This window comes from Pelecanus crispus, chromosome 11 (genome assembly GCF_030463565.1).
Source record: "Pelecanus crispus isolate bPelCri1 chromosome 11, bPelCri1.pri, whole genome shotgun sequence".
In the NCBI taxonomy this organism is placed as follows: domain Eukaryota; kingdom Metazoa; phylum Chordata; class Aves; order Pelecaniformes; family Pelecanidae; genus Pelecanus; species Pelecanus crispus.
The window spans coordinates 4,851,529-4,979,574 of NC_134653.1; the positions used below are offsets into that span (position 1 = coordinate 4,851,529).

At 48.4% G+C, this 128,046-nt stretch overlaps 3 protein-coding genes across 3 annotated transcripts; 1 reads left to right on the forward strand and 2 right to left on the reverse strand.

The window, feature by feature from the left end:
* Nucleotides 1–12,445: 12,445 nt before the first annotated feature.
* RADIL (Rap associating with DIL domain) lies at nucleotides 12,446–29,349 on the forward strand. Its single transcript, XM_075719011.1, has 14 exons — nucleotides 12,446–12,992; nucleotides 18,375–18,670; nucleotides 20,247–20,912; nucleotides 21,082–21,119; nucleotides 22,205–22,365; nucleotides 23,116–23,228; nucleotides 24,144–24,381; nucleotides 24,960–25,132; nucleotides 25,351–25,501; nucleotides 25,862–26,052; nucleotides 26,825–27,218; nucleotides 27,508–27,647; nucleotides 28,431–28,570; nucleotides 29,244–29,349. The coding sequence occupies exons 1-14, from the start codon at nucleotides 12,461–12,463 to the stop codon at nucleotides 29,347–29,349; spliced, it is 3,339 nt and encodes a 1,112-aa protein (XP_075575126.1). The 5' UTR covers nucleotides 12,446–12,460.
* Nucleotides 29,350–32,329: 2,980 nt separating this feature from the next.
* AP5Z1 (adaptor related protein complex 5 subunit zeta 1) lies at nucleotides 32,330–44,084 on the reverse strand. The gene is made up of 17 exons (XM_075718868.1): nucleotides 44,044–44,084; nucleotides 43,651–43,788; nucleotides 42,428–42,614; nucleotides 40,125–40,269; nucleotides 38,932–39,044; nucleotides 38,279–38,447; nucleotides 37,701–37,841; nucleotides 37,285–37,322; nucleotides 37,043–37,205; nucleotides 36,608–36,786; nucleotides 35,959–36,101; nucleotides 34,969–35,118; nucleotides 34,213–34,324; nucleotides 33,717–33,814; nucleotides 33,315–33,447; nucleotides 32,932–33,146; nucleotides 32,330–32,603 (listed from the first exon to the last, which is right to left on the reverse strand). Exons 1-17 carry the CDS (start codon nucleotides 44,082–44,084, stop codon nucleotides 32,333–32,335), a joined length of 2,436 nt encoding a protein of 811 aa, XP_075574983.1. The 3' UTR covers nucleotides 32,330–32,332.
* Nucleotides 44,085–55,226: 11,142 nt separating this feature from the next.
* On the reverse strand, nucleotides 55,227–103,717 carry FOXK1 (forkhead box K1). Its single transcript, XM_075718762.1, has 9 exons — nucleotides 103,332–103,717; nucleotides 76,623–76,820; nucleotides 66,003–66,159; nucleotides 64,578–64,724; nucleotides 62,616–62,809; nucleotides 61,276–61,442; nucleotides 60,291–60,572; nucleotides 57,784–58,008; nucleotides 55,227–55,474 (listed from the first exon to the last, which is right to left on the reverse strand). The coding sequence occupies exons 1-9, from the start codon at nucleotides 103,715–103,717 to the stop codon at nucleotides 55,254–55,256; spliced, it is 1,977 nt and encodes a 658-aa protein (XP_075574877.1). The 3' UTR covers nucleotides 55,227–55,253.
* Nucleotides 103,718–128,046: the final 24,329 nt, after the last annotated feature.

A 128,046-nucleotide genomic window follows, 5' to 3' on the forward strand; every position in this document is an offset into this window, starting at 1 on the left:
GCTGGGGGGGGCCTTGCCCACCTGCCTGGTCCTGAGCATCCCACGGGAGCGGGGACCTTGGCCCTGCATGCCCCTGGCTAGTGATGCCCTGGGTTTGGCTACTGAAGCTCTTAGCATGGGCCGCCCAGGGGACTGGAGGAGTTGGGATGGGGGGAGAGACCCTGCTCCTTTCCCCCGGGACATCTGGGCGTGCGGCTGCCCCAGCTGGGGAGGGGGGCATGTCGGCACCCCCACACCACCTGGGCTTGGCTCCTAAACGGTCCAAAGTCATGTCAGCATTAACTGCCCCCTCCCAAGTTATTGACGGGAAGGTCCAGAGTCAACAAAGCCTTACATGGGACTGAAACTTGAATCTCTTCCAGGGCTCCCCAGAGTCTGGAAAACCCTTTCTCTAAGCCAGTATTAAGTGCACACCTCATGTCCCCTTGACGTGCCCTTGGAGCCCGCACGGATATTTTCTCCCTGGGCGCTTTGTTTTCCTCTCTGGTCCCAGTGCCGGCGGCTGCCCCGAATCACGGCCCCACTCCCAGGCTCTGCCACGCACATGCCTTCGGCGGGGAGCAGAGCGGGGATCCAGCTCCTGGCATCTGCTGGGCGGGGGTCAGCCCATCCACATCAGGGGATTTTCTTTCTCCTTGAGGAAGGGAAGCGAACCTCCTTGGATTGGGATCACGGGGCTGCCTGCCTTCTCTGCTCCCGTCTTGATGATGAGCCTCTTGCTCAGTATCAGATTTAAATCCACTTTTGGGAGGAATTCTGACATTCCTGGGAATGCCACAGGGAAGGGATGCATCTGCATGATGCTTGGAGGTGAGCTGTGACGGGGAGGTCCTAGTGATGCTCGGTTTTTCAAACCCCTAACCACGGCTACACAGTGGTCTCCAAGGCAGGATAACGAGACATGGAGGACCCGTCCAGCCATCAGGAGCAGCCCTGATGCTGATGGAGTGGGAAAAACCACACGTGGTCCTGCTCCCCAAACACGCCGGCAGAGCTGCTGGAGCCAGGAGGGTCTGGTGCGTGCCGGGCTCTGGTGCGTGCCGGGCTCTGTGCCGGGAGCTGGCCAGCAGAGCAGTCCTGCTCTCAGCCTTGCCTGCACCTTCCCCAGGAGCCCCCAAAGGCATCGATTTCCCATCATCTCTCTTTGGCCTCTTGATTAATCGCAACTGCAGCAGTCTCAGCGCGACATGGCAAGCGAAAGAGATTTATGGCCACCATCCCGCATCGCCTGTTTCTCCGGCAGCGTGCGGAGGAGCCAAGCTCCTGGCTCTGTCCCAGCTCTCGCAGAGCTTAGGGTTGCCACAGCCTGCAGCGCCCCAGGACCAGCTCTCCAGGGCCATGACATTTTGCAGCAAATTACCAAAGAGAAAACATTCAGATACTCTTCCCCTCCTGATGTGGTGGCTGTAGTCACCAGGTTGGCAAAAAAATCCAGTGGGTTTCCACTTCCATAGGCAGAAGGTTCCTATAAGGAGCCCCGGGTGCCGTGCCTGGCACCCCACCGGGCATGGGGCTGCTGAGGGGTCTCTGCCCGGCAGACCCCAAAGCAGCCTTTGGGCTGGGACACTTCTTGGAGTGACAGGTGGTCTTAGGGACAGGGGGTGAATGTCCTGGTGTGATCCCAGTCTCTGATGCTGCCTGTCCCAGCCCCCCAGAATGCAGCCCTTGCTCCATCACCTACCGCAGATGGAGGGGTGGAGAAGGACGAGCTGTGAGTAACCAGCAGTTGGTGGAGCATGTCTGGGGTTCAAATAGTGGGATATGGGGTCCCAGAGTGGGAGCTGCCATTTTTTCTGTCTGGCAAGTCATTACCCTTCTCTGTGCCTCAGTTTCCCCATCTGTAAAATGGGGGTGAAGACACCGACCTACCTCACAAGGCTCATGTGAGGACCCTGTGAAGCACTTGGAGGACAACCAGTGCTTTAACAAACATGCGCTTCAATTTTCATCGAGTGGGGGGACTGGATTCCCAGAGCCACCGCAGGGCTCGGTGACAACTGTGGCTCAGCGTGCCTGGATCTCCTCCCCCTCCGTCACTGAATCCCATGGGGGTACCACCCTGGGGACAGACCATGCACACAGCAGTCCCAGCCACCGGGCAAATGTCCCCTGGCAGGGTCTGAGGATGCCCAGGGACCACCATCGCGTTTTGTCTGCAGGCTTCGTCCCAAGGGGTTTATCTCAGAAGCCGTTTCACCATTGGGGGCTTTCAGCCCTAAATCTGTCCCGGGGGCTCCTGAGGCACAGGGACGTGCCGGAAGGACCTTTCCGAGGCCACTTCATCTCAGCCTCCCGCTGAAAACCTAGGGCCATGCAGACACCTGGGCAGGAATGGGTGTCTGGGCTCTGTCGGGGACATCACCACCCTGCCTTGAGCCCAGATTTGCCGAGTGGGCTTCTCTGTAATTGAGAAGTCCCCCCCCTCTTCTCTTGCCTCCTAAGTCCTTCCCTTGCAAAGCAGGGTGGGAGACATAGAGCAGGTTATCAGATTGTCCTGCTATTTTATACTAATTTTAAACAACTTGTAACATTCAGGATGTCTGTGGAGGAGGGTTCGAGGGATCTTTTTAGCCTCTTGTGTTTTTCACCGTCCATTCTTGTTCAATCAGTATTTTATATTTAACACAGTATTGGGTCAAATTAAAAACAAATGTAAGGAAGATAATGCTAGCGAATATTGTTTCCTGTGGAGTAGGATTAAAATAAAAACTCAAGATACCTCACTAATGCCTGCTCGTTAAATCAAAATGAGTTTCCCTGGAGTATCTGGAAATAAACTTATTTTCTATCTGACTTTGCCCCACATGGCATCGCGCTCTGGTGAGGAGAGGAGCCACTCAACCAGCTGCAGTGAGGCCCCGCTCACGGCAACGGAGCGCTGAGCACCAACTCACCTCGGCGCACGGATGGCATTGCCATCTGCTTGGCTTAGCTTGCCGGGGGGACCAGCGTTGCTTCGCCCTTCGCACCAGCTGCACGGGGAAATTTGGGAGGTCAGGGACGGGTTGAGCTCCAAGCGGCGCCAGCTGAAGGGCTTGCCAGCATCTCACCAAGGTGGTTTGAGCATAACCACCCTGCACGCCCGCCCCGGCCCTGTCATTTCCCCTCCTGCGGTGGCGAGTCTGCGGTTGACGTGTCGAGCCCCGGGGCTGCCACTGCAGGGGAAGAAGGATGCCAGATCTGGGAAGGAGGAAAATCTGTGGCAGACTGGGTAGAAGGTAAGCACTGCTCGCTGCAGACCGCAGAGGGGAACCCCCCCACCATCGCCCACCGGCTCCCACCGGCCTCTCCTGCAGGCAGTAGCTCCTCTTGGGGAGGAAGAATTTGCCCCCATGCAGGGAGCCTGCCGGCCGGCGCTGCCCGCCCCAGGCTCTGCACATCCACGGGCTGCCCTCTTGCACCTCTCCATCGTAATTAGGCCATGGCTGGATCCCCCCCAGGCTGCGACGCTCAGCAGCTTTCCCAGAGAGCCAGGGAGGGTTCCCTGCCAAAACCTGACCCACAACTTCCACCTTGCCCATAGTTTCTTTGCTGCTGGCGATCAGGCTGGACTGGGAGGCCTCCTGGCCTTGCTTTGCTTTTGCGCCGTCATTCCCAGAGGGTGTCGGGGTGGCAGAACCCACCTTCCCACCCAAAGCGTAGCGCTTGCGCCACCGGGCAGAGAACCACATTTAACCAAAAGGAGAATTTTTAACGGAGGGAGGCAGAGCATGAGCGACCACCTCGTCTCGACCAGCTCGGCGCGGTCATGACCCCACCGTTCCCGATTTGAACCGCCAGCCTGTGTGCGGCCACAGCAGCCTCCAGGTCGCCTTCGGGGCTCTCTGGTAAACCCTGGTCAGCCAAAGCCAGCAGCTGCCCGCGCAGCCCTGCCCGCCTCGCCCCCCGGCATTTGAGCGGGGCACCGTGCCCGGGCCCCGGCGGGGGAGACCCGGGCAAGCGTCACGCCGCGGCGCCGCCGTTTAAGAGCGCAGGGCCGGAAAGGTGCGGCCCTTTCCACCCGCGGCGCGGCCCGGGGGGTGCGGGGGGGTGCGGGGGGGTGCTCGGCGCTGCGCGGCGCGGCGCAGTGGCGGCGGGCGGCCGCGGGGGGGCGCTGCAGTGCCGCTCCCGCCGCGCTCCGCCCCGGCGGCCGCAACCGCGCAGCCCCGGCGGCTCCGGGCGCTGCAGCCGGCGGGGGCCGCGCCGAGCCCGCCCCGCCGAGCCCCGCACGGTGAGTACCGGGGGCGGGGGGGGGGGGTGGGGGGCCGAGGCAGACCCTACCCGAGCTGCCCCCCTTGGGGTTTGGGGGTTTTTTTTGGGGGTGGGGGGCAGATCCCCCCTGTAGCATCCCCGGGACACCGCCGCCACCCGCTCCGCGCTGAGCCCCCGCACCCGCGAGCCTCTCCCCGGGATGGGGCCGGCAGGTGTGTGTGTGTCCCCCGCGCCCGCTCGGACGGGAACGTTTGTTTCTCGTTCCCTTGGAAAGTGGAGGCAGGAGGAAAGCGGCGGCGAGGGCTGAGGGTTGTCCCGTTGCCGTTGGAGACCCCAGCAGCCCTGGGGCAGCGGGCAGGCAGGGCGGGCTGCGCTGGGAAGATGCAGAACCTTGGGATCCTTGTCCCATTGCCAGACACCTGGGGATCCTTGTCCCTTTGCATGCCCCTTGGGATCCTTGTCTCCCCCTTGGGATCCTTGTCCCATTGCCAGACACCTGGGGATCCTTGTCCCTTTGCATGCCCCTTGGGATCCTTGTCTCCCCCTTGGGATCCTTGTCCCATTGCCAGACACCTGGGGATCATTGTCCCCTTGCATGCCCCTTGGGTTCCTTGTCCTCTTGCATGCCCCTTGGGATCCTTGTCCCATTGCCAGACACCTGGGGATCCTTGTCCCTTTGCATGCCCCTTGGGTTCCTTGTCTTCTTGCATGCCCGTTGGGATCCTTGTCTCCCCCTTGGGATCCTTGTCCTGTTGCCAGACACCTGGGGATCCTTGTCCCTTTGCATGCCCCTTGGGTTCCTTGTCCTCTTGCATGCCCCTTGGGATCCTTGTCTCCCCCTTGGGATCCTGGTCCCATTGCCAGACACCTGGGGATCCTTGTCCCTTTGCATGCCCCTTGGGTTCCTTGTCTTCTTGCATGCCCGTTGGGATCCTTGTCTCCCCCTTGGGATCCTTGTCCCGTTGCCAGACACCTGGGGATCCTTGTCCCTTTGCATGCCCCTTGGGTTCCTTGTCCTCTTGCATGCCCCTTGGGATCCTTGTCTCCCCCTTGGGATCCTTGTCCCATTGCCAGACACTTGGAGATCCTTGTCCCTTTGCATGCCCCTTGGGTTCCTTGTCTTCTTGCATGCCCCTTGGGATCCTTGTCTCCCCCTTGGGATCCTTGTCCCATTGCCAGACACCTGGGGATCCTTGTCCCATTGCCAGAGACCTAGGGATCCTTGTCCCTTTGCACACCCCTTGGGTTCCTTGTCCCCTTGCAAACCCTTTGGGGTCCTTGACCCATTGCACCGCCCTTGGGATCCTTCTCCTGATTGCATACCCTTGGGATCCTTCTCCCCATTGCACACCCCTTGGGATCCCACTGCTATTCCCCACACGCTGTTTCACCTGCATTCAGCTGCTTGTGACTGTCGTGGCATCCCAGGCCTTGACGGGGAGGTGCCGGAATGGTCCGTGTCCCTGCGAGGCTGGAGCCGTTTCATGCTGAGTTGTAACTTCAGCAGAGAAAACTCAGGGGAGTTTGCTACTTGCTTGGGAAGTGCTTATTTTCAGCGATCTCCAGGATCAGTTCATTATCGCTGGAAAAAAATTATTGCTAAGATCTTATAATTAGGCAGCCTACCGAGACTCTGCTGCTCGGAAGGCAGCAGAAAGCAAATGCTTTTTGTGCAATGTTTCTTGTGTGTGCGTGTGAATAGAGCTGCCCAGGCAGAGGGCTGGAATTTGTACTTGCGCGTTACTGGAGAACTGGTGCACGTTGGCGGCTCAAAAGACTCTGCAAAATAATGACAGGAAAAAAAAAGAATGCAAGAAAAGAAAACCTGCTAAAAGGACTCCTGTTGTCCTTGCAGAATCGGGTCCCAAATCATTATAATGTGTTTGTGGAGCTATAGCTGCCTTTAGGACAAACTGTTAGTTGATCTTTGCAGGACTGGGACTGCCTTTATATTCTTTGAACAGTCCCTGGGCTGTGGGGTCCAGGGTGCTACCGCAGAGTGCCTGCTGCTAATAATAACGCGGTAAGGAGTTTACCTGCTCTGAGCCGGCTAAAGACAGCACCGAGGCTGGCATCGACATTACCAGCCTCCGATCTGTCCCTAGATTAGATGGATAAAACTCACACAAGAAAAGGCCGGGCTCTGAAGCGGAGACTTGAACCGGAATGGAGGGGAGCGGGGGCTCTGAGCCAGAACGGAGGGGTTTGGGCTCTGCCCTGGCAGGACCCGGCAGCCTTGGCTGGAGGGACAGGATCTGCAGAGGGGCAGGATTTGGAACCGAGGAGTGCACGTCAAAGCCGCCGCGTCCAGGGTGTTCTCATTTCCTTTGCTCTCCGAGTTATAATTTGTTCCACATTGCAGTGCCGGGGCGACCTCTCCCTCTGCTCACAGCATCCAGGCTGCGGTCATTGCCATTAGAACAAGGCTGTGATTCGAGTGGTTTCCGTCCAAACAAAAAATAAAGAAAGAACAAAAAAAAAAAAAAGGGAAATTTTTCAAATAGAGATCTGGGGAAATAGCTTTCTGGTTGCCATTCTGGGATGGTTATAGCTGAAATCTCACTGCCCATCCGCACAGAGCTCCATCTGTGCTGGGACGAGCCCCGGGGAAATTCCAGAAGATTAAAAGGTGTTTTAATAGTGTTGCTGCTCTTCCCAAAAGGGAGTAAGATGACCTGGTAGCTACAGGTTGATTGGCTTGACAGCATCCCCCTGGGGAGAAGAGGGAGAAACCTGGCTCAGGCTTTAATTGATTAAAGACTTCAGCACCAGGAACAAATTCCTGCCATCCAACGTGGCTATATGGAAAATAACTCCTGGCAAGTAGGAACAATTTCAGTCTCCGAAGCGAGAGGTGACTCTCTGGCTGTAATACACTTTTGCGAAGCATTTGAGTTATGCAAGGTGATATTCTTATAAAAATCTGCACTCTCCAGTATTAAAAAAGTCCATCCAGTCCAGTATTTAGAGCTGGCACTATACCGTGTCAAGAAAGCCGGTATTAAATAAACCTGATCCATTTCAAAGGCAGTTATCAGAGGAGATTATCGCTGCTGGGCACTGCTGGCTGGTAGCATGCCCTTGGCGTTTCAGTGCTTTTATCGCTAATCTGGAAGGAGATAGAAATGATTTCTGGAAAAACCTGGGGCTGACCCAGAGCAGCACAGTGTTAATAGTTTGTACAAATCCAGGTGGTAAACTGGGCAAGCGAAAGGCATCTTAGCTGGAGCAGAATGGAAAATGGAAATCTACTTGCACCCAAAAATAATAACCGGAGTTGTACATGTTTTCCTGCTCCTAATCTGGATGATAAGTCAACTGCGTGCTGCTTTCAGCTGGAGATGCTTGCAGATGCTGGGAGAGCCAGCGCGGGGGCTCATGGGCACCCTCCTCCAGCGGGAGCTGCCTGGGGGGTGGCTGTGTGTCCGTCCCAATTTCTATGCTGGAGAATTGAAAATTTTCAGAATAATGGGAAATTTTGCTCCGGAAAAAATAGCAGTTATTTGCATTTTCGGTCAGGGCACTATCAGAACCAAATCTGGGCTTGTGATAGTCAAACTCATCTCCGTGTTGGCAGAAGAGATGTGGGAACCGAGGGGAAGGGACCAAGGGGCTGCAGAAAACATCTCACAGCGAGAGACAAGACTGCCGTCAGGTTAGTCTACTCATAAATCAAATCAAAGGGGAATGGGGAAGATGCTTGATTAAAGCATCTAAATACTCTTGCAGAGGAGAAAATACATGGTAGCCAAAAGCTCGTTAATTGACCAGACAAAAGCAAGACAGGAATCAATGTCTGGCAGCTGAAGCCAGACACATTGGAAATAAGGCATAAATATTTAACCGGCGGGAGCGATTAATCATCAGAAGAAACGGTGAGCAGCAGGGGTGGGTTCAGCACCTCTTTGCCTTTTGCATCACGACCTGTCGCCTTGCAGAAAGTTTCTCCCATCGCCCCCCTGCCATCACCCCAGCGCTGGACCAGCAAGAGGGCCTGGATCAAACCCTCACCGAGGCCCTGATAGGTGATTTAATTAGATGAAGCTTTTGTCTTTAATCATGGCGGAGCCACAGAAAGGAGTATTTCTTGTGCACCGCTGGCTCTTTCTGAGAAACATCCCTGAAATCGCCGCAGGCAGTTTGCAGGTGCTTCTTTTCTCTTTCTTTTTTGGTTACCGCTGGTCATGTTCCCACAGATCTGTGCTGGGTAGGCAAGGGGACAGTGCTTGGTGGCTGTCCTCAATGTCCAGCAGAATAGACTGAAATTCAGGAGAAACAAATCTCAGTGAGCATCCCAGCGTGCTGTGGCTGCTGAGGGAAGGAACTGGTCCAGGACTCTCTATCCACCTGTGCGTGAGAGGGTCCCCAGGCTGGTGTCCCCAGGGACATGTGTGCTTGGGAGAAGCAGATACAGGTCATGAGGTTGTTGCTGGTCCCATCTCCTCCCCTTTGCCTTTCCTTTCTGACAGTGTTTCTTTTCCTATAGCTGTTTTCTCCCTGTCTCTGTGCGATGGGGTAGATGCTGTTGGTGGGCATCGCCATAGCTGGGTTTGCTGTGTCTCCCTGCCAAGGCTGCCACGTTCCTGCTGCGATGGAGCCTGAGGTTGGGGCTGGGCTGGTCTTCCCCATCGATGGGCTGTGGCTGGATGAACGTGTGCAAACATGCCCGTCACCGGCCACGCATCCCCTGTGCGTCCCCAGGGTCAGCAGCCCTCGAGTGCAGTGAGCGACTGAGCTGTCTAGTTCGAGGCAAGGGGGAAGATAGTGAGGTGCAGAGCTGGAGGGCTTATATGCAGCTCAGTGGCCTGCATGCAAACACGATGCACGTTGACAGCGGAGTCACAACATCTCTGAGCCCTCCAAAGCCACTTCACCGTGCGCAGCCAATGTCTGTGAGCAGCCCAGGACCGCTCCTCCTCTTCCTCTTGCAGAGGTGCAACGGATGCCTGCCTGGGATGATGCATGACAGGGGTAAGGCCCATTTTGAGGAAGAGGATGAATGGAAGGAGAAAAGGCACGTGAGAAGGATGGCAAGGTAAGGGGAAGCTTTGCCTGGGTGCTGGGTGGGGACAGTGAGAAGGAGCTGCTCACCCATGGTGGGAGCAGGAACCTCGGAGCCTGCAGGAAAGTCCCTGGCAGTTGCAGAGTTGTTTGTGGTGATGGAAGGACATGTGGTGGCCATGTGAACACCAAAAGCATTTGTCATAGTTCTGCAGAATAAATACAGATGGTGCTGGCCAGGGAAAATAGCAGGTTTTAGTGTGGCCAGGCACAGCACGCGAGGAGGTGGAGGATACCCGATAGAGATCCTGCCAGGAGGCAATCACAGGCTTTTGGCTAATTCCTGTGTAGTTGTTAGCATAGAAGATGTCACTGAATGCTGAAGAAAGGGACTCTGGAAAGTCTGGCTCATGCCTCCATAGCTGCAGCCGTGAGTCCTCCAATGGCACAGGTGGGGAACCGGGCTGCCCGCAGCGAGGATGGGGCTTGCCCGGGCTGGGGTGGTCCAGGAGCACGTGTCCCACCGATCTGCGGGAAGATGTGCCCGAACAGTTAATGCCCTTGCCGGCTTGTCCCCAGGTAGCTGGGCCCAGCTGGAGCATCCCCGCTCTTGCAGCAGGACCTGACAGCATTGCACGTACCGCGGTTTTCTCTTAAGCCTCCTCAGAAATGCCTGTGACCAGCGTGCCTGAGCATACGGATGCAGGAAGAGCCCATCTCGTTATCATCTTATCGTGTCCATTCGAGTCCTTGATGGGACTAAGAGCGTGCATTCCGCTGTCTTCGGGATAAGGCTGCGATTTCTCAGGTGGCCTGCGCTGGTGCCTGGTAAAATCGCACCCGTGTTACTCCAGACGTTGAATAATGGGGTTGCCAAGCTAGAAGCTTCTCTCAATCCAGGCTTCATATTTTTTTGCCTGTGAAATGCCTTAGCCCCTGCACTCTGTAGAAGCTGCATTTGATGGAAAGAGCAGGAAAATAGCTGAGCTATAAATAACACATTCTAAACCAGGCAGGGACCTGCGAGAAGTGAGGATGGTGTCTCTGTGATGTGGGCTTGGAGGAATGATTTTACCAGCGGCAGATGTTAAAAGGTTTCCCTTTGTGCTGGGGGCAGTTCAGGGTGGAGGAAATTAAATCTGTGAACTGAAAGCAGTGATTTGATGACAAAGTTTTGTCTTTTGCATTCTTGATGGCAAGGTCTCATAGGGACGCTGGGGTAGTTTTTCTTCTGCCCGATGTTAATGAGGGCTGGCTAACAGCCTGGGGAAGACGTTCTTGAACCTGACTGTCTGCCAGCACCCTGACCTGCTCCCCAGGTCGGGTCTGCCCCAGCGCTCCCGGGAGGTGTCACGCAGCAGGCACGAAGGGATGTTCCCAGCATGAGCTGCGGCTCCAGGCTCAGCTGGAGGAGGAGCAGCGGCATGAGGGAGCTGTAGCTTTAACCCCATCCCTGCCTCAGTTTCCCCAGTTGCAAGGTGGGAGCAGGAACAGCGTTGTCCAAACCCAGCGAGTTGCGGTGAAGCAGTTGGGGCCAGTGCTCGGCTGGCGAGGTACAAAACACAAGATGCTAAGCTCTGCTTTCCAGGCTGATGGCTGAGCCCAGTTTCAGTGAGCCAGGCAGCAGCAACATGCCAGGGCGGCTGCCGGCTCCTCTCCCTGCCCCACAGGACCCCGACGGCCGCCGCGTCCTCGCTTTCCGAGCCAGTGGGTTGGGAAGAAGGACAAATCCCAACATTTTCACAGTCCTGGTGGGACCGGGAAGAAAAGGGGTGACCTGGGGTACGGCAGGATCGCGCAGCTCCCGGGCACGTCCCGCAGCCTTAGCGCTTGCTGGTGCCTCAGTTTTCCCATCGGCAGCGTTCAGTGGGCCTCTGGTCCTGGGGTGGGGAGATGCACCCCCTGCAGAAATCCTCCATGCCCAGCAGGGAGGTTGTTTCTGGGTTAGAAGGTGACCTCTTCCATTAGCAGCAGGGATGCTTTTTCTTCCCGAATTAGATGGTGGTTTGGAGGCTTTCCAGGGCCGATATCATTCTGCCTGATAGCGCTGGGTTTGCTCCGGCGGCAAGATCCTGCCCGAGCAAGATGGGGCTGCAGATGTGGAAAGCTGCTGGCACCCCGCATCTCCCTGGGCCATGCACGGCTGGATCGTGCCGACGGCCGCATGATCAAAGCGCTCCAATAGCTGCAGATGGGATGTTTTCGGGGTCCCCTCTGTATGCACCAAGTCCCTGCCCATGCCTGTTCCCTGCACGCAGGCTGCACGTTATAAATCTGGAGGTGAGGGCAATCTCTGTCCTGTCTGAATCAGAAATGCTCAAATTTTCTTTCCGGACCTTCCCCGCCAGCAGTTCATGGTGCAGCCGGTGGCGTTATCAGCACCGTGCAAGCGCCCGGTGTTTGTGCATCCAGGATGCAATTTCAAAGCTGGCCCCAGATGTCGGCAGTGACATCGGGCAGGACCGCTGCCTGCCTAAAGCCAGAAGAGCATCGTGGCTTCCAGGCCATTCCTGGGGACCGAGGTGCACCGGGAGCTGTCGCATGGCTCTGGCCACCTCTCCTCCAGTTGCTGCCCATCCGCGGCTGCCCCGAGCAGCCCTGCCGTGGCTAATGTGACAAGGGCAGTGTTGTCAGCGATGCCACCGTGTGCTTTGAAGTCCTCTGCAAACTAGCAACAGCCAAGAGATTTGCCAGAGTCAGGACGTTTTTAGAAAGGCTAATTAAAGCCCATTTTCACCCTGTGCCTCTCAGTAAGCAGAAGCATTTAGCAGTGACCTCAGAGCGATTGAATTTTCACTTGAGCTTTCTATTTCACCTCTAAAAAATGGGATTGCTCTGTAAACTTGTTAGTGAAAGTAACTCGTGATGCCTTGGCTCCGGACCAGGATGAGCCCCACCAAGTCCCGCTGGGCTCTGCTCTCCTCCCCTCCTGCTGCATTTTGCTTGGGCAAGAGGGACCTCTTAATACACACGATGGAGAAATTTGGGATCACTCCACACTATGTTTTCAGGGACAAATCCATCCTGGGGTAACTGTGCTGATGCCAAGGAGCCCAGCTGAGCTTGGCCGCTGGTGTTTTGGGTTGCACAAGGGAAATGGCCCTTCCTTGCTGCTGTCCCTTCCCACCTTGGAGGTCGCAGTGGTTCCTCCGTGGCCACCAGCCGGTTCCTGCTGTTCTTCCCTGCTGCACATCTGGCCTCCAAACCACTGATCTTTCCCTTTTTCCTCTTCCCTGCTCAGCTGCGCCTCATGACAACCTCACGCGCGATGTTTTATGGGCCCTCCTCTACCATGGCTCCACCATCCAAGAACCGGCTGAAGCGCCAGAGCCGGATTTTCTCCCAAGTCTTGTACCGGACGCTGAGCTACAAGGACCGGAGCTCAGCCTCTGCTTCCCCAGCAGCTGGTGAAGATGACCCAGCCGAGCTCTCCACCCAGCTCTCGGCCCCCGGCGTCCTGAAGATCTTTGGAGGCAACATTTGTGCGGGCACCAACTACAAGAGCGTGCTGGCGACGGGCAGCTCGGGTGCGCGGGAGCTGGTGAAGGAAGCCCTGGAGCGCTACGGGCTGAGCCAGCTCAGCGCCGGGCAGTACGCCCTGTGCGATGTCATCGGGAGGTTCGAGGGCCCCGAGAAGCGGTGGCAGACGGAGGGGCTGAGGGTCCTGGGTGACCATGAGAAGCCGCTGCTCATCCAGGACCTCTGGAAGCCCAGGGAGGGCTTCTCGCGGCGGCTGGAGCTGCGCAAGAGGGCGGAGGTGGAGGAGCTGGCGGCCAGGGACGTGGACACCACCACCGCAGGTCAGAGCCGGGCGCGGGGTGGGAGAGGGCCCGGGGACCTGTGACCCCCCCCCACAAGCTGCCTGTGGGAGATAGAGAGACCAGTGGCTTTTGGCTGTGTTTTGGGCACAGGGGGGGTGGTGCAAGTGCTGGGTGGGAGGAGAGCTGTGTTTTAGCTGCAAAGCTCTTGGGTCAAGTCGGTACTCAGCCCTCTCCTGCATAAATTCGGTACCTGCGACCTCAAATATTTACCCCAGCCCGTCTAGGGGTCCATACCAAATCCCCACGTGCAGCTGGGCAGCAGCTGGCAAGACCATTGGCGTTGCCCGCTCTTCCTATCGCCATGAACCAGAATCACGGCATCCCACACCTCGGCACGGCTTTGTGCCTGGCAGAGCACTGTCCCGCTCCCCCGCAGCCCCTGCCCCATCTCCCCACGGGCATCCCCCAGGCCAGACACCCCGGGCAAATCTGCAGGAGCAATTAAGCAAAATGAAAAGCTAATGAAGAAAGAGCAGTGTGCCCCCCCGGAGGTGCCTGATCGAGTCCAGGGCTGGCAGGAGGAGATAAGCGCATCATTAGGAACCGGCAGGTTAATAAGTGACCCCAGCGCAGAGTAATGAGGTTTCCCTCCTACCCTCAGCTAAAAGCCCTGCGAGGACAAGGGCAGAAGGTTTTAAAATCAGGTTTTTAATTGCATGATGCCCTTGATGGGTCTGACCTGCTGATGGACGGGTCTGGATCAGGCTCGGGAGGTGTCAGCCAGGGAATTTTGCTGGGATGGGCACCGAGTGGTTCCTCACGCCTGTAGGAAAGAGTTGTGAGTGTCAAAAATAAGCTAACGATGACGCAGGATTACTGCAGGCGCTCAGCAAATGAGACCCAAGGTTCCCTCACCAGCAGTGGAACAAATGGCCCAACCTGTCCCACGCCAGCAGGGACAGGGCTCCTTTCCCATCCGCTTTAATGAGGGCTGGAAGGAGCCCAGGCACGTGGCGTGAAGGAAACCAGCCGTGGGCATTTCAGGCGAGAGCAGATGCTGCTGGGGTCCCACCAGCTGCAATTTGCAATTGTGATTTTGCCTGCGTGCCCCAAAATCCGAGCGTGGAGTTTGCAGTTTTGGGGGGGGTTGCTTTTTGTTGTGGGCAGGTCCCCATCAGCACAGGGAGCCGAGGATGGGCTCACCTCCTGCCTGGAAATGGGAAGGATGGAGGAGCAGTGGAAAACAGCCCCCAGCCCTCTTTATTAAGGCTGTGCAGGGTGGTCCATTGGCACCCACCGGTGAGACAGGGCTCCCTCCATCCCTCGTGGCGTCCAGTCCTTGCACCTGCTCAGGGAGGGACGTGCCAGGATCGGTCCCAGCTCGCTGCACGTGTGATGCAAATGGCGAGAAAGGGGCTCAGGCCAGGGAGGGATTTGCGAAGGTGGATGATCTGCTCTTCTCTTTGGCTCTTTCTCCAGCTGGGATCAGAGAGCCGTTAAGCACTTTGGGAGAACGGTGACTAAAACCAGCTTCTTTTGAACAGAGGGAAGGGCAAAAGCCAAGTGCAGTGGTTATAGCACACAGCAAGGAGGGCCACGTGGCAGCTCCCTGCCTGAGCGCAAGGTCACATCAACTCTTGGCCTCAAATTCTCCCCTTCAGATGCAGAAAGCAGCATTCCCACCGGTGACCTGGATCCTGGGTGGGCTGGCAGCTGCAGGGAGGGTAAGGCTCCCACACAGGCCAGGGGAGAGGCGGGCTTCAGGCTGCCCGGCACGGGAGCAGTTCCTGACCAGATCGTGTGCCCTGGATCTGGAAATAAGCCCGTTATGCTTTCGATGTAGATATCACTTCATTTGTTTCAGCACTCCTGGGTGGGGTGGTGGAAATTCTCCATTTTTTAAACCTTCAGGCATTTTCCATAGCTGACCAAGCTCTTCTGAGACAGAAAAACCTACACCCACATTTGTTTAGGCTGTCTGCTCTGCAGACTACACAGCCCTTATTTGTCTTACCCATTAAAATCTCACTCCTGCAGCCCTTTCTTCTGGTGGCACCAGGGACTCTGCCACCAGTCCCACCCCGTGCTGGTGGCACTGCCCAAAGGGATGCTGCGGGGCTGGGACCACACTTTCCCACCCTATCCGCAAGCTGCCAGGGATGGATGGGAGTGACGCAGCGTGTCTGGGGGATGCATCTGCTTCCCCCTCATTCAGCACCCCAAAAAGACATGAAACTCCTGGTGTGATGGGGACTGACTGTGAGTGCCCTTCACCAGGGTCACCCTCGTCACCAGCCTCGAGCTGGCAGAGGTCCCCTCACTGAGCATCAGCTGCCCGCCCAGGGTGGTGGGGCACTGGTGTGGAAAGTGCAGCATCTGTGCAAAAATAAAGGGAGTTTGGGCTTGTGGCGGAAGAAAAAAAAAAGAAAAAAGAAAAAAAAAAAGCACAGGGATGCTGCAAAGCAGGATCCCCAGGGCAATACCTGCAGGGCCCTTCCGCATGCAGGGCGTCGCTGGAGCGGCAGGGCTGGGACCGCTGGTGTCACACAAGCTGGTGCATAGCTGCCCACCCTGCTGAGCTGGGGGAAAGGCTCCACACCCATCCATAACCTGTTAGCAAATAGCTTAAGAGTTTTATCTGCTCAGTTACCCATTATCCTAATTAGTTTATTAGCTGCTTCCCACTGGAGAGGAAGGCACTCACTCTTCACGCCACTAATTAGCAGCACAGGTAGAGCGTCTCTGCAGTAAACGAGGCTGACGCCCTCTCTTGCTGCTACCCCCAGCCCTGCTCCTTTTGGGGAGCGACGAGGCAGCGGTTAGGGAGCATCCAGGGAAAACCAGAGGGTGCTGGGAGGGAAATGCAACACTTGGCATCTTCGTGGCATTCATCTTGCAAACCAGCCCCGTTTTGCACCGTGTCCAAAGCTTGCCGGGGCTTTCTTGGGAGGCTGGAGGCTGAATCGCGTGCGCACCTCGAGAAACTTAGGGGTTAAGGCTATTATATTAAAAGATGCTCTGCCAGGTACCTCTGAGGATCTGGCTTTGCTATACCTCAGCACGACTGCATCCAGGGAGGACTCCCTGCAGGGTCCGCGTAGCAGTTACGTTAGGAAGGACTAGCCCGGCGTTAGCCCCTCCTGGGTAAATTCAAAGCATTTCTTCTTTCCTGGGGCCTGTGGAGTTATTTATTGCTTGATTTATTTCTCAGCCAGGAAAAGGGAACCTCTTTCCGAGGCTGAAAGAGGCAGATGCCAGCCAAGATCCCAGGCACCACGACTGACAGGTTTCCCCCTGGGATGCAGAATGGGTTTAGAGGCAGCAGCTCGGCGGGGGCTGGCCAGGGGGTGCGCGGTGCTGCTGCCCAGGGTGCCCAGCTCTCCCTAAGGCAGAGGGTGCGATCCTGCCCCGTTCCCATCCGCATCGCCATGTGGCTTCAGCAGGTGCCAGCTCTGCCCCGGCCGCGCTGTGTCGGGGATGCTCACGCAGTGTTTCGGGTGGGATAACCCACACACGGGAGGAGAAAACAGTACCAGAGGACTGAAAAAGAAAAACCGACCCGTTTTATGGAGCGACTTTGTTATGCTCAGGAAAAGAGCTGTGTTTATCTTTCCAGCGCAGCTCCGGGGTTAGCGGGGAACCTGTGACAGGGGCTCTATCGGCAGTAAAAAAGCAGCTTTTTCCTACACAAAATAAATACAGAAGCTTCCTTTCCCCTAGATAAGGGACCAGTGATGGCGTGTCTCTCCGGGTGGTGGGACCCCAGTCCCTCCCAGTGCAATGAGCCCCAGCCATAGCTGCTCCCCAGGATCTGGCCCCTCTCCTCCTCCCCCCCACGTGCTGGGCTGGGACTCGCATGGCCCCAGCCGTCCTTCACCCTGTTGGCCCATTTCCATGCTGTGGGCTGGGGACAGGGCTCCTGGGGGGAGCCGAGGCCTCCTGCAGACACATTTGGGGTGGCCTTTGGCATCCCCAGCGGCATGGCTTGGGCTGTGCTCCTGCCCGGGCAGGCTTGTTGTACCCCGCTGGATTTCACAACTGCGGGGCGCAGGTGTCCTGTGCCGTGCCGCTGGCTGCGATGGGAACGTGAGCGGGGACGATTGCCTTTTTAAGAAGGACGTGGGGCACTGGACTGCTCGGGGCGGCCTGGCCATGCCTTGCCCTAATCCCAAGGCATGTAAACAGCAGGGGCTATTTTCTCCCTCTCCCACCCCCCCTTCCCCATCCCCATCTCTTTCATTTTCCCAGCAAAGGAGAGCTCTATTTAAAACAAACAAACATTCCTCACCAAATAAGGCAGATGACATTTTTTTTTGGGTCTGAGCTTGTGAGTGTCCCTTTAAGCAGCCCTGGGCACCAGGCTCTCTACTCCGCCATCCCCAAATCCCGCTGGCTGTCCCCAAATCCCGCTGCCCAAAGCCTGCTCGCTGGTCGGCTGAGCCGTGAGTGGGGTTCTGGCTCCGTGCTGCACCGATGCCGCTGCAGTGCTGCTCCTGCAAGCAAATCCTTTAGGTTTTTTTTTCCCCCTCTCTTCGTCCTCCACGAATGCCAGTGACCTGCTCCCAGGAGGCTGCCCACCCGAGGTACGAGCATCGCCCATCGGCCCCGCAACTTCTCATTTCTCCTGCAGAGCTTGAGCCACGCTTGCAGCATGGAGGGGCCCGCGGGGACCCCCCCGGGGCTGGGGACGCCACACAAGGGGCTGCTTTTGCAGCTCAGCCGGGCCTATTCATTCACTCCAGCATTCGTCTTGCAGACAGCTCTGCCCGAATCGATGCTTGGGAGAAGTTAATTACGGCTTGCTCCTGCGGCAGGCGGGCAGGCGGGCTCCACTGCAGCTCGCAGCTCCCATACCTGCCTGGTGCATGGGGAGACTGGAGGGGCTCCCCGCAGCTCCGGCTTGCTGCTGGCCACCGAGTGCTGAAGGCCCGAAAGCGGCATCCGGGCTCTTTTTTTTTTCTTTCTTTCTTTTTTTTTTTTTTTCAAAAATTGAGCTAAATTTCTTTTTAGCACAGATTTCCCCCCTCTCCCCAGTCCTGGCAGCGTGGCCGGGGTGCGTGGGGGATGCTGCGGATGCTGAGCCCGGCTCGGCTGCCTCGGCTGCTGTCAGTGGGGTTGGGGGGCTGGGGAGGACTGGGGCACCCTCTTTTTGACGATGGCGTTGGGGCACAAAGCTCCCCGCGTCGGTGACCTGGCGTCACCCTTCGGGGAGGGCAGGGGACCAGGAGCCATCAGCCCAGGGAGGGTGCGTGGTCCCGGGGGGGGGGGACACGGGACGGGACTTTCAGCCGCTCCATCCCCGCTCCCGCGCTGCAGCATCCCTCCAGACCGGGGGTGCTGCGACTGCGGGGGTCCCGGGGAGGTGGCGGGGGCTGAACGCTGCTCTCCCCCCCCCTCCCCCCCCCTCCCCAATTCCCGCAGGCATCAACGCCCAAGCGCGGAAGCTGCAGCGGCACCGGGCGCGGGGGGCCCGGCGGCCGCCGGCGGGGGCTGAGCGGCGCGGCCCCCCCCCGGCCCTGCGGCGCAGCCTCAGCGAGACCAGCCTGGGCACCCCGGCTCGGCGGGCCGGGGCCGGGGCCGGGGCCGGGGAGCGGCTCCAGCGGCACTGCTCCACCCTGCCCGGCAGCCCGGCGGCGGCGCGGAGCGGCGGCAGCATGCGGTACTCCCTCTACCAGTCCCCGCACCTCCTGCTCCTGCAGGGCTACAGCCAGCAGCATGTAAGCACCGCGCCGCCAAGCCGCTCACCCCCCCCCGCACCCCCCGCACCCCTCGCTTTCCTCCCCGCCCCCCGCCAAGCCCCGGGGAAGAGGGGCTGCTTGCATGGCCGGAGCTGCTGGGGTAAGGGGGGGTGGCGTGGAAGAGCATCCTTTAGGGAAGGAGCGGGGCCAGCTTGGGACTTTGCAGCCTTGGCAGCCTTCCCAAGGCTTGTCCCCAAGCCTGTCCCCAAGCACGGGGGGAGGGGTGGTGGTGGTGGGGTGGAAGAGCATCCTTCAGGAAACGAGCGGTACCAGCTTGGGACTTTGCAGCCTTATTCCCAAGCACGGGGGGTGGGGTGGGGTGGTGGTGTTGTGGAACAGCATCCTTTAGGAAAGGAGCAGTGCCAACTTGGGACTTAGCAGCCTTATTCCCAAGCCTTGTCCCCAAGCACAGGGGGTGGGGTGGGGGTGGGGGGTGGTCTTGTGGAAGAGCATCCTTTAGGAAATGAGCGGTACCAGCTTGGGACTTTGCAGCCTTATTCCCAAGCACGGGGGTTGGTGGTGTTGTGGAACAGCATCCTTTAGGAAAGGAGCAGTGCCAGCCTGGGACTTAGCAGCCTTATTCCCAAGCCTTGTCCCGAAGCATGGGGGGTGGGGTGGGGGTGGGGGGGTGGTCTTATGGAAGAGCATCCTTTAGGAAACGAGCGGGGCCAGCTTGGGACTTTGCAGCCTTATTCCCAAGCCTCGTCCCCAAGCCTGTCCCCAAGCATTGGGGGGGGCACGGAGCTGGGACCTGTGACCCCTGGTCAAAGCCGCAGAGGGGCACGGGGAAAGACCCCGGAGCAGCGTGCCTGCCCTGGCACAAGGGAGACCCGGTTCTGCAGGTGATGGCTGAGCTGCCCTGTCCCCTGTCTGGCTGCTTCGTTAGTGGCAAATGTAATGAGGCAAGGAGACAGCGCGTCTGGGAGCCCCCGCTCCAGTGCTGGAGGCACTTGGAGAACTGGAAAGGACTGGGACAGCTCTTGTAGTTAATGGCTACTTTGTCCACGTTGAGGATCTGGCTGTTGCAAGTGTTCTGGCAGGGTGACACTGGCACTGCAGCCCTCACCCATCTGCAGCCACCCCGTTAGTGCAGGTGGGGAAACTGAGGCACGGGGTGGTTATGTGAGCTCAGGGCATGTGGGCAGGCTGGAGGAGAAGGCAGGGCAGGGAGTGGCTGCTCTGACCGGGGTCCCACCATCACACCCCGGGCAGGGGGACGCAGGCATTGGTGCAGTCTGGGGGGAGAAGGTGGGAAGGAAAAGCAGCGGCGGGGGGGGAGGGTGAGAGGTGGAGGGAGGGCTCCTTCTGCCCAAAGCAGCCCCATTTACTGCATGCCCAAAGTTATTGTGCCCTTTTATTAGCGTGCCCAAAGCAGGGATTGCTGCTGTCCTGCTCGGCAGTGAGGAAAATGGAAATGTGGCTCTGCCGTGCAAAGGTGCAGCAGGCGGATGGGCGGCTGGGGACGGCGGGAGGCTGCAGCACCCACCACACTGCAGGGAGGAGGGTCCCTTCTCCCCCCCCTTCCCGGTTCACGCCGCATCTCTCTGCTTGGCAGGACAGCTTGGTTTACCTGCTGAACCGCGAGCAGCACACGGTGGGCCAGAGGACGCAGGCGAGCAAGCCCAGCATCAGCCTGTCGGCCCCCGACATCTTGCCCCTGCACTGCACCATCAGGAAGCTCCGAGCTTCCCGGCATCACTGGGAGGAGAAGCTGGTGCTGGAGCCCATCGCCGGCGCCGGCATCTCCGTCAACTTCGCTGAGGTGGCTCGGACAGTCGTGCTGCGGCACGGGGACCTCCTCTCCCTCGGTCTCTACTACCTGCTCCTCTACAAGGACCCCATGAAGGCGCAGCCGCTGCCGGCGCAGACCCTGCTGAGGCTGCGAGCCCTGCACCCCGCCGTCCCCGAGGGTCCCCCCGTCTGCGGGGCGTGCGGCAGCCTGCTGAAGGAGAGGGACCCTGCCACCAAAAAGCGGGGCCCATTGCCCGTCGGTGGCCCCAGGCCGCCCCGCAGAAAGCTGCTGCTGGAGTTCGAGCCGGCGGCCGAGGACGTGCTCCTGCGGCGCATCATGACCCTGATCGAGCCGGGGGGGGACGACCACAAGCTGACACCCGCCTTCCTGCTCTGCCTCTGCATCCAGCACTCGGCCACCAGCTTCCAGCCGGGTGACTTTGGGCAGCTGCTGCTCAAAGCGGCCAAAATGATCCAGAGGACGGTGTGGGTCAGTTGGTGGTGGGATGGGGGTGGTGGTGGGGTGGGGGTGTTGCTGGACCCCACCCCCAGGGGCTTCCCCCAGTCCAGCACCTGCCAGCGAGTGCTGGTTGGGGTGACGCTCGTGCCGCCCCATCCCGCTGGTTTTCATTTTGCTTTCCTCTTCTCTCCCTGCCCAGGAGCGGACACGGGAGCTGGCTGAGAAGCAGTCCCAGCAGTAAGTGCAACCCACCACCCCTCCTCATTTTGCCCTGAAATGGGGAGAATTCAAACCAATTCTTCCACAAGCAAGGGGAGCCCGTGGCTGGTTATAACCACCCTCCCAGTGCCGGTGCACGCTGCCTTTCCCTGCTCAATGCCACTCATTTGCCTCCCCGGTCCCTTCAGCATAGTGCCTGCAAGGACCCTGCTTGGGAATGTGTGGGGCTGGAAAAGCAGGCGAGCTCGGGGGGGGAATAGGACCTGCAGCAGCTCTGGGGTCTTCTCTTATCCAAGACCAGGCCCAGGCTTTGCACATGTGGCTTCAGCATCCCCCAGGGACGTGGCAGGGATGGCCGTGGCGTGAGGTCTCACTGTGTTCGTGCTGAAGAGCCCCTGCAGAGCGAGGACGGGGCTGGCGTTGCGTGTGTGCATGCAGGGCTGGCGGCACATGGTGTCCTGGGGTGGGGAGCAGCACCCTGGGGCCGTCACAGTGGTGCGGGGGGGGCTGGCTCCCAGCAGGGCACGAGGCTGGCTTCCCAGCCATTTCCAAAATCCAGGCTCCAAAGCAGCATCTGGAGAAACTGTTGGTGCTTGCTGTGAGCTCTCCTTTAGGACAAGTTCCGAGGATGCTTCCCAGGCCTTTCCTATAGCAGGAAAAAGCGGTTCAGCAGTTGAGAAACTTCCCAGATGCTTTTTATTTATTTTGTTTTATTTTTGAACAGCTCAGCGCAGGCAGGCTGGGTTTAACCGTCCAGAGTTGGCAGGAACAGCACATACTTCTCGGGGAGAGCTGCTCTTCAGCCCTGAGTATTTGCTGCAGTTCAGCTGTATTAGGGGGAGTCCCCACCCAAAAAGTGGCACCCCACAAAGGCCAGGTGGCCTTTGGCCAGCCCAGTCCCCACTGGGTCCCCTTCACTGTCCTGCAGAGCAAGAACCACCAGATTTTTGCTTGCAAAGGGTCTTCCTAAGGGGGTGCTGGGCTTGGGGGTGGGTGGGTGCAAATGCTCTCCTGGCATCGCCCCAGGCTGGCTGTTTTCTCCCCAAAAGCTTGAGTGGGGATGCTGAGGAGCAGCAGCCGTAACACCCGCTGTTTCCCCCCAGCCAGGACCCTGCCACCCTGTCCCGCTTCAGCATCACGGACCTTCTCCCAGACCTGCAGCACATCCTCTTCTGGATGGCCAACGCCATCGAGGTCCTCTACTTCATCCAGCAGAAATCACCCACCTACATCCAGAGCATGGAGGAGGAGCTGGACGTCAGAGGTAGGGCTGGATGCAGCGCCCTGCTTGCTTCTGCGGCCGCAGCGACTTTGCTCTGCTAATCCCCAGATGCACGGGTGGTCAGTGCCCCCAGGAAGCTCCTTTAGCCCCCCCGTAATCCTCATCAGCAGGGATGTCTCCGTGCTGCAGGCTGGGGTAATCTGCGCGGGAGGAGCAGCCTTGCATCGTGCCGTGGTGCTGCTTGGCTTCGGGGCCAGGTTGTGTTGCGTTCGCAGCCGAGCTGAGCCTTTCCGCCACGGCAGCACGCAGTTAATGCCTCGGGGGTGGCTTTCTGCCCCCCGGCTGCTGCCAGGGCACCTGGATTTGCAGGTAGCCCTGCAGAATTGCTCACCGGTGAACCCGTGTTAATGCCAGCAAAAAAAAAAAAAGAAAGGAAAAAAAGGAAAAAGGGATTACATCAGCCTCAGAAACCTTCTGGTCTATGCAGCAAGTTAACATGTTCGTGGGCCAGACGGGCTGTTGGATGGAGGGGTGCAGCCCTGGGCTGCCCGCGGGCAGAGGCCACCGTGCTGCAGCGCCGGGCTGTGCTGCCAGCAGCGTTGAGCCATGGGCGACGGCAGGCGGGCGCTCTCTGGGGCAAGAGGAGCCTCTTTGCCCCTGTTGAGGGATGCCGTGGTGGTGATGCCAGCCCGGGAGTATTAATAACCCCCACCCCGGGAATTTGGGGAGCGGTGAATTCCCCTCACCTTGCTGCTGCGGGTTTGCCTCCCCATCCTCCTCTCTGCCTTGTAGGCTCCAAGGAGTCTCTGTTCTCCTCGACCATCACAGCCAGCGAGGAGGCGATGACGGTGCTGGAGGAGGTGATCATGTACACCTTCCAGCAGTGTGTCTACTACATCTCCAAGGTACATGCTCCCTGGGGAGGGCGGCCGCGTCCCACGGGGCCAGCACGAGCATCCCCAGCAGCTCTCAGGCTGCGCAGGAGGGTTTTTTAAAGCTTTTACTCTTTGGCAGTTGCATCACGCCGAGGTGTTTTCCTTTGGGCTGAAGTGCCCCGATTTTTGGTCGCGGACCAGGAGAAGTATTGAATTACTGTGGCATGTTTCCCTGCCTGCAGTGCAGTGGCTTGGGAGAGGCGTTTGGGGAGAGCTGCCTGGCTCCGGCCGGCGCAGCATAATGGTGCGATTCAGGGCGCGATGGAAAGGGGCCCCTGGACCGTTGCCGTTGGACCGCGAGAGCCGGGCGGCATCGGGAGCGGGGAACAGAGCGGGCAGTGTGAGGCAGGAGAAAGGCTGCTGTGTGCGGGACAGCCCTGCCTGTCCGCTGGCGTCGGCGCATGGGGACCAGGGGTTGCTCCTGTGCCGCTCTGCCGGAGCAGCACCCTCCTCCCAGCACCTTCACCTCTCCCTTAGCCTCAGCAGAGGTGGGTGCTAGGTGCTGCTCTCCTATTTAAGCAATAGGGAGAAGTCATCCCCATTGGTCCTGGTTTTTCTTTCACCCTCGTGTCCAGCTGATCAGCCACTGCCCTGGTTCAGATCAGTTTTCAGATCCCTTTAGCTGAGCTATCCCATGCTGTCACCTCCAACTGCTGAAAGCACGACACACGTTCATTTTTATTTTTTTTTTTTAAACACTTGCGCAACAACCGGAGTGCATCGAGGCGGGGGGGTAAGTGAGGCCAGCCCCTTGCCGGAGCAGTGCCAGCGGGGCTTGCTCAGCTTGCGGAGGTGAGGGGGTCAGAATGGTTTGGCTCATGCAAAAAAAAAAAAAAACCAAAAAAACCAAATCAGTCCGCTGTGAACTTGCTGCTCTCCCTGCAGTGTCTGTATGTGTCGCTGCCTGCCCTGCTGGAGTGCAACCCCTTCCAGGATGAGAGCCGGGAGAGCTGGCGGGCGTCCCCGCCACTGCCCGAGGAGCTCCGCAGGGTCGTGCTCATCTACCAGGGGGCCCTGGACCTGCTCCGCCAGTACGAAGTGCACCCGGAGATCACCTCCCAGATGTTCGCCTACCTCTTCTTCTTCTCCAACACCCTGCTCTTCAACCAGCTCCTGGATAAGGGTCAGTCCTCCTCGAACACCCAGCGTGGCCTGGATAACCTGTAGGGGACCGGCCCTTCAGGAGACCCTCCAGTCCATCCCAGTGCCACCTCGGGGGGTACAGGAGGGAGGGGGCTTCAGGCAGCTTGAGGGGGATGCAGATGGGCAGGTCTCAGCACAGCTGCAGGGAGGCCAAGCACAGCCCCAGCTGCTGTCTCCAGGGTCCCTATTCCCAGGAAGGGTTTAACCCCATGAGTGCCCCATCCTCACCCCCTGAGGAGCATGGCCCTTTTGAGCCTGAGCAGAGGCTGAGAGCAGTTTGGAGGGGCAGCTCATTAATAAACTACTGCAGCCTGCTTTGTAACTGAGGTGCTCGTTAGTCCTCATTAACGCAGCAGCCCCATTGCCTGCTGTTAGTGCCAGGCGAGGTCCAGCCACCGCCTGCAGTTACAGCTATAGGATGCTGGGGACGTTAACCTGGATTTATTTTGCTGCCCTGGGCAGCCCTACCCCTGGGGCAGGGGCTGGGCTCTGGCCGAAGGAGGGGAGCACTGGGGGGCCGTTCCCTGACACGCAGTGATGGATGCTCTGCCTCCGCAGGCTCCTCTCTTGGCTGCTTCCACTGGTCGCAGGGCGTGAAGCTGCGGGCCAGCGTGCGGCTGCTCCTGGAGTGGCTGCATGGCGTTGGCTTCGAGCAGCTCGCCCAGCAGTTCTTCGCCAAACTCACCAGCGTGGCCAACCTGCTGGCCATGCCTGGCTCCCAGCTGGTCCAGGTGAGAGACCCTGCTTGGCATTTGGGGGGTCCCTGCAGTGATATGTCCCTTCTTCTGCAACCTGCCACCACCTCCCCCTTCCTGCGGTGGTGGGTCCATGGGTGGGCTCACTCCATCTTGCCCAACCTCTCCCTCCCACCCCCTCGTGAGCCCCTGCTCCTCGGAGAAAGCAGCTCCTCACCTCTGCAATTCGCCCCGCGCTCTGTCTCCTTGCTCAGATGACCTGGCCGTCCCTGCGAGCCGAGTTCCCGGCGCTGAGCCCCGCGCAGCTCCACCGGGTGCTGAGCCAGTGCCAGGTGGTGATGGATGTGGGCTGCATCGCAGCGTGGCAGCCCAGCGAGGAGGAGAGCCCGGCCGCCTTCCAGCCCGGTGAGCCCCTGGCTTCACGCTCAGCGCTGCTCCGGTCACTGTGCTCTGGTCACCCGCAAGCTCCCTCCAAAGTTTTTATGTATAAACCAAACAGGCAATTCCCTTCCCCTCCCTGGGACGCCTGTAGTAACTGCAGCGATCAGGAATAACCATGGTGCTGTGATTTGGATATTGCAAAGGATGCAAAGCGCACTCAGAAGGGCTTGGGGCTCTTTCTGCATTCCCAAGTGAGGGATGCTGCTGCCTTGCAGCTCGCCGTGTCCCCAGTCCCCTCGGGCAGACCGCATGTGGCCGAGAGCTGGGAGGCAGGAGCGGGGTGCAGCCCGGGCTGGTGCCAGCCTCCCTCCCTCTGCCTTTCAGCTGAGGTGCTGGAGTCCTTCGACAATCACCCGCCCATCATCCTGCCCAGCGGGGGCTTCAAAGTGGACCTGGAGGTGGAGACGTTGGACGACAACATCTACCGGCACCTCCTTTACATCCGCCACTTCCTCTGGAGCCTGCAGAGCAAGAGCCCCCGCACCAGTGAGGGGCCAGGCTCAGCACCCCCAAAGGTAGCCTGTACCCCACGGAGGGGCTGTTCCGCTCCTGGGGGGGGGCAGGAGGGTCTTGGGTCCCTCTGGATTCCCCTCCAAGACCAGCGCCAAGTGCTTGCTGCCCTGCCCTCATGTAGAGCTGCTAATCCCCCAGCCTGGCGGGTGCGGGAAGGTGAGCTGGAAGGACAGGCTCGTCCCAGCAATCTCGTTAATGGGGAGGAGGGAGGAAGGGGGGGATGTCTGCAGGCAGCGCTCCACTTCTCCCTGCGTGTTCCCCCTGTCCTCCCTGCCCTGCCTGTCCCCGCGTAGCCGGGCAGGCTTGCACAAAAGCACTAATTAGCTAATGCCTATAAAGCACAGGGGGGTGAGACGTCCTGCGGGCCCTAAGCTCAACTGCCATTCATCTGCAGCTCCCTCGGGAGGACGTCCCTTCAGCAGGTCCCCTTCTCTCCCGCCCTGTCCCCATCGCCTGCAGCACCCACAGGCACCGCTACCTCCTCCTGTCACCCTGGGCTCCCCCAGTGTCCCCCTCCAGTGAGATCCCCCAGCAGGGACATGACCAGGAGTCCCCTCCTGGCTGGCTGTGAGCATCCCCAGCACGGCCCTGGCCACAAAACTGGGGTGTGGGAGCTGTGCTGGGAAGCCAGGACAAGCCCTGGTGATTGTCCGAATTGCCCAGGCTTTGGCTGGAGCCTGCAGCCACCCTGCCTGCAAAGCAAACAGGGTGGTGGGGTGCAGGTAGGGTGTGAAAAGCACACACAGGGGGTCCCACAGAGCATTTTTCTCTAAGAAAGAGGCATGCACGACACCAGATGTCCTGGAGGTGAGCGAGAACCTGGCTGCTGCCCTGGGGAGCACCATCACCCAGGAGGATTACTGCTCCCGGGGGGGCTGCACTGAGCTGGACGGGAGCCCTCCGCTCTGCCTGGCCACCAATGGCTGCCCCTGCGAGCACCCCGCCGGCGAGCCCCAGCTCCAGGAGAAGCTCAAGCAGCTGCAGCTGGGCAGGGGTCTGGCCCCCAAAGCCGGCACGGCGCCCACAGACCCCTCCTGCCTGCTGACGCCACCCACCACCCCCCTGAACTTCGACTCCGGGAGTCCAGAGTCCCCGCAGGGCACCAGCAAGGGGCTGCAGGAGCCCCGGAGGAACGGGATGAATGGCACCAAAGGCAGCACCCCTGAAGGTACCGAAAGCTGGTGCTGCCCTGCTTTTGGGATGCGGGATTGGGGCACGAGGGTGTTTGCTGCTGTTCTCCTGCGCAGCCCTCCCTGTACACATGGTTCCTGCGGGGACTTTAGTGCTCGGACAAGGCGGGTGAGAGCAGATGAAGCATCTCACCCAGCTCCTGCCCTGGCAGAAAAGCAGTACCCGAGGTCGGCTTTGGTGGGGTTTTGGGGGGCAGCTTTCTGTGGGAGGTTGTGAGGCTGGGTTTGGGCGATGCCAGAGCGGTAAGCCAGTCTCCCCGCTGCTAGGATGCTCGCCGACCCCCTACGACTACCCCACGCCAGAGTCTTCCAGCCGCAGCTCTGCCACCGATGACTTCTGCTACGTCTTCGTGGTGGAGCTGGAGAGAGGACCCATCGGGCTGGGGATGGGGCTGATTGACGGCTTGGTGAGTTCTGACCGATTGCGGGACAGGGCTGATGCCCCTCCAAATAGCTGCAGTGGGACATGTGGGACATGTTTTATACCCCAAGAAAAGCCAGCAAAGATGCTAATGGCTTCCCACAGGAGCTAGGCTGCTTCTCCTGGGGAAAATGAGGCACAGAGTGATCTCTTGGGAGGAGCAGATCTCTGCTCCTGGGTCTCTGAGCCGTGCACGCAAAGTCCATCACAACTGTCCTGCAGCTGGAGAGAGCAAACACGCTCAGCACTCTTGTGGAAAGAAAATGACTCAGCTGAGGTCTTTCCTCCACCCTTCAGCGGGTGGCAAGGGAAGCGGAGAGGAGCAGGGAGGCTCACAGGGTGTCGGAGCAGCTCTGCCAGCGCCGGCGTAAGGCAGCGTTGCAATCTGGCTCAGTGGATCATCTTACTAAGTGGCCTTCCATTAGTCAGTAGGAAACAGGGCATCACCGAGCTCCTGGGACGGCTGTGAGTAAAGAGCTCTCATCCCAAGATGGCTGCAGGTTAACGATGCTTTACTCTTAATTAAACTGAACAAGAAAAGATTGCCCCCACCTCTCCTTTCTGTGTATAAATTGATCTAGAACTGAAGGCTTGCGTTTCCTTCCTGTTAGTGTCACCGTCCCCATCGCCGCCAGGGTCCCGCCTGGCATCAGACACCCGCTTGGCTGTGAGCTGTCACCCTGCCTGGGGAGCTCAGCCCCTTAGGACCACAAATCTTCTGTGTCCCCTCCACCCTGGCTGGTCACTCACCACCTTTCCCTGCCAACAGCACACTCCTCTCTGCTCCCCGGGGATCTACATCCGCACCCTGATTGAGGACAGCCCCGCGGCTGCCGACGGCAGGCTCTCCATTGGGGACCGCATCCTGGCTGTCAATGGCACCAGTCTCATCGGGGCAGACTACCAAAGGTGAGTCGCACCTCGCCGGAGGGCCCCGTCTGCTCTCGGCACTGTGGGAGTTAATGCTCAAGTCCAGGTTTTCAGCTGTTTTGCAGCAAAGAGCTGCACAGGATCTCCGACTGCCTGGTGCTATGGTCCCGGCCAACAGCGCAGAGGATGCTGTGGTACGGGCAAGCGGCAGAGAGAAGAGCGACTTGTGCAGGACACTGGAAAGGGGGGAAGGCAGCTGTGTGGAGGGGTTTGGAAGAGGGATCAGGGAGCAAAAGCTGCAGAGCACATTTAGGAAATAAGTGAGAGCCCCAGAGGTGGGTCTCAGCAATGCAGAGCTGCTCCAGCCCATCCCACGCCAGGCTTCCTCTCAAAGTGGGATGGAGCAGCTCGCACCCTGCCTGGCTGTCCGAGGCAGAGCTCAGGTGCCCACGGGGCAGAGCAGCCCAGGGCTCGTTTGCCCTCGTCCTGGCAGCACTTGTAAGGAGGCCAGGCTTCCCGTAAAGCCACCAGCAGAAGAGAAACAGCCCCTGCTTGTAACACCGAGCAGGCACAAAGCAGAGAGTGGGGGGCATTCTGCAAATGGGGGGGGGGGGGGTGTTTTGCAAATGCCGATGACCTGGCAGGCTCCTGGGGGGCTGCCAGCCTGCGGGGAGCCAGAATTCACCTCTCTCCCTGTTGCCACTCTCTGCAGTGCGGTGGACCTCATCCGCTCCGGAGGGAAGAAGCTGCGGTTTCTGGTTGCCAAGTCAGACATGGAAATAGCCAAAAAAATCAGTGCCAGCTCCTCTTCCTCCTAGTTCTTGTGGTACAAGGGTCCTTGTGCAACAGCCTGCAAGCACGGCTCTGGTTAAGGCTGCCCTCGGGGAGCCTGGAGTGCAAGAGGGAGGACCAGGACTCCACAACCGCCCTCGATTTGCTTTTCGACACCTTGCCCCTGCGCTGCAGCAGATGAAAGGACATGCAAGGGCGATGCACGCTTCTCCCACCGCGCTGGCTGGGAGCATCATTCCTGATCAATTGCCTGGCCTCATCTTATATCCTGTGTCATCCTTCTCAGGAGCTTTCCTGTTCCTTCGTCCCCTCTGGCAGGGGACAGGAAGGGGATGCTCCCCCCATGGGGGCTGTAGGCAGGCTTCTCCATTCCTCTAGGCTGACAGCTCGGCATGATCTCTCATGCTGGCAGGCAGAAGGCTTGAAACACCTTTGGGACTTAAAGATTAGCATGTGGGGCAGGCCCGGGCTTCACTGTAGCAGTGGCCACCTGAGGTGCTGGCACATCAGGCTGGAAAAGGGTGCCCAGCTCTGGGGGTGGTAAAGGCAGCACAAGCACCCAGGAGCAGGATTCCAAGCAGGATGCATTGCTAGGAGTCAAGTTCCCCGATGCCATACGCCTATGTCAGGTGCCTTTCTGCTGCTGGGCTACAATCACGCTGCCCCCAGCCCTGCTTCGGGATGGGAAGCAGCCACAGCAAAGGGCTGACACCACCAGCAGTTCCCTGCGAGTCCTGGGGGGACCCCCTTGAAGAAGACGACCCTCTCACCCTTGCTCATGCAGCAGATTTATTGCCTGGCTCTGGCACCATGATCCTGGCAGAAGGCCCCCAGGACTGACCCACCAGCGCAGGGCATTCACAGCAGAGAGTTTCCCCACGCAGGAGCTGTTGCCCTCGCCAAGGGGCTATGGCCAGCTTAGTGCTTCTGAGCCTGCCCCTGGTCCCGGCGAGCTGGGAACGGTGACTTTGTGCCACCAGGAACCTGAGCGAGCCCGGCAGCGTGTGGTGCCAGAGCCCAGGTGTGGCTGACACCAGCCCAGGCAGACAAACCACATCTTGGCACCGTGTCCTAGTCCTCTCCCTCCAGTTTTGCCAGGCCATCGTAAGGCCACCCTGTTTCCTGCCCAGCTTGGAGCATCTCAGAAGTGCGTGCTGCTGACATACCGACGGGTGACGATGGGCAGCGAAGGCTCGCTTTGGAAGGTCAGTCTTGAATGTCCCAGAAACAGCTCTGCTACCTGCTGCCAACAGCAGTGGTCTCAGCAGAGCCGAGATGGCAGCTCCACCGCGCGGCTGGCTGGCCCCCTGCACACCCGGCCTCCTGCCTGCTATGTCCTCTCTGTGCTTTCAGCAACGTTCACGGGATAAACCCGACCTGTTTTCCACATATAGACAGATACCGAGACCTAGTTTAGCCAAACCCTATTAAAACAGCCTGCTGCAAAGCCCTACATCACACCCTGCACTTAAACCAGCATGGTCTAGGCTCTGGCAGCAAATCAGATATTCACATGGCATCTCACAACAAGAGTTCTCCAAGGATTGGGATGCTAAAAAAGGGATGCTTAACAGGGTTGGCCTTAATTAAACCTCAGATACTTCACTGCTGTAGTTTTGGTTCCTGTGCTTAATCTTGCACTTTGCAGAAGGAGAGAGATGTCAGAATAATCCATGCAGGGGAAACACTCCACTACCGGATTTTAATGCAGCCTGGCCTGCCTTTTGTAGGGTGAGACGGACCTTCACGGAGACACTAGTGCCTTGCTTCTCTGCTAGACCATGCTCACGCCAACTGGCCTGGGGTGCGGCCCAGCAGGGACTGGGAGCAAAGCATCCCTCCGGCCCCTGACTCAGCTGTACCGGGCAGGCGAGCAAAGGCTCAGGGCCCCACAGGGCTCCTGGTGATTCACTCGACTTCGACTCAAGTAGTACGTTGGCCTGTCAACCTCCGCAGAGCTTAGCAGGTTTGTAGGGTGGGAAATGGGCTGCCTCAAGCCCCTGGGCAAACTCCGTGCACCCTACTCCCCTCTGCCCGAGAGCCAGGGCTCAGGGGAGGCTTGGCTTGCACTAGGCAGTACTGGGGCTGCACCCTGGCAAGTTCCAGCGGTACCAACCTAACCCTCTGCTCCCCACTGAGCCTGACCCTCCAGGCACTCCTGGTGGCAAACAGCCCCAGAGCTCTATGTTGATCACAGGGCAGTCAGGTGTTGAAACAGACTGTAAATAAACCCGGCTATTTACTAGCATGCATGAGGGCTTGCTTCTCCTGGGAGGAGCAGTGGGACATATTTACTTCCCCCATTTGTAAATACTGTACAGCTCGAATGTGTATAAACTTCTCATGCAGATACAGAACACAGCATGGCACCTGTTTGACGCAGGGCTGATGTATGTTAAGAAATGCTCTTGGTGTCAACAATAAACTGGATCAATAAATCCCTCTAAGCTCCCGTCTGGTAGCTGTCTCTTGGATCTTGACATGTTCACTCTGATGGTAAGGCAGAAGAGCAATGAGGACTTGCAGCAGACTTAATGGAGTCACTTCTGCTTTCTCCACCTCGCACAGGCCTTTGCTTGGCTGATCTGCTGCAAGCAGAGGCAATAAAAGCAGCACGTGCATAGCCAGGGTGTAGCGAGGGCAAAGGGGAGGGAGAAACAAGTCAGAGGAGGGGAGGGAAGAAGAGGTACGTCTCCAAAGGGGCACGGTGTGCTGGCAGGGTATTAATGCATGCACTCACCCTCCTGCCACATTCACACAAATCCACTGGGAATTTCCACTCATACAGGCCAGGGAAAAATAAGACAAGCATAGGAGACAGAAAAGCAACAGGTGCTAGGAGACAGAAATACAAACAGCCTCAGACCAGAAGACCCGCTTCAGTTCTACTTATTCCTGTTTTCTGTTTCATTCACAATCACGTGTTCCTCATTTCCAGTTCAGAGCAGGGCGTCAGCAGTGTCCGATGGGTTACAACAGAGGCTGGAGCCTCTCAGAAACCTCATGCCCTCACCCTGGTATGAAGCCAGGAGCTGGCTCTAGGAGACGGGTGACTATCCTCAGGGCGAAAGGGAGGGAGTCATTCACCTCTCTCTGAAACCGTGTACTGGCCACACCTACAGGCGGCGTGAACACAAACTGAGCCACGCTTGGCATTTTCAGTAGGTTCATGAGCTCAGTGGCCCGGATAAGGATCTCCTCAAGGTCCTCCTCGCAGTAAACAGAGGTGACAGCAGGGCTCTGCACAAATGTCCTCATCTTGGACAGGAACATGGACACTCTGCAGGGGAGAGAAGGACATGGACATCAGCTGGCAGGACCTCTGCACCCAGCAAGGTCACTACTTAAGCCTGTGTACTCCAAAAGACTGTTGTAGGTGAACACCAGATGCTACCCATCCCCTCCTCCTGATGCACAGAGCGTTAGTCAGCAGATGAATCCCACTTCCCCAAACTGTGCTCCTCCACAGCCTGCTTCCTCTGTCCTGTTTCAGCTTCAGGTTCTATCAGTTGCCAAGCTTGATTATTTAACATGAACCAACAACTGTCTTTGGACACATCAGGTCTGCATGTTTCAGCCCTTTGCCCTTCCCCACCATCCCTCCTCACCTGGGGATCAAGTCCTGGCTGCGAGCTGCCAGCTTGGTCAGGGTGGCCATAAGGACACTGATGGCGCGGGGTGCGTAGCTGGGGGTGCTAGCCAGTGGTCGGAGCTGGGTGATTTCAAACAGCATGGCCTCCAGAGTCTCAAAGAACCTGTTGATCTGCTCCACAGTGCAGCGCTTGTCATAGGACACAGACATGTACTCTCCAATAGCCCAGACCTGAAACGAAGACAGATGTGGTCAGGGCAAGCAGAAGGAAAGGGGATCGAATAATTTTTAGGGAATGGCAAATCAGATTAGGACAGAGGAGAGGAGGAAAGGGAAGCTGACCAACAGATTGCACTGCGGTTGGAGCACCTGTGGCAGAAGCAGGCAGGCCCTGCTTACCATGTGGGTGAAGATGGCCTCCTTGTTCTGGATGTTGCTGACTGTTCCTGAGAACTCCAGAATCTCCTTGGACAGTTCCACGATGAGTGCAGGGTGCAGCTTGCAGAGCATCACCAGCTGTGAGCTCAACACCCTGGAGGAGAGAGACGGACAGAGCTCAGATCATGGGCAAGGCGGTCATCACCAAACCAAGGAGCTGCTGGCAGCACCCAGCCCCAGGCACAGTGGCTGTACACTCAGGATGCTTCCAGCAGGGCTGAAGGTGCAGCTCCCATTTTGCATCCTCCAAAGACGTGTTGCAGTAGGGACCACAGCTGAAAAGGCTCCTGGGCTGCCCTGGGATGCCAGGCTGCAGCCAGTGGAAGGGCCGGGAGCTTGGCTGGGCCTCCTGTCCCATCTCACCTGTACACGTCATCTTTAAATGCTGGGATCTCATAGAGCTGGTCACTCCTCTGCAGCAGCAGCACCACCAGCTGGTTTATTAGCGGCCCATCTGCAAACTGAAAAACAGCCCTTGTTTCAGCAATACCAGTGATTTCCAGCAGCCAAAACCCAAACTAACCAGCCAGGTAAGACAGCTGGCACAGCCTGATCTCGCAGGAGGGGAGCAGTGCACAAAGCAGGTATCAGGCACTCATTCTGCCCTCACCCACCTCCTTTACAGCTGGCTAAGAGAACAGTGTGAAGGCTGATGCTGCACCGTGGAGTTTCTGCTTCTCCAGATGAAGTAGCCAGCTCAGTGCTGGTTCATGCCAATATTAGACCATCCCACCCTCCCCTCATGCACCCCTCTGTTGAAGCTGCAGTGTCTTAATAATTTTGCTTCTGTGACTGCTCTTCACATAACAAGAGATCCCTACAGCATGACTGGGAACCAAACTCCCCCAAAAGGGCCTACCTCTGCCACCACCCTGAAAAAGAGCTCCAGTAAGACAGGGACAGTCTCCGCACATTGCATGACCCTTGGGTTGCTGGCCACAGATCCCAGCAGCTGTCGAAGTGGAATCAGCCTGTGGGCAACAGAAGAGTTACTGTTAACAGCTTGTTCCCAGCTCTCTCCTGGCTGCCCTTCCCTATCCCCTGACAAAGCCTTTGAGTGCTTAGCAAAGCTAACACAGGGAAGACCAAACCCTGGACAGGCTGAGGGAGTTGGGGTTGTTCAGCCTGGAGAAGAGAAGGCTGTGGGGAGACCTTATTGTGGCCTTTCAGTACTTAAAGGGGGCCTATAGGAAGGATGGGGACAAGCTCTTTAGCAAGGCCTGTTGTGAGAGGACAAGGAGTAATGGTCTTAAACTAAAGAAGAGTAGATATAGACTGGATATAAGGGAGAAATTTTTTTACAATGAGGGTGGTGAAGCACTGGAACAGGTTGCCCAGAGAGGCAGTGGAGGCCCCATCCCCAGAAACATTCCAGGCCAGGTTGGACGGGCCTGTGAGCACCCTGGTCTGGTTAAAGCTGTCCCTGCTCACTGCAGGGGGTTGGGCTGGATGATCTCTAAAGGTCCCTTCCAACCCAAAGCATTCTATGATTCTATGAAACCCACCTCACCCCAGCTGCGAGTGGCTATGCCTTTCCCAGCACTCCCAGTGCTGTCTCCCAGAGCTGGATGGCTGAACCAAACTCTCGTGGCAGCCTCCTACAGCAGCCTCCTACCTCTCTGGGGCATCCTCAGGAGCAGACTTGGTGCGGAGAAGATACTGGAACATGGTCTTGCAGAGGGGATGGCGAAAGGCTTCCAGACAGGTGGCCGGCTTCACGGCTGGGTCACTGGCAGCCTTCTCGGAGGTAGGAAGAGCAGTTGACCTAGCAGGAGGCACACACAGAATGTGCTGCATTATGAGAATGGGCCAGGGCATAGCTGGAATCCTGAACAATGGAGTAACACCCTTTTCACTGAAACAGGGACAGCAAGTTGGTCTAATCCAGGGCCTCTGGAAGCCAGAGAACCAGGATGACAGAAAATTATGAGCTCAGACCCCCCGCACTCAGGCGACAGTTCCAGAATTGCTTCTGTATCACTCCTGGGAAAGAGGAAAATGGTGCTCTGTATCCCTCAGTCATCAAAGCCCACCAACATCTTGCCTCTAGGGTGACTCCCTTTTCTAAGTGCTTCAGAAAGAGCTGTTAATGTCAAAGAAGACAAGGAAGAGCAGAGGTACAGCAGTGAAAGCCAGTCCCAGTCCTATCCCATCTTCCTGGAGACTCATAGTTCCTAATGACCTCAGGAAGAAACCTCTGCATGCCTCCAGGAGAACAAAGCCAGAAAAGAGGGGTAAGCAGGGAGGGAAGAACAGGTAGTCCGTACCTCTGTGTTGAGGTGGTGGCTCATGGCAGACACTCCAGCATGTGGCAACTGTTTGGAGCTGGATACAGAGAGGGGAATGACAACAGCTCCCTGAGCCCCAAAGACAGTCCAGTACTGAAGTGTAAGAGCTGGTCACCTTCTCTTCCCATGCACAGCAAATTACGAGGAAAACCTGGCTGACATCGGTGCAGCTTTGTGCCAACCTGACTGTCGCAGATGCCTCTTGTTCTGTGACAGCAGCAGCCAGAGGGCAGCTGAGGCTCAGAGAAGCGTGTGCTAGGCTATGGTCAATGTCAAGACCCTGATGAGCAAGCAAGAGGAAGGGAAGGTAGCATTACCTCAGCTGGATGTCCAGAGCTGCTGTCAAACAGGGCAGGTCAAGCAGCAAATGGAAGATCTCAATGGCTGTGCCTGCATCCAGCAGAAATGGGAGAAGGTCCACAAACTCAGAGATAAGGGGTGGGCTGTTCCACGCCAGGAACTGCAAGGAACAAGCACAAACTGCTGCACTATCCCTGCTACTCCACCAGACACCCAGACGATTCTTACACTGTGACCAAAAGGGACAGGGAAGGGAAAGTCACTTCTGAAAAGCAAAACCAGAGAAGTCTGAGGGTTTGGTCAAAACCTGGGAGGCTGCTGGAAGCTCAACACAGGCATCTGGCTGCTGGTTCAGTGGCTGGCAAGCTGCAGCTTATTAAAGGTTTCCAGAAACAAAGTGCTGTGTCCTAACTGTGCTCACTGCGCTTCCCAACCCACTGGCAGTAATACGAAGGCAGACTTTCCTCTACTAGCAGTACTAATCACACCCAGAACCCTCTTCTCTCTTCAAACACACACTTTTTTTATAACAGTCCTTCTTGCCCGTGCTTTCCCTAGCACTGCTATGGAGGCACATGGAGGGCTCTGGGGTGCAAACAGAAAGTTCTGGGGCACAGAAAGGAACGTGCAGCAGGCTCTCTCCTGTGCTGCTCCAGCAAGTTGTACCTTGAAGAGATTTGGGAAGCTCTGCCTGAATATGCTGGAGGTCTCAGTGAAGAGCTGGCTGTTGTCTTTGCAGAACTGGACAAATTCAAAGGCCAGTGATGGGTTGTGGAAGAGCTGAGCCGGGATATCAGTGAATAAGTGTTTGTAGATTGCATCGGAGTCCACAGATGCCATCTTGCCTGGGAGGACACAGCACCTTGCTGAGCACAGCCCACCCAGCAGCCCTGCCAACAAGGGCTCCAGGGGCTAAGCTAAATCTGGGTTACATTCTTCTAAAAAGCACAGGACACCCCAGCTCCTGGGTCTCCTGGAGTGGGATCATCCATCCCAGAGTACAGCCAAGGCTGAACTGTCTGCAAACTGCCAGGACAAAAGGCTGTGCTGAGAGTATGCAAGACTAGATCGTGGAGGAGGGGGTGAGAGCTGATGACTTACTGTGGTTCAGGAAGAACTGGGCAATGGGCACTAGTGCCCTGGCGTAAGTGGCATCCCCACAGATTCTGCCGTGCAGGATTTTCAGGAAGGAGACTGCGCGGTACACATAGGAGGAGTCCTGTTTGCAGATGATGTCCATGATTGTCACTGCCTCAATGAGACACTGCAAGAGAGCAGAGACTTAGATCAGAGTGGGGGAAGCCACAACTCCCACAGCTTCAGCCCCACCTCTGTGTACTTACAGCTTTCTGCAGGTCTCCATCATCTTTCTTCAGGGGTCCTGCCAGAGAAAGGAGTCCAAGTTAAACTTTGAGTCCAAACAGGATGGTTATGCTGTCGGTTTGAGCACTAACCCAGATTTCAGGACAGGTGGGAACACATACTGATCCTGATTCCAGGCTAATGAGAACCAAGTTCCACAGCCCCCCCTGCAGATCAAGGGTACGAGGCAGAACAAGGCCATTGCCTCCAAATCCCTCCCAACACCCCAGCTCAGGTCTGGTCAATGACTCACACCAGCAGCTGCAACAGGTCCCATGCCTAGAGCCTGACAGCAGACTCTAGGGAGGGAGATCCCAGCCCAAAGAGGCAGTGAACCAGAAACGTTTTCAAGAACGCTACCAAGAGAACCCCAAGGAGGGTTCATAGTAAGACTCACGCCGGTTGCTCTGCTCAATAAGCCGCTGGCAGTACTCGAAGGCTTTCTCCCGCAGGCGGTCCTTCGGGGGAAGCAGGCGACTAGATGTGGACGTAGTTGAGACCATGGACATAACAGACCTGTCCATTCCTGATTTGTCATCTACAGAATAAAGGTTACCATTATCAGCTCACGTCATGGGCAATGTAACCCACACAGCTGCCCAGCAACAGCAAGGGAGCTGTCTGTCCCCAGGTGCACTGCGAAGAAAAGAAGGCTGAGGAAGAAGGGAGTGTTACAAGAACACTAAGGAGATGCTGTCTCCCACCACCCAGGCCTTTTGTCTCAGGGACCCATTTGCCTGAAACCAGGGGACTCACTGAACGAAGAAATCCTTGTGGAAGGGTCATTAAGGATCAGTCAGGAGGTTTTGTGATATTCATTCCCAAAATTTCCCTGCTCCTAGTCCAAGAGCTCTGAACTCTTGCCCGTATTCCCGCCACTTGCTGGGTTGCTGGTGCAGCCACCTAATCATCTCAGAGCACACCCCCCTTTGTGGGGGTGCAGCCCACACTGGCCTGCAGCCCTTCAGTTCATACCTGAATTAGGGGTCTTCAGCCCCTTGCCCCCATAACACAGCAGCCAATTTCGCAGCATGGAGAAGGCTTGCACATTGAGCCACTGGTCCTGTGTGTAGTACTGACCCACTGAGAGCACTGTGAAGAAGTCTGTGGCAATGGCACCATCCACCTCTGTGACAGGACCAGGCTGCAAGAAAAGATGCAGCAGGTCAGAACCCCAGGGACAGGGTAAGTGAGAAGGCAGGGAGAACTCTGCTGAGCCCACGGAGACAAGTAGCCCTTGCTTACATGTACTACGGGGCTGCACGGGGGCAGTTATCCCGAGAGAGAAAAGCCAACTGTGTTGCAAACTTTCCCCCTCTCTCTGACACAGGCCTCACTTGCAATCAGCTTTTACTCCAAGGTACATGGTCACTAAAAGACTCTCCCCTCAAAACTACTTCAAGGATCAAAGCTCTGGCTCTACAGCAGAACTCCTAAATCTTGGAGCTATAAATCCCCCTACTTTGCTCTCCTATGTGTCTTGACCGCTTACCCCACAAAAAGTGACAAAGAACAGCAGCACTTCTAGGTTACTATTTCCCAAAAGAAGCTAATTCTGGGAACCTGAAACAGCAGGTAAGTGACTAACAAATGCTCCTGTGAGATGACCATGGCAACTCAGCACTTACCTGTCTGGTTCTGGGACTGGAGAAGAAGCCTCCAGATGGTTGAGCGACTCCTTGCTGAATACTTGCATACCTCAGCCAGTCGGCCATCTTTTTACTGACTACGTTGGTCTGCTCTGTACAAGGAAAATCACAGGGTCATTGCTAGATCAGGCAGAGAAGAAGCCCCTGCAACATACCCCTGCTACCCCTCAATTGCTGTGCTTTTCCTCCAGCCTAGATCGCTGTCTCTCTGATCCAGCAATCAGTAAAGAAATTGGAACCCCAAGGTGGATGCCCTATATTCCTCCTACTCACTCACACTCATTTCAGAGCTCCGTGTCCTTTTCCCACTCCTAGCCACTGGGTCAGTCTCATTATTGTTTTGCCTGTTTCCTAAGACAAAAAGTCAGGGAGTGAGCGCTGGAACCAAGGACTTCTGGTATCAGATCAGTCAAGAGGTACTTCTTCCTTTGTCTCCATCCACGGCTGATATTAGGAGGAAGGTGCAAAAATACTGTCAAATCTATTCAGGCAGTGGCTGGCTTCAGCTCGGCAGACAAAGGCATAAATCCCTCACAGAGAACACGCAGAAGCTAAGGCAGGTAATCCTGCCTGCTCAGCCAGCCCATACACACTGGCCCAGCGTCCTCCCCAAAGCTTCTCCTGCATACTGCATGACACATGCGAAACTCACAGGAAACTCCCAGAAACAGACTCTTGCTCACAACATAACTCCTCACCATTTTAAGCCCGGAATGCTCTCCTTTGGTTTACTCACCAGGGCATATCGCTCACAACTACCCATGCAGTCCTGCCTCTCTTATGAGGAGTACCCCTAGTTGTTTTTGCTGCTCTCTTGAACAGATACACAGGCATGGCTCTGTTTCTGTCTCTCACTTTGCTTGGTGCTCTTCAGGATAGCTACAGTTTCACACTCCTACTGCATCTGAAGACTTCAGCTAAGGTACATGAGATATAAATCCATACAGAACGCAGACTCTGGCCCCCAGAAGGGGCCACAGCAGCTGAAGGCTCAGTCCCACTTTTGAGAGGTGGAATGTATCTAGCCCAGTAAGTTCACTTTCCCTGTGGCAGAGATGTCACTTTTAACAGCAGTTTCCAAGTCTTACTTCTAGCCAAAGCCTTCAGATAGCCTTCTGATCGCTATACAGATCACGGCCAGATGATAATCTCAGGCCTTCCTATATATTTACCTTCAGTTAGAGATTCTGGTGAAAGACTGATGACATTTGACAGGACAGGAAGAAGGTACCGAGCACTCTGACCCTCAGGCAGTCTTCTTTCGAGGACTTTTACAATACGCTGCCCCACAGCAGACACTTCAGCCTTCTTATTTTCCTTAAAAATAAAGCAGAGGTAAAGCTAGGCAGATAATCTACTAGTGCTAGAGACCAATACCATATAAACTCTTTCAACAGGCATCAACACCAATGTCAAACATAAAAATAACTCACAGCACAGGCTATTTTACCACATTTTACAGAGATCTTCTGCAATGCGAATTCACAGATCCCAGGAGGGGAGAGTACTTTGATGGAGCAACAGGTTTGTGGACAATCATCACTTGATGTGGAAATTAACAACGGCAATGGATATCTTCAAATTGATCACTATGATCCATCAATTCTAGAGCAGCGAGTACTAGCACTAACTACTTCCCATGTGGGCAGTTTGCTAGCTCAATTGTTAAATTAGAAATTTATGAACAGAAAATGGACTGCTGTAACACGTTCTAGGATTCTCTGGTTAGTCTATATCCTCACAATGTGGAAAATAAAGCAGCTTCATCTTTTGAAGGCTGTTATAGCTGTGGCTCTGAGATGCTGTCAAACCCTTCTGTCCAAGACAACTTTGTTAAAGGTGACAGGTGGACGCAGACTTCTGACAGGTTTTCTTTCTCCATGAACGTCATCACGCCAACAGAAAGTAAACCTTCTCGGCTGCTCAGGGTCTTGGACAGCTGGCTGCTGAAGGCAATGAACAAACACCAATCTCTGATGCTCCCCATCCAATAGTCAGATTTGTACCAGATCACTAGAAGGAATTAGGAAACTGCAGGTGAACTTCCAGTGAGGAATTTCCTGAGGGAACCTCACCCCTGACTGGGGCTAATTCTTGTGCTTCTCTTGTGAACAGATATGAATAAATTGACCAAAGCAACATACAGACAAGGAAGTCTAAGGTTTGCGGAAGAGACAACCCTGCTCCTCCTGCAGATACATTGCTGCAGCCCACTGCAAATGATGGGGCTACTTATGTGTGTTGCTGACACACCTCTTGCTGCTCAGATGAAAACCTGACTGAACTGAAATCAGCGGCAGGTTTCCAGCTCCTAATGCAACACCAGAGGCTGTGTTTTCTGGAAAGCCAAAAGCTTTACAAAAAACCCATCAGCTCTGCAGAGCCAAGGGGGGCAGGGGGACAAAGAGAAGAAGGGTGATTTCCACTCAAAGCAGTGACAAATGAAAACATGCAGAAGATGTTCTTAAAGGATCTGCTGACGTGTGGCTGCTTTCATGAGTGAGGCTGCTGCTCATGGCACCCCATGTTAGAAGGGTGACATTGAAATGGATAGATTAAAGTAAGGTTTAGTAACATCAAAAATTGATGAAAACCTCTTTGTGGTTTTAGTTGTAATCTAAGAAAAATTAACACACAGGGTATGTTTTTACGTTGTAAAACTGCAAGACAGTCTCAAGGCTGGATATGGGAGAGAGGTGCTTCGTAAGGTAGCACATAAGTAATACGCCACTGTTTTCTGTTTCTATGTTTTCATTTCCTCTAGCTAAGTAAGACTCAGAGGAGTAATCAGAAATGTCGGAGGCATTTCTAAGCACACAGCGAAACTCAGAATGAGAAGTTTCAGAAAAATATTTTATCTTTAATAGGCACAATAATAGTAAAAGAAATAGTAGAAGGAAAAAAAAAAAGTTTCCAGCTTACTCCCCAGAGGGCAGTCAATGCAGGCAGCACTCAAAACAGGAAGGTCCTCATGTTTTCTTCTCCGTGGAGAACCTAGATCTTTGAAGCACCATCCAACACTTACAGCCCTACATATTTTATAGGTTCTATGTATATATTTTTTACATTTGAACATGAAAGCCAGTACGATAAAAAGAAAAAGTAGTAGTAATAAATTCACTCTCAAATCTTTTGCTCTACAGGTTCAAGCAGCCCTGACTTGAAGTCTATTATAGCAGCTAGCACTAAAATATTCCTTTCTGCTCCAGGTAGTTACAAGGCTACTTGAGACCGTCAGTCTGTACACAGCACAATTTTAAGCAGTCTTTGTTACCAAATACTAAACCACAAAAGTTACCATTTTTTCCTACACAAAGTAGAATAATTAGGTTCCTTAAATGAACACAGAAATGCTTCTGTTTTTCCCTAATACTTTCAATTGATTTTCACTCTCCTTGAGCTCAGCAAACAGGGAACAATCAGAAAGCAAATCCATATTGACAAGGGAAGATTTCTGACTTGACAGGTCATTTACCTGAGCCAAAAGGACAGAAGATACCAGGCTCAAGAGCTTTGTATCTTGAATCTCATCACAGGAGAGGATCAGATCATTGCAAGGCGACATCTCTCTCAGGATGGCAGCACATAACACCTGAATCTGCTCAGGGCACTTGGGCGAACACAGCACTGTCTGCAACAGTTCCACAAACTTGCCATCTAGCCTGCAAGAGTCACAGTGAAGCATCACGGCGAGGCAAGAAAAGATTCAGAGATTTATTTCCTGCATATTCTTAGTCATGGGACCCTTGACAGTAACCCTGACTAATGCCGTCTTACCATCGCCGCTTCTTTATTTTGTTCCTTAGAATCATAGATCGTTTAGGTTGGAAAAGACCTTTAAGATCATCCATTCCAACCATTAACCTACACTACCAAGTCCACACTAAACCAATCAAGGATAGACTAGACTAAACCATGTCCCAAAGTGCCACCTCTGCCCGTTTTTTGAACACTTCCAGAGATGGGGACTCCACCACCTCTCTGGGCAGCCTGTTCCAATGCTTGACTACCCTTTCCGTAAAGAAATTTTTCCGATTTCCAACCTAAACCTCCCCTGGCGCAGCTTAAGCCCATTCCCTCTTGTCCTATCGCTAACTACGTGGGAGAAGAGACCAACACCCACCTCACTACACCCTCCTTTCAGGTAGCTGTAGAGAGCGATGAGGTCTCCCCTCAGCCTCCTCTTCTCCAGGCTGAACAACCCCAGCTCCCTCAGCCGCTCCCCATCAGCCCTGTGCTCCAGACTCTTCCCCAGCCTTGTTGCCCTTCTCTGGACACGCTCCAGCACCTCAATGTCTTTCTTGTATTGAGGGGCCCAAAACTGGACACAGTATTCCAGGTGTAGCCTCACCAGTGCCGAGTACAGGGGGACAATCACCTCCCTGCTCCTGCTGGCCACAGTATTCCTGATACAGGCCAGGATGCTGTTGGCCTTCTTGGCCACCTTAGCACAGCTTGAAAGAGTACTCAGTGACACAAATGCTTGTTACCCTCACTGCAAAAGGAGATGGGCCCCTTCTGCTTAGCAATGGGGGAAAAAAGGCAAAGACAGGCTTTATGCTTATATTGAGCTCAGTGTTTTCAAAACAGGGCATTTTTTTTTACAGTACTAACACCCCCCCCCCCTTTTTTTTTTTCTTTTGCAAGAAAGTAACGCTTTGCTTCTTGCGAACATCAGAGACACACACGGCCACTCACTTGCGGGGGTACTTGGTGGCGGCGACGGTGAGGTGCAGCCTCTGGAGGCAGTCGGCGGCCTCGGGGCCCAGCTCCGGGGCCTGCAGGAGGGCGGCGACGCGGGAGGCGAATCTCCGCAGCTCCTCCTCCTGGATCTCCCTGGCAGGGGGGCGGCGGGCGTCGGGACCCCGGCCGCGGCCCCTCCGCTCGGGGCCAATTCCTGGCCCTCCTCGGAAGCCCCGGGGCTTGAGGGGTGCACCCCCCCCGCCCCCGGTAAGGCAGCGCCCCGGCCCGATCCCCGCCAGCCCCGGTCCCGACACCCCCGCCAGGACCCCGGCCCGCCCCGAGGGAGCCCTGCCGCCCACCCCCGGTACCTCAGCACCCACCCGCGGATGTCAGCACCCCTCCCGGTACCTCGCCTGCTTGAGGAAGCTCTCGGCCGCCGCCGTGAACATGCCGGATGCTCCACCGCTCCCCCCCGCCCCGGTGCGCGGCCAAAGGGGCCCCCCAGACGCGGGCGGTCCGGTTCCGCGGGGACGCGGCTGCTGCCGCACGAAGGTTCCGCCCGGCGGGGAGGTTCCGGGGGGGCTGGGGCATGGCTGGGTCGGAGCCCTGGGGAAAGCGGGCCGGAGCCTGCCCGCAGGGAGGAGGGGAGAAGGGGTAACGGCCAAATCCTTTCTATTGACTGTTCATTGATCATTTTGAAATGATATTGCTGTTGTTCTCCACCTCAGGACCAGGCTCAGGAGTCCGAGGTGAAGCTTGGCTCCAAGGCTGTCCCATGGGGCACCAAGGAGAGCCAAAGGGACAGGAACCATCACCACACGGCAGCGACAGGGCAGCTGGGGTTGTTAAGAGCATGGCAGTAGAAGATGCCATTAGCCCTTCCTGGGGCCCTTTCAAAACCCATGCTTTCCAAAAAGGGCAAGAGGTGTTAAAAACGCCTGCTCAGCAGGCAGTCTTCAGAGCTTCCGAAAGGTTAAAAAGGCATTCACATTTCCTCATTAGAAACGTCTCTCCTCCTTACTGCTAATAAGCCCAAAGCTCTCACTGCCGTGCTGTGCGTCACCCTATGGGGATGAGAGGCGGCCTCGGAAGGAAGCTTGGCGCTTCGCCCTTTGGTACTTCTCTGCCCTACACCCCTTGGCGTTAAAGTTCATTACCAGTGTGCCTTGGCAATTAGCCAGCAGAGCATCAGCTCCCTTTTTCCCCCCCCGGAGAGGCAGCAGCATCCAGCATCCCCGCCATGACCAGTCAGAGGCAGCGCAGGCAGCAGGCTGAGGTGCGGAGCGGAGGCAGGCACGGGCATTCAGATTCTTCCCCACACATCATCTCCTCTGGCTGCGGCAGAAAACGCGACAGAGACAGTATGACAATTTTAAAAGATGTGCCCCCAAATGGCTCTCACTGTGTATCTTTGCTACACTGTGTACAATTTTTTTTAAAAACCATTAGTTAGTCAAATACAGCTACTTTATGTCAACTGGGGTCTTAAGAAGATATTCCTATTCAGTTTTGGAGCTCAGAATGACTTTGTTCTGTCACAATAAACCCCGGACTTAAATTGTAGCTCTGTCAGGAGGACAGGGGAGGAAAAACCTAACTATAAGGTAGGTGGATAAAGAACTATTTTCTGACCTCATATGCTTACATGAAACAATTATTATAAATTAACAGGTAAGTACACTGAAATATTTATCTTTCAAAATAACAGTGTTTCACTTCATGACAAAATGAAAGCTAGAGCTGGAGGAACAGTTTATAATCCCCAGAAGAAGCATTACAGATCTCAAACACACACACGTACATATGTTCACTCGACTGCGAGTTAACAGCTTCCCAAATAACTGACAAGGGATCAAAAGTTGGGTATCTGTGAACTCTAAAACAGTGCAAGGTGTCCAGACATATACTTCTCTCCTGCAGCATTTAATGAAAATAATAAAAGGAAAAAAAAAACCACTAAAACACTCCATCCCCTCACACTGTGAGAAGGGGTAGACTGTACAACACAAACTGCTGCAGGAATCTTAACCCCCTTACGATACTACATTGGAAGGATGCAAGTCTGTCACTCAAAAGCAGCAAGCAATTTCAGGGCATTTTCTCTTTCATATATAATTTTATTTCTGGTTATAGAAACAAATGCTAAGAGGAGAAGCAACATTCCCCAACCACATACATCAAATTAAGGTAACAGAACAGAACAGTTAAAATAAATGAAAAAAATAGTAGAAATTTAAAACTTTGTTATAGCTTTAAAATATTAACGTTCTTGATACATTAGAAATCACATTCAGATCTCAAATTACTTAAAAAAAAAAGTATGGCTCCGTATTAAAAAACAAAACCACTGTATCCCATTTGATGTGGAAATGCAGGTCCTGCTCCTCAGATGCTCATATTTGCCATCTCCTCTGGTGAGCAGCAGCCTCCTCAGCATGACCAGGACACTCTCCCACCCCTCGTGGGAGCCACGGTCTGCCTGTGCAGTTAAGCATCTCACAGGAGCAGTGCTGCAAGGTGGCCAGATAAAGATGATGAACTTCACATCCACTACCCCAGATGGAGCTTTCCCCCTTGGGATACACACTTGCTTTTTAAAAAGCACTGCTAATGAAAACAAGTCACAAAAAATACTTTTGATATCAGCTGCAGAAAAAAAAAAAACCCAAACCCCAAAAACATCTGGCTGGAGGTGTCTTGTACAGGCAACACCAAGAACTGAAATGCAAGCATGGCTTTAGTTCCCCCATCCTTCCCCATCTTTAAATTAAGTGCCAAATCTAGGTGGAAAGGGGCAAGGCTCCCCCAGATCTCTGTAGCAAAACACTTTGGTCAAGCCACTGAGGTATTTCAGGTCCTCATCTCACTGCAGCCTTCCCCTAAGGACTCAGTGAGAATGCATACCTGCAGAACAGGGGGAGATTCAGATTTTTCTGATTTTTTTTTTTTTTTTAAAGTAAATATTCAGAGTTGGATCTGAGTTTCCAGCTTTACCATCCATCTTTTGATTTATCCCCAAACAGCTTTTAATAGTCCTTTGGATAACAGTCCTTTGGATAGCTACAGACTCTTAAATGCTCTTTTTGGCTACGCAGAGGTTGGCTAACAGGCTGGACAAGGCCAGTCTCATCACAGTAGAAACTGCATGTCCAGAACGCAAGACAATATACCATCCTGTAAGATTTTTCCATACTGGTATATTTGAATGAGGTGGGTGGGGTTTTTTGGTGTGTGTTTGTTTTAAAAACATTCTGTTTTCTTTTCCATTAAAGCAAAAGGATCTTACAAACAATATTCTGGTTCCCTCTACTTCAAGCCCATTCGGGGGAGAGAAAAAAAAAAAAAGAGAAATAAAGCAAGTTTAGGTCTACAGTAATGCATTTGCTAAAAAGCCAACTTGTCTCCTTAGCAGCCTGTCCCCCTCCGAAGAGCGGCATATAAATCAGCAGAACATTAGGATGTTCTGCACCACTTTTAGCAGCAAGGCAGTGAAACATAAGGAAACTCATGTCTCCTCCATTTAAATCTCATTTTTCTTCAGCTAACAGACATTTCACCTCAACGCTGCCCTTCACTTTAAGGAAGGCTCTGTTTTGGACTGCTTTAAGTGAAACCGAGGTGGGGCAGAAGCAGGACTGAAAGGTCTTGATCGTGGCAAAGGTGCCAGGGTCTGGATACGGGGTGCATTGCTTAACTCAGCAGCAGACAAAGCAGTAACCAAATACTAGGGGAAATCTGGTTTTCACAAGGGCTGTTTTCTGCTGAGGAGGAAAGCTGTTTCCTTTCACTGCTCCTATTCTGGTTACTCTTCTTACCACCAATCCTGTCATCCCTTAAGTATCAAAGCCCAACCACCGGAGAGTAAGCAGAAACCACGGTGAAGCATTCACTCAGGTTCTTAGAGAGAAAGGAATTTCTACTTCTGGAATAGCAATTAGGATTAGGAAGCCAAGTATCACCTGCTTTCAAGATTAATTCTCAAAAGGCCCAAGCGGGTCAAAACACACACTTCTGTGAATTTAGTGATCCTTGTGGAGTTAAACCACAACTGAAATTTGGCAAGTAATATTTACTCCCTGTGAATGGGAACATTAGAAAAACACTTACACATTTGTTTTTAAGGGGATATACACACCTCATGCCCCATGAAGAGACAGAAGCATCATAAAAGGAGAATAATCTCACCACAGAGGAAAAGAAACTATTTCACAGTGCCCTGGTGTTAGCTTAGCCACCTGACAGACAGACAGGAATTCTTTAACCTTACAGCATCCTCACGGACCCTCGATTAATTTCCTCTGTTAGAAATAAGGTCCCATTACTTACAGAGCAGAATCTGTAAAGAACTCCCTGATACCGCATCTAGAGATAATTTGAGGCGAGAAAAGATTCCAGCTTTCATTAGTGCCATTTGGGGGATTTTCTTGCCAGAAAAGCAGCACGGACTGGGGTTGCTGAAAGCATGACAAAGCCAGAAGCAGGGCTCCTACACAAGGAAGATGCAAGTACCAAGTCATCTCCTCCGCTCTGCAAGAGGAATGAAAGCAATCATTGAAGTAAAGCTGCTTCTACCGGCTGCCCACATTTGTTACAAATATAGGCACATTGTTCTTTTGGAATCAGTGCCTGGTGCGGGAATTTACCAACATACTGTATAAAAGTCTGTGTAAAGTACCATTTAAGAGAAAGAAATAGTCGTGGACCATTTATATATCTATATTTACACACACACACACACACTCTCACACACACGTTAATAAATATAAATTTTATGTTTACACAGATCTAATTTAATATTTTTTGAAAAAAGTATTTAGAGGGTTTCTTCCTTAGCTGCCACCCATGAATTATCAATGGCTTCTTCTACCTTGAGAGCAAAGGGGTAGACGTGGCACAACTACCCTCAGGCTCTGAAACTTAAAGTGACATGTAAGGAGAGGATCAGCCATACATTCTGAAGGGTTCTAATTCAGTGTTGGTAAATTGAAAAGTTATCAAAAGAGTTTTCTGAACACATAAATACAAGTTAAAAGGTGATTCAAAATTTGGAATTTAAATATAGTGCTCCAAGAAAACCAAGTATTTTTCAAAGTGTCTTGCTCAGGCCAAAGTAAAATGCTCGCTGCTGTATTACTGCCCATGAAAGACAACCTAACAGAGAAAGCCCACCATCACAGCTCGCTATTTTCCACTGATTATTATATATGCATATATCCACAGCTGTGTGCACAAAACACATGTGCCATCCTGCAGATAACCCACCTAGCAGACAGAGATGCCGATCTAACTCATCACAGCCAAAAAGCCACCAGGCAGCTGCAGAGAGGCATGCTCCAGCATGAAGTCACAGCTACGTTTTGATGAGGTCCAGATCAAAACGCAAGAAGGCATCACTTCCCACTCCCATCGGTTCCAGCAAACCAGATGACCTTGTAGTGTAACTGTTTTCTGCAGCACAGCTGGCTCCATTGTAAGCAACACTTTACAACAGTAGTGTACGCTATAAGTAGTAGCAGCTTTTGCATAATTTTTCACCCAGAAGGAAACAAAAAGTTACATGACTGAACAATCTGTTGTATAACTGCAAACTGATATACAGATTCTCACCAGATGCAGACCTTCAAGCAATGGCATTAAATTAGGAGTCAGATTAAAGAACTCTGGAGTTGGCAGAAAGAGCTACAAATACAGGGGAAAAACTGTGATGGGGAGCAGAAACAGGAGCTGCCCAAGAGACTGGCTGGCAAGGGAAGACAGATCATTTACTGCAGGATGGCATTTGCAAACTCAAAAGCTCAGTGTGCAGCAAGGGCAAGATTATGAAGCTGGTCACGTTCCTTCAGATGTTCATTCTTAATGCCCTGGTCCAACTTATTAGCAACAGGACTAAAAATTCTGAAAGATTTTGCATCAGGTTAGAAACTCAAGGCAAGTTCCACATTGGACTGAAACTATTGTTTGATAAGGTAAAGCACAGGTATTTTTAAAAGTGATCCGGATCCTTCAGCACTGCCTCTGGTTCAAAAAGCTCCAAGACTCAAGCTGGCACTCTTCCTCAGAAGAGAGGGACGAGATGGTTGCATATGTACAAATGCAAACCAGAGTATTTCCAGTTCACTTTGCGATTCTTGTTTCTTACGCTTACACTTGTCTTGCAGCAAGAGAACAAACAGGTACTGGACTGTACTTGCAGAAGTGTAGCTAGCAGGCCAAGGAAAGTGATTCTTCTTCTACCCCATCCAGCATTTGTCAGACTGTATTTGGAGTACGTTGTGTCCGTTTCGGGCTCCCCAGCAAAATACAGACAGGGACCTTCTGCAGCAATTCCACCTGATGCCCTGGGGGCTTGAGCACGTTGTGTACAAGACACCAAGACAACCAGGATGGTTCAGCCTTAAGAAAAGGAAGCAAGTGGGGAAAATCTTACTGGTGTCTTCAACTACCTATTTGGAACATGCAGAGAAGGCAGAGCTAGGCTTTTCTTAGAGGTGTGATGTGATAGGACAAGAGGCAAACACATGCAGCTGCATGGGAAATCTTAGATAGCTGAGAAAAAGTTTTCACCTCATGGGTGGTCAGAGTGGAACAGGGACCAGAGTCATGGAACCTCTACCTCTGGAGACATTCAAACCTCAGCTGGACAAGGTGTCACAGCAACGTGATCTAGTTGGACCTGCTCTCAGCAGGAGGGTATAGCAGAGACCTCCAAAGGTTTCTTCCAACCCAAGTTATTCTATATTTCTACACAGCTGCAACTGGCCAATGGCAGAGACAACAAATAGAGATTTGATCCTCCCTATTACTGAAGTTTTATGCGATCCATGTTTATCACAGTGATAAACTATAATTTATAAGTCACAGTTTAAGCCTCAGGAACAAAGATGGAACAACCAGCCAGCTGGAATTTAATCCTTCGCTGCAATAAGCTTGAAGAAACAGCTTTTGATCCTCTATGGAAAGGTACAGAACTATTGCTAGATTAAATCCTTGTCATCCAAGATCCCCAAACCTAGGTACGGCAGGGAGAAGTTTCTCCTTTCACCCTACATTTTGACGTCCATTTATATGCTAGCACACATCAGAGTGATACCAAGTATCTCACTGGGAAACCTCCTTGCTAACACAGATGAAAAGCTCTAACATCAATTTAACATTCCCAGTGGTCAGTGAAAAGTGTTCCACACCACACTGTATGAAAGCTCAGGTCACATGCTCTCACTTGCTTAGATATAGGTCCCTATAGCCTTCTGTGCTTCAAGTTTTATTTTACTGCTAGCATTTCCCTACTGAAAAAGGGGAAAAAATGTGGAAGTTAACTCTGAATGATAGTTCTAAGTCAGTACCCAAGACAGATGTCTAAGACATGCAAAACCAAGTTTACTCCCCCCAAAACCTGAAGCCAGACCATGACATTGATTGCAGAAGCACTGTAAAGGCTTCAGCTGTTATTTAACTATTTTTTTCCTCTTACTAAGCTTTAACATGTCTCTGAAAACACACTCCTGAACAAGCTGTGCCCAACAGTAACATGTCTAAAACACAGCATGAAAGTTAAATACAGGGTGACCAAATTGACCTTCCTCAACCGGCTCTGGAGCCCCATGTATCCCACAGGTATTTTCATCCTTGAGTCTTTGGACAGAGCTCAATGCAAGGTGCTGCTCCCATCAGTGCATAGAAGTGACTGGATATGCTACAGGGGACAGCGTTAATAGTATGGGGGAGGGAAAAATATGGGAAGAAAAAGGAGTTGAAAAGAATGTACGAGCTAATCATGAACTTCAATTCTGTGCTCAGCACTGTGTTGTGTTATCACTAAATCAGATTAAATTGATCTCACTGTAAAAAGCTTCCTGTACCACAAGAGCCAAGGTCAAGACAAAACAATAACTAAGGAATTCCAGTGGAATAAAATCAACAACTGCATTCAGCTTTTGCAAACTGAGGCAACAGAAGTTGCTATGAACTGACTGCAAAGTCAAATTAGTCTGTCATTGCCTAAGATTAGGAAAAAAAAAAATCTCAATAGGGAACAGTGGAAAGTGAATTCACACATTAAGAACTCAGTTTTAAAGTTTTCCCAGGTCTGTTATAGCAGGTTAAATATTCAACATGCCTTGACCTTTGTTATACAGACAGCAGAAAATGCAGTGAAGCCTCCTACTCCTCTCCTTCAGACCTCCCTCAGTTAATATAAATTGAGTACATGAGGTGCAACTTTTTAGACAATGAAAATAAGTTAGGCTATCAATTTAAAAATAATCTGAGTACTGCATATAACCATTAAGGTAGTATTTTCTTTCTAGTTGAATGCTTAATTCTACCATCACATTAATTTCATTCCTCTGCAGTGCTTAGAAATGAAAGCCTGGAGAATCAGGACTGATATGTAAAAAAAAAAAAAAAAAAAAAAAAAAAAAGAGTAGTGCTGCCTTCCCGACTGAGCAGTGTGTTAAAAGAATTAATCTGCAGGCCTGAAACAAGATGTCCCCCCATCTCATGTGTTCCAGATAAGGGCCACATTTTTCCACAGCTCTCAACAGGATTCAGTAAGAATTTTACTTCACCTAGTATCAGGCAACGATACAGGCAAACCTCCAAAAAGAGAATTTTCAAGTGGCATGGCTGCTTCCTACAGTAGCAGGGGGATGCAGCAGACTGGTAAAGGAAAAAGCCCCCGATAGCATGAACTGACAAGTTCCAGGCACCTCAAGCAGCATGGGTGAACAGATCAAAGATATATGCTTATCCTCAACTCACATTTTAACGAGCAAGCATTGTGAGCCACAAAAGGAAGAGTGACAAAGTGTGATTCCGTTCTAAATACTGAGGAGGCAGATCTATACAAGCAACCTGAGGACAGACTTTCAAGAGGTATCTATAAAGCAGCAACTGGTGTATGAAAACACCGTGATTCAGCTGATGCATTTCTATGGTGCTGGACTAGTTTACAGAAGTTTAGGGCCTAATTATTTAGACTTGCCATGAGAAAAGCAGCAGTACAGAAAAATCCACAAAAAATTTGGCAGCTTCACATCCCGAACAGTATTCTGTTGGTTGCTCATCTTGCGCTGACTCACCCAACGTACTGGAAACCCAAAAGACTTCTCTGCTTCAGGAAAGCTCCCTGGCCTCAGGGCTGTTTCAGAGGTGTGCCTGTATCTAAACCAACAATCACCAGCAGTAACAATTAATCACAGATAAACTATGCTGCACTCTCACTTGTGTGTTCTTCCTTGAAGTCCATTTTATTGAATTCTGGCTTTGAAAGGGCTGCAGAAAACAAAGCTAATCCGTGTGCTTTTTCCCTATGCCACACCTAGCCTTCCTAGCAGGAAAAGTAATAGCTGGAGGCTGGCCTGCTTCAATTACTTTGTGGTCTGTAACAATCCTCCTTCACAAAATCATTTCAAAAGGACTAAAATCCAATCAAGTAACTTGTCACTAAAGGCACACACCTAAATTATGAAAGCCTAGCTGTAGATAAATGAACCGTCCTGAATATTTTGTGTGCCTCTAAGTGCAGAAAGTAACCGCAAATCACGAGACCAGGAAATTCTTTCCTTCTTTCAGAAATATTTCTCACAAAACAATTGGCTTGAGAATAAAACATGGCTGGGTTTTATTCAAGCAGTGGGACTTGGCTATTTAATAAGATTTGGCAAAGAGAAAGGAAACCTAGAAGGGAACAAGTGATGCCAGCTGTTACCTTGCAGATTTCCTCCCCCTCCCCAAATTCCAGCTGACATTGAATGGTTGTGCCTTACCCCCTAATCCCCATGGACATACTGCCAGTATCATTTACTGCACACTGGGGAAATCTTTTTGCAACATGTTTATGCAGTGGGCTTGCTTCTCTGCTCTGCGATAGCATTATCAGACTGTACAAGACAGCAACCTGACAATAAATCAGTACAGATAGGGGTATAACCTACCAAAGGCATATCCCATCCCTCTTAAGTCTCTTTTGCCATTACCAAAGCCATAACATTTTCTAAATTAAAAGATCTCTGCTGTGCTGCCAGAAGACACGTTAGCCAAGGGGATCACAAACAGGTGTAAAACCAAAGGGCTTAAGCCGGAGGCTATGCAGAGGTTGACTTCTTTGCCAGTCACACAGTGTTGCACTCACCCACTGTTCCACGTGGCTGAAGTGACTCAAATCTTCTATACTCATAAGACATACTTGTCCTACGTGAAGAACCTGGAATACAGTTTGAGTAAAAGCCGCCTCCTACTGGCCAACCCAAAGAGTCCTCAAGGGAGGAGAGATGGGAGAGGGAGAGCCAGGCAACGAAAAGAAACCTCCAAATTCCTTTTGGAAAACCTGTTTAAGACCTCCAGTGACTTTTGCCACATGGAAAAGAAAAGGCCTCTTTCGCCTTGGTCTCTACACACTTACAGAATTTGTATTAAACACTGTATGCGCTCTGCTGCCTCTCAGCCCAGCTCTCAACTTCCCTCAGAAGAATAACACAGGGGCTTTGCTGTCAGCCATGGCAGAGGGTCAGTGACAGACTCCTACCCAGCCCTGGCCTCCTGACCATCATCCATCTAGTTGAGGACCACACTACCACCAGGAGGTGAAGGCGGACTGCTTTAGTGCAGAAGACCAACCAGTATTTTTCTCAGGTTCACAGAGCCAGTGGCAATGTCTTCACCTACAGTGCAATTCTGAACAAAACCTGGTGCTCCAGCACAGGATGCGATCAATCAAATGCACACAGAACCTTTTGGAGACACCCTTCCCCATGTGATCCTCAGTCATCAAGGTACTTTGGCTGTCGTCCAGAGCAAGTGATGAATAACTGTAAGAAATCATTGAATGTACAAAACCCTTTGTTTTTAATATCTTTACAGGAACCAAATTAATACAGTTCCTCTGTCATCTTATTCTCCCTCAGAGGGAACGGAGAGAAATTGCATCTGGAAATCCAGCTGGTTGAGCCCTGTAACTCTTCCTCCTGAATCTCCACATAAATAAACATTCGTTCATATTCAGAATTTTTCTGTTTTAAAAACCAAAATCATTTGCCTTTTTCATTAAACTTGGTACCACATTTCTTTAATGCTGCTGTTGTGAGATACTGCACCCATCTTTCAGCATTTGATTGCCTTAGGTGGCCTTTTTAAAATGGTCCTATGGTTCAAAGCTCTGAGAAGCACAGTATTAAGGCATAGAAAATGAGGAGTTTTCTTTCCAGGGAGCAGATTGTATTTGTGTTACATTCCTTTAGATGCTGAACTGCAAATCCCATCCCCTTGGAGCCAAAAGGGGAAAAGACAGTTAAAAATATCCCAGCAGTCATACAATCAGTTGTCTGTATTTTTTTTTGAATCTTTTTTTTTTTAAAAAAAAGGAAAAAAATCCCATAGGTAAAGACAGAAGAGAGTTCCAGGTACGGGTTCTTGGGAGGGGTTTTCCATTCTTTTTGGCACCTTGTGATTCTAACAGCTGTTGACCTCCCATTTAAAAATCTGACTTTAAAAAGAACTCTTTATCCACTACGTTTTGAGCTGTTACAGTTGTGGTTTGTTTTCTTTGAAAGTTTGCTGCTTTAGGGGCTGCTGCCATCCCATGCCCACCCCACATCACTCCAGCTCCTCCCACCGGTTCTTCATTCACTGGTTGCCTGTCCTTGTGGCACTGTAGGTGTGATGACTCCAGTTTGGGCTGGGACTGCTCCACTGGACTCTTCTATCCGGGGTCTTTTGACTTCAGGTTCACTGGAAGAGGCTGCTGCTGTCTCTTCGGTCCCTGTCTCGCACACCCGGCTGACTACAACAGGAGTGGACGAGCTGGCCTGGGCTGCAAGAAGCTGCAATGGATTTGTAAGAGCTGGGAAGCAGGACAAGAGAGAGAAAGAGAATTAATGTGATGAAGTAGCACAAGTGTTTGCTATTCCAGAAAGCAATAAAACAAAACATCACAGTCAAATGCGATAGCTGGCACATATTTAAGTGTTGTTTTCAAGCCCATTTTGAAAGGCTCGCTAGCCTTGTCTCTCCCTCTCCCCCAACAATCTCAGCTTTGTGCAAGCTTACCAAACTGGTAATAACCCCTTTCATAGGAAAACTTCCTTCTTCCTATCTGTTGTCAAACAATGCATTGGTGTCCAGAAATAAATCATAAACAAACAAATCAATCCCCTGTTAAAATTACAGCACACCTCCTCTTTGAGAGGAGTTCTCTGGTCACCTACAATCAGAACTTCTTGCAAGCCACATCCATGTGCTGTGCCTTCAATTTATAGGGCTCTTCTTTAGCCCTGCTTACACAGTAAGAACAGCCAATCTGTTGGGAAACTAGATTAGAAACCAAATATTTGATGTACTGACATCTCACTTGTAAAAGGGGCAGGAAAGAGCTTACCCCAGACACTCAAATGTGTTCCCATCAGAACTGGGATCAGAACATAGGAATTTCTGGCTCCCAATCTTGTATTCCAGTAGTGACCAAAGATCTCACCCTCCCATTAATAAAAGTGCTGAGAAAAAAAGATGATTTAAGTAGCAACCCTCTGTAAAAATGTCTACAATTCCTAGTTCCAGACAGAGAATGTGCTTACACACTGGCTTTGGCACACAACACTGCTTGGAAAACAAAACACATGCAGTTTTTGGACTCTGCATCAATCGGAGAGGCAGCCAAAGGGGACTCAGGAGACAGCACACCCTCTGCCCTCCAGACTGATTTGCAAAGGATGGAATGACAGAACATTAGTAGTGTGTTCACTGCTAAGTGCATCAAAAAAGGAGCCCTAGGATAAATAAACAAAGCAAAGAGAACAAAGGCCCTCAAAGGCCAGCAACTTCTACCAAGGCATGGGAAGGAGGCTGTAGAGTATCAAGACGATGAAGGAAAAAATAGGATAAGGATGAAGGCAGTCACCAATTACAGTTCAGTGACTTAGAGAACCTAAACCATGCGGCTGAAGAGAAGTTAAAACTGCGTACAGACGAGAATCAAGAGACTCAGGCTCTGTTTTGTCAACCAGAAAATTCACTATCGCTTACAAAAAAAACCCCACTCAGATGCAACTGCAATACTTTCCAATTTGATGAGAGTGCTAGAAAAATTTTAGTGAGATTACAATATCTTAACATAAAAGTGTTAAATAAAAAACCTGTCTGATTCTACATTAGATAAACACTAGTGCTGTGTAGTAGCAACTCCTCCTATCTGATCTATTTAATATTTTAGTTGCACAAAAACCTTACTGCTATTATTTTTTCATTGCTCCAATAAGGTTCCTGCAATTCAAGTGCAAGTCAGGTGATACTGTGAATAGATATGGAAGAAAATTCTGTAAAAACACTCCACTTCGTGAAAGCCATCAAAATCCCACCAGTGCCCTTCATTTCAAACTCCCTGTAAGCACCAGCCTGGGACAGCAGAGGTGCTCAGCATCTCATTGAAAAGGGGAGGAAAAAACCTGGATATTACCACCGCCAGTCATCATTCTTAACTGGAAAAAACCCGAGGTGCTGAGCAAGCAATAAGAGGCAGCTGCCAAGACATAGCTAGTATGGGATTTAAAAAAAAAAAAAAAAAAAAATCAGGCTTGACAAATGACTAGAACACATCCTGTATATAAAAAATTCCTACATTCATTAACCTGATGAAATAGATCTTATTTCTCTCAGGCTCTAAGACCTTAAGATGGGAAAGTATGTTATTTTCTTAATACTCTATGGAGTCATATTTCACAAGATCTAAAGAGCACCATGGAAATTTTATTATTTGGCATGCTGAAAAGCAAAGGCTGTTTGTCAGAGGAAAACAAATGAAAACAGGCTCTACACAAGAATCACTAACGCTTTCAACAAGTAACCCTCAAAAGGTAGGGAGCATAAGTAGTAATAAATGCATAGCCAAAGACACAGGAAAGACACTGGACTTTTCAGAAGCAGTGGTAGATAGCAAAAAAACCTTTTCCACTAGGGAAAGGGAGTAAGCAGAGGTGGACAGAAGGATATCTACCACTGACATTTACAGCCACAGAAGCTGAAGAATTGATAAACTTTGGAATTGGACACATAGAATAACTTGCATAGCTAAGTGGAGAAAACCCTTACAGCTTTACAACCAAACTGCTAAGCTCAGAGAGCCATCAGAAACCAGAAAGCAATGGAAACAGAGCCTACCATAAGCACTGCCGGTGATGCTGTTGGTGGGGACAGCATGTTTCCCGTTCTGAGTGACTGCCCGCACGGGGAGCTGATGCTGTCCAATAGCCACTGGAGCTGCCTGCTGAAGGATTGTGACTGTCTGTCCTGGAACACCCTGTGCCATTTGACTGGCGACTGTCTGAATAACACGGCTGGCTGTAGGTATTGTGGCAAATGCAATCGTTGGCTTTTCATCCATGCCTGCTTAAGAGTAGAACAGACAACAGTCATTGACCACCCTGGCTTAGGAGCAGGCTTTATTCTCATTAACATTTTAGCAGTGATACATACCCCACGCTTACAAATGTGAAAATACCTCAGCACCACAAAGCCGCTTGCCTTTGATGTGTCCTACAAGATTTACAGAGTGGGAACAGAAAGCATTGCTTCTCAGGCTGAGGCAGCTTAGTCACAAAAGCAACATTTGGTCTCCAAGGAGCTGAGAGTACTCCTAGAGGCCTAATACTGTGAGAAGTACCCACAACTCTTTAGGCAGGCTCCGGCTCTATGTACACACACTTTCTGCAGGCTGATTCATACAGTGTAGTCAGCTCTGAGAAGGTAAGGGTTTGCTCACCCTGCTCATTCGGGGAAGAACGCTGCAGTCAGGGACATAATAGGAAAGATTAGTCCCTCTGAGATGCTTATTCTGAAGCATGTCAGAAGGTCAAGGACGAATATTTGAAAACAATAAAATATTCTCCATTGCACATATACTCTATCAATATTAAGAACATTTTTCTTAAGCCACCCAGCCAAAAAAAAAACCCAACCCCCCCCCCCCCCCCCCGAGATTATAAACTTGACCTTTTGTCCTAAAAAGGCATCACCTCCCTTACTGGCACATTACAACTGTGATGTGGACAGCAGTCACTGCAAATCTCATCGCTTACTTTGTAATTACAGGCAAATTGGCCTGACTCAATACCACACAGCAGGAGAATGCATTAAGATCTTAAACAATGCCTGGAGCCAAAAGTCTGCAACAGCTTGCTGTCAGGCCTGCACATAGGTTGATTTACAAGGAGGTCTTCCCACAATTGCAAGCTTTTGCCAGCTATGGAAGTATGGGAAGAAACCAGGAGGAAGTAAAAAAAAAATTAAAAAAAAGGAGAAAGGAAGGCTGAGCTCTTGGACAGAGATAACTGAGTGCACTCAACCACTTATATCACTTCCCAGGACAAGCAAGGGGTCAATTCAGTGGGTATGTAACAGATACAGGACAGATTCCTGCTGGGCATGCAGGAGAGGAGAGCCACTCTTCCAGGGCCTCTGTGGGTCTCAAAGCAGAGAAGGCAGGCAGGAAGCACAAACTCATTAGTCCGGTAGGAGGAGAAGACATGTCCCATTTTAACATTAGAAGACAGCAAGAGTGGAGTTAGATGGGACACAAGCATTGAGCTGAGACCTGCAGGCAGGCTGATGGAAAGCAGGGAGAGAAAAGGCAAGGAAAGCTGGGAGATTAGGAAGGAAAATGGAGCAACCAGGAAAAACAAAGTGAAGGTAGAGACTGGAAAAGGTTATCAGTAGGAATAAGAGAGGGACAAGTAGGGAAAGAACGAGTGACAGCAAGAACCAGTGAATGAAAGAAGGCAGCAGGTGACAGATAGGCAGCTGCAACTGCTAGCACTTCAGGAACATGTATGGGATCCAGACAGGAATTTCTAGAGAATGTGAGTGAAACTCAAGCAGGGTAACCAGCGCTGAACTAAAAATGCCAGTGGTCCTGCTATTGCTGTAAGGGAAGGTCTTGGTCATTTTTTTCTTTCCCTTAGAGAAGAACCATTGCCCCACTGCCCACATAAAAGCAATCAAAGTAACTAGTCTTGCTGCTGGTACAACACACATCTATCTTGTAGCACTAAGCCCTCCTGAAATGGTGAGCAGACAAGGTGTTGTCTAGATCACAGCAAGAGAATGTTTAACTCACTAAATCCCCCAAGGCTGGAATTTCCAGCTTAGGAAAAAAGAGGCCTTTGTTGTAACTGGTTTTTGAAGATTGCTTTAATGGGGCACTGCCTGCACTTCCAGAAGCGCATGCTTTCCTCTAGGAATCCAGGCCTGCAGAAGAGAAGGGCTCAATCATTTATTTACAAGGTCATCCTGAAGCAAAGAGTTTCAGCCTTTCCCAGACCATCTCTTTTGTCTAAAAAAAGCACATTTCCATAGTACATCCAACTGACCAATACACAGGCATAATATTGATGTTGAGGATAATGTAAATAATTAAAGCACTGCATGTCGCTTCAGCCTCCAAAGTCTGCTATGTTTGCTCCCCACAGAAGACAAGGGAGCACAGTTGTCCTGCTCACTGGTGGAGACATCAAATGGATGAGCTCTTACTTGGTTTAAGTTTTACCTGGAGAAACATCTTTTATTAAGGTCTAAGCACCCAGTGAGTGAAACAGCATTTGACACCCCCCCCCCCCCCCCAAGCCTGCTCAAGACTTATTAGCAGAGTAGCAAGGGAGGTGAAAAGCTACCTCGGTGGTCACCAGCTAAGTCCAACACTGCTCCTGCAGCTTCATGAGCTCCTCCTGCTGTGCCCTGATTTGTGAGGATGTATCCGTTTGCCGAGTTTGCAGAGGAGGTCACAACTCTGACCATTGTAACAGTGGGAGCTTGTTGAACTACGTGAATTGCATGACACGAAGGCTGTTGAGAAGTCACTATTGATGCTGGCATGTACGCGACTGGTTTTGCCACCAGAGTAGATGGTCGGGGAGGAACAGCCATAATCACTGGCTGGGCACTGACTGGAGATCCTAAACAGAAGAGAGAAGCATATATTAATAGGAGAGGCAAAAAGGCCTCCACTCATTTCACCTATGTGCTTCTTATCTGCAATACGCAGTCCTTCAGCATTAGCAGGAGTGGGGGTAGGGAACAAAAAATAAGGCTTCAGAAATACCACCTTCAATCTTCTCTTTCCTAACTTACAAAAACCTTACTTGCCACCTGAGCACATTTCTGTGAACAAAAACCCAATAAGCACAAAAAAAAAGTGCTTTACTTAATGAGCTTTGCCTTTCAACTTCACCAGGAACACTCTATACATCAGGCCAGTTACAGCACAGCTGACAAGCAGACACTTACCAGGGCTTAACAAATTACCAAAGCCCTGGCCACAGCACCAGAGCTCTGCGTAGCCAAGCTGATCTTACCCAGAAGGCTGGTAAATTAGTGTGAGCGAGCTATGCACTACTATGCCTACTCTGCTGTCAGTTCTTTAGAGCCACCTAGTTCAAGGTTAGCTCATGTGTTTCTACACATTCCTTTATCTCCTGCCCCCTCATCCAAAGACTAGTAAGAAAAAGTGGCCTGAAGTTGTATATGCATCTAACAATGAAGTGGAAAGAGAGACCCAGATCCTCCTGTAACACACTGGCAGAAGCATTCCTGCTGTGTCCTCAGCATGGCACTTGATGCAACTGAACAGTCACCCTCTGGGAAAGAAGAGCTACTCACCAGGTGCACTCTGTGAATACCGATATTCTGGAACTGAGGCTAACTTTGACCCAAAGTCGTGATCATGTGGAATGGGTGAGCCCTCCCGTGACAGGCACTCTGGAGTCTGTAGGCCACTAGAGTGAGGGGACAGCAGGCCAGGGTGAGTAGGGGAGGCAGGAGCACTCCTGAAACACCAGAACGTAGTGTTGGCAAGTGTACATGCATTTTGACCACAAGACAGCAGCAGAGACCAAGAGTTATCTGCAGTACAGGATTCTCTAGTAGGACAGCCTTTCTTCCACACTACCTACTCTAGTCTTGCTGGGAGGAGTTGAAAGGCAGACAGTACCCTCGCAAATGCTTTAGCACCAAATACTGTCATACTATTCCTTGCTGAAGGAAACTGGACCCTTCAGAGCATGCTTAACATTTCATTTTAAAACCCATTGCTGACAGAGAAGCTGGAAGTGCCTCATGTTCAGAGCAGTTTTATGATTTCAGGCCATTCTCAAAGGATCTTTGTCAGTGTTTGACCACGACGGGGAGAAGAAAAGAAAGAAAGAGGCAATGTAGATGCAAGTGTCTGGCTCCGCATGTGCTTAACAGAGCAGTTGCTCCCTCTTTGCTCCGTTGCCTCCCTCCCCAGCCACTTGGTTCCCACCTCTGGTCCCATGTGGCCAAACACGTGAGGAATTAAACACTTCTTTAATGACAAACAAGATAGAGAAGCTGATCAGCTGAAAACCTCTTCTCCTGCTTCCCCCCATATTAACAGACAGAAAAGAAATGAGGCGTGGGAGGAATGTTACATGAAACTGCTCCAGTTCGCGCTGAATTGCAAGTCTTATCCTCACACCTACAGGGCTCAGAAAAAGCTGTCACTGCACGCAGCTCCTCTTTTGCACTGACACCACTGACTGGAGCAGCTGCACAGAACACCCCCCATCGCTTCACTGCTGACAACCATGATCAACCTGATCTTCCCTATAGGAGAGTGTTTTAAATACCACAAAAGTTATTCCCACTATGATCTAATCCACATCTTAACACAGCTTTCCTGAAATGAGATTGGCATCTGAAAACACTTACTCCAGTGATAAACTGCTTTGAATTTCTTTGAAATGATGCCAAACCAGATATGTTATTTGATGCATTTTTGTAGTTTGGTTCTAGATTGGTTTTTTTCATAAACACTTAAGAAGTCGAACAATTTTCAGATTATGCCTCAGGACTATCTAACTATATTACCTCTCAAATTACAAACAGCAATAAAGTTTGCTCACTGTACTTCAGGAGAAGTTTTTGTTTGTTTTCTTTGTAATGAGTCTGGCACAGAGATTAGAGGAAGTTGAAGTTACCTGGAGGAGAGAGGCCCAAAAGGTGTTCGGAAGCAGGACACTCCTCTTTGCCTTCGTTTTCTAAATGCTTGCTCTACTAGTTTGGCTTCAGAGGCAGGGTCAATTCGCCAAAAGGAGCCCTTTCCAGGTTCCTCCTGGGAGCGTGGGACTTTAATAAAGTAACGGTTCAAGGAGAGGTTGTGCCGAATGGAATTCTGCAGGAAGCAGAGGAACGAGATGATTATTTTGCCATGAGGAAGCATATAACAAAGATGAGTGGGTTTCACCACACAGCTTGGAAAAATAAAATCCATGCCACCAGAATCAGTGTTGAAGACAGAAACACGTTACTCAACTCACAGTGCTCCAAAGTCACAGGAGAACTGCAAGAGAAAACCTGGGGAAATGTGTCAGAGTTTCTACTAACCATGCTGAAAGATGGGTTTGCTTGGTACTACACCATCACTTAAATACATCTGGAGCCAGGCAGTGCAGTGGCTTTTCTGTGGAAAGTAATGAAAGCAGAGCTTTTGCTGAGGCAGGGGGAAATCACTGTAAACCACATCAGAACTCTTGCAAAAGACAGGCTTTATTCTAGGCAAGCGGAAAAAATTGCCTGAGCCTGTGCTAACTGCTTACCTGCCAAACGATCACTGGGGTGCCCAAACATGCCCTAAAGGACACTGCAGCTCACAGTAATCATAATGCAAGCCAGCCAACATGCCCTTAGACAGTTGTCTCAGAAGAATCCATTATCTATATGGCCCTAGTCTAGTACTGCACAGCTCTCCAGATGTTGACAAGACTATTTATCCTTTTCACTGCAAAAGCCCACCTCTCACTGAGTGTAGCACTGTCTTTTGGGCTAGGGGAAAGGCTCAGCAAGCCCAGCTGCACACAAGCTCACTCCCCTTCCGCTTTCAAAACAAAAAAAGAGCTTTTGCAGCATCTTTAGATGAGCTTTTCACAAGTGAAGCCTTACAATGCCACTAGTGAGGAAGGGGAAAAGGCAACTTCACCCTCCACTGAAATGCAGCTCTCTTTGAAGCAGGATGCAGCAACTTGTTCACAAAGCACAACTCTGCCGAGCAGGTTAAGGCAGGAAGTGAATTCCACAATTAATTAGAACTGCAGGGAAAAGCCAGGGAGGCAGAAACGTATTTATTCCAACTGTACTCAAAGTGCACCAAGCAGTACCGCTCCTGCCAGTTGAACACAGTGAAATCAGCAGCTGCAAGAGTCTTTCCAGCTGCATTAGTGTATTATATTCAAATGACAACACCCATTTCAGAGGTGCGATGCCAAGAAAAAGTCTGAAAGCAGGTGTAGCTGAGGTTTTTGGAACTTTGAAAGCAGCCCTCAAGTGAACATTTAAGCTTGATTTAGCATGTGTTAACTACATCCAAACTCTTCTATGAAGCTGGTCAGATTTCCTTTCATACCACAAGGAAAGCACAGACTCCAAGTTCCCCAAGTTCCCATTCTGAGATTCAAAAGTTGCAAACTGTGACTTCAGCAAGGCACTTGATACACTGGGAAAACCAAACATCTGCGATGATTTAAGGTATTATGATTAAAACCTGGGACCTCAGTTTTAGGTTGCACATCTTCTGCTTTGACACAACATGCCGAACAAAGACAAGGTGAAGGATTAAGCAAGATTCAGGCAAGTATCTGGGCAGAGGAGTGACGGACAGCAAGGATGTGGAAGAATAAAAACAAAAGTGAGACACACAAGACTACAGCATTAAAAATGTTTCAGAAACCAGAAAGCCCAATAGTAACACACTACATTGCCCTAGAAAGTATTTAAAAAAACTAATCACCCACAAACAAACCAGTGAGCTTATGTTAAACAAATTCACTCTGGGAATAGTCAAAGCAGCGCTATTCCCAGTGCCCCAGATCTTTAATAAATATGCATTTCAAAGCAGATAAGCCCTGTCAAAGTAGTTTAAAAGCCTGTCAGTGTCAAGAACTCACCTGCCAGCCTTTGTCAGCAGTCCTGTAATATGGATAATGCTTGGTAATGTGGGCATAGATCCCACTTAGTGTTAATTGCCTGTCCTGTGCTGAAGATATAGCCTGCACAATTAGCTGAGCATAAGAATAGGGTGGCTTGGACTCATCCTAAGGAAAAAACCAAACAGAAATTTAGTCACTAACAAAGAATTCCCACACTAGAGTGTACCAACAACCCAAACTAAAAAAGCACATTGGGGTGTAGTTTTCACAGATGCTACGAGAGCATCAGGGGCGACTAAGAGCAGCATTACCCTCTTCCCTTTCACTCCTGTTTTATACTGCCACCTCCCAATTTAGCACAAGCATTTGTGTGCAAACAGGACTATAGGACTGAGACAGATTGAAGTATCTCCTTCCCTCTCCCCACAAACACATGCAAAAAAGCTAACTTTAATCTGACTCCATTCCCCACTGAATTTACCACACATGCTTACGCCAGCACAAGGAACAGGATCAGCACAAGCAAGTGGAAGCAAAGAGTTAGAGGGTGTAGGGTACGTTCACTGCTTTCAGTGTTCATGAAACTAAAGCCTTCAATTCTGCCCAGCTACAACTACACTTTGTTAGAAAGGTTTCATGCAAGTATGCTATCAGCTCTCCTCCCAGCAACAAGCCCAATATGAAACTTGATCCTGTCCCTTCCCCTCTCCAGCAGGATTTGTTTCATTCTAGGAACTTTCATTTGTTTGCCAGATCTCATATTCCCAGCTCTTCATATTACTCCATCAAGAACAGCCCTTCTTGTCTCAAGGGAGAATTCAATCTACAAAAAAAGCCATCTAGTACTGTGTTCCTCCACCCAATCCCAAATCAGGTGGTTTTGGATCTAGACCTTTAACTTTGATCTGAAGATCAGCTCACCAAAATTAAGTTTCATCATTATAACTAAGTTATTTTTTAATCTAAATTCCACTTGCTACTCTCCTCATTTAACACTTGCTTGACAGGCCTTCATGTTTGTTTTAAAGTCAGACTACAGATTTCTCATGGCAAGGATCTGGTTTCGTCCCCTGCCTCCCCTTTCTCCAACTGTGTTTTGCAAAATACCATTAATTAAAAGGAGAAAACAAGACTCTGAATTTTAATGCACCTCTTTATGGTTCTTGATTTATCAAACAAGCAAAAAAATTCTTCTTATTTAACCATTTTAGTGAATGACTTGAATACATTTTGGGCAGCTAAGCAAGCAGATTCATCATCTACCGCTAATAAGACGCTAGTTTGAAGGCATGGTCTCAAAACCCTGGAGGGTACTGTATACAGCGCCCTTATGGCCAGGGTATTCTTAGACCCCTTTTAACTATATCCAGTACTGGCAATAAACTGCCAGGTCTTAATAACCCTCCCATTGAGCACTGCTGGGTAAGTAATGTTTCTCTGAACCTTTGGGCTGTCCCCGCCAGATGCGTCTGCCTGCTGTTCCGATGCTGCTTTTGCAGCATACTCTGCTGCCAGCTGCAGATCCGAGGTAATGTTGTGAACAAAACGATATCCTGAGGATCCAGCACCACGTGGACTGGCTGGGCAAGAGTTGGGAACACTGGAGAGGCAAAAAGGAAATACAGTTATTTGTTACTTCATTTATTAACAAGACACATAGTTCTTACTCTCTAAGGTACAGTAAAGCTCCCAGGTCACTGAGAAGCAGATACGCACTGGACTTATTTTTGCCCCTGTGGCTTACCCAAAGCCCAGACAGACTGAGAAAAAACCGTCAGAGATAAAATTGGAATTTCTACAAAATCCTGACAGCTCCCCCCCGCCTTTCTGCAATCACAAGACAGCAGAGTCTCAAAGTATTAAACAACTCCTCTGTGTTTAGAGAAGCACTTAAAACAGCGTGGGACTTAAAACAACATACACTGTATCAGGGATGAATACTTAACTAAATAAATAGCTTGCTATTGTAACTTGTGAATGAACAACACACCACTCTGCTTATAACACAGATAATATTTAATCAATCCTTCTAACAGATACGGGCTATGTTCTTTTACAGTATCGTAGTTGAAGCACCCAGTGCAGGCATCTGCCATGAAGGTTTCCTGCCTAACACAATACACAAGCTTCAGAAGATCATACCCTGATGAGTGCCACACAGCTAGAGACAGGGATTTCCTTGATCCACCAGCACACAAATGCAGCTAAGAAAGGGCACTACAATCACCGGTACACAGCACAGAAGGTAGCCCGCTCGTCAGCTTTGGCTAGTGTGGGGAAAGCCACGTCTGGAGGCCCAGGGCCACCACAAGATGGCATTACAGGAGCAGCAGCTGAGCAGCAAAGCCCTGCTCAAACTGATAAAAAGCTACAAACAAATAAGAGGCCGCTACAACTCGTAGAGCCACTCAGGCATGTAGAAGTGAGCGCTACAAGATGAGAACTAATCAGAAAGGCTTGTCTAGGGATCACACATCCTTGATTTGCAGAGTTGGAAGGAGAGGAGGAGAGGGATGAGTCTGGGAATGTGAAGTTCTCTTTTTCTGTCTCTCTGCCGCTCTGTGCTGTCTGGCATCAAGGGGTGCAGCGCCAGAGCAGCATGACGCATAGCCAAATCCCAGGATTACACGTGTCTTCTATGTAAGAGCAGAGAAACAGTGAACAAGAAGGCAAAACAATACACAGAAGATTTACATAGCAAAACAAGCAGTTCACATGGTATGAAAAGATGCAGATTGAAGCCCACAGCTGGGCACCAAAATTCAGTGAAACTGGCATAAACAATCCCCTTGCTCAAACACCCAACAGCAGTGCTAACCCCGACACAAATAAATGCAGTAACTGACACCCATCACAGCGCTGTGCTAAATGCTGCCCCAAAACCCCCACAGAACACTGTCCCTTCCTCAAAAAGGTGACTGTCAGAATAGCTCCCCCCAATGTACACATGCAGATGGAGATGAAGCAGGGAGACAACCCTTGTTTGCTCAATGGGCAATACCTTCGGGGCATAAGCAATCTGACAGCGTAAGGCATGGCCGTTTCCTACCACAGTCCAGCCTGTAAACTGAGAAGTGCTGCTTCTCCTTGTGGCATCTTTGCAAACGGCTGCAGTGCTGAGCTCAGCACAACCGAGACTGGTTTGTTTTAAAAGTGAGTTACGGGATGGGAGGCTGGGGGAGAGGGAAAAGGCAACAAATACTCAGCCACAACAAACTCTTGCAATAGGAAACCCAAGCTCACCTATCTCCCGTATACTAGCCATGCAAAGTGTTGCACCGCACCTGGTAACCCTTTCGGTGCCCACCGACAGTCCTTGGCATGAATGGGTGATGCTGTTCAGAAGCGCAGCAGGAGGTGAAGCTTTCAGGAGGTGCAAGGTATATAATGTTGGTAAGTCCATACGTATAAATCTCCCTTTGCCAGAGATAAAGGCATTTCTTACCTAGTCTTTCAAAAAAGCAGAGACCTGTTTGTGCAAGAAAATGAATCAAAGTTTGCTATTCCACACTTTGAGCCCATTTCGGAAGTGGATAATGCTAAACCATGGAAGACGCTGTTGATGTCTTAGTATTCACATGGGGAGCTGGTGTGAATTTAATTATTCCGCTGTCATTTTTCAATAGCTTCTCCACATATGCACTTCTTATAATGTGTAGATAATTACAAATGAAAGTCATTTTCATACATGAAACAATGACAAACTAAAAACACAGCAATTCTTTTTATCTTTGTGTTTGGCACCCGAGCAATTATTGTAACACACAGACTAGGAATGGAATAGGATGAAACAAAGTTTTCCAATTTTGTTCTTTGTCTGCAGAAATGAACAGCAAACCACAGAGACAGCAGCCAAAACTCAGGTCAAGGATATGGAAAAGAGAAAAAGTTCAAGTAAATCTGTGCTCTGCACAGAGCTGTATTTCTTTGCTTTTTTTTAATAAAGAAAACTAGTATGGCTTCAAAGATTGTCCCATGCAGTTCAGACAGGAATTAATTTGATTCTTCAAGATCAGTAGAGTGAGTAGCCCAGATTTTGCTGTTCAAATTTTAGCTTCTGAGACTGATGAGTTTTAAGTATGATCTCTTGCCTTTTTTTTTAAAAAAAAAAAAGGGGGGGGGGAGAAACCCTTACCCTCCAGGGCTGTGATTCCCTTGAGTGCTGACAAAGCCTCTCCAACCTAAAGTGTTGTTAACTTTTAGAAAAGCCAGTTTCTCCCAGTAGGCAGTCACTGAAGAACCTGCTAGTCCCCTAAAGAACCAGCTATCCTGTGGGAGAGCCACTGCAGGAGCCAAAAATTTGGAAGAGATATTATTCTTTTACCAGAATAGAGCACTTCTGCCCAGGTAGACCTGCCTCCTTTCAGCCTGGATCAATGATCAAATTAAGAGAGGGGTAGAGAACAGACATGAATTTTTAGGTGCTCCATGCAAAGAGACAGGGTAACACATGCTGCTAAGTGTTCAAGCTCTCAGAGAGCTCTTCAGATGGAAAGGAGGAAGAGCTGACTACTGCAAAAAACAAGGAGGCACAATCTGCTTGCCCACCCCCACCTCCCCCCCCCATGGGACAGAAGGAGTGAAGAAACAGTTTTACTAAAAATACCCCTCTGAGGGTTAAGTTAAAATTAAACATTAGTGCAGTCAAAAGAAAACAAGCAAACACAATGCAGTGACATCAGTTTCCTGGAGTTCCTGGAATTCTCCTCGCCACCCAGAGCCAGGGCTGGCCAGGGACGCTTGCATGCACTCACACCCCCTTTAAAAATATTATGGAACAAAAAGACCTTTCCCTACAAACACCTGTTTGTGCTATAAAACAAAAATCAAGTGTGGGGACAGTGATTACAATTTGTTGGATATTAATATTACATCAATACTTGGAGATAACTTGATCCATTTTGATACTATAACCTTTTACAGAGAAAAGCTACAGCAAGGTTTGCTATTTTACCCAGCTCTCAGACATCCTAACTTACTGCTGTGATCCATGCTTACTGTCCGTGCAGGCAATCTTACCTTACAAGCAATCCAAGCTCATTTGGGTTAAGCTTGTCTCTTATGGAAGAGGGCATTTTGGAGAGGAAGCAAGTGTTTTATAACATTTAGAGACACACGTAAGCAAACCAGCTGCAGTTACCCAGAGTCTTAATCCTGTAGCACCATGGTTAATGCCCCAAGTCCCAGAGATCTTTGATATCCACTGAGGATTCAGCATCTCAACTTGAAACACTGACTGCGGGCAGCCATTGAGCTGCAGTTCCCCAAATACCATGCTGAGACTCAGCTTTAGAATCAGACTACAACCACGTGCTGAATCACATCAGCCCTTTACAGCACGTTTTCCATTTAAGACCTAACCCTCCTTCAGCTGCAAGGCCATAAAGATGAGGGCTGAACACAGTGCCTGTAATACATTCACCCATGTAACTTAATTTCTGGCTATTGAGAACATAACGGGTCTTTGTAGCATCACGATTCACTTTCAACTCCTGCCAACAAAAATTTAGCTTCTTAAGTTCACAGCACTTTCTAGCAACAATTAAGTCTTGAAATGCCAGCTATTGGAGATATGTACAACTACTGCATTTCTGCTGGAATGTCCAAAACCAGTTTGCTTTATCTAAAGAATCAGAGTGCAAAAATAGGATGTACCGCTGTGTGCGTGGTGTGTTCATACCCAGGACACTGTGTGTTGCTTGTCTCTTCTCATTTCAAAAAAAGGATACAGTAGATCCAGAGAAGGTACTGATGGGGATAACTAGGATGATCAGAGATATGGAACAGATTCCATACACGAAAACAAACAGTTTAAGACAGAAGCTGAGGTGGCAAGGTGACAGAGCCTATAAAACCAATGCCAAGAAGAGGTGTTCAGCTCCTGGCCTTTTCCAACAGAAGAGATGGTGAACACAAAATGAAAATAGCAGCATGTCCAAAGCAACTGCTTCTCTGTTTGTTGTTACACTGTGGAATGACATGGCTGATGCTAAAAGTCTATGTGAATGCAGAAGACCATTATACAAGTTCTTGGCAAAAGGAAGAAGACAGGGAATCCATTGGAGGCTTTATTACACAGATGGTCAGGAAGTCCCTGCTCCATGAAAATGGAGTCCCTCCACCAAGGAGGCAGACTGCACATAAGTTAGCATTACTGTATATTTTCTGTGTTCTTATATTACCCCAAAGACACTTGTCTGAGGCAGAATACTGGGCTATAGGGATCTGTTGCTTGAGCACAGAGATTCTTATGTAAAAATCTCCAGACTCTCTCAATACTAGCCACATTTTACAGTCGGGACGGGGGGAATGAAAGTGAAGCAACAAGTGGTTAAATGATATACCTATGGTCTTATTACAAGTCTATGAACAAGTTGGGATGCATTAAAGGTGCATTAAACAAGAAACACTCCCAAACTCCAGTGCCAATTCCCCCAGAAGGAAAGGCAGTATGTGAATGCAGAAAAAAAAAATATTTCTTAATTTCATTCTTTTCTGCAAGAAAGATATCTGTAGGGATCAAGCCATAGAGCTTAATTTAAGCCAGGTATGTGGATAAAGCACCTATCTTCTCTATTACAAAGAGGAAAGATTACCTGGGATCCCACATGAAATTGTTCACCTGACTTGGAATCTGCATTGCTAAAGAAGAAAAAAACCCCATCTCTTCAACTTTGTGGTTTAGGATATGGTATGCACATGGGCAGTGCCTTTGAAAAATGCTTAAGTGCGCATTTGTGAAGTGGGTACAAGAGACATACCAGTGATAAGAGTTACAACCTTGGCAACACTGCCAATATACAGATTCCTGTCTGAATAGGCAATTTTTTTTTAAGCCGCTATTGAGTACAAAGGGAGAATCCCCGTTTCTTAAAATCCTCCCCAGTCTCCTCCTCAAATGCAAACTGGAGGTGTGTTGCCCTGCACACAAGGACTATGGTTAGAGAAATGCCACAAACTTCAGACTACCCCTATATTCCATTTCATGAGCCTGCAAAAAAAGGGGCACCAAAAGATACAGGGACACTTTTTACAAGCAATAAGCAAGAATCAGGTCAAAGTACAGCACTTCAGCTTGCGAAACAAGCATTTCCACGATACGCCAATCAGCAATAATGGCTGAGAATCCTCTGCTGCTCTCTCCTTCCCCAGCCTAGCCCCAAAACCGTAACTCAAAGGCAAGTCCTTGCATGTTGCACGTTTCAGACAGGTTTCAGAATCAATCAAAAGTGGTGAGACTGCCAAACCAAGCTGGATTTTGATGTGAAAGGAGAAATCTGAGAGCTACCTTGCCTGCTTAACGCTGAAGAAAAACAAAAGCTGTTGGACAAGCCACAGTGAGAGAAAGTTACCTATCCACAAAAGTTGAAATTCTTATTACTTGTCTGTGCTCCAGTGGTTCCCCTCTTCAAAAGGAAGTGAGCTTGCTCCGACTGTGGATTCAGCGAACATTTTATACTGATCAGGGGAAGAGGAAGTGCTTGTGTAGCTGGTGACATCTGCAACCTTTCCTCTAGCATATGGCTTGGCACATCTCCTCTAGCATATGGTCCATTATCTGAAATAAACATGCGCAGGAACTCCCAGCCCCGTACAGACTGCTGCTTTTCTTATGTGATGTATATGCACCACACTAGTTGGCTTGTGGTTTGGAGACAAGGGTGATTAAAAATAATCACCGGTCTATCCAATTGTGGGAATTACCTGAGCTGTATATTCTGTCTGAATGCAGGAAGTAATGGATAACTGAGACAATGCAAAAGAGCCTGCAAAAAAAAAAAAAAAAGCCTTGGAGCTCTTCATCAGCTTTTCAGTTAAACAGCTAATACTGCTATAGGAAGAAGGAAAGCCTGAATGAAATGGAGCAGGCAACATTTATGCATCCTGTTCCAGTGAGTGAATGCATCCACTGAACTCAGGGTTCATTCAGCTTCCCACTACATACCTTTACAGGAAACGTGCAAGTTCAGATTAAGTCCCAAGTGTTCTGAAGCAGTGTTGTATGGCTGTCCTAGAGCCTATTAAAAAGCACTCCCTTTTTTCAAGCCAAGTTTGAATCAAAGCATAGCCAGCATTTGCATGTCTGCTGTAACATGGCTTACACACACACACTCTTCTATCATGCTTTACGGAATAAAAGCTCAATACATAATTTATCTACTACACACTCTTGGAAAGTAGTAATTACACTATACATCCATAAAAATCAGACAATGAATTTAAATGACCCTTTAAAGGCCACAAAACAAACTGGTGGCCAAGCCAAGATAACTGCAGTTCCTGGAGTGCAGGCCTCTGAGTAATCCACTATCAGAGCATGCAACATGTTACTGAACTAATTTTGCCTAGTGAAAATAAGGAAAAAAAGGAAACAAGGTTTAAAGAATATAGCTTATGAAACCATGGCAATTCAGCTTACATCTTCTGGTTTACTAATCATGCTTATAAAACAAAAGATGCAGAAGGATACCGGCTGATCTTTCATTATTCATACCATTAATTTCATAGTAAACTAGGTATCAACACTTCTAGCATCAGCCAAACGTGGGCAGGCACATTAAGTACTAACAATTAAAATACAAATTTGAGTCCATACACAAATATGTACCAGTTTAGCTATTAGCACAGAACCTCACCAGACACCTTTCAAGCACTAGCTCTCACAGGGCTCTAAGGGCTCTACCTCCTACATATCAAAGAGTTTTTTTATTTTTACTGACAAAGACTGTGTATGTGAGCTAACTATCTACGCCCTTTCAGTGAAAAAACAAACAAGTACAAGACAAAGTGTTCAAGCCCACAGTCATTCTGGTGCAGAGATAAGCCAGAAGTAGCAGCTGTAAAATACAAATAACGATACTGACCTGCATAGCACAGCATTTAGTATTTCTTTATTGTAGCTTTATATATGTATCTCATTGAGAACATAATTGCTGTTTAGAATAGGGAAGCACATACAGAGAAATAATTTCATTTTCATAAATACTAGAAAACCCAACCCTGAGGGGCAGTGCTGGAGAGATGCTGTTTGGAAAATGGAGCTAAGTTACTACTACAGGGTCATTAACACCAACTGGCAGATAATAAAAGGAAAACTAAACACTGTAAATCTAAACTCCAACTCAGCATGACTTTGAGACCAGGAATAGGCTCCTACATCACACCTTGTCTCTGTGGATCTGTTTATAATCCAAGCACAAGCCACTCTGGGGACTAGATTGCAAGACATATATGGAGAGTCACATTCATGTAGATATCATGGATTACAGCAAAACCAGGCAAAGATAAGTGTTTGTAGCACAGGCGAGGAACTTCATGTCACCAGTGTCACCCAGGGAGGATCCTCCAAATGCAAGCTGCAGAACCTTAAAACCACGTACTGAAAGACTGTCCCCTAACTCCAAAAACTGGGAATCAGAACTATCTCCCAACAGGCAGAGCTGAGTTTAACCAAACTACACATGGTTTTCACACAGCTTTTCAATGCCTTCAATCTACTGGGAAGATTTGGTACTACTCTGCCTTTTCTTACGCTGTGTAATATGGCAGGCTTCTTCTACCAATTTCTTACAACCACAGTGGCCTTTTCCTTTTTGGAACATGTAAGTCTGACTTTTTAAAAAGACAATTTTGAACTCAAAGCAGGAAGAAATAAGCCATGCCTGCGTGTAAGCCTCACAGCATGCTGCCAACCAACATTTTCCCTTAAAGCTGTACAACAGCATTCAGAACGCATCTGCAAGTGGCCCCTCCTGGAGCTAAAACACCTAGCTAAGAAAACAGTGGACACATTTCTCCCTAGGAGTAAGCAGGAATCTTGCTTTGCAAAGCTGCTGAGGGTGGCAGGTTTGGTTTTAACTAAAGCTCGTTCCCTCTCTAGGCGGTGCACTTTGCAGAGGGAAAATAAATAGGCTGGAAAAAACCCAGAAGCTTGCAGGGGGGAACCTGCAGGGAAGCAAGCTGCAACATAAACAGGGAGGCAGAGCAGGGCCAGGGGTCAGGAGGGCAGGGCTGGATCTGGCGGTGGGAGCACAGGTACAGTCCCTGCCCCTCATCGGGGTGGAGGCAGGAAAAGGGGGCCAGGAGCCACTTTCCAAACAGGAAATTTCACCCTGACCAGGATTTCCAAACTGCAATAATTTTCCATGGGCCAATCAGGGAGGAGCGAGGCAAACGCACCAAATTAGGAAAGTAAATACTAGAAGGGGGAGAGGGAGGAGGAGGAGGAGAGCCCAGCTCATGCAACCACCTCCCAGAGCCAGCGATGGGAAAGGGGTGTGGGTCCCACGCTGAGCCCCTGCCAGCCCTCCCAGACCTGCCTTTGGGAACGGGGAGAGGACGCTGTGCCAGCCTCACCCGCCACTGTGAAGCCACCAAGAGAGCAGAGAGCTGCCCCGAAAGTCAGATGACCAGAAACCATAGCTACATGCTCCCCAAAGAGCATTCCCGTTCTCGGGCAGAAACACCCAAATCGCTTCCCAAAGCCTGGCCCACAGCGTACGAGAGCTGCAAGACCCTGCCGTGGGAGAGGGGAAGGTTGAAGGGGCTGAGCACGGATGTTTACAAACGTGTCAGCCCCTCCTCTGCAAGAGGAACTCGGAAACGAAAGGGGTTTGGCAAGTGAAACCTCAGATATCTTTTGAGGTTTTCTGAAGACTTGGCTGGATTAGCTTCTGCTCAAGACAAACGGATGCAATCATTAATCATCCTTATTAAACACTCTGTTAGGGGCTGAGCACAATTCAACACTACTATTTCCACTTTCTCCTTATGCAAAAGAAACATTCTCAGGGAGTCAAATATCAGTTGCAGGCATATGCTGGAGTCAAAAGATACAGCCTCTGTTAGTAACACAAACCACACTGTGCTGCTTTGCACAAGATGACTGAATGGAAACTACCTACCATATGTTGGCAAAGAAACCATCCCCCTCCCCTCCCAGCAACAAGCTTCATCTAAAAAGAGAAGGTTAAATATAAACTAAAAGCAGTGCCTGAACAGAGGACTAAAACCACAGCTACCTCCAGCCCCCTCTTTCTAGAGTATCTGCACTGCACATCTGTGCAGCTCTGCAAGGCCGGGGGAAAAACCCAAACAAGCACCTCCAGATCTATGCAAAACCAAACTGGCTTCATTGTGACACTGAAGTCGTTTTCAGCCACGTAAATTTGAATACTATTCACTGAATTAGTGCTAACTGTCACAAGATGTTTGTGTATTATAGCATTTTACAAACATACAGACAAGAAAACAAACTGAAGGCTATTACTATTACCAGGTACGCTCTTGCTGTTCTGAGGCCTGCACTTTTTAAAACTCTAAAATACATCATCCTATACCATGAGTCTACTTTACTTTATAAAATTTATTATACTTCAAGTAACAGCTTTAATGTTAAAAGAGATTACTGCAACTCCGTAACATCAACTCTGCTGAGAAAGAAGGAAAGAAAATATTCCAGACAGTAACTCAATGTTCAGGTTATTTCTATTGCACATTCATGAATCAGGTAATTTACAAAACAGGATACTCGCACAGATGTACATTCAGATTGCTACAGCCCCTCAGTACATGGTCAGCATCCTACCCCCATTTCCTTCTATTCCTAGGAAACCACGTGCCAATGGCCACCCTTGTCCCTAACTTCAGATAACACCGGCACCACCCAGCAACGACAGAATATTATTAAGATAAAAATAAAACAGGCAGTCCTAACATAGAGAATATTTGCCTACTTTCTTTTCTCCATGCATATAGGTAGCTCTTGATAGATGTTTCTAATTCCACTGCCAAAGATAGACTAGTAACTCTATAGTGTGAAACAGACACTCACGTTTTTCCCCCTAACCCTTTGAGCTCTTGCACCCTACTTCTAGCCACCATAACACAGTTTTTAACAGTCTTCCATAATTTTGAAGACCAGGTATTCAACAGGTTTGATTTTTTTTTTTTAAATGGGGTATTTCATGCACCAAGTATACCAGACAAACAATAGAGGGCTGACAGACTAGTGTCTGAGAATACCTTTTCCAGAGAGCACACTTTGGATAGTTGACATCTTACCTGATAGTGCCTGTGGGGGACGGGAGGGGACTGACCACGCTCCGGAGATCCGGCTCCGGGATGTGGATCTTCAGAGGCGATATTTGAGGATAAAGTGGCCGAAGGGGAGGTGATGAGGCTTCCTCTTTTGCTTCCTCTTTATGGTATAAAGACGTGAACTGGATCTTTATAACCGTGCTAGGGAATCGGAAAGTACATCTGTAAAGAAAAGAAATGGAAAGGTCAGTTTCACACATGATAATAAAACTTATTGCAGTGGTTTTGTATGCAATTGGTGAATCATTAACTCATTCATACCATAAAAGTCCACCATTCTCTATAGCATCCTTCTGCCCAGAGTCCTGGGCAGAATTACTGATCATTCACAAATCTCTGTATATGTATCATAGTGTATCATGTATCATCTAGTGATGAGATGCAAGCTGAAGGTTTGGGTAAGCTAAGTGATCTCCCCAAGGCCTTGTATTCAATCAATGACTAAGCAACATGCAGAACTACAATGACATCCTCTTGAGTTCCTGCTTTATCAAGGACTAGGATTTATCTTTTTTTAGCTCCTTGCACATAACTTGGGAAGATACGAGTTACAAGAAAATATCAAACCGCAAGCAACATAGAGCAGAAGAGCCATAAAGTCCAGACAGAGCAACAAACAGCCTTCAGGTAAGACCAGTAAGCACTATTTAAAGACTGGCCTCTACGTACTGTATAACTAATACCCATTTATATCTCTACACATGATGCTAAAGGATCATCTAGCAGGTTTCAGATTAAAATACATTCATTTAAAAAGTGCCTCCCTTTAGACAGCATGGGTTATAGCTAACAGGGTCAGAACAGGGCCCCTGCAAGCCTGTAGGGCCTCATTTCTTCTCCAAGTAACGTTTCTTTCCAATTGTTATTTTACATCTACAAATGGACTCTTCAGGAGATGCTGGGAAATTCAAAAGGAAATAAGCACTGACATTTTCCATATTTGAACAGAAAGCTTTCTAATTTAGTGTCTACAATAGGCACAGGGCTGTAAGAGCGAGTGTTCTGCAATTCTTCTTATTGCACTTTAATTAGACAATAATGTGCAATCAATACCAGCTTTCCAGGGATCATTTCACTGATAGTAAGGTTAAAGCAGCAGGAAATAAAAGCCAGGTTTCACCGTGGGAAAGGCCAGCAGAGCACAGTAATTGTGCTGGCTTCCAGTGTCTTGCCTATAGAAGGAAATGAAGGGACTCTGGTAGTGTTGTTCCAGCACTGTAAGTGCTGGTGTAGGCTGTGCATAATTCTTTTAACCAATGCATTATTGAATCCTGCTAGGTAACAGAACAAGGTGGCAGGCAAGTAAATCCGTATTTGTGACCACCTTATCTTAATGTTGCTGTCAATAGAAATGCAGAGGAACATCCTATCACAGTTCTAAAAACATACTCTTCTTGCTCTTGGTTCTTCCACACAAGCTAGTAGTGCTGTAAAGGTAACATTCAGAAACCTGCTGTGAAGAATGCAAAATTATCATTCATGCACAGGAAGCTCATTCCCGTCTCCCACCTCATCTCTCAAATGAGCTGGCTCAGCATTCAGCAGCTTGTACTCACAATGGCTCTGCTACATACAGCAAGAGTTTACATTGCATTTAATTCACTTCAGAGGTCCTGCCACCTGCACTCATTAATGCATTAAATAAGACCATCATTGCTGGCAATGCAGCCTAATTGTGTTTATCTAACCCTTCTAAACATGGTTCCCTGCAGACTCAAGACAAACACACAATTCAAACCAGCAGTGTCTGTGTCCTGCAGCGTCTACCAGTAGCAGGCATGCAGCTTACTGAGATGAACCCGAAACAAGAGTGTTGAAGCACTACTCTGGATTTTAAGCTTTTGTACTGCTACATGGATTTGCTTATGGAAAAAAAGCAGAGAATACATAAGTTTGCAAGGAGCATCACATGGAGTAAGGCTCAATACCAGTATGAGCAAAGCTTCATCATTTCTCAAGCCCTTACCAGGGAGAAGCTGGGCTTTCTTTCACAGAGCAATGGAATTCTCTGCTGTAATGCCAGGTGCTCAGCATTCTTCAACATCTGAGTCAAGGACAAATCAGTCCTTGTTTAACAGTGTTCAGTGCAATCCCAACCTGCTGCTGATCTCAACAAGTCTGACTGCACAGAGCCCTAAGGCAGTTTTGCAGCACTGTTGAGGCCAGAAGATCCCCACTGCAGCTGCATAGCAGTAAGGAGCTCTACTCCACCACCACTTAAGTCTTCCTTTTCAGAAGGACCCAGTAATGCAGATCTACATCTCCTACACGTTACTGCTTTCAAGTGATGGTGCAACTATCTCCTCAACTTACTGATGCTATAACAATCATAGAATCATAAATAAGAAGTTGATACCTGCACCCAAAACACTGTGAGGCAGTCCCAGTCTGTGAGAATGAGCAATCTTAACAAAAGCTGTTACTTTTCCAAAATCATGAGTCAACCTGAAACATGAAGTCTAAACTAAACCAGTAAATGTGCTGAAAAGGCTTGTCTAGCATTGCTTTTCCTTGAGAGCCTCCCCAAAGCTATCTGATCCAGCCACGTGACACCCACTATCTCAGACTGGAAAGAGGGAAGAGAATCCAGGGAGGCTGGGCTGACTACGCAAACAAACAATATGTTGGGTGCTGTGATTTCATTTTTAGAAAGACAGGCTTCCCAGTCCACTGAAGCAGAACCCAGGACGTACAACTAGCTTTCACACATTATGCTAACTAGTACATATATGGCCATTTTGTAAGGAACCAGTCCCAGAAAAATCAGGGAGTGGATATATGCAAGGATGCTCACAGCTTTAGAAGGCTTCTGCAGCTTGGTCTGTGCTGGCTTCCAGTATTGACACTGCCTGCAAAACCAAGGTGGGGGTAATTTATCTGAAAACTCTATATGCTTTTAACTGCTGTAAACCTGGCACCCAAGAAATGGAAATGCAATGCAAAATACAGTGTAAATTCCTGACCAACTCCTCCCCTCCCTCAGGGGTGAGAAGGTGCCTGGGATTAAAGTTACTGTTTCAGTCTCTATCACAACCACCACAGTAACGCAAACAGCAACAACAGCACAGCCCAAGACACTGCTTCAAATCAGCATACACACACTAATACTGGGGAACTGTGTCAATGAGAAATCAGAAAAGCATGATTTCTGAATCATCTTGTCACAGGAAGCTCAATTTTCATTACACCAAACCTGAATGCAGTTTTGATGAGCTTTTCTAATTGTTCCCTTAATTAACCTCTTTCTGACCAAAAGAGGATAAACTCAAATTATATCAGGTAGTCCTACTTAGGAGCAAGACACATTAGTGCACGATTTAAGCCTACAAGAATGATACTTCTACAGAAGATAAGCACGACAAGACAGACAGCCTAAGCTGAATTGAGCATTCATTCCTTAAGATTGCTGTATATAGTTCAAGTTATTTAAACCGAGTTACACTATTTGATTCATATTGCATGATTCCTATCAAAGATGCATAGCAATTACTACTACTGCTTAACATTTCCATCATGAGAAAAAGATCAATCTGAAAGCACAGATTAGACTCAACATAAAAAGTATAATGAAGTTAACTGGTATTTCCAAGGGTGCCCAAGAGGCAACTCTTAAGCACCACTGAAATTTCCAGCTGCTTACAGAGTGGTAAATTAATGGTCTGCAAAGTCTCTTGGTCTTGGTACAGGCAGGAAGCAAACTGCTTCAATTCCAGAACTGTTGAGTTTTACTCGATAACCTGCTACAGACAGGTACGTCCTCCAATCCCTGGCCACATAAACCATATATATTGTACTCGTAACACAGTTATAGTGGGTTGCATACATCTCAATTCCTTGTGGGAAAGGATTCCTATTTCTCTAGGATGCCTTGCAAGGCAGTGAGAGTAGAAAGCTTTTTTTAGTTTGTGTTGAAACTGAAAACACACACACATGCCCCAACCTCCATAAACTGCATAGAAACAATTCTTGTCTTATGAGCTTACAGGCAGGAGAAAGTCAAAGAAAATGGATTGCTGGCTCCCTGCTGTACGCTTGAGTTCACAGGCTCCATAGCACTTGCTGAATGCATGCTATATATACACGGGAGACCAAGGGGAGGAGAAGGAGTGCACATGCCACACATGGTTACAGTGATATAAGAGATGTTGCTAGAATTTTGTTTGTTTGTTTTAAATAAGACAGATTTTCTGAAAGTTTCCTGGACAAGCTCCTCACACTGACAAGATAGCACCCATGCTATTAGGCATCCTTCATGTGGTGAAGTGACAGTGAACACAAGCATTTCACCTACATTAATGTCTGAAAATAAAGTGCTAGGAAACACTTTACATAAAGTCACCCCCAAAGCAGACTTCAGGAAAAATGGGTAGGTAAAAAACCCAGCAAAATGACTCCATACTCTGCGTGACTATAAAAAGCAGACATGTTCTCCCCCTCCTCAAAGCACCTTTTACTCACAGATACAAAGGAAACGGAGATTCATTTGCCATAACATAGTACCAGGTTCAACAGAAGCTATTACAGTCACCAATTTCTTTGTTAGGGCACCCTGAGTGCTGTTCAACACCAAATGACTTCTGCTAAGGTCTGCTGATAAGAGCAAGAAAAGGCTTTTTAAAGATATTTTAAAAGGAGACAGGAAATTGTGCTGGATTTATGTTTTTGCATTTACACCATGGAAAGCCACAGTGACAAAATGGAGAAGACAAATCATGAAAAAGCCAAGGTGAAACATATATATAAAAATATTATATACAAAAATGTATATATACAAAACCTGGAATTATATTTATGTTATGTTTATATATAGTATGTAATATATAATATCATATGTTATGTCATATATAAACATCATTCCAGTTTATTATGCAAAAGGAATAACGAGAAAAGTAAGTTGGAAGACTGTTACACATGAGTTGTCATCAACAAGTTGGTACCATCTTTGTCTACTTTATCTTGCCATAATTTATGAAATCCTGTTATTCCTGAATGTTGCAGGTATAACGCACCAGTAGCATCTGTTTTACAAACAGTGTCGAGATGCAGGTTGAGCGTGGAACAGTTTATGAAATGCTTTGTTAAAAATAACACTTTTCACAATTTGAATCAGAAGAGTAACACAGTCCTGGGGTTTCATTCAGAAAAACTTAGTTAAGCATGATTGTCTCCCTGCGCTGCAACTGCCACTTTTTTTTTTTTTTTTTTTTTTTTTTTTTAAGACTTGCAGGTACTGTTACCACACCACTGACTCTTAGTATCTAAATCTTTCCCTCTGCCACATGAAGCAAGGGGACAGTAGCCCAACTCTTAAGGATGGGGCAGCTATCTCTACAATCAGTAAATTCCTTGGATTCAGCAAACATGGACAGCCAGAGCTCTAATTACAGCAGCACATGTTGTGATAGAACAGAACTATGTCATTACTAGCTGAAGTTTGACCAAGGATGCCCACAAAAACCCTCATAGAGAAAAAAAAAAAATCCCAAACAAGCTCCACACAACAGCTGTTACCCTGTCCCCTGTAACTTCTCCGAAACCAATTTCTTTTTTGTGTCAATTACATATAATTCGCCCAGAAGAATATGGTAGTCTTCCCATGCACAAAGTTCCAAAAACATGCTGGGTTTCTAAGCTCAAATGAGAATTTGCTATCAGTCATCTTTGTCAAGCTACTACCATTACCAATTATTTTGAGGTACTCGACATGATTTTACTGGAGGGCAAGGCAGATACTTCTCACCCTTTCAGTCAATGCATAGGGTATATACAAAAATTTCAGGCCATGATCAAGGTGCAGGTACTGTATGTAGCAGCTGTTAGAGAGGAGTGTCCCAATTACCTCCTGTAACTAATTTTCTTCATCTTCTGTAATCAGCGAAGGAAAAAACCACGTGCCTGCATCTATGAAAATCAAGTTTCCATGAAGTCATAAATCCGCTCCCTATTCCCATAATACTTTGATGCAGTCTGAAAGGAGGTGCTTTGGACAACATAAAAGACTCGCTGGGAAAGTTTAGGCACCAGCGTACCCAATATCAAACTAAATTTGGTTAGAAAAAGATAAGAGTTTGCTTCACTTAACTAAACATGTATCTAAGCCCTGAAGGTCTGCCCATGGAGAGATAAGAAAACTGAGACAAGAACAACTACCTCAGATTCACATTTCTTCAAGAGCAAGGCTCTGATAATTGCTGTGACCAGTGCAAAACAGCTGAGCTGGGAACATTTATTGACCAAGATTTGTTCTTTGTGATGCTGCACTCTGCCCCGGGAGAGCACCACTCTTCAAAACTTCAGCTTTTCTACAGCAAGCCTCACTGCATTACCCAGCACAAAACAAAACACTTCAACTGCAAAATATTTAGAAGGGTTTCCCCCCATTTCAGTAACTAAAATAACCAAATCAATTTTCTCCATCTTCACAAAAATAAGCTAGATCCTTGCTCCCTGATGGGAATAATCATCAGAAGTATTGTGCTCAAAATTATTTTTTTGCTGGAACTACAGCTGTCTGAAGCAGCAAGGTGGGCAAAAACATGAGTAACAAAATCACCTTTCAATCACAAGTGAATTAAAATGAATATTAGTTTGAATGAATGTCATAAAACCATACAACAATCTCTGAAAGCTGTCTGAGCTGTCACAGGAGATTAGGTACTATTCACCCTTCCTTTCTAGTAAAATAATAATAAAATCATCCAACATTTCCTGTTCTACTCCCTACCCTAGAATTTTTTTTCCCCCCAAAAGTAACACTTTGTAAGCAATACCAATAAGAAACCAGTTATATCATCCACTTGGCTAGTGCTATCTGCATTCCAAATGAAAAAGTTAATTGCACTGAGACTACAGAGAGAGTTCTGGAGGAACAAAGACAAATACATTTTATTCTCTTAAGTCTAAATACGCATTACAAAGCACACATACCTATCACCATGGCAATTTAAGAGTCATTATAATTCTTTTCTTTACATATCTCTCTAGGCTAGGGGACACCAGCAGCATAACTGCCAGGTTTTTAAGAGTGCTTGGTTCATTTTGGAGGTTACCACAGTCTTAAAGTAGTGAGTTTGCAGCATTTGCTATTTCCCTTTCAATTGCTCTACTGATCTGACCAGATCTAACACAGAAATCCTATTGAAAGCCTACCCATAAAGTCCTTTTATCAAACACACATCAAAGAAATATCTGTAACGTGATGATTGGTAAAATCATTTGTTGCATACAAGAAGAGGTAAGCAAAGGGTCTGCAAGTAAGTGGTGAAGCCCAGAATCCACATTTATTCTTCCTGGAATGAATCAACTCAATCTAAAGACAAGCAAGACAAGCACGTTGCCAGACAGCAGCAGGACAAGGAAATAAACTGCAGTGCTCCCTGCAAAAATGCCTCTGGTATTATCCACTATTGTTTAATTAGTGGAAAAGCTATAAAAGTCACCATTAGTGTTTTTAACATAACTGAAGAAAAACTAAATTTAGAAAGCACTGAGATTACCTGCAAATAAAGGAGCATAGCGATCTCCATCGCTACTGAAAAGACAGAGCAACCCATTGAAATGTTTGGTCATAATTATTCTCTAAGTCACAACAAGAGTTGAGATCAGGAGGACTCATTTCTAACCTCACAGTTACCCTGAGCTCACAAATCACTTGCCTTGCATGCTTTGTAACACAATTTAATATATACTGCCATGCTTAACATTAAAGATATACGGAGAATTACATATATCAGCAGGGACTGAACTAAAATTGTGTGCATATGTAAGTGAGCACAGGTTTGAAATAATGAGTTGAATTCAGGAGAGAGTGGTCTTACTTCTACTTCATGAATTTCAGTTTTCTTCTGTTGGGAACTTTTTTCAGAAAATGTACCAGCAATTATTTCCACTGCTTTGTTATGCCAAACACACAAGTAGCTCAACTTCAGTGTACTAGGGTCCCTGGCATTAACAACTACTTAGGTATCGTTCCTGTACTAAAGCTAAGGTAAACCTGGTTTTAGTAAAGGCACACTCACACTGGAATTCCCCATACCCAATCCAGAGGCATTAGTATTGACCAGCCTATAATTCCAAATTACTGGAAGGATTTCTGTCCTTCCCCTGAAACGCATCCCAGTTAGCTGGAAATCCTCTTCTTTCCATAGTCACCCTCGACTTGCTGGGAAGAGTAACTGGACAACTGGGTAAAGTTCTGCAGCTCATGTGGATGGCCCACTGATTTCTTCTGCCTTAAAAAATAATCTTCTCCCCAAAGAGATATCAATTATGCCCCTCAATCTCATGCAGATTTAACACAATCTAAATCTGTTTCTCTGCTGTAAGAGGCATTTCCTTTACCCCCACCACCATTCCTTCCCCTCAGCCATTTCCTCTCAATGTCACCCTCATGCCAATAGTACCATCCAAACAACTGCACAGCAAGTCAAACCAGGTAGCTAAAATAATAATTAATTTCTTTTTTTGTTGGAGTAAGTTGTCAGGTAGATCAGTTCCCTGATCTTGCCTTCCAAGGCAACACAAGCACCAGCACAGAGGAGGTGGAGGGGACAAGTATCAAGGGGAAGAAGGAAAGGAGGAGGTACCAGCAGAAAGGTTGCAGATTTATGACAGATTATAAAAAACAGAGAGTATGTAACCACACTCAGATTTTAGCATCACATGATCCAAACACTGCCTTTTCCTTTCAGGAAATGAAATGCAATTCATTCATTTTGAGAAAAGCTCTGGCCTTTTATCAGGTAAATCACATCAGCCACCATGCTGATGCTCTAAGGCTGGAAATTTTCAAAAGTTCCTGAACCAGAAAAGTCACAAGTTTTTTGATTTCGCTTAATTATTTCAAACCCAAAGTCACTCAGCTGTATGCAAGAGGACCAAACAAAGACCGAAAATGTTTTCTGCATTCCACAAGTGCTTCCCCAGGCCCCGTACCCATGGCAATTCTCACATAGCAACCGGCAGGTCAAGTCTGCAGGAGTGAGTTTGTGGTCATCTCAGATGGGATACACAGGCTCTGCATGCTGCAAAATAAGCGCTTTTTAGTACCTTCATGCTTCCAGAGTTTATTCACTGATTGTTCCTGAGAAAAGCAAGTGCAGTACAATGGCTGAACAAGGACAATGCTTCAGAAAAAAATTAAAATTACCATTTCTCTGTCACAGACAAGACCTTTTTCCTTATGCCCCTTGCTACTGTTTAGCTGGAACCGTACACACGGTAAAGGATTTTTTCCCTTAATGAGAAGGCACCACAGGTTACACTGGGATTTGCCTAACACTACATATTATCATGTTTAAAACGAGGTTTCCAACACAGCCAGACAAGATTTCAGATGGGCAAAGAGCGTGCGCAGGCAAGCGTATCTATTTAAACCAAACACTACCAGCAGCATCAGGCAAACCCACAACTTATGAATAGCTATGTCTCTTAAAAGCACCAAGTAAATTAGCTGTAATGAATGTTTCTATTGAGCTCAGTTGCACAGGGCTTCCCTTTATGCCATTTCATCAAGGTTCAAACACACTGAGAAACACTTCCACACACAGGCAAATTTTCAAATAGGTATTTTAGCAAACTCCTTTGAAGACAGCAAAGTTCACAGGAAAGTTTGGGCAAACTCTGGGACTCCTCCCCCTGCCAGCACCATGAACACACATGTACACAAAAGTTATTTTTGTTTCTTCAGTCCCTCCAGTCTCTGCATACATCCCACCTCACCACGCTGATGAACGGCAAGGTCTCAGCCACTGCCCATCCCAGGAAAAGGCAGCAAGTGAAACTGAGCCAAGCAGGTGGTGGAGGGGGAAGAGTGTAAACACCCCTAGGCTGATCAGGAAGGCTAAAAAGGAAAAGAGATACCAGAAGGCCAACCCCAAGAACATCGAAATACTGGTTTGGTTCATATATATATATATCTCTCTTCTTTTAAAGTACACAGGAGTAGACGAGCATTTTTTTTTTCCCCCGAGCCTCCAACAACTAGATGTTGAAAGCAAAACCTTCAGGAGAGTTTGCACTATGATACCATGCTGTAAAACTTCACTGATAATTTTATTCTACACATCTTCCCTACAATTTCTTATCCAGCAAGCCTTTTAATTGCTGTCACAGAGCAAACTGATAAATCGAGCACCACCACCGACACAAAGAATGGCAGTTAATTTTTCTTTCAAGTGAGAACATTTGAGGCTGTTTCACACTGGAGACTTACTAGTGAAGAATCAAGAGCTGTATTTTTATTTTTTACATCCCTAACATATCTTTAATAATGTTCCGATTTTCCTCTTTGAAAATTATTTGAGACATCAAGCACAGCTTCACTTCCAGATTCTCCCCTTTGAGGAATAAAGCACAGTGCAGGAAAGGAAAAACCAACACATAAGATATTGCAGTTGCCGTTTTTTCAGTAATGAAATACCACTACAAGGTCAGGGAATAAAGTCACAGAGTATCAAAATAGCATCTCATAGAAGAGCAGGAAAGAATATCACCGAAACCGCTGAGAAAGCTGTTTCAATCAGCTAATGGAGAGCCAGCTGGAATGGTAGGAGGTTTCCTCTGGAGTCACCACCCTGCCTGGGAAGTTCACATTATGGATGGGTCTTTTCCAGATTCTGCTATCCCCAGCTTTGCAGGATGGATCTTATAGTAATCCTGCTCAGTCCAATGCCAAAAAACTACCAGAAGCTGCTCTAATCTCCTACAGAAAGCTATCAGAGCGCAAAGAGCCAGGAATGTGCGGTTTCAAACATGACCTTTCTGAAACTTCTCCAGCAGAAACCACTGAAAGCCAGCTAGTAGTGTCTCTTCATTCACTTTAATGCCTGCAAAAAAGGCTGAAGGATATTCTTGAAATACCACCATTATCACTACTTATCTACAAAGTCAGTGGAACACCAGTCAATCCACACCAGACTACGGATGAATTCACTTATCTATTTAAAACACAGAAAACCCCAACTATGAACACTTACATTAAAATTAATCCAGAAAAATCCTGACAACTATTTCCAGATGGATTATAAATATGTAAGATGATCTCAGAAACCAAGCCTTGGTATAATCAAAAGAGTATCATTAACCAGCTTTTATAACAAATACTGTTAAGGCAGATTTTTGGTACTTGGGTCAGGGACTCTGTTAAAGCCCACCACAAAGACCACCTTGTTAAATATGTACGCTAAGACAACATGGTAGTTACTTGGTGCCTATCCACCAGGCACAGAGAAACAAAGAGGTGGTGCTGTAATTGTACCTCACTTAGTTTCACATTTCAAAACATTGGAGTCAGCTTCAAAATATGCCATTCACTCCAAACCAGGAGTGCCAGGCACAGGGCTTGCTATCAGAAGACAAATTCCTCTTTACCTCCCAAGTGCTCCTGTTCCTTTAAAAACAAGGAAGCTACAGTTCAGCAGCGCATAGGGTAGATTACACGGAGCACAGCCAGTCTGAAGCATCACAAGATCTAACTCAGGTCTGCCAACGTGCTACACATCCGAGCCTAGAAGATCTTACCTACACCCACAAAAATCAGATGCAATTTTACATCAATATAAATTAATCTGCAGCATCAGTGACATCTATCTTTTAATCAATATTGGTTAGGGTTTTTCTTTGTCTGATTTTTTTTTTTTTTTTAAAGTCTCCCAAGGGTGAATTCTGGCCCCACTTCTACCCCACCATTACAGAAGCTGCCCTGTTCCCGTGTAGTCCTTCCTATAAAGGACCTCATGTCTCTGAGCAAACTGTTAAGACACAGTGAACTTTTTTCTCTGTGTCACATGGTAAGCCACATCTTAACCCAGCACCACTCTGCCAGTCAATTAAAGTCTATCTCATTTATCATGCCTCTCAGTACAATGACAATGGAGAAAAACTTTGCAGTTGCATTCCCAGGGATGTCAACAGCTAGCTACCTGCAGAGAACATTTAGTAAGCTGTCCTTAAAGTCTAAAATTAACCATAAAACTGCTGTTCATTTTGAAGCTTGGGAAGAGGGAGGTGTTTTAAGTGTTCGAACGAGTGGCCTGACATCAAAAACTTGATATGAAAGTTTGCCACTGAAGAAGTGGGCTGGCACAAAGAGCAGACGATGCTTTTATTTAAATCAGGTTGGCTGCCAGCACCAGAAAGTTTCACTATCAGCACTGCAGATGCCTGATATCATCCGTAACACACAGCAAGCCTATTATGTTATTCTGTTTTGTGTGTGCGGTTGTATACATAAAAATAACGATAGTTAAGAGACTCTCTATAACACACAACGGCTTGTGTACCACTGCTGCTCTAATCAGGTATTCTAGCCTGTAGAGGTTTAGATCCTATCTTAACCATTTCTTCACCAGCCAATAAATATTTGATCTTCAGAGAAAATGTAAATTATGTGCAACATTTGTGTGTATATCTCACTCATCGTCAAGTGTTATAACTGTAAAAATCCCTTTCCATCTTAGGCTGATCAACCTGTTAATTTTTTTAGTATACTGTCAGCACTGCATTTTAATTTTTTTTAAGCCTGAAAATTATCAATATCTGTGATTTAAAAATAAACAAACAAAACCCAACATGCTACATACACACTCCTTCAAAAGCTATTTAACACCTCTGGTTTGCATGTAGCTAAGAGGGGCCACAAAAGAAATTGGTTTAGCTTCAGAAAAGAAGGTGGGGTTTTTTGTTTGGGTTTTGTTTTTTTCTTTTTAATGAACTTACCCTCTAACTCTGATATTTCTGTATTTTCATTTGAATTTATTTTCACAAATAGTGCACACCTTCCAGTCTTCCATTACGAACCTCCTTGCCTTCCATATAACACCTTTTAAAGGGTACGTGTCTTTTTTGAAAGGATCCCTGCTTAAAACTCCTGTAGGTCATCACCCTATTAGCATATTTCAAAGCCTGATCTCTCTCTTGAGGTGTGCAGGCCTCTCCCACCAAGAGAAAAATAGCGGTCACCTGCTCAAGAGCCATGGGATGTTTTCAGAACCCCAAGCTCAAGAGGAAGGAGTGCATCACCTACATACACTCCCTTGCTTGAGGTTTTACTGTACTGTACAAAAGGAAAAAAATACCATGCTGACAGGTATCAGTCCCTTGCCACTGTGCTTTTGAACAGCACCCTGACACACCACAGCCGCTGCACAGACACATGTACAACTTCAATAATACCACTATCAGCTGGAAGTAGACACAGATGACCAGCCAGCCACTCCCTCCCAGCCTCCTTTATGTCAACAAATCTTAACCTGGCTGTTTGAGCAATGTTTAATCATAAACAGTTTTGAATATGCTCCAGAATGTAAACAAAGGTGAGTAGGAGAAAAACTGAGAGTCCAGTACCAAGAATCACTTGCCACTTGCTGCTGAACCAGGTAACAGAGAGTAGAGAAACAAGGAACTGCTGAAGAACAGAGTACAAGCACCTGGTGTTCATTTAAAACAACCACCATGCAACAACAGTAAAGTATCCAGAATTGTGACCACAGAAGGATTTCAAGGACTAAATGCATTAACATTCTTGGTTCTCTTAAAACAAAAAGAAGAAAAATTAAATTGCTTAGAACACCCACTTAGATGCATGGAAATAAACTACCCTCATCGATCTCATCCCACTACATTCACAATGCAGTCATCTTGATTCCCTTCTGTGTTGCTAATCAAGCTAAAATTAACTCATCTCCTGCTGCTTACCACACGTGCTAGCACCATGAAAATCAACACGGGGCAGAATCAATTGTCTCTCTCCACAAGTGCAGCCCACCTTGCTTATGTTGTAAATATGTATTTAGGACCTACAGGACCTCTTGTGGTATTTTAACTGCATTCATCATGGGGCTGGATAGCTGTTTAGACTGGCCAACAGAGTAAGTAGCTCTTGCAAACCTAGTTCAAATACTTCTGAACACCTTCCGATCATTATTGGCCCCTCTGGACCTCTGTAAAATGGGCTGCATGAAAGTGGGGATTTCAGTCCTGTTAAGCCAGTGTCCATCTTAGAAGAATGACCATCATACTCGTCACTCCTGCTTTGACAGAGAGCAAAGATGCATCGCAAGCCAGCATTTCCACAGAGCCCTGGAGGACTCTTCATCAGCATGGCACTTAAGTTTGGGGCGTATTCGGAGGACACAGAAATTAATTTTATTAAATAAATTAAATTTGCCACTCTGACAATGTTAGCAAGACCACATATGTACCATATTCTAGTGTTTGGTTTTAAAGCAGCTCCATTTTAGATCCCAATGTGATGTTTCAAAGGCAAAAAGCCAAATCAAAACTAAATTCCAACCCTACCAGATAATACCCATTAAACAAATCTAAAGTACAGATCAAATTGGCAGAACTATGGAGTGGAACAGAAGCTTAAAAGAAAAAAGCACTCTGTGGAGATAAATATTCTTCAAGTATGTGCCTGACAGCAGCCAAGGTTTTATGCTATTAAAAAAATATAATACACACCAGTGACAAACAAGGTTATTCCATCCACCCCCATGCTAACTTGCTGTCCCACTAAGTTAATTCAAGCACACAATGAAAGGCAACTTGTATGAAGCAAAGTAGGATGATACTTCTATATTCTGCTGTCACCACCCTTGTCCTATACCTATCCTTCATGAGGCAGTGGCAAACTATCCACTGTAAGACTGAAATGGCAGACGCTGCATACAGTCTTGGATCAGGAGTAAGTTTTGCTCAGCCCCTGCCAAGGGCTCAGAGGCATGACACATCTCACCTTCCTACAGGACTTCTCACATCCCACCTTCCTCAGTCCTACGGGGAGTACTGCCAAACCACAGTTCTCAGCCCCAATGACGACATGCAGCCCCCAGCTGCTTCAGGACCCCTGGACCATGGCTATTCTGGCAGTACCAGGCAGCGAGCAGTCAGTCTGACATTGTTTTCCAGAGATGTCATAGAAATGGCAAATACTAGCACTGTAACACACACGTTTGTCCACAGCGTTGGTGTGCCAGAAAAGGCTGCCTAGCCCCCATTCATGACGCGCTGAGTTTTTCCCCCCTCCAAGACAAACCTCAAGATAAGAGTCTAAGTCTGGCTTCCATTCTACCACAGCAGAGACCACAAGAAGCAACTCAGCAGAGCATGGCCACCACCAGCATTTCTCACTCCTTCCCTACTTCTGCGAAGTTAGAGAGCCCTTCTGAGAGGCTTTCCAAGCCTCTGCTGCTCACGCTGATCTTGGTTAAAACGAAAAAGGTCAATATTAACTATTTTCCTTCTTTGCTCATCTTGGCAGAAACACTCAACTAAGTATGTTTCTCCCTCAATCATAAACCACAATTAACACCTACCTCAGTGCCAAAAAAGCCCCACCTGCACCCACACTCTGGGGAACTTCCCTGTAACAGCTTCTACAAAGAGTTCTGTTTTCAATAAGAAATTAAGCAGTACACCGAGAATTAAATACGTAGTGACAGCATGGAACTAACTACAGTGCCACAGTTGGCCTCTACAAGTAGCACTGGTTATTCATTTCCATACCTAACTCAACAGCAAGCATTTTAAAACTTTGCTCAACTGCCGGGGAATTTCCAGCTTGCCGCAGATCCTGCCCCTTTCACCACAGAAATCTGGCCACAGCTGCCACAGGCAACATGCAACTTCGATTCTACTCCTATTTTCATCATACCTCCCATCTTCTTGGAAAAACTCTTCCTTTATTACTACAAGTATCCAGATCCTCAGGAAATTTTTATACCCTGGAGAAGGAAGAGAAAGTAACTGTTTGAAAAGATCAGTTCATAGAATCTCCTAATAACCATCAGTGAGGCACTTGTTCCAGCATCTTTATGGGATACACTAGAGCAGTTAAATTCTCTAAGTCTCATCTGCAATGCCATCAACTTTCTTCTAATGGGCCATTCATCATTGTAGGGTTTGCTTTCAAGGAGCCAGCCCATCTCCTTGAAAGGTCTCACGAGCCATCTGGAAAACTTTCCCTTCCAAATCTAAGGAACTACCTATAAGCATATTAGCAAAGGCTGTGCAAAACAAAATAACCTCTGTAAAGCTCAGGAGAAGATCCTAATTCCCACAAACATATGCCAGAAAAAGCTTGCATGTGGGATGTTACTAACCTTTGAATTCAATCAGACTCTCCAAGAGGGCTCTAACATGCAGACCACGACTATGATGCGTTTTCCTTTGAGGCTGGTTCAGTTCATATAGAAAGTGATTTGAAAGAGCTAATGTACTATTTATGTACATTATAAAAAACAATCCATATGGAGTCAGACTTTGCAAAATGTTCACTCAAGTCCATTCTACTCCCTCTGAAGACATTTCACAATCTATTCAATACCCAGTAGAGGAAGCTAGGATTACTGTTTTAAAAGCAGCTCTGAGGGCAATTTAAATGTTTTAAAAGCTGACATCTTCTGGACTTGCAGCCAAATAAACGTTTGGGGCAATGCAGAGCATTTCTCACACAAATGTCCGCGGAGTGACATCCACCTGCAGCCTCCAAAATACTCACATTAAAAATAAAGGTTAGAAGAGAATCCCAGGCACAACCTTCCTTCCGACTAAAGAGGAGGAAAAGAAAATAATTTTACTGTGATTCAGGAGAAGATGATGTACTGTATTGGCTTGTGAAAGACCACCTAGCAGGACATGGCTGTCGTGGTTTAGCCCCAGCCAGCAACTAAGCACCACGCAGCCGCTCGCTCACTCCCCCTACCCCGATGGGATGGGGGAGAGAATCGGAGGAGTAAGAGTGAGAAACACTCCTGGGTTGAGATAAGAACAGTTTAATAATTGAAATAAAGTAAAATAGTAATGCTAATAGTAACAGTATAATAATGATAATAATAATAATGATACACGAAGCAAGTGATGCACAATGCAATTGCTCACCACCCGCCGACCGATACCCAGACAGTTCCCGAGCAGCGATTGCTGCTCCCCGGCCACCCCCCCCAGTTTATATACTGAGCATGACGTCATATGGTATGGAATAGCCCTTTGGTCAGTTTGGATCAACTATTCTGGCTGTGCCCCCTCCCAGTTTCTTGTGCGCCTGGCAGAGCATGGGAAGCTGAAAAAGTCCTTGACTAGCATAAGCAGTACTCAGCAACAACTAAAAAACATCAGCATGTTATCAACATTCTTCTCCTACTAAATCCAAAACACAGCACTATGCCTGCTGCTAGGAAGAAAATTAACTCTATCCCAGCCGAAACCAGGACAATGGCTAAGATTGCAAACAATGTAAAGCAATCCCAAGGTATTTAAAATCCTGCCAGCATATACAACAGTGCTGACGGGTTTCTTCCTTGAAAGGAATTTAACCAGCTAAAGTGACAATGACTCTCGCAAAACGAAAGCACATATGTAAGCTGCTGCCACAGTGGTTTCATTATTTTTGAATCAGGAAATTTTAGAGAATTAACTTGTCATACTACTGGCATGTTCTAACGCTCCCCTTCCTTTACTTCAGTATAGAATACAGAATTAGGGAAACATTTTACTTCAGCAGATGTATCTTACCTGGAAGCTTCATACAGACTTCATAGTTTGCAATATCAGCTTTTTGGGGAACAGGATTCTAGCCCTTCTCTGCTACATGGTTTGTTTTTTTTTTTTTAATAAGAATTCTCATACTTGCAATATGATCTGGTAGAGCACAAAGCAAGCTGAAATTGAAAAGAAATTGTGAACCACTTGAAGAGGGTGCACCCACTTGTCACCAAGAGACTTTTGATTCAGAATTGCTGTCCATCAAGACAATTTCATTTCCGAGGTTCATTCTGTGGCTCTGTTTGCAGTGAAGTGCTGGGACTCTCAATTGTAAACAGATCATGTGCAAGTCTAAACTACTTGATTGCGCCTATTTTTAACAGCCAGTTTGCATATGGCTTGTTTACAGAAAATACAAAAAAATGCTAGCAACACTTTCATTGAACCACTACACATTAGGAATTTTCTCCTAAGAATTCCTATGCCTGAAGAAAACGTCTGTGCTTGCCTTAAAATTCCATAAAGACTGACATTAGCAGCAAAGCACACGCCAGCCTTTGACTTTCTCTGCAGATCTTCGCAGTGCTAACAGTTTCATTATTTCATTACTTGCCTCAAAACAAAGTGTCTGAGGGAGACATGGTAGAAGAAGAGAGAGAAATTATACAGCTGAATGGACAAGAGAGAAGGAGGCAAAGCCACCCAATTGCCAGGCTTGTTGACAGTCAACACCCCTTTACGCATGGTGGGCAGGCAGCCAATCCAAGGTACACCACGTTACACAAGCCATGAAACAATTAAAAAAAAGAAAAAGATCAATAAATAAATAGCAGTTAGCACACCTCCCACACCAAGAGTCCACCCTTACTAGTTTGGGCTATACCTCAAACTGAGTATGAAAAAGCAAAAACATTTTTGGTCTACCCATCAGGTGGAAAAAAATTTGCTTTCTGCATCTCGGCCTTTTCTCCTCCCATGCAATCAGGATTTTGAGTGTTTAAGAGTCCATAGTTCTTATGCCCTCGAGAGAGGAACAGCCTCAAGTTGCTCAAGAACAATTCCTTTAGCAAGTGCACAAACTGGCTCTGCAGGGAGTCCAGTCCTGCTTAGTCAAAATGTTGGTGGCTTCTGTACGTGGCCTTAAGGGAGATAGAAGATTAAACAGTTTGTGTGGGAAGACTTCCCAAGGCTCTCTTTAAAGTGGCATGAAGCAGAAAAAAAAGGGGTACAGCTATGATGTTACCTTTCAGAGAGAAGGGGAGGGATGTCTTTTTCCACGGTGCTTAGACCACCTCTGCAAGATCTTTTGTCTCCTCACTCTGTTCTGAAAGATGGAGTTTGTACTTGTACATGAAAATAGTCTCTTATGCTAGAAGATTCTTGAAACAGGATAAAAAGTGGTAACAATGTGCTTAAAGTTGTCTTCCACTTATCCTCCTATCCTAATCACACAGTATGAATTAACAGAACCAGACAAAGACTGTCCATCTCTGCGCTCTCGGCTAAGACAGAGCTCCCAATTAATTCCTGCATTATTTCTCCCAAACTGTCAAGATGTCCTCAAACAATATGAAAATTATATATCCGGTACATTTAAAGGAGGGAGGAAAACCACCAAAGTAAATCGTGCATACACAACAAATGACAACCCAAGAAATTAAACTCGCTTTTAAATTACTAAAAATAGATGGGGTAGGGAGGGAAGGGACTATCAATCAAATCTTACTTAGATTTGCTGAATATTCAACGAACAGGCTTCTAATAGAGTGCTCTCTCAAGACTGCTTGAAATTTCTATGATAAAAAATGCACGAGGACATGAAAAAAGGAGCAGTAGGATAACGAAGAGCAAAATACACAAGACAGAAGTGGATACAGAGTATTAATTAGGCCATTAAGATCCTTAAATGCTTTACTGTCCAATAAAATATGTATTTCATAAAAATTAAGTGCCACGCAGAAGGAATGCATGCATGCATTTTATTGAGCTGTTCTGAAGAAACTGAAGATGTGAATTACTAGCAAAAACCGTTTGTGGACAAGAGTGAATAGACATTAGCAGAATTGTATCTGTACTATGCAAACAAAGAATATACTGTTTGGATAGAAATTTTCATTCACATTTACGTAAGAGATTCATCTGCTCTATAAGCATCTCATCAATCTGCTTTTATAAGGAATCTGCAGTCAACTGACATAGGGAGACTTATAAATACTTGAAAAAACTACTCAGTGATTAACACTGAACTATTGACTGAAGTGAATGCATTAAGACCACACAATAATTTGTACTCAAAATTAGTCGATTAACTAAGTCTAGAAGTACATTAACACGTCTCTTCATAGCCCACATTCAGGAGACAAAAAACTGCTTCAACTTTTTCATTTAAAAGCTACCTAAAATTACCAGCCAGAAGGCACCGCACAAGCTCGGCAGTCTTCTTACGGCACTCACTGCCCATCCTGGACGTATGCAATTGTAAGACAACAAAGACCTTAACCACCCAACATGCTGCAGACTAAGCTCTACAGCGTATTTAGCTTTTACTACTTCAAAACAACCAAAAAAAGTGATCCTGAAGTGGATATCCTAGCCATGAGCCTGCAACATCAGGAAACCCTCAGAAAACTGCTAGATGCATGGGGACCAAACCAAAGAAACTAAAACAAAGCCGGTGTTAGGTATGGCTATGTGTGAGAGAGGCTTCTGCGCTCTGGACTGCTATTAAGAAAAAGGAGAGGAAAGAATCTGTACTAAAAGCAAATGAGATAATTCCTCTCCCTTTTCATTAACATTGCCAGCTCAAAAGCACGTGATTTCTCTTTTTTTAAACCACATTTCCACTTGGATCAGGAAGGGATAGCTGGCTCATCCACATCTAACCAGCAGTAAGGTGAAGCTTGGTTTGTTAAGAATTTCTGGTTACGGTGCCCCTTGGCTCTGACTGCAGAACACCCAGACGCCGCCTGCTCAGGCACTTATTAGAGCTAGAAGGAGCTCAGAAGTAAATTAGCACATGCCAAAAGAATTGATATGGAGCTGAGTGCTAGCAGAGATCCACCGCAAAGAAGAAAGCCAGCTGGAGGTAACTGTCAAATCTCTAACAGTGGTTTAACAAGCACCTCACCCGTCCGCATCCCTTTTGTTACCCCACAGGAGTGAGCGCAGCCCCCGCAAAGCGCAGCTGAACACGCTTGCCAAGCTCCACGCTCTGCGATTGCTGCAAAAACTGCTGTCAATAGCAGACACCAATCACTACACGTGGGCCAGTAATAAGACTTTATTTGCATGGCGTAAGTAGCAAATTCGAGTAGTTTCCTGTTCTTTACCAACATCCTGTTGCCACATCTACTCCTCCAGGAAACTGCAACACCGAGCAAGAGAATTTGGCATCCCACAGAAAAGCTCTGACGCCAAATGGCTATCAGAGCACAGTTACTAAGTGCTTGCTTACAAAGAAAACAATCACATCAATCTGGTTGTCATTTATGCTTTCAGTTATTCAGTGCAAGGCTGCGTGCCCCATTTTCTGGAGGGAAAACAAAGCAAAAAAAGCATTGTTTTGATTTGTTATCAGAAGTCAAAACAGACACTCTGCAGTGAGCATGCTCACACAACTGGCACCAAAATAACGAAGATATGAATTACTACAGGTTTCATCACTTTTACTCCTGTTTTCACAAAAGCAAAAACTGACACTCATTCATCCCCTAGATTTATATAAAAACACAACAGTACCAACTGGAAGAATCCCACAGTCAGCTAAGCATACATGTCATGATTGAGAGTTTGCTAACACAAAGAAGTAACACTAGCACAACTAGAATCTTACATTTAAGCCTTTACAGCTAAGACTCTGCACAAGAATGTACAAGACAAGTGTGGCATGTTCTGGTTAAAATAGTCTTTTCATAATGAGCCCATCAGCTAAACTGAACCAAGCTTGGTTTAAAAGAACACATAAGAGAACTTACACTGAGTTTTGCATAGTGTTAGTTTATATTCACAACCCGACTTACAGCACAGCTATTTTTGAATCAACAAACCAAGCAGTAGTTTCACATAATGAGAAACTTTCCTTAAACATTTAATATAACCCATGACAAATTGAGCTGCTTAGCCAAAAATTATTACTTGACATAAATTCCATAATTAAAAATCAAGTAATCCTTTATCACCATCTCTCTGTGCAACAAAAAAAACCTGTTCTCAAAGACAGTCTTTGAAATCAAATAAGAGCATGAAAAATCTAAGACGAAGCACTAAGACAGCAGCTCTTTAAAGGGTTTCTAGCGAGAGCAAAACCACCATCCACAAGTCGTAGCAAAGCAAATGATGCATTTGAAACAAAGAATAAAAAACAGGCTGCAAATGCAGATTACGCAATATTTAAGAAGTAAAACTACATGAGGCGTTATCAGAGTCAACATACATACGCAGCGTTTCAGAAACAACTAGTTCTGTAGTCGTGGTTATGTGGTCAAAGCATTTCCTTAGTACGTGTACGTAGGGCTTGCAGTTCCCTCCGAGATGTAAGGATACCCGCACTCGTACACACCATGATGGCACCATTCTAACCACAAGAATGGAGGCCGAGTGGTTAGTGAGGTCATCAAAACACTGCGATACGCTGTGTATACCTCTGTTTTTCTAGATTATGTCAATCTTTTTACTTTAATTAGTGCCTCGAGTTACTGGCTAACAGACTGTACAATCGCCCTTAGAAAGGGAAATGAAAAGACTCTTGGGTCTAGCTCTCAATTTTCTGCTTGGTTACTAAACCCCAATTGTGGAGACATCCCCACCACCCAAAGTGAACTTGGGTACTCACAATACAGAAAGATTAATGCACGCTTAAAATTTTGCAGGATCAGCACCTTGATATGTGCTGAGCGTATTGGACTATTTATTTTTGTCAAGTTTATTAAGTACCTAGGAAAATACCATTATAAATAAAGCAGCACGCTCTTAATAAAATTAAGAGGAAGCAAGTCTTCAATTTATAATGGGGCTTATATACATAATTTTTTTTGTTTTAATTTAATGCATCCATATATTTATTTCCCTTGCATTTTATGCTCAAACTAAAAAACTCCTCCATTTATTTCTTCCATTTCCTAAATGCTCAAAGAACTATAGGTTTAAAACCTTATTTTTATGCTTAGAAATCTCATACTGAAAGTATGCATTTACACTTAAAACCACAAACTTCAGGCTCCATTAATGGCACTACTGCAAAAATACAAAACAGTCACAGAAGCAATAAGCAAATACTCCATGAAATATTCACAGACTTCATTTTCCAATCTATTGAGCTCCCAGTTCAGAAAGCTCAAGTGCTATTATCAGGCCACGCTCAATCAACATTTGCAGTTTTTAGTCAATAGAACTTTTGTACTTAGGAGCATTTGAAAACCTGACCCATAGCTGCTTAAAATTCAGGTTAGCAAGCTTAACTTTCAACTGTTTCAGTTCCTTCGGGTGCCGGGGGGCATGCTTATTTTAGTTACTGGAAGTCTCTAACTTGTTATTGTCGCTTCTTTTAAAAATTGAGTCAATTTTGAAGATAACAAAGTTAATAATTCAGCATTAACCTGATCTTGTAAACACCTGATTACACTGTAAATTTGAAAAAATGACTGCCTTCCGCAGGAAAAAGTACTCCAGCTAATGGTTCCTGCTGTATCTTATGTTTTTGCTTGTATCAATAGTTTTAAAAATCTAGTGCAGTCTTGAGTTTGTCTCTTTTTTAATAGAAAAATACCCAGATATTTATCCACAGATTGCCAGCTTCCACTAGCACAGATAAAAAAAGAGTTCCTAGCAATCTTTAATTTGATTTAAAGCACTTACTTTTGATACAAGTACTTCCATAATTTCATCTTGATTTATATTTGTAATGCTTGCTGTAGTGTGGCACTCATGTTAATTAAATAGATTAAGGGATCTTCAGCTGTACTGCAGGCCTTCCACTCTTCCACCCACTTTGTTTCTAACTGTCATTAACCTCTAGGAAATGCCCTCCTTGTTGGTCATTATTGTTTAATTATACTTCATACTTATGTCATCACATCTGTGAAATATAATCTTCTATAACAACACAGCTGTGAAATACGATACTCCCTCCCAGCAGTGAAATTCTGGTTACAGCAGATTATACATACACATGATGTCAATGGAGGAAGTGATATGAAACTTTTCAAAGGCCCTTGATTTTGAACAGGTCTATTGTGTTAGGAGGTACGTACAGCGTTCAAGAAAGGTCTCAAACTCTTCCTCCTTCCTCCCTTCCCCACCCCTCCTGACAAAATCTTCTGTAAATTTTAGGAATAACTACGTCTAAACTTAGAAGAGGGCTTATAACAGAGAAATTTTATACAGAAAAAGCTAAGTGAGAGGAAACTTCAAAAATAGAATCTATGAGTCTAGGACCTATTCTTTTAACAAACAGTATGAATTACATCTGAAAGACACTTTTTTTTTTTCCTGGAACACTCTGCTTCCATTCATGATCTCATGATGCACAAGCACCTCCTTTGCTTGTAATGTAACAGCAGCAATGACTGTACTGGTCCAGAAGAAATAATGACTTTGCATATTTCTGCTATCCTTTTACATGGTGGGACACACACACACAACTATTCATACAACTGGTTCTTTGAAGATTACCAGCAAGAGCTCCCCACATCACACAGACCTCCCATCTAAATCACTGAATGGAATGGGCATCAATTGCTGAAATTTAACATAAACTGTACATTCTGCTGGTACATGGAGAAGGTGTGGCTGTATCAAACAGGGCAGTAGTGTTACCATAAAATAATATTCAGAAAGAACTGTGGTTTGTACTGTGAAGTCTGTGTACTACAACCTATCTTCACTCTGTCCTACTTTTGACAATATTAGTTGGCTTTGTCTTGTTTACTGGGGGGGGGGGAGGAGGGCAGGGATTTGTGTATGTATGTGTGTACGTGTGGAGGGGGGTGACTGGGAGGGAATTGTCTGATTTTTCAAGAGTGGAGATAATGGTGGACAGGAGAACAGCTTAAAGCCTCAATCAAGACATGTATACCAAGCTTCAACAGGATTTTTTTTTTCCCTGGTCTGGGTTACAAACCCTTGATGGGCCAGCAGAAGGCAAGGAGCTGTTTACCTGTTAGAAGCAAGGGGGCAAATTTCTATAGATGGATGCAAAACATTTTCCTACTCTGGAAGTCAGAATGGGAGGAGCATCAAGTTTATTCATGTAGCTCAAACAGTAGCCAAGCAAAGAGGATGCCTTATTGTGCAGAGTTCATAACTGTACATTAAACTCCTCCCTTTAAAGTGATGAAGACAGAAAATTGCCATTCCTACTCCAGGAGTCACGAGCAAACAGAAGGGGACAGAAATAAGCAACCAAGTCACTGCTTGAGAGAGTTTTCAAGCACAATGCTTATGATTAACCAACTGAAGAAACAGAATGACAGGGAGGAGAGAGCTCACATAGATAAACCCAGAGCCAGAGGGAGTGACAACAGAAATGCCCTGGGCTTCGGGTGGTCTTGTTTTACAAAAGAAGATTAATTAAACAGACACTAAAGGACATCTCTTTTAGAAAATGAAACACATTACAAACCAAAACGCCTCGGAGAGTGAGCAGCTAGGGAGTTATAACTAAATTACTAAGTACAAAATGAAGCAGCCTGCAGAGGAAATGAGTAATTAAAAAACCCTCCCCTGAGCAACAGGCTGGCGAGAGAGGGATAACTCCAGGACCCCAGTGCTGGAAGTAAACGGTACCAAAGCCAAAAACTGCCAGATGAAAACAGATGTTTTATACAAACAACAAAAAGCCTAGTGGAACATCATAAAAACCCATTCTCCTGCCTTCACAGCGTGTTTTCACTCAGAGATGGCATTAGAGGCTGTCTGCCGCGACCTAAAGAGATGCACGCAGGAATTACATCACCCACCGCTACCACGCTGCCGCCCCTGGGGTGAAGCACTACAGTCGTTGGACAGTGCTCAGCAACCATAAACAATGTTTTCAAAGGAAGAAATAGATTAACGTCAACCTCATTCTTCTTTCTGCAAGAGAGTTTATCTAAAACACAGCCCAGCCAGCCACCTCTCTGCTAGCACAGAAACCCCTTCTGCAGCCCTCTCCCCTTCCTCAACGAAGCAAGGACACTCTGGGTGCCTGCTCTCCGGGGGTCCTGGTGAACAACATCACCCCGGCCTGGCCCAGCTCTTTTTTTTCTGTTGCCCCAGAGAGACACCAGGAACAACACCCAACTTGCCAACCCTAAAATAAGCACTCTGGCAAAGTGGTTTTCCAACTTTTTCCACTAGATCTTTTCCACAGAAGACTAGCCCTGTGTGTAGCAAGTTTTAGCCTACTGACAAGAGTCCTTCTTCTCTAATTTATCTTTTGGAAACCCCTTAAGGGCCGCCCGTTGAACATGAGTCTCTTGGCAGGCAGGCACATCGGACGACGACCACGGGAGACAGCCCGCTGGAGGAGCGCCCTGCGCCGAGGGGCTCACGCTTTTTCCCCAGACACGGTTCCCTCAGAGGGAGCAGCCCCAGCCCATCCCCTTTCTCAGTCACAGACGGCAGCAAGGCCGGGAAGGTGAGGGCATCCCTTCATGAGGGATGCCACCTTGGGCCCTCCATGCACCATGTGTCCTGGCACAGAGGGTCCCTCACCCACCGTGACCAACTCCAAGCAACGGGCCCCTCACCATCCCCTCAGGCTCTCCGTGGTCTGGGGAGGGCCTCAAGGCCACCTTCTTCAGAGGCAGTCCCTCGCCGTCCCCTCAGGCCTTCTGTGGGTAGGGGGACCCCTCACTGTCCCCGTCACCAGCGGTGGCCCCTCGCCATCACCTCAGGCCCCTCTCCTGGCAGACCCACGTCCCCTCCGTGGGCGGAGGCGCCTCACTGACTCCTCGGCAGGGCCGAGGGACCCCTCACCGTCCCCCTCCACCGAGGGGGCCCCTCTCCGCCCGCTCAGCCCCTCTCCACCCAGACCCACGTCCCCTCCCCGGGGCGGAGAGCTCCCCCTCTGCCCCTTCCCCGGGTCCCCCCCCGCAGGCCGCGGGCTCTCCCTCTCCCTCGGCAGCGGGCCCGGCCCCGCGGGCCCCCGCCGCCTCCCTGCGCTGCCGCCGCCCCCGCGCCCCCGGCCCGGCCCGCGTCGGCGGCACTCACTGCGGCGGGAGCTGCAGGGCCGGGCCGCCGCGGCGCTGGAAGGCGCCGTCCACGAAGACGCCGTTCTTGCCGAGGCAGCGCAGGTAGAAGTGCGGCTCCTGGAAGCTGAGCTGCAGGTGCCGCCGGGAGATGAAGCTGGAGTGCCCCATGTTGACGTCCACCGAGCCCTGCGAGGAGTTGCGGCCTATGGTGACGGCCGGCTGCCGCATGAGGAACTCGAACTCGCGGCCCTGCAGCCGCGCCAGCACCGGGCCGGCGGAGGCGGCGGCGGGCGGCGCGGCCGGGGGCGGCGGCCCGGGAGGGGGCGCCGCGGCGGGGCTGCAGGGCGCCGAGCGCAGCGCCAGCAGAGCCCGCGCCCCGCTGCTGTCCTCCCCGACTTCGGCCATGTTCCCAGGCAGGGAGCGAGCCAGCGTGCCGGCCTCCGGGGCGGAGCCGGCGGGGCGGGGGGAAGCGGGGCGGAGCGGGAGCCGAGCACCGCCACCGCCTTCCCTGCCTCCCCGGCAGCACCGCCGGGCCCGGCCGCCCCGCCGCGATTTATGGCGCGGGGCGGGGGCTGGCAGCGCCGGGCTCGGCGGGGGCGCGGCGCCGCCTGCAGGCCCGTGCGGGCTGGCTGCGCTCGGCCCCGGCCCGTTCCCGGCCGCGGCCCTATCCCCGGCCCCGGCCCTGGCCCCGGCCCCGGCCCCGGCCCCGGCCCCGGCCCAGGCCCAGGCCCAGGCCCCCTCCCCGGGCAGGTGCTGAGGGAGCGACCCGCTCTGAGGGGGCTCCCGCCGCCTCGCCCCTGCAGCTGGCGGAAAGATGGCTTTCTGCCGGCTCCGTGACTTGAATCGCCTCAGAAACACCTCCCCTGCGCCGGAGAGGTGCCCCCTTCCCCCAAACCGGCCCCGCCCGGGGCGTTCTGCGGGGCAGGGGCCCATCAGCCCCGGCCGGGCCCCGGGGCATCGCCCGCCTGTGGGCACAGGGCGAGTTAATAACCCTGGACTGCTTGCAAAGGCTTGCCGAAGGGGTGGGATTCATCCCACAAAGGTGTCAGTTTAAAACTTAAAACAAATTTAAGGGTATTAACACTTCTATACTGATACAGTTTTTATATATCTATACTCATATATCATAGAATCGTAGAATCGTTTAGGTTGGAAAAGACCTTTAAGATCATCCAGTCCAACCATTAACCTACACCACCAAGTCCACACTAAACTAATTAAGGGTAGACTAGACTAAACCATGTCCCAAAGTGCCACCTCTGCCCGTTTTTTGAACCCCTCCAGGGATGGGGACTCCACCACCTCTCTGGGCAGCCTGTTCCAATGCTTGACTACCCTTTCCGTAAAGAAATTTTTCCTAATATCCAACCTAAACCTCCCCTGGCGCAGCTTGAGCCCATTTCCTCTCATGCTTCGCTAACTACTTGGGAGAAGAGCCCAACACCCACCTCACTACCCCCTCCTTTCAGGTAGCTGTAGGGAGCGATCAGGTCTCCCCTCAGCCTCCTCTTCTCCAGGCTGAACACCCCCAGCTCCCTCAGCCGCTCCCCACCAGCCCTGTGCTCCAGACCCTTCACCAGCTTCGTTGCCCTTCTCTGGACACGCTCCAGCACCCCAGTGTCGGTCTTGTAGTGAGGGGCCCAAAACTGGACACAGTATTCCAGGTGCGGCCTCACCAGGGCCGAGTACAGGTATATACTCATATATTTATTTATACCCATATATTTTTTCATTATAAGGGAGTGTGTGTAGGTTGTTTAGCTTGCATTACATTATTTCTCACTTCAAATTACTTTTTATATTTTTTCCACGGGAGTTATTTATGTTATATGTTACTTATGTGACTGATAATGGTCATGTACTTTGCAACAATGGCATGTATGTGGATCATGTATACTCTGTACTGGCTAGATTATCCCGATTAAACGGGTAAAACTTTTCTGTATAGGCGAGCCGGTGATACTTTGTAAAATCCTGAATTGGTAAGTAATCAGAAAATATAATGAATTTGAAAATCTTGGGAGAGGGAGCAGCTGTAATTGCTTATTGCTTCGGCTCATGTGGGGAATGCGGCATCTCGTAGTGACACTGCTCAACAGCTTAGAGGAGATGGGGAAAAAAAAAATCCCATAACCGGTCAAAAGTGCAGAGCAAATTTCAGCTATGAAGACTGTAATTAAACGAGCTGGAATTGGTCCAGGACCACAAGGTTAACATCCAAGTTCCTGGAACATCTTCCCTGAGATGTTTAATGACTGCTGAGCAGTCGGGACCTGAGTTAGACATCTCACCCGAGACATCATCTTCCATAAGAGTGCTCTGTGCCACTACAGTTCAATACTAACCGAGAGGAAGAAAGAAAAGTACCGTCTAACAAAACAGCGATCCTGCTTTCTACGCAGCAGTGTCTGCTCTCCAGCAAGACTCAGCTGAGCCAGGCACAGCAAAAGGTTGTGGTCCCCAGGGCAGGAGAGGGAGAAAAGGCATCCCTGGAGGGGGCATGGGAAGGAGGGAGGTGGACACAAGAAGTGGCCACTCCGGAGGCCTTGAATTAAATTATAGCTGAAGTAGCACTCTCAAACAGCGAGGAACAAATAAGCGGGGTCACGGCACACACCAGTGGCATAACTCGTCTGCCTGAGCTCCTCTCTTGCCCCAAATTGCTCAGCATCAGCAAACGCTTATGGCCAGAAAGTATAAATGTGGCCATCTGGTAGGTGAGAGCCAGTCGCACGCTGCCTGACAGGAGAGCTGGCTCAAGCCTTTTGCCTGTTCACAATGGGATGAGAGCACTGTTAAGTGTGCTTAAAAATGGACCTGAGCTGGTAGGCAGGTGTGTGGGAGCAGGCGAGGTGAGACTTCATATCAGACCAGCATTTGACCTGTCAAAAAAAAAAAAAAAGGGAAAGCAGCTCTGGAGAGATTTTAGTTCATGTCTAAGGCTTTTCTAAAAGCCCAAATTGTGTCATTTGACCAGAAGGACCCTGAAAGGATCAGAAATAGGCTGAGGCTGTTACCAGATGTCAGTAAATGTTTCCATGGCTGCATGGGAAAAGGTGTTGCAGGCAGGCCGGCCGGCAAGGCAGGAGCCAGCGCCGGCATGGGCAGGAGTGGGGCGGTGGTTCTAAATAGAGGAGTTGCAGGCAGCCCTGTGGACCCGTCTGATGTGGGGCCAAGAGGCGTGTCGCTGCCAGGGCTGGGTCCCATTACCTCTCCCACATTGGATACAGGCTATGGATTTCTGCAGCTCCAGTCAGGGAATAACCCGAGGGCTGGCACGTGAGGCTGGCTGTGAAGATCCTCACACTGCTCAGAGGCTTCCCGAGCGCTTGGGGTGGACCCAGCGCAGCGTGGCTGCTCCGGGGCTGGGGAGCTGGGGATGCTGATGGGCATGTCCGCATGTGTCACGGTCACTCTGCAGCCACTGAGATGTCCCGCTGCACCGATCGGTGAGATTCTTTTTCTAACAAGTCTTTTTCTTTCCGCCTGGAAATTTCTTCTGAGTGGAATTTGCTGCTTAAGCCAGCACTGCCACCGAGATAAATCCCAGCTTCATGCAAAATGTGATCAAGCGGTGTACAGAAACAGGATTCCTGCGAGCTGCCTGATGGGTTGTGCTTAGCATCGTGTCCCACCAGCCCGTCCGCCTGCGGCATCTGTTCCCTAAGCTCATTGCGCTGTGAGGAGCAGAGCGCTCTGCTCGGCAGCCTCCAACGCTCTGCTCGGCTCTAATCCACCCTGCAACAGCATCAAACCAAGGGCCCTTCAGACAAGGAAATGCTTTGCGCTCCTCCAGTCAACTAATCCTGCTTAAAGTCAGGCCGGCTGCTCCAGTGTAAATGCCTGATGTAAATGCACTCAAAATTGTTTGAATTAAATTAATCTCATCCCGTATGGCTGGATTGACTTTAAAGTGGTTCATTTTCCTCGGCAGGGTTTTAGATGGATGTGTCTGCAGGGGTGGCCAAACTTCCTGACTCTACAAGTTGCCTACCAAAATATTCAGATGGCTGGGAGCTGCCAGCCAGCTACCATGCGCTGTAGGGAGCCGAGGTGGGGAGCAGCCGCGGCGGGAGCTGGGGCCGGGAGGGACATAGCACAGTCCTTGTGCCACCCCTGCAATGTGCCCAGGCACTGCTGCAACGCTCGGATGCAGGAACGGTACCTTGGCTATCCCTGGCCATCCGAACAGGCCAGCTGTGGGCTTGGTCCAGCTGGGACCGTGCTCGGGGACTAGCATGGTGTGATGCCAAGATGCTGTACAAGCATCACTGCCTATGCACATGCAGAAATAATACCTCCTGGCACCTCGTGGAGACACCTTGAGCCATTTTGAGATGCTGCCCTGCTCCACTACGTCTGTGCAATAAAGCAATGTGAACCAGGAGGAGAAATTAAACATTCAAACAAAGCAGCTGGGAAGGGGACAGAGAAAGCAGAAAGTAGCTGGGATAGAGTTGATGTTACTCAGAGAGTAGTGCAAAACCCGACTGTCCTTTGTCAAATATTTGTTTGGCAGTGTGTCATCGCTGACTGTCTCAATACAGCGATATACGGCAGGAATCTCTTTTGCGCTATCAGTTGTGGGCAAATGAATGTAATGGGTTGTTATGGTCGCCCAGATACCACCGCATTGGGCAAACACAAATCTGGCAAAAACAGTCATAAAAGGGTACATTTCTGCATTTATCTGCTGACTGGCATTTGCTTAAAAACGCTTGGTTTCTGTAAGTGAAATGCTGCATTTCTATAGCACTTCATACGGCTGTTGCTTACTGTTCTGATGCATGAGACTGAATACATATTTATCAAGCCCCAGATCAGCAAAGAAGCTGCCCGGCTTCAACACCGCAGGAAATCTGTTCTGCTCCCAGACCGAAGTGTAATTGAAAAGCAACTTCGACAGAAAGGAAGGATGTGAGCTGCATGCTGGGTGTGAGCCACTTGATGTATTTACCCAGCAGCTAGACAACACATTGATGCTCACAATGAAAGCTAGCCTAATATGCACAGCCCTGACCTGGGGAAGGAGGAGCAGAAGAGCGAAAGAAAGCAATTACTATAAGGAAGAGAGACTCTGCTGTCTCCATGCTAGCCCAGTCCAGCATTTCTCCTGAGCGCAGTGCCAATCTGATGGGGTAAGGATGATAGGGCTTCCACTGATGTAAAGCGTGCATCACACAAGCAAGCAGAGACTTCAGGACCTGCATCACATAAGTACTTAGATAAAATACAAAAGAAGAGGGCAGTGTTCCCTCAAATTCCTGCCCAGCTCTCCACAACCCTTTTCCCTTCCCCTTTCCCCTCCCTCAGCCACCAAGTAGGTTTTAAACGCTGTTGTGGGTTTTGTCCAAACTGATTTGAAGCAATGTAAGTGATGAACAATGTGCCCTGTATCTGTGGAGCTACTTTCCCCGATGCACCTGCGCTCAGGAGCAGCCTCACTCCTTTCTCCAGCTGAGTGGGTTTTAATTCTGCTTTCTGTCTCAGGGAAATCGCAGTGCTGTGACACAGGAGCAAAAAAGGGTTTGCACTTATATGCATCTGGTAGGATTTTCTTCTTAACCAAGCGGCTGCAAGAAGTTAAATAAAATTCATTGTATTGAAACGTATTCAGGCGCATGATAGTATCTGTCACACACACACACACGCTCATGGTGTCTAACCCAGCTTTCTATGGGCTTTCTACCTGTTTTCTCAATCCTGTTGCATGATCTGTGCTTTTAACCCCGATCCTTATGTCTCTCCAGTGACGTCCCTCGGCCCTGACCTGGGGCAGCCCGTATAAATCTGCCTGCCTGCAGAGGCTGCATCCACGACACAGATCTCTGACCAGGAGGGCACCTGTGATGCTTGCAGCAGCATCGAGGATGCGACCTGCCGCTGAGGGTCTGGGGACCCAAGCGGAGCCCTGATCCCATCTGGGACACCCATAAACACCCCTCCTCAATCAGAACAGCTTTACAAATCTTTCACAGCAGCTCTGAGCCAGGTTTTAATCCATATGGCCTGTTAAGAAAGGGTTTGCCTGTGGAGGAGGTGATACATTGATAGAGGAATTCTTTCTTTTCCCGCACAGCTTTTAATCAGCAGAAGGTTGAAGAAAGCAACACCAGTGAGTCAGAAATGTGGTGGGAGCACTCCTGGTCCTGAAAGCCCGCAAAGGATGCAGACCTACCATTTTTTTCCTGGTGCCAATAGGCTGCTATGCTGAAGGGAGGAGCATTAGGGATAGAAAAAAGCATGCAGACGGTGGGACCTAGCACAAGGTGGGCATGGCTTAAACCCTGCTCGGTCAGGGCTGCCTCCTGCAAGGTGCTGTGTGCTTCGTGCTGGGTGCTGAGCAGCGGCCTCGGTGCCTGGCGAGATGGGGCTAAATGAGATGTTGCATGTTAGCTCCCTTCCAAGAGCAGCACTGCATGCAAAGATTGTTCTTTCTATCGCAATGAATTTTTTCATTTTTAAATCAGCTGTGATCCTGTTTACAGTAAACTCCAGTATGCTGGAAATGTTTCTATCACAGTTTATTTAGATTTCACAGGGATTTTTTTTTCAAATCACACTTACCAAGAATATATTTTCACAGCAAGTTCTCTGAAATACAATAAAGACCTAGGAACATCTGATGCCCAGACTCTGCCATTCCCTAAGATATTATATGATCTGCTCATTCCCCATGCAGAAATGCCATCGCTTTTCTAGAATCCCTGCCAGAGACTGTCTGATGTATGATAGCCCATTTTGGAAAGCCTTGAACAAGACCATTTGTTGTCGAGATAATTTTACAAAAGCAATACCATTTCATGGGTTGCAGTTAAAATAATTCATAAAATTTACACTGGCATTTGTGCTTCGAGCTTTAAACCCGCTTAGCTAACTTACTTTCATTTTGGCTTGAAACTTAGACCTCGGTGAAATACATAACACAAGCCAGGTCTGAATTATTTGCTTTAGTCATTTTTGAATGATCTCATTTTCTCACTTTCCATCGATGCAAACAGAGAAGAAAAAAACCCACATACTTTTCAACAGCTAAAAACAACTGAACCAATAAGTATAAAATCTGATATCAAACATGAAGCATTTCAGCCCAAAAGGAATATGGTTTTGGACTTTTACGAGCAACTGTAGCGTATACTGCCTGTCGCTGCTGAAAACAATCTCCATGCGTTGTCTGGAGGGTTGGAAGCAGCTGATCTTAAATATCTTGCTTTACAACCTGCCCAAGAAGCTAGAGGAGCCAGTAAAGCCACAGAATTTGCCCTGTATTGTTACAAAACATTTAAACAAAACCCACAGGACGTGCATGTTTACTGTCCCAAACCTTATATCAGGATTCACACCTTTGATGTTATATCTATCATGATATACGGACAGCATAACGCGCTGCCAAAACCACAGCGGTCACACCTGATCCTGACTTCTTTCCCATATTTTCACAGGCAGAAACCCCACAGGGAAGGTCAGGGCAATCTGGAATCAGATCCATAACCCATGGCAGGTTATGCGTGCAAACGGCCTCCTTGCTACATCACCTGCACGTGGTGAATGTCTGCCCCAGCAGCCTGGACCCCGCATTATCCCGGGCATCAGGGACGGCTGCGTTCAAGCGCTCCTTCAACAAATGCCCCCTCCAGAAAGGCACAACCTCCTTTTCCCTTCTAACCAGCCAGCGCCTATCACCCTGCTGGTAAAGCGCTGGATGCCAAAAGTTTTCCTTCCAAAGGGAAAAAAAAAAAAACCACTGGGCCAAGCCATGCCAGGAAAAAGGGAAAAGGTCTGGATTCAGCCTTTCGTGCCCTGCTCAGGGCTCCTGGCTTGGAGCATCCCAGGTGTGCATGTACACGCTGGACACCCTTCTGGCCGGGTTAGACCTAGAGGAAGGATGTGGTGGCCGGTCTTCATAGAATCACAGAATCATGGAATGCTTTGGGTTGGGAGGGACCTTTAGAGCTCACCCAGCCCAACCCCTGCAGTGAGCAGGGACAGCTTTAACCAGCCCAGGGTGCTCACAGCCCCGTCCAACCTGGCCTGGGATGTTCCCAGGGATGGGGCCTCCACTGCCGCTCTGGGCAACCTGTGCCAGCGCTTCACCACCCTCATTGTAAAAAGTTTCTTCCTTATATCCAGTCTACATCTGTCCTCCTTTCGTTTAAATCCATTACTCCTTGTCCTCTCACAACAGGCCTTGCTAAAAAGCTTGTCCCCCTCTTTCCTACAGGCCCCCTTTAAGGACCGCAAGGCCGCACTAAGGTCTCCCCGCAGCCTTCTCTTCTCCAGGCTGAACAACCCCAACTCCCTCAGCCTGTGCTCGTAGCAGAGGGGCTCCAGCCCTCGGAACATTTTTGTGGCCCTCCTCTGGACCCGCTCCAGCAGTTCCATGTCCATCCACATGGACATACGTCCATTGGATGTATGTGGCTTTGTTTTTTCTCAAATAAGGGACAGGGGACCAGAGGCAGAGACCGCAGTGCCCTGACACGGACCCAACCAAGGTGTCCAGGTACCCATGTGGGAACAGCCCTGGACTTCAGCTGCTGCGTAGCATCCCAGTAGAGGAAATTTGAAGTTGCCGTGACCTATTCTTGGGTTTGGCTGTCTGTGGGTTATCCTGTAAAGCGCTTGTAAACCATATTTGCTTTCAGTAGGTCCTGAGCATCCTTTGGGATCACTGGAGCCTCTCAGCAGGGAGCAGGTGCTGGGGGAGGGACTCTCCTGCAGATCTGCTGTTTTGCAGACACCTCTAAAGCACTGAGCAAACCTAATCTTTGACTGTATTTCGAGCACTAAAACTGCTTCCCAGTAAAATCCTGGATTAAGTGTGAAACTTTTTCCTTTTCCCATTCTGCACTCCCCTTTCCAGTTGGTTGCGTTATTTAGATATGTTAGGGCGATAAGGGCATTTGCTGTTAGTGCTGGAAAACCCTGGATTTACGATCATTATGTGCCACTTTAAGGGCACACTGTCAACTTTAGAAAAATATCTGCTATGAACAGTTTTACTTACTTACACTACTAATAATACCTTACAGTATTAAAAATGAAAGGATATTAAAAATCCAATTTACTTGTCCTTCAGCTTGGCCAGTGAAAAAATGAGTGAAATGGGTCTCACTTTTGTTTAATTTTCACTTACCAGTTCCCTCATGCTAATGCTCTTGCTTTACAGGCAGGAGGGGACGTGTTTACCTGCTTAGAAAAAAACCCCTGTGCACCCTGGAAACTGAAAAAAAATAAAAACCCTCCAAAAACAGGGAGAGAGAAATGAGAAGGCATGAAAACATGTCTATTGATTTTTTTATAAATACATGTTTTACAGAAATGAAACTTGCTGAATTGAACCAAAGGTCATTCTTCATCAACAAAATAATAATAATGTAAGAGTTTAATGGCTGAATCGAATTCAGTTTATGTTAGCAAAAGATTACTATTACAGAGTAATTTTAGATGAAATTAAGGGTGTTATTTTTCTTTTTAAAGGTAGGATTTTAAAACCCTAACCATTAGAAGTAACTTACAGAAAATTTGGGTCTTAGACAAAGTTTGTATAAGCCAAACTAAAAGATAAAAATAGGAACTCTGTAGCCTTCAGAAGCATTGACTCTAACCCCAAGGGCTCGTTTATTCCTGGATTATATATTTCTTTGGGGCTAGAGAGGGAGAAACCAAGGGAATGTGATTTGAAATAGATTTATGCATTTTGCTACCTTTATTTTCCATATGGCTCAGAGCAGAAAGTAATTTTGTGAATGTCATCTCCCGCCAGCCTCCTTCCACCCGCCCGCCGCTCCACCAGCAGACCTGTCCCCATCCCATCCCCACTCAGCGTCTCAGCTTTGCCCGTGTGCAGAGATGCGAACCGGCCACCCAGGCGGGACTCTGCAGTCAGCAATGCCACGGCCCAGCCGGGATGATTTTTACCATGGGTATCCCACTCAGACAGTGCCAGTTCAATGCATCACCTCACCAAGCGCAGACCTGGAGTCTGCTGCCGCATGACCTGGGAGCACGCAACGCCAAACCTGCTGATGTTGGGGAGCTACACACATGCTGAGGGCCTTGCTGGGGTGGCACGGGGCGAGGAGCCCAGGCAGTGTGGGACCAGGGGCCACAACTCCCCCCAGGATTCCCGAGCCATGCTGGAGCCCACAGTCCCTTCAGCCCATTTAATTCCCAGCATCAGTCACCCTGGGGTGCAACCCCACGTGATGGAGGCAGGCTTCCCTGGAGGCACCCAACATTAGGATGGCAACAGCTGGTTGTACCGAGTCCTTTCTGTCGCATTCAACCAGAAGTTGCTTTCCCTCGTTATTTCTTTCCATTAGATGTTTGCTGGGAAACCTGGCCGCCGGCAGCGGGTTCCTTTCGGAGGTGCCTGTTTGGAGCCTCGGCACATTCACAGACACACGGTTGTGTTGCTACAGTCGGCTGATGGCACGGAGACCACGCCTGGCGGCACGCTGGCTCATGGGGTACGATGCAAGACCTTATTGCTAAATGCCTGTCATGATAATTTGGTATTTTATTTTTTTCCCCTGTATCCTGGCTGTAATAAATTGGAGTGATGCTATCTGAGGATTCCTCCATGCTTCTCCTGGAGCTTCTAGCTAAAATTCAGCATTAGCAAAATGTGCCACTGGAATAAGGCCTCATAAAATATTGTTAGGATTGCTAGGCAACCCAGAGGCACGCTGGGAGCTGAAAGGAGCCTAAGTGGGCGTAGCGAGCTTGCACTGGAGTCTCGGATGAAAAGGAGAGGGTATTCTTTGTGTCTCTGTGCTAGCAACACTTTGCTTTCGATTTTCTTTTGGAAAGAAGTTGAGATACAGCGCTTCCATGCACACAAAGGAACATATCTGTGTAATTGTTGGTGCGGTGGCCTCTAACCTCAGATTAATCAGCTGGATGAGAAATGCACCTATCCAGGGCTTTTCAGTAGCAATAAAAGTAAAATGAAGTTTTTTATGGTCATGAAAATACCCATATTCCACCTGCTTGCATCTTTCAAGGGCTCCTTTTCGAGAAAGAGGGGCCATGTTCAGTAATAACTTGTTTTATGTGGCCACCAAGGCATTGCCTCAACCCCTTCTGCACGCTGCAGTGGTACTTAATGCAAACTGACTCTGGAAGGAAGGGAAACAAATAAAAAGCATACAATTTATTGGCAGCATCTAACACGAGTAATCGGCTATTTGCAGATACATGCAGAAAAATAAAAAGAAAATTGAACTGGGCTTGCAAGAACAAGGGGAGGAATTAGCGTAGGTGTAAACAGGGGAGGTTTATTGCTGATTTTGTTAGCTAAGATGCTGAAGTGAGTTTCTGGTTTACCTCTTCCTGCTTCCATCTCAAGAGCAGGAGATGCTGCCCTTTCAGGAGGGCACAGGAATCTCCATCTCATCCCTCCAGGAGCATCTTGGCTTGCCTGGGCAAGCCTCCTGCTTTGCTTCCACCCCAAGCCAAGCCTCCAGCAGACAGCCCCATGCTGTACGCTTTCCTTAGTGGAAAACCTGAAAAAATACCCACGCTTTGGCAGCAAGCACAGTACCCACATGCTGAAGCTGCCCTTGAGACTCCGGCTTTTGATCCGGCCATCCAGCATTTCTAAAGGCAAATTCCGGTGGCAGGTCCCACGGGAGGTGGATGTGCCTCCATTGAGAAAAGCTCTCTGTGCCAGAGGCCGGCCTTCCAGCCAAGATGAGTGTGCAATTTGTTTTCCAGTGCTTGATTTAGCATATAATTCTCTGTTAAAACAGCTAGTGGCCAAGCTAATGCATCCATCTGCATAGAGCCTGTCCATCTCCTCTGCGTGAAGGGCTGCTCTTACCAAATCCTTTCCAGAGGTCATGAATGGCTCCCCCTCAATCTCCAGCACTCTTGGGTGTCTGAAATCCCTTATTCAGACACCAGCAAAGCCCACCCGCTTTCCTCCCATACTGATTTGTCAATCAAAACATTTCCCAAGTGTCCAATGTTCCTAGATATTCCCATACGATACAGAAAGGGACTGTAAGAAGCTAGATCTGCGTTTCCCGAGACCATTAATGAATATTACTGTGAGGCTGTTGTTGGGATCAGGCATCCCGCACAACCTTTCTGTTGGAAGATGCTTTTGAGCTTGATCTTGAAAAACAAAGAACTGAATGGCAACAAACCTCGGATTTCCACAGTATTACAAGGTTTCTTAGGTAACTACATGTGGCATGTGTATGATGTAACTACAACTTTTATTTCTCCTGTCTCTTTCTAGCTACATTTAGATCAGGAAAGCTGCCTGAGAGGAATTTATCCATTCCTGGCAGTGAACTGGCTGTGCTATTTTTCTGCTCCGTTAGCGTCGCAGGTCTCATGATACATATTTCAATACCAAATGGCTCAGGCCAAAGCACTTGACATCGCCGCGCCGTTCCTCTGCCCCTCTGCCAAAGGCTGCTGGTGGGTCACGAGGAGCACAGAGGGTTTCTCCCGATTTAGGGCTCCCCAGGTCCTGCGACCTCCATCTCCTTCCCCGGTTTCACAGGTCAATTTTGGAGGCACGTGAAATTGGGCCAAACCTGGGCTTTCTCTTAGTTTTCTCAGCAAAGCTCCTTCTTCAGACTGTGCCAGAGATGAGCTGGTCCTCAGCATTATTTTAGCAGTTATTTTAATAAAAAATGTGGCAGCTGGAAGTGTAATAGGGACGGGAGCCAGGCACCTTAAGAAATTATAATTGCAGACTTGGAGCAGTGCTAAGAGTTAACAAAGGGACGTTTAATCCAATTCTCAGCTTCTATTTTAGGATCCTTTTAACTTTCCAAATCAAAGAAAAAAAAAAGGAAGAGGGGAGGGGGAAAAAAGAAATCTCCATCACAGTGCAATTTCTTAAGCTTGTTCGCAGCCCAAAGGTGAATTTTTGTGCGCGTGAAGAGTTTGAAGAAAATCCATTCAGCTGTTTCAGAGGTTTCAGAGCATGAAAGCAACATCTGGTTTAAAAATCAAAAATAAAAGAGATTCCCTTTGCTCATCAGAGTCAAAATGGGTTTTGGTTTCATGCCTCTGATTTAGTATATTTTGAGCTGTCCCCTAGAGAAAGCTGGCCATTTCTGCATTGGTTTGGAGGGGATGAAATTATGCAGCAAACCCCCCAAAATTAGGGACGCCCAGACAGGAGAGCAGGTGGGACTCACACCCCAAGCCCCTCCATTCCCATCCAGTCCAACACCACAAGGGCCACGGTCCCTAAGTTGCCAATTTAATTCATTGCACTGAGGTTTTTCGCAGCCTGCTGCCTCAGTTGGGGTTTTTTTTGGCTTCTGGTTTGATATTTGCAATGCTATTTGCTGTGCGCAGCACTGCGCTATAGATGGCAGTGCAGGATGGAAATTGCAGACCCTTTCGCTCTTTAATAGCAGCCTGGGCTGCGATGGCTCCTGCAGCTTGTCCCAGCGGAGGAGGCCAACTCAGATTGCTACTTTCTGCAGATCTGCCTGCGAATCTCACTCAGATTTTTACCTGGTCATTAAGAACAACACAACCGTGATCCCCAGAAATTACAGTGGGCAAAAGTGACAAGGAAGCTCTCTGCAAATTAACTGCTCCTTCTAAGAAAACACACAAATGCTCAAAATCGACTGACAAATTTGGCCATGATGTTGCAACACGGGAATATCTTCCACTTCAAAGGGAGCAGGCACTTGATTTCTCTGTACATTTCTCAGTGCAAGATCACATCTATGAAAAGACTCTGCTGTAAATGAAAGTGTGCACCTTCTCGGCGCCCCATCCGTATTTATAAGGACACTAAAATCTACCCAAATGTAACCATTTGCAGCAAATTTTGCCCATTTTGTTCTCCCTTTGTGCAGCTTCCTGAACTTCTGGGACTAAAAGTAAGAAAGGAAGCAAAACCCAACTCATTTCTGCAATAGGAGATGCAATGCTGGCAGGAATAGGGATGCTACCAAAGAGATCATGATGGGAAGTGAAGAATATAAACGATTACAGCACGATGCTTTTGAAAAATCCCTCCAGGTACCCATCTGCATCTGTCGATGCTTAAACACCTTCAGAAATCTGGCCACCAGCCCACTGCTCAAGATGTTAGGAAAAAGAAATCAGAGTAAAAGGCATAAGAAAGACAAATTCCTTTTGCCATTGGCAAGATGAAAGGAAACCCCCAACTTTTTTAATGATCGGGGTGGAGAAAACTGCAAACAATAAATGCCATGACAGTTGTCCTTCTCTTCCTTCGGAAAATGGAGCTGGATAGGGATTAGTTACCTGCAGACTTTTCTGTTTCACCTTCAATGAATGGTCCGATGAAGAGCTCTCCTTCACCTGCACTGTCCCGGGGCTGGATGGATGAACCAGCGTAGTCCTCTCTGACAAGGAGATATGCGGCACTTTTCTCTTACAGGATTTTAATGTGATCTTAGACATCAAGAGGATTCAAATGACAAGAATGAATGGCAGTAGCCAACCTCATGGCTTGATATTCTGATGAAATGATGCCCTGGCACATCCATTACACTGTTCTGCTGTCAAAAGAACTCACAACTCTGGAAGAGGAGTGTGTTTTTCTTTTACAGTGTCAAAAAAAAAGCAGGGGGAGGTAGGGGGAAGCATCTGTCCTCAAGCTTAACTACTACATAAATGTAACTTTTGAGATAGGACACAGACGGATCCATAGGATCTATGGCTCAGCTCCAAACAGGGGGGACACAACTGCACCCGGCTCCATCTGAAGGCATGTGCATGGGATGAAGCCCATGCTGCATGCAGGCACAGACCTGGGACTTTGCAGAGCACAGCAGGTGAGATGGGCCGAAAGACTGAAGGAAGATTCATTTCTTGCCAGCGGCATGCATAGGCTTCTTGTGCCAATCCCTGTACATTCACCTTGGAGGAGCAGATGCAGATGCAGATGTGAGTGAGAGGGAGCAAGGTGTAGGTCTGAGCGTGCATGGAAGCACCACGGTGAGGATATTTGCTAAGTACAGGGCTGGGGAGATGCGGGGATGCAGATGCTGATGTTGCCCAGGCAACATTCACTTTTGCAAGGTGCCCCTTTGTCTCTCCTGATTTTTAAGTATGGTGTCTCGCTCTAAAATGCAGATTCTCCAAGCTGTAAATAAGACTTATTGTATCCTAATGCTCTTTCCTTGTATTTTTCAGAGCTTGTTACCAGCAACACTGCTTGTGGCTAGGTAATGCAGGAAATTAAGAGCAGCTCCACAGCTGTGGCTTGCACAAGGTGGGAGAGGAGGTCTCTGGAGAGAAGCACAAGTAAGACGTGGTGCCGGGGGTGGTGGGTGCAGGACACCCTGAGCTGCATGGCCTACCCTGCTGAGCAAACGCACTGGCCGAGAGCTGGATTTAGGGTGAGGATGAGCCTTTACAAAAAGCCTTGTGTTTATCCTGCATAAAGTCTTTATTCCAACTTTCAGAGCCCCTGATAAAGTTTCCTACTGTGTTGCTGCTATTGCCCTGCACCTAACTGCAAGGCTTTGTACCGAGAGCATAAGGTTTAGCGCTTCGCTTTCCATGGGTTACATTTGTGTGCAATAACCAGCATTTGCCCCCTCCAGACTGCTTTGAAACTTCAGGGCTGATGTCTCCCAGGAAGCACTGGGGACAATCAGTGTTTTCCCACCGTATCTCATTTCCCAGGATGTAGCACCATGGTTCTCACTAATTATGAGACACTGATCCAATTATTATGGAGAAAAATTACCAAGTGCTGGAAAGAGCACAACAAAAACTGGCGGAGTGGTAAACTTGAAATGAGGTGGAAGTAATGTCTGCTGCATACAGGAGGCCCAGATTTGCTAATTGGACGTTGCTGAGGTCAGTAAGGTGGAGTGAGGAAAGGAAGACATTGTGAGTGGGATGAAATTACCCTTCCTGCTGCGGAGGCAGGCAGGAGATACACGGGATAAATAGTCTCTCTGCACCTCCCAGTCAGAAAAGAGGATTTGAATGCAGTGAGAGAGGAATCACAGCAAGCAAGAGACCTCTGCTCCAAGCGTGGAAGTGGCACAGGAGGAAGCAGGGAAGAAGCAAGCACGGTGGAGACTATTTGCATTTGAAGGAGCAGGGAAGGAGGAATGCAGAGCAAAGGCACGAGCTGTGCTGCCTTGTGTAAAGCTCCGAAATGTCCTCTTCACCCCAGCCCACGTGGCTGCCGTGGTCCCCATGAGCCCAACAGCCCTTGCAGGCAACGTGACCTGCCCTGAGCCCGGGGCAGAGCAGGCAGCAGCTAACTCATTTTCGCTATTACGTAGCATTTGGTCGCCCTATTTCGCTGCCTTCTCTTTGATGCAACAAGCCTGTGGGGAATAAAGCTCAGTGGGAGATTGCTTACGTGGTTTCTAACCCATTAGTTTCTTTTATTTGCTGTTGCCTCAATAAAAAAAAAAAAAGAAAAAAAAAGGAAGAAAATAAAGGAAAAGTAGTTCAAGGTGTGAAGAATTCACATGGCAGGAAAATATATAAAATGTTATTGGCTCTGTCCCCTTGGCTCCAACCTCAATCACCTCACCATACTGTGCATTTATCCTTCTATTATTACACATAATGACAGGGAAATTTTAGCTAGTCCTATGCAAAAAGCCAGCCTGCTCCTCTCCCCTCCCCAGTGAGAACCATCCTGGCTTGAGCTCATATCGCTTGGCATCTGATTTCAGCCTAGCAGGGTGTTTCAATACCAATAAACATCTTGTTTTCATGTGAAGAACTGTTTCAGCTACATTCTTTCACATCTTTTGTGAGAATCCAAGGCTCCGTGTAAAACTTTTTATTGATCACATAAATAGCAGCTCTGCTTCCCTACAGGCCCCAACTTCACAAAGTGTTTTGATATCTAGAGAATGAAAGGTTCAATAGAAAACTAATTCCCTTGGCTTCCCGGGACTGCGAACCCAGGGCTGCTGGTTTCTCCTCTCTTTGGCAGAGTGTGGTCTGGGGAGGAGAGTTGGGGAGCAGGGAGATGAATTTTTGTCTTGTCCTGGCTGTGTTTAAGGCAGTTTATACACAGGCACACAGCTAGCCTGCAACAAAGACAGAAGTGAAGCCAGTGCGCAAAGAGCCGAGAGGTGATCATTAAAAATTTAATTGGTCTGAAAGCTTCCTGAAATACTAAGGAGAGACCTAAACCACACATCTTTGAGCAGGAAGCCTCTGAAGCTGAAAAGCACAGGTGGCTTTGCTGCTTACGGATACTGCTATCGGTGTGGTGGGCAGTCATTTGCACCGCTATTGTGCTAAGAAATTCTCTGGGGACGGGATGCCCTGGTCCCACCGGTGAGAAGCAGCTCCCTTCATCCCTGGAGAAGCTGCCCCAAGCCACCACATCTCACAAGCACGGACCGAGACCTCTCCCTGCAGCTGCATTTCTCCAAGGCGCTGCTGAGAATGACAAAGGACTGCTGTGAAATGTCTGGCCTGAAACCCAGACGAGAACCTTCCTGTCTGTGTCCTGGCTGTCAGACCCATTGCACCGTCACCTTTTGTGCAAATGAGTGAGAGCAAACACAAAACCTCTTCAACTGTAGCCACGCAGAGCTCACGGGGAAGAAGATTAATGGGAGCTACCGGGGAGCCTCATCAGTTCAGGAATCAGAAATCCCAATCGAAACCTGCCGTGACTCATAGCTATGTGCTGGCACAAATTCGACCTCGTTTGGATAACGAAGGGCAGATCCTGTTCTGAGCCGTGTTCTAAAGCCTTTGTGACTGTGTGTTTACCACAGCAGGCTAAAAGGGTGCTAGCAACTTTGCTGACCTTGCTGCTTGCAGATGGCATTGCGTGACAGCTGACAGGGTTGTGGCAGTGGCTTTTGGAAGAGACGTAATGGCAGAGGCAATGCCTGAACTCCTCTGCGGCTGGAGGGTCCCAGTCCAGCCTACCAGCCTGGTGCTGAGCCACCAACAGATGCCCCAAATCAGCACAGCCCTTGGGCAAAATAAAACTGCCTTCCTCCGTCTGAAGGTCTAGCTGGTGGTGGCAGCAACGGAGGGCACAAGTGGAGCAATGGCGAGTTCCCCGTGAGATGGATGGGAGAGAGCACCCTTTGCAGGTATAAAGTGTCCCCTCATCTCAAATGCTACACTCTCAATTAATGGGAGTGAGATGAATAGCAGCAATTACTTCAGACCCACATGCCTTGGGAGAAGGGAAGATTTGGGGTATCTGTGTTCAGCTCTTGGGGCCAAAGAACAGACTTGTCTCTATCTCTCAAGGTCCCACCAGGTCCTCTGTGGGAACCTACTATTAAACTGTCCTTGTCCATGGAGAAAAAGATACAGAAGAATTCACAGGCTGGAATTTGGTGGCCGAGCCAAAATCCAACACCTGTTTCACCTCAAGTACCTGATCCTGAGTACTCAGAGAACTGCTTTTTAAAGCCTCACCTACAGGGCGTGACGATGGTAGGTTTTGTTTTGTTTTGTTTTGCACTAGTAACTTTTGAGATTTTCAATAGTTTTTCTTATGGGGAACATCTGCTTGCAAACCTAAAGGTGAAGCCTGTTTCCACACCGATGTTTTCCCTTCTCTGCTTCTCATACAACTTTATTTGTAGGTTGGTGATAATGAGAACTCCACTGCTATTGATTTTTTAAAAAACATATATAACTTTGAAACGCTAGATATTGCATGGACTTTGGAATGAGATAAGAAGAAGAGGTAATCACATTCGCAGCCTCTGCAGCCCTTTAATTAATCTGGACAGGAAACTCTAGCTGTAGTCCTAGAACAGACTGGCTGCCTCTCCTGAATATTCTCATTTTCTACAGAAATGTATAGATACTCGAGGTAAATCAGCACCCCACAGGGATCTAACTCCTGACACAATATTTTTATAACAGACAGGAGAATTGACGTGGCCCTGCTTCTCTGAGACCGACTGCTGCACAGCTCTGTGGAATGGGCTGGAAAACAGAGAAATATTGGCTTAACTTCTGCTAAAATAGCAAACGGTCTCCTGTTCTCGGTACAGCCTTAAGATGGAGCGAATCAGTTAAGCTGTAAGAATGTACTGCAGAGGGAGAATAATAGAAATCAGAAAATGAGAGGGTTACGGTCCAGCTTCCCAGTGACCTGATTTAGGGCTAAATCTTTTATTCTGGAAGAGCTCAACCCTGTGCCTTAGTCCTGGGGTTTGCACAAGACACTGCCGCCCCAAATCCCCCCGTCGTCTCCTGGGGATGGTGCAGGGAGGACGAGGGGGTCGAGCCAAGCCACTGGCTTGAGTTGCGGTCTGCAGAGCCCGCTGCTGCCTTCCGCCTCACCCTTAGCTCCAGGGAAATCAATGGGATTAAATGAGCACAAATGAGACAGGAGCTGGCTCCTTCGCTGCTGTGGTAAGTCAGCGTGGAAGCTGGCCTCGATACATCTATCTAAAGCTCTGTATTGAATCTCAGCTGACAGCTCCAATAATGATAATAGATATGGCCAAAGCTGCTTCGTATTTTCTTTGGAGGAGGCCAGGTTCCTCCTCCCATCTCACAGACAGGCTAACCACGCTGCCAGCTCTCGTCTTTCAGGCATTTTGAGGGTTCGATAAACAAACCGTGCTCCTCACGCTGCCAAAGCCCAAAGGGATGACAAAGGATGACCTAGCTACTCTGCACAGTTAACCCAAGCCTTTACCAGGGTTTTTGCAGGAATCCCTCTGGGTTCAGAGCCTTGCTAGCAACCAGGGGCATCCCGGGATTCACCTTTAATATAATCTGAAACTTCCCTGGCTTGGCGTAACAAAATAAATGGTACCACTGGGATGCCACAAATGCATCCCACGAACGTCTTCTCCAGGAGAAGGTTGCTGCTGCAGATCCAGCCAGCTCCCAGCCCACAGAGCCAAGCACAGAAGTGCCAAGGACATGGTGTAGGTATGAGGACACGGTGTGGGCATGGCTGTGTCTGAACATGCAAAGCCAGGCTAAGCTAACCGCAAGCTTAGTAACGTAAAGTCAAGCCACATCAATGTGAAAGGCCTCAAGAAAAAGAAGAAAATCATGCAGGAAAGTTAAAGTATCTGGACTTCATTATGGCATTACCCCTGCACACATGCTGAAAATCACTTCCGACACTTTGCCCCTGCAGCCAGCCATGCCAAGTTAACTGTGCCTGAGCACCACAGCCCCGGCGGTGGGGTTTAGCAAGGCTCAGGTTTTACCCCGTCCCACAGCCCCTGCTGAGCTCGGCTCCGCCGGGGATGTGTCACTAAACAAGCTGGGTCAGGTAGCAATAGAGTAGCTGAGGGATGTTTATAAAATCAGGGGAGATGAACCCTAAAGGAGAGGGCATCCCATGTGTTTGGGGAGCTAAGTCAGCAGGGAATAAATTGGGCTGCCTGCACTAAGTGATGCTTCAGGGAGACATAAAGCAGGGAAACAGCCGGGGCACGCGTGGCCGTCCCTGCGCAGGGTCTCCGGCACGTTCTGTCTTCCCTGTGTTTATGCTGATGACTGCGAGCTCTCTAGAGCATCATCAGGTTTTATGGCGTGTACGCATTATTAGTGCTTCACAAGTAAATAATGTCATATTTCACTGTTTATTGCTGAAAATGCACAGTAAAAGGCTAAAGCCTGAAAAGTGCAGAAAATAATTTATGTGGGAGGAATGAATTTCCCATCATGTCAAATGGCTGCCAGAATTTATCACAGTGCCCTTCAATTTGGGTCTCTGTCCAACATTTTAAAGGTCTGTCTTTGTCATACATATAGGCTCGGGGAAGCTGAAGGTTATTGGGAAGAGTGGGAATTGCTGCTGGTGATGGAGTGAGAGAGAGAGAGGGGAAAGCATATGGTGGGGGCTCCAAAGGGCCCTTCCCTCAGTTAACACAGAAAATTAACAGCATGGTGGCCACCGGGCACCATCCTGGTGAAGGGGTGAAATGGCAGGAGGTTCAGCATCAGCTCTGAGAGCTGCTGAACTTCACGTTATTTCTGCAATTCTTCTTGAAATGCATAAATCAGCACGGAGGTGGATGAGGGCCGCTGGCTGAACTGTTCGTAATGATAAATATCTCTTAATTAGGGTCTGACTCTCACTATTCAGTCAGGTACTCAGCACCAGTAACTCAGATCACGGATGTAAGGGTTTCTCCAGTGTATAAGGATTAAAGGATGATGCCATGAAACTTCAGAAAAAGGTTTTGAAACTGCTTTCCCTACTGCTGCTTTTTCCTTGAGAACCTGCTGCGCTGCTGGGCAGGAGCGTCAGCCTAAGGGATTAATTGTATTTTAAAGTTGCTATTTCTGTCCTTGCCATTTATATGTGTCTTGTCAGATTTGCACCTGAATTCACCTCCGAGGCATCGGTACCAGCCAGCTTGGAACCACAGCCAGAGGCAGTGAAGGCACTGCAGCTCTCTGGTGAGAGCACGCCAAGCTATTTTCCAAAATACACTTCTCTCTAAATTAAAAGAGCAGCAGGAGCAGTCTACAAAGCTGGGGGCAGTGCAAGCATCCTTGCTGTGGAGATAAGCTCTCTGCTCCTCAAAGTACCTGAAAGATTTGGGGCTTTGAGGCTGGTGATGCCCTCATCGGCCAAGCCAAGGGTTTCTACATACAACCAAGGTGCCTCCTGCCAGGGAGGGGGGGCTGGTGTTGATAGGTCAAAAGCTAGAGGGGCACAGAATTGTGTAAAAACACAGAAGGCTCAAATAAAAGACCCTGGTTTGAAGAAACTAGATATCTAGTTTCTTGGGACGGGTGGAAATTTTTCTGGTGGGACCAGTCCTCTCCCACACCTCCATTAGGGATTTCCAGGCTCAGCAATTTGAAATATCGTCACATAGACTAGTAACTGGTTAAATATTCAACAAGGTAAACTGCATGGGCAAATTGAAAAGCAAGAGATGTTTTTAGACGCAGGCCTGAGATCAGAACTTGTGACATCCTAAAGAACTTATTCGCACAAGCTCCTGAGTTCAGATAAGCCAATTCCAGGGACTCTTTGACCTGACGGTCCGTGCTACTGGGTACTTAAAACTCATTTGATCTCTCAGACTCATTTCCAACCTGCAATAGAGATGACGCAACTTTTTTTTTTTTACTTTTTTTTTTTTTACAGCGTAACTATCTTACCACAAAGGCATACTGAAAAGTACTTATCACAGAGTGATTCAAACAACAGCCTGTATAGCTGAGTTGACCTACATGCCCATGTATTTTGCTCATGTAAGATAATTTTAGAGACTGGTTCTCAGAATAATCCCATTTACTTTTAACAAAAAAAAGGTCTGACTTAAAGCTGAAACTTTAGACCCTGACAAAATGCTATTTAGAAAACAGAAGAGAAAAAGAATATATCAGGATGCACTGACATGTGATAGGAAAATAACCTTGAGATAATCCTTTTCTAGCATTACAGGTAGCTGGGAGCAGATCAGGTAGCTGACCAGAGGCAGTGGGTATGAGGGAGCAGCAGTTTGGAAACACTCATATTTAGGTGAAATGCATTGAAAAAAACCAACTGTCTTTGTTATCGTGTACAGCCCTTTCCATGAACCTCCACGCTTGACAGCCCTGACATTGACTGCTTTTGCACATCTTCATCGTGAGAGGTGGCCTCATCTGTCTCAGTCCACCAAAGCGCAATGAAGAAAGCAACCCCCCCCCCGGTCAGATGATGGAAAAGCAAGTGATCTGTGGTCTAAAAGCACACCGAGAAAGTATTCTGGTTTCTTTTATTACAAATACTTGAGTCTCATGAGCCTTACTAACTAGCATAACTACAACCACAGTGGAGCTGAACCTGCTGAGATACAGCCAGAGCAGGTCACCCTGTGGAAAGCTGCAGCAGTGGCAGGGACAATGACTGAAGACATTACGTTATTTGTGCTTTAGGCACAATCTCATGCAGTGCTTTGCATAACAAAATCCTTATACTCCAGATGAACAATTTAATTTGTCACCCTTTAAAAGATCCATCGCTCTGAATGAGTCAAGGACACTGACTTCACCAGGCTGTGACATACTAATGCAGAAGTCTGCTCGGGCAATGATGTGCGCAGACACTTCTTGGAATGACTTTGCCAAAATTATGGCATAACACAGCAGCGCTCGCACGCAGCTGCCCCATCAAGGTATCCTCTCTATAATATCCAGGAAGAACATGATCTTCTGCCTTGTATTGGAAAGACATCTCTTCTAGTTTGCATTTGTCCAGGATTCTTGTTGCTGCTCCCTTGTGGGATGTAACCCCCATATTTCATTGCATCGCAAGTAAGAAGCCATGTGCAGAGCTAGCAGGATACTTTATTTTTTCTTAACTCATTTTATAAGGTTAGAGAACCCTCAAACATACATTTGTATTGGATTAGGCAGAAGAATGCAGTGCACAGAGTTAATTAGCTATCCAGATATCATATAGCTTTTGTAGCTGTCATTTCTAAGAATGAAAAGAAATATAATGATATATTGTAAAGATTATGAAGGAAGATTGGTATGTATGAGGGATATTACTTTAACTGAAAAAACATCAGAAAAATGTCCTAGTTTCTGTGTAGTTCCAAAGCTCAGTATATGGAACAAAACATCCAGGGGAATTAATTACTTTTTTGTTGAGGTTTTTTGTGAGCTTTTTAAATCCCAAGGAAATCTATGTGCAGGAGGGTATCAGTCATCTATACACAGAACTACATAAAGTATCTTCAGAGACCCCTCCAAATACATTGATTTTTTATCCAGCAGCAGTGTATCAATATTTTAACCACTGACAACAAAATGTAGCCTTCATTATGAAGTATTTTTCTGTGGGTAACTAAACCATTGTGTATCAGAGAAAATAAATAGTTGCCTCCCCACATCTTCTGCCTATGCAGAAAGTGAACTCCTCAGATCGCTCTGGCAGAAGAGCGTTGGTAAGAAATTTAATGTATTGCTCCCTCCTCCCACCAGCAGCTGTCTTATCTAGCCCCATTTTGCATTATCTGAGCTTTTTCTCTTTCTTTTAACCCCATGATGAGAAGACTCCTGAGCTTTCCAGGCCAGGACTGTGCTCATTTCCAGCCTAGCATTTATTCGTGGCTGGGTTATGCCCATTTGTCCCTCCGCCAACAGCATAATTTGATTAAATAGCTCTTCTACCTGGCATTTATCTCATAGCAACCACCTTCCAGCCCAGCTATCATTTAGCTAGACTAAACAAACAAAGGTTTTTGGGGGCATGTCTCCGAGGGGGCGAAAAGTGCCACCAATACGCTGCCCCCTCCCCCCCCCAATTAGACCCCAGTGAGCTGGTCTGGTCCAGCACTGGGCTGCTCCGAGTTGGGCACAGAAACAAGCTCCCATCCCAGAAGATCTTATGGGCAGAACATATAATAGTATACTTTGAACTCCACAGTCATTGGGTTTTTTTTTTCTCCACCTCCTAGCTGGTTGGTTTATTCGGAGCATCCTTTTTAATGCAGCTGTTCAGCCAGTTGGGTGTAAAGTCCATTCCTGCAAGTCTCTCAGCACACAACTGGCTGGTAGTATTAACACCGTTGACTTGAAAAGGAAGCTAGGCACGGTCTACCCTAAAGGCCTGGAGATCTTCCACTGGTTTGTTTCATTAATTTGTCCTTTTGAAAAAGAGAGCCTTAATTATAAGCTTATTTTTGTTTATACTTCTACTTAGGTTAAACTAAAGGAATGCATTTCGTTCAGCCCAAGGTAATTTTGCTCCTAACTGTTCTTCTAGAATATCTTAAATTACTTATCAGCACCGCAGCTAAACCAGTTCCACGGCTTGCCAGTTTGGTGTT

Excerpts from the sequence above, each read along its gene's own strand:
- RADIL (XM_075719011.1), top strand. The coding sequence starts at position 12,461 with ATGTTTTATGGGCCCTCCTCTACCATGGCTCCACCATCCAAGAACCGG. Across the intron at positions 24,382-24,959 it reads CAACCAGCTCCTGGATAAGG|GCTCCTCTCTTGGCTGCTTC; the intron begins GTCAGTCCTCCT and ends CTGCCTCCGCAG. Across the intron at positions 25,502-25,861 it reads CCCGGCCGCCTTCCAGCCCG|CTGAGGTGCTGGAGTCCTTC; the intron begins GTGAGCCCCTGG and ends TCTGCCTTTCAG.
- AP5Z1 (XM_075718868.1), bottom strand. The coding sequence starts at position 44,084 with ATGTTCACGGCGGCGGCCGAGAGCTTCCTCAAGCAGGCGAG. Across the intron at positions 42,615-43,650 it reads GCCACCAAGTACCCCCGCAA|GCTAGATGGCAAGTTTGTGG; the intron begins GTGAGTGGCCGT and ends TGACTCTTGCAG. Across the intron at positions 33,147-33,314 it reads AGGCCATCTTCACCCACATG|GTCTGGGCTATTGGAGAGTA; the intron begins GTAAGCAGGGCC and ends TCTTCGTTTCAG.
- FOXK1 (XM_075718762.1), bottom strand. The coding sequence starts at position 103,717 with ATGGCCGAAGTCGGGGAGGACAGCAGCGGGGCGCGGGCTCTGCTGGCG. Across the intron at positions 76,821-103,331 it reads GCCCTGCAGCTCCCGCCGCA|ATGTACTTTCCGATTCCCTA; the intron begins GTGAGTGCCGCC and ends TTTTCTTTACAG. Across the intron at positions 60,573-61,275 it reads GTATTCACAGAGTGCACCTG|GATCTCCAGTCAGTGCCCAG; the intron begins GTGAGTAGCTCT and ends TCTTCTGTTTAG.